The sequence below is a fragment of the Battus philenor genome, unplaced genomic scaffold (genome assembly GCF_028537555.1).
Source record: "Battus philenor isolate CCGP_79_NKW_IND1 unplaced genomic scaffold, ilBatPhil1.0.hap1 SCAF_6, whole genome shotgun sequence".
Classification (NCBI taxonomy): domain Eukaryota; kingdom Metazoa; phylum Arthropoda; class Insecta; order Lepidoptera; family Papilionidae; genus Battus; species Battus philenor.
In genome coordinates, this window is record NW_027181726.1 from 11,299,968 (window position 1) to 11,422,091 (window position 122,124).

The 122,124-nt window shown below is 33.0% G+C and overlaps 3 protein-coding genes and 1 non-coding gene across 4 annotated transcripts; 3 read left to right on the plus strand and 1 right to left on the minus strand.

Moving 5' to 3' along the window:
• The first annotated feature begins 4,872 nt into the window (after positions 1 to 4,872).
• On the plus strand, positions 4,873 to 93,950 carry Rab26 (RAS oncogene family member Rab26). Its single transcript, XM_068773677.1, has 7 exons — positions 4,873 to 4,974; positions 11,881 to 12,042; positions 15,018 to 15,128; positions 89,619 to 89,729; positions 92,018 to 92,126; positions 93,135 to 93,245; positions 93,580 to 93,950. The coding sequence occupies exons 1-7, from the start codon at positions 4,969 to 4,971 to the stop codon at positions 93,819 to 93,821; spliced, it is 852 nt and encodes a 283-aa protein (XP_068629778.1). The 5' UTR covers positions 4,873 to 4,968; the 3' UTR covers positions 93,822 to 93,950.
• LOC137930702 (U6 spliceosomal RNA) lies at positions 28,040 to 28,146 on the minus strand. Its single transcript, XR_011108911.1, has one exon. It is a non-coding gene; the product is annotated as a U6 spliceosomal RNA (small nuclear RNA).
• Positions 93,951 to 95,578: 1,628 nt separating the features above from the next.
• LOC137930228 (uncharacterized) lies at positions 95,579 to 101,762 on the plus strand. Its single transcript, XM_068773424.1, has 5 exons — positions 95,579 to 95,901; positions 96,541 to 96,687; positions 96,764 to 96,844; positions 97,167 to 97,247; positions 99,381 to 101,762. The coding sequence occupies exons 1-5, from the start codon at positions 95,761 to 95,763 to the stop codon at positions 100,887 to 100,889; spliced, it is 1,959 nt and encodes a 652-aa protein (XP_068629525.1). The 5' UTR covers positions 95,579 to 95,760; the 3' UTR covers positions 100,890 to 101,762.
• A 9,310-nt stretch (positions 101,763 to 111,072) lies between these two features.
• LOC137930167 (zinc finger protein 91-like) lies at positions 111,073 to 120,340 on the plus strand. Its single transcript, XM_068773313.1, has 5 exons — positions 111,073 to 111,397; positions 112,037 to 112,183; positions 112,261 to 112,341; positions 112,668 to 112,748; positions 114,902 to 120,340. Exons 1-5 carry the CDS (start codon positions 111,257 to 111,259, stop codon positions 119,195 to 119,197), a joined length of 4,746 nt encoding a protein of 1,581 aa, XP_068629414.1. The 5' UTR covers positions 111,073 to 111,256; the 3' UTR covers positions 119,198 to 120,340.
• The last annotated feature ends 1,784 nt before the right edge of the window (positions 120,341 to 122,124 follow it).

Consider the following 122,124-nt stretch of genomic DNA (forward strand, 5'->3'; position numbering starts at 1 on the left):
ATTTTTTTTTTTCAATCTTTTTACGTTGTTTTAAAGCCAGAGGCGACGTCTGGATTTACACCGTGTTTCCGGCTATTGTGCCGAAACGTTTTTTAATTAAAGGAACCGAATTTGGAGAAAATTTGATTGGACTTTTGGCCTACTTTCAAAATCCACCTGTATTGGAGAGTCACCATCATTTTTAATTAGAAAATGTAGACATTTTCTAGACTTTGCTGGCAATAGTTGTTATAAATTAATACATTTAAAAAGTGTATTACACACAAACGATCCGTAAAATATCTCCTTCCATTGTGAATTTTTAAGTAAAAACAGAGAAAAGTTTCGTGAAAATCACTTACTTAGTAAATCTTTGAAAATCCAGTACTTAATATGGTATATATATACATATATATATATGGCGCATATATTTACATAAACATATATGATTATCTGGCAAAGACAAGCTTGTTTTACCTTTCCGTTTTTCTTCTTCTTTTCAGCGGAAAGATGCTCACGATGACCGGTCAGCGCTGCACACATCCAGCGATTTCCCGCGACCTTATCTATGTCGACGGTCAACCTACTGGGGGCCTTCCCACTGTCTTTTTCTATGCTTCATATAATTAATAACTCTTCGTGGGCAATTGTGTTGTGTAAAGTGTTTATTTCTTTAACTCTTTTTTATATCATAACCTAAAAAAATCCTATTAGAGTGTGAAGGGTAATTATGTGATAATAAAGCATTGGAATCAATTGCTCTACGACTGTATTAGAAATACTATGATAGTGACCACATAAAAATTAGTTGTTGTGGGATCTCAGATCGTAGATTTAAGTTAAAGGGTGCCTTTACAGGCCAGCTCTATTTGAATCTAGATTCTGCCTGTGCTTACTTTAATAGAACCTGAGTAGATGATTTTATAAATAAAGATATACATGTACAAGTATCCCTCTTGAAAAGTATTTCCTAAACCTTCAATCGAATGATTTTAGACTTATCCTGACTTTTGGAGAATTATCTGATGCCAACTGTCAAGCTTATAGCTCTCCCGACACTGAAATAATCCCGTAACTAGTTATTAGGAAGTGTTTGCAATTTTATCGCCAGCGCTATTAGTCTTTTAGTTCAGACGTTGATGGAACGTCAGACGTTCTGTTTATTGCCATGACTGTAAAATAAACGTACTACCTTTTTTTGGACCGGACAGTCACTGGTGCTCTAATGGTATTAGCAGATTCCGTGGGTTTTAGGTAGTCAGGGCGCAGAGTGCGTAAGACCTCTTCAAAGTAACAAAGTTTTAAGTTTCCCGGGAGAGCCTCGGCTCGACTAGGTTCAGGGTCCTTCGGAAAGAGAGCTTCACGGAAGCGTCTCGGCTTATCTGGTTGCGATTACTGGGCTAATATCTCTATTATTACTTAAGAAACCATTAGCGATGGAAGAAGAAATAAAGGTAGAAACACCAGCAACACTTGTATCTAGGATATACGGGAGTCGGCATCCTCTGTGATATACGAACCGGCTTCTTTTCACACGAGACCGGTTGATAACCGAATGGCGAAGATGATGGTATGCACGTGGCTTGTCTAATAGTCCTCGGGTCGTCTGGAAACTCAAGTTCATGCCCCGGTCACAGGACATTGCGGCGTTCGAATGTACCAGGTGTGATCGTATTGTAGGCGGCGGCATCAATAATCAATGAATTTGTGACGTCCTACCCTTTAAATATTTGACGTCGCGCCTTGCTGAACTATGTCAATGGATTTAAACTTTTTAACATATCTCCTCTTTAGTATTATCACGTATACATTCAGAATGTTGCTTTTCTATTATTATTGTAAGTTTAAAGTTTCATAACCAAACAGATGAAGTAGTGTTTCTGATCCATAAGTTCTCGTTGGAAATAGATTCTGATCGAAGACATGGTCTTAAGGAAGTGAGGAATTTTGGACTGGGTACATCTCGTCCGAAATTCTCAGCAATGTATTGATTCAATGTGAAGGTCTAGGGTGAGGAAAAGCACCATCGCGTAGTAGGGAGAGACGCCGCTTCTTTTAGTAGATATCTTATGGCTGAAATCATGATGATGATGTTGATGTTGTATATTTCATAAAAAATGATCATAACTTCTTAAAATTGTATTAAATCATTTTGCGGAAGTGTCCATAGCTTGCAGGAAGTGGGGCCAGGTACGGTGCTCGGTGCTGACGATCTGCATTGCAGGTTAGGGTGGCCTGCTTACAGTGCATTGGCGTTCACCTTCCTATCTAACCGAGTTTTAAATAACTCTACTGTTGTTTTGGAAGTCCGTTCCAAAAAGCAGCTGTTTGCTCTTGTGCGGCATAAATTCTTCAGAAGGTTATTAAGTGATTTCGTTATTATACCTCTCGCTTATACCTCTACCGCATTTAAATTCAGATATTATGAATAAGATTTGTGATTCTATTCAGGAGAAAAGAATTCGGTGAATATAATTTCTTTGTTGAAAATTTCTCTCTCTCAGGTATTTATATTTAGTAATAGTATACCGCGGTTTTTAATTTACAACAATCAATTAATATAGTTTGAATTAGAGTATGGTTACGAAAGATTTAAATTTCATCATCTGGCAATATTCAATGGTTATAAATAACTATGTACAACTAACAGGTAAACTAATGTACAATTGATAACCCTATGCCAAAATACTTGGGTTAGCTCATGTTCATTTTTATCTCAAAATATTAATAGTCTTACTTTTGTAGTTTTCATTTTTCATTGGCATGTTATTGTACATTTTATATATTATATCTACTGCGCATGATCTATTCTTACGTACCCGTGATAGTACTTACGTGTATTAATAACGACTAACGCCATCTATGAGAATGTATGCGAACTATTTGCATGAGCAACGTCCTCTAGTTAGATGTGACGTCGGCCGTCGCCTTGATAAATGAAAAGGAGGACAAAACATCCGAGCGGGACAAAACAACAACAAATGACGTTTCCATCGATTCAGGGGTCAATCAACGCGCATGTCAATTGTAGGTATAAGTCACAGGGTATATATTTTATATTTTTCGAATTTAAATCAGTTTCGCTTTAAATTTTTTTGTTCTACGATACAAATACAAAACTACATTCAGTTGTTATTAAAAAAAAATTAAAAAAACAACAGCAGTATTTAAATTAAAATAGATTCAAAAGTCTGACTAAGATCTGTTTAACGTACAAGCATTTTGCTATAGATAGTTTAATGATAAGTCACGTCTGAGTCCACTTCAATGAAAAATAAATGACTACACACAGACGAAAAGAACACACACACATATACAAACCAATTAAACATTTATCTCTCTCTCTCTCTCCTTTGGAATCTTATTTCCTTTCTTTCATGCACTGTTTACTTACCCCTCAGTACTTTACGACAATAGCCTATAGATTTTGAATTTTATTTCTATACACATAGCGCATAATTTTCAGTACTCCTTTTACAATTACGTACAGTTTACAAATCGTTAATTGCCCAATAATTTAATATAAAAACTACTGTATCGTATATTAACTTTCAGTTTGCTTTGAAAAGTAATATGTTAAGTTATTTTATCTAATTATTAATAAAAGAATAAAGGTCTGAAATGAAAAGCTCGCGTAGACATGACGTAGCGTAAACTTTCCAAGTTCAGGCGCAAATCGATTTTTGCGAACTGTGACATACACGGGATTATATTTCCAAGATAAAACTTTTATGTTGATGTTGAGAAGCCTTTTGTATTTGGCTATGTTTTTGATGGGGTCATAAATGTTTATAGTTTATTATTTATCGCGATTTTATTTTAACTTAATTTTTACATCTCCATTGCTAAACACTAGAAATTATTTTATAGAAGACGCATATTATACGCTAAAAATAATGGCATACAAAAGGCGGTCTTATCGCAAACGACGATTTTTTCCATGCACCCATTGGCAACCAATCAATTTAATGTAATAAATGAAATTTAATGTAACAATTATAAAACTAAATGTAAAAATTGATTTTGGAGTTGATAGAGCTCTTATTCGTTTTAAAAATATCTCGAATATTTTACGTATATTATTTTATCATTCATGTTCACGCAAATCTTACTTAAAACATCTATATAGGGTGATTTATTACAGGTGTAAAAATTTTAAAGGGGTGAATGTGTAGGTCATCTGCTGTCTGTTAACGTATAGTTGATCTCATAAAAAGATAGATGACTTCACAAATAAATGACGCCATGATAAATATTGAAATAAATTATTGTTTACTATCTGTGCTTGCAGACTTCGTACTTCATGAGTTATTGGCCAGAAGAATTTCAACAGAAAAATAAAATTATGATTAGAAATTGGTGTTAAAGCTCTTAAATGCGCTATTCTTTCACTTCTAAAGCAATAAAATCTAAACAATCAATCTGTGTACAATTTTTATAAATTATTCAATTATAACAAAACTGATATCTCCGGATGAATCCTGGAAACTCACTTCCGTTTACGATAACCCTCACTCACACTGTACCATTGGTGACCTTACTCACACATTGAAAACAGTACATAGGTCGCTGTACATGAGAGTACTTTTATTACTACACACACAAAGATATAAGAGCAAGCGATTTTCAACCCTAAAGCCGTGGTTGGCTCAGCAATGTGTCTTGCATTTACCGATCTGCGAGATAACCTCAAAATGTGAGTTTTGATTAAAACAGATCTATGTTATACAGGTTTAAATAGAGATTATTTTTATATGTGCAGTGATTGCGGTGCGTTGTTTTTATATTGTATTTTAATTTTCATTCATTAGTATTGCAGTGGAGGTAGTCTGCCTGAATTTCAGGCGACTGTCGTGACATTCAGCTGTGTCTCATTTTCGTCGGCTGTGTTACTGAAAAATGTCGCGTGACGGTCTATTGCACGGTGTTTTATGATAGTGTGACGTTTAGTGCTCAAATGTATTCGGACCGGCTCACTGCTGAATAGAAATGAACGTAAGTACCAAAATTGATTTTCAAACGCAAGGGCGTACTAGACTGATTATTTGGCATGTGTCAAAACTTATGAAATTATCACGAAAGAGTTAAACTAGCGTTTAGGTGATGGATTACGATAAAGATCCGTCTTAAATAAATAAGTGTAAATTTTTAGATAGATTAGGTAAGGTTTATTACACATTTTGAAGGAATTTAGTCTCCTTGAGAATTAGAGTTATTATTTTATTAACATTTAAATAATAAAAAATCTTATTTAAACGCTTTTATTATACAGCATTAAGGCGGTATATACCCAATTTTCTACCAGTTAACAATTTAGGCGATACAGAGATAAATTAATGAAAGTCAATATCATAAAAGAAAAATAAATAAATAAAAAAGTGAAAAAATTGACACAAATACTAACGAAATATATTTAAAATTAATCAAATATTGGATATCGTATACGAGTGAAATGATTACTTTTAATGTAAATGAAAAATAATAAAATAATAATTTATTAATAATAAATAAGTATTTAAGTAATAATTTTTTTAATACTATAAAATTATGTATAAACCTTAACGTAAGATTGGATCGATATTAACAGAATGTGCATTGATGCGAAGTGATTTGTTATCTTAACAAAATATTATGAAATTACTTTGTTCAATATAATAACAGATTCCTGTATAATTATATAAATAACATTCAATTATTAATTATTTTAAAATCATTCATTTTGTGTTTATCGTAATTCATTTATTTATGAATATTTTCAATCTTTATTAAAATATAAAAAGGCATTGAATTAGTATTAGAATATTTATAATTATTTCAGATGACTACGATTTATTTAATCAATTTTTTATAAACATGAAAACTAACGAATGAAGATAAGCAATCATTGTTGAATAAAAAAATATAATCAATAGCTTCTGAATTGGTTCAATTAAGTGGGAGAGACAGACGTATTGGGGGGAGAGGGGGGCGTGGGTGGTACATACACCAGTTGAATACAACGACATTGACCCATATTTATGCCATAAGACTAGGGATGGAAAAATTTAAGTAATTTGTAACCGGCATTTATATTAATTTTAAAGGAATATTATAATACATGACGTACATACGTACGTTATATATACATTTGGTTAAAAAAATGTTATCGTTGGAGTTTCAACACATAGCCGTCCACTGCAGGGCCTTCCCAAAAATATATAAGGGGGAATAAACCATAATCGTCATGCCTGGCAAGCGGATTGGCAGAGGACACCGCTGCCTATCCCCTGGAAAGTTGTTTTTAAGCAGCCACTTTCCTATAAAATTAATGCACAAAGAGATAATTTATAAGATTGAACCACAGGAATCGAACTGAATACGATCGGAATTCTCAGTCCTCCATCGCTAAACTACCGCTGCTCACATTATATATATGCAAAGTATACTTAAAATTTAATTAACTAAAAAAGCTCAAAAAGGTGGCGTGTCCTCAATGTGGGTGGATATCCCACACTGCGCTGGCCGGTACAGAACCTAAAGTTCCTAGCGGCTATCTGCTCTCTACTGCCAATTCAACTTGCCAATCAGCTTGCATATATCCGTTTCTTTTGTTCCAAGTAAACTATTTTAATATCTACCAGATAAATCACAAGTTTCTTTTATTTTCCTCCTCAATGGTCGTGTGGTTTTTTTATAGCCACCTAATTTAAAAGTTAGGCCTGTTGGAAATCTAAAGCAAAGGTAGACCTTTTAGATATAGATATCCACCTGTGGATGTCTTTAGACTAAATTGGTGATGATGTCTGCGCTGCTACGCTTAATCATCATCTTCGTAACGTGCGTAGTAGTTTGCTCATACAAATATAGTTGTACAATTTTGCGCACCCAATTTTATAAAATGAATTAAAGAAATGAGTTATTACGCTGTTTATTTTTTAGTTTATAAAACGTACGCTTCGAAATTATCTAAATTATTTTATTTTATTACAATAACAGTTTATATGTAATACTATATTTAGAAATTATTTCACATTAAAAAAAACAACCCTGTTGTCGATATTCTTTTAAATTACAATAATCCAAATGTCGATAGTTTTTCTTTTACAACAGCTCTATTCTATTGACGTCTGCTATGTACATATGTATAAATGCTATCTCCTTAATGTGCCGTCTGAGTGTACAATTCACATTAGCAGTTTTTATTAACACGATGCAATATTTAAGTATTAAGTCTATATATATTTTAATTTAATTTAAAGTATGTAAAACGTTTTTCACTGGCCAGTAATTATATTTTATAAAAAATATAATTAATTTACTAAAAACATACAGACATCTTTACTAAAAGCTTTACACTAGTGAAAAGTTGGGAAAACAGAGTTTTCTTTTCAAGTAGTATAAAAATTTCGTAATAGATGGCGTTGCTATAAATTGCTTAAAACATGAACGTTTCATACGAGAAATACAATAAACAAGCAGAGTGAAATAAGTTGGTACAATTTTTTATTTTGATTATTTAATAAAATTTATATTGATTAATTTAACATAGAATGTGAAATTAATGAATAAAAATTCCAGTTATTGTCACAACAATATTTATTTTAAATATTATGAATTCGTAATCAAAAAGAAATTTCTAATTTATTTAAACTTCTAGGAAAAAAAACTCTTTTTTTAATATTTTTGGAATTTATCTCTTTAATTTGTGAGGTATAACACCCTCTGTTGATTGGTAACTTATGTATTTTATTATTGTTACTGTTTAGTAGTGTTAAGTAACGATGGTAAATTTAGTTAAATGATAATTTATTTTCCTATCAAATTATTTCGAAAATGAGTATCTTACTAACAGTTAAAGACAATGACATCTGGTTTTATTAAATTTACTTATTAATATTTAATACATAGATAAGAGATATCCACCTACTGACTCATCACGATTGTCAATCAAATAAAATACTTGGCTTGGAGACTTGAAACTTGATAGGAATTTCGAAACTTTTCACCCCTAGCCGGGGTAGTTACTGAGTGCGTAAAAATATGCATATTTTCAAATTATAGCTAAGACTTCGCCAGATTTTTTAGGCGCATTTAAAAATGACCAAAAATATATTTTATAAGTAACACCGACATAGAGCTACAATTAATGTTATTTGGATATTTGAGATAATTGCTGCTTGAATATGAAACATATTTAAATATGTAATAAAATGTAGTTGTCTAACTTATACAAAAAAGTTAATGTGTGTCAGTCTGTCTTTTAGTACACGATAGATTCCAAAACCATACAATTCAATCACCGTGAAAAAATTTTAAAATGTTAGGTGTACATTCCCAGGAAGGTTTTTGAAAAAAAAAATTTTTTTCATTACTTTATGTTTAAGGTCTCAAAACTGCATTTTTGTTGTTTGTCAAAGCTGTATTGTTGTTCAGATTTCAATAAAATAAGAGAAGGAGTAACCAGTTAGTAATAAAATTCTCGTGGTTACGTCGAGTAACTATGAAGCCACACACAGGAGGGTTTAAACAATATAGATTGAAAAAAAATTCTTTTATTTAATGGAATCAGTCGTTATTTTGCGGAAGTCCGTCTTAAATAACAAAAGGACTAATATTTAGCCACTTCCGCACATGCGTAAATAAATAACAAATAATTGGCTAAATATTGGCCCTTTTCTTACTTAAAATTTACTAACAAGGACAAAGGCGGTGGACGCAAAAAAATTAATTTGACGGCGGGGTAAAATAAAAAAGGAATTGTAGGTACCTAAATATTGTTATTAACTCATGGACTCCGGATGATCTGAAAACGTCAGAAAAGCTAACAGCACCTAACACCAATCAAACATAGCCACACAATGTTGTTATCGATCCTTGAACCTTTTATTATACTTCTAGCCTGTGATATAGATGATTGTGGAATGAGAAAAAAAAATAATGTCGATATTCTGTTTAAGATATCATGAACATTAATTTTTATCCATGAGTTAATTGAAGAAATAAACATTTCACGTTTTTGTGAAGATAATTCGTTTCAAAATGTATTGTATGTGGACACATTCTCCCTAGGTTAAGACAAATATCGTCACGCACGCGTGTAGCGTGACATGTGATAGCTGCACTAACACGCGTCCCTGTGCAATAGGGCGTGCAGCGTATTGTTACGTCAACCTAACACTCGTACTTACGTCGGGACATCCTTTTATCGCTTGATATACATAGAGATACATTACATTCGTGACGAACTTGCAACATGGAAAAGGAAGAGGAAATAAAATTTTGTGGTAATGTTTTATTATATGCGCAGCGTAAAATACCCACCCAAAAGACAGATAGAAGATGCTCTTGTTTGTTCTCGAAGTGGACGTTCTGAAATAAAGATGATGTTCATCGAAGCTTCTGTTTTTGCGACTGTTCTCGCGGAAACGGGTTAAACTGTGAGTAATAAATGAACCATGCGAATTAGAAAGCTGGGACGTTATGGTTCTGGAGTGGAAACCATGAATTGGCAAACTTAATGTAGCTACCCTCAAGGTGGAAAAAGACCCAGATAAGGTCGTTTGAAGACTGGATCCAGGTTGCTTCCTGTCGTTGTTATCGGAAATCTATAGGTGAGACCTGGGTGTAACAGTTGACGGCCTGCGGCTGAAACGACGATGATAATGATCTGTTTTTTTTACAAAAATAGGTTATATTGATACTTGTACACTTACGAAATTCATGAGCGTAACCATAGAGGTTCTCACCTATGTATATAAATTTTATTTTTATCTGTATGTCCTTCCTAAAATAGTTAACTATGCCTTTGGTCATGTCATGATCTTTAGCAATGATGTGAACGATCTCTCGAAGATTTCTATGTTAGTTTACGACCAATTTTTGACATTTCATTTATTGCCGTAACAGTTCATGGTGATTTCAATTGAAACGAAAACAGCGAACGATTGATAACGTTTCAAGTTGTGGGTGACAAAATAATTTATATAAATTGTGAAATTCATGTCCGGCTAACGTCATTAAAATAAAAGCGAAATACAAAACTTAATAAACTTTTTTTTTTATTTTTACGTGGACGAAGTCGCGGGGCATAGCTAGTTAGTAATAAATTAACTATGTCAATTGCCTACATATCTATTTGACATAAATTTGTTGTTTGACATTGTAAATATCAATGCATATACCTGTAAGGTTCTATTTAGCAAAATAAAAAAGAAATAAATGTATTGCATAAAAAAATATAGACGGAGAAGACTTTACAAGCTTTTTAGTTCGAGCTAAGCGTTCTTTTCATGATAAAAAGCCCTGGCGCCAAGCCCTTGCATTATATATCCCGGTTTTTAAATTTCAAAATTCTTGGTATATAAGATTGAAACTACGTAAAATAATCCTATACTTCATCGATATAGTACACCTTTTTAACGGCAGTGTATGCGCTTTTAACATAAGACCTGTTGACGCTGACAATGTTCGGAAAGCTTTAATTACTGGATTTAAGAAAAAATGTCAAGTAAGGTTTGTAACGTGTTTGTATTTGCATTTAAAATTGTGTGGAAAAAATATCAAATAGGTACCGAATCGACGTAGCAACTAATAATTTATGACTTTTATACTAAGCAGAGGGGTTACTAAAACAATGACACATAAACACAATAAGGTTTTGTTTAATTTTACCAATCTCAGAAGAATAAAAATCAAGGATATACGTTTTCCCACGTCGTATTATTGTCATTCGAATATCGAAAATCTTCTATTTTTTCCATTCTTAACTACAGTCTTATACCTAATTTAAAACTATTTGTCCAATACCCAATCAGTTTAAAAAATCTATATAACAGCTCGAGCCCAGGCTCCTGGGGAACTAGGGCTCCATCGAAGACCCGGACTCGGGAGAATAGTTCTGAAAACATATTGTCTCAGCGCCCTGCCAACTCCATCATTGAAGTACTTGCAGAAAATATTTAAAAAGAACTTTTTTATAAGTCTTCCCTCAGTAATTACATAGTAGAGAATTATGAAAAACCTAACGAAAATTTAGTCATCCAAGAAAAAAAATTATGATAAAAAATATCATTCTAACATCTGGGATCATTGTTTAACATCTGGGAAAGCTGGAATATCATAAAATTGCTCACATGTCAACGGAGTCTCACGAGACGGCAATAACTTGAAGCAATAAGGACAACTTAATTAAGTGCGCGCTTAAATTTATGTTTATGTGGATTATCTTTGAAGTTAATCTAATATTTTGATTGAAAATGTAAGGGCGCTCGATGCGAGAGCCATAGATAATACAACGATTGATGTGTGTATTTGTTATTAGAAAATTAACATACGTTAATTTAGTATTTACTTAATTATCGAACGCGAAACGTAAAACTTTAGCTTTCGGGGTGTCGTAAAAATACAAATATACGGGATGATTGCTTTAAGATTAATGTATAATAGTAGTATATACCCTATTTAAATATCAATGGTTTCAAAAAATTATAAAAGAAAAAGCGTTCACAAAATTGCCGACGGACGTGTGATAGCCTAAGTGATGGTTCCTCGCGAGCTGCCTAGATCAGTGTTTCTCAACGTGAGGCCACCTCTAAAGAGAACAATTTGATTATTAACAAGGGCAATTGAAAATGGATTCAATATTATTTTTAACCTTTTCCTTTTAATATAAAAATTATGTATGTTATTTAGAGGGGCGTAATTTTAGAAAGGCTCAAGTGGGCCATGGCGCAAAAATATTGAGAAACACTGTCCTACAGCCTAGCCATTCTATGAATCTTATGCCGAAGCGATCTATAAGTTTTGCGTTTTAAAACTGTAGTATATAACGGCCCGGGCCGAAGCTCTGTACTGCCTGAAGTGCCTGGGCAATAAGGCAGAAAATCCCTAATATGAAGTGTTATCATTATACCTTATTTCCAGCAAGTGACAACAGACGACAGCATGAGTGACGACGTGTTTGAGGAGGACACCCTCCGTGCTCCCGCTCCACGGAGTACGCCCTCCCCCACCGGGTATCCGGACTACAGACCTCCGGCTGAGACGCCACGAAGTTTGATCGACGAAGACTTGCCTATTCACAAGGTTATTCTCGCTTAGCTACTGTTAACATTTGAAATTACAACCATCTTGAGCATTCTCAAAAATAAGTTTTAAAAGTGCACAAAAAACATGTTAGCAGACCTATGATATGCATGTCGCTCATTCGAGGTTATTTTAGGTGACATAAATAGTTAAAGATAAAAAATTCTAATTAAAATATTTCTCTGTCATTATTGCTAGATTTAGTTATTAATAATAATTTTATTACTTACGTAATGATTTACTCATCGTTCAAGCCTTTAAACTTTCACTGCTTGGCATATACCTCCCCCATAGATTTTCAATGGGGTCATTCAACGACCTTAATGAAGTAGCTTATCCATGTTGCGGTCCGTGGTTTTCACTCTAGAATTTTTAAACCCCAGCAGCCATCTATTCCACGCACTACGCGGCCTAGCCGCTGCCCCTTCAACTTGACAAATCCGCTGGGCTATGATAGATACTTTCGTTAGTTTACGAATAACCTCACTTCTGATTCGGTTCATTCATAAATTCCAAACATAGCCCTCTTCATAGGGCCCGGACGATTTTTTTTAATTTCGTTGAAAATCTTAGAAATCAGGACAGTTTTAACTGGTTTAACTCATAAAGTCGACATCTTGCGACTGCAATGATATGATTTTAGTCATAAAATATTATGCAATTAACATTAATAGTCCGGAAATATCAGGCGTATTGTTTTTTTTTACTAAACAAAAAAAACCTAAGTTTGTATGAAATAAAGCTCATTGTTTACCTCGTAGATAACTGACAATTCTCATTTCAAAAATCTAAATTGTTTTCACAAAGAAAACGTCTCTCTGTCAACAGACCGTAGTAATAAGCGAAAAGGAAATATACAAAGGAATAATTCCGAATAACAATTTACATGTACAACGAGCAACACGAGCTTTTCCTTCTCCTACTTAGTTTTTATTTTTTTATTTATTTTCTTATATAGTATGCTAGGGTTTATTAAATGAAGAATATTCTTTCATTACTCAAGTGATTTTCTGTTGTACTTTTTTAATAAATTGAAATAGCCTTGACGGTCGGCAACTCATTAAATAAATAAAGCCTACCGAATTAATTTATTTACAATATATCTTTCTAGATAAGCGTTACTGTAGCTTCTACAGCCAATTTCTAAAATGTCGTATTTTGAGGTCCCCACCTCTCACTCTCCCCTATTATATTTATGGGACAGGGCTTTATAATCTAAATATGATACATAACATTCTTAATTAAAATATTTACTTTCACATTTGAATAACTTTTCCATATTTATATTACTTTCTGTTCTGTTTATTTTAGCTTTATTTATTTCACATTAGGCATTACAAAATTGTAGCGATATTAGCCAGGTCATAGCAACCAACAACGTCAATGTTCCTTTTGGGCGTCCTTTAGTCCGAATGCGAAACGGGTATCAACAGTTGACATCTGAAGTCGAGATCCCCTCGAGTGTTTTATGCGTAGTCATTCTAATACTACAGACTCCCAAGCTTCGCAACTTTAAAAGAACTTTTAGGCCAAGCGCTTCTGCGTTCTGACTTCTCGTAACTATGGAATCTGCAAATGCCACTTGAGCAGTAGGATAAGCCAGGTCAAAATATTCTGATTACACTTTTTACTCTTTCCGTTTTCATTCACATTTTCAAACTTCAGATATATAAAACTGCTCTAAACAATTGATTCATTTTTCCATTGACAACTGTTCTCGTTTACCAGATGCCGTCTATAGTCTGTTCGCGTCAAGAATACAACGAACAATCATTGTCCGCTGGCCTAGTTAGACCCCGTTACCAATCATCGTTCCTAATTAGCTGTTTTGTTCGAAAGTATGCCTTCCATTGGTCTGATTTTCTAATTAGATCAGCGGACAATGTCGAGTTAATGCATTTTTAATTTAAGTGACTCTAGGTACAGATCATTGATATTATATATAAAATAATTAGAAATTGGCAGTAGGTAGTCACTGAGTTCTTACTGTTCTAAAGCGGAGATCACAAGAAACATAAAACAACAACCAATCAAAACTTATAAAAAATTAATTTTGAGACTTTCAAGATACTAAATAAGTAGTTTTAAGTATACCAGTTTATAATAAAAGTGATTAATATTTTACTAAAAAGTATCATAGTTTTTCCTTTAAAAATTTACGTCAATAAGCGTACATTAGTTTATATAAGAAAAAAAAACTTGGCATGTCAAAAAGATTGAACAAGTTCGTACGTGAAAGCCTTCTACAATTTGTACGAGCGAATAAATCTTTCAGACACGCTCATACTTGCTAAGTATTTTGTATCGTATAAAAATTTTAAAGATGTAATTTTTAAATTGACTTGGCAAGGGAGCACACATCTTGTAAGGTAGCACTTTACTTTAGAAGACGGGTCATCAGGACAAGACAAAGATCGCCACAGTGACCTCTGGCACTGCCCACATCCAGCCACTTCCCGCGACCTTGACTAAGTCGTCGATACGCTGAGTGGGAGGCCTACCCACGTGGCCACTAGAACCTTCTGGCCACAACTTCCGTCAATAATACAAACGATGTGATCCGTCAACTGCCATTTCAGACGAGCCATTCTTCGATCGTCGTCGATGACCTTGATTCTTCTGCGGATCACCTTATTTCTGCATTCGATCTTGCAGGGAAGCCATAGCATAGTACACCCCTTTGCTTGCTGAGTAACTTTGAACATTCTTATAATGCCCATAATAAACGACCTCATCTCATATCCATAAGACTTTACAGCCAGCAAATACTTTTCAAAGTAAAAAGGTATCTAACTCAGAAAAGTTCAAGATTCCCCGTCTACGCTTTGACTCGATCATTTAAACCTTATGCTCTGAATATTCTTAATGGCTATTCTATAAAAGTTGTAATTGTAAAAAGTTGGAAGAAAGTTGACTTATTTTGTAAAGCTATCTTTTTGAAAAAAGTGTGTTGATAATGGATTTTCCTTGTACAGACGATCCTGCTCGGTGACAGCGGCGTTGGAAAGACTTCTCTGTTGGTCCAATTCGAGACGGGAAAGTTCCAACCGGGGAACTTTTCTGCCACCGTCGGCATTGGGTTCACAGTAAGTGAATTTTTATATGTGTAAACACTACATACAGTTTTAAATTTTAGTAATATTTTATGATTTCCCAGTCTTCAGTCTTTACATTACGATTTCATGTAAGTTAGTCACATGTATGGAGCATTCTATTAACAGCATTCTAAGCTAACTTACATAAATATCTGGACTTTTTCATACTTCAGAGGCTTTAATAAGGAATAAATTAAATCGTATATTATTAAATTTGAAATTATTTTAAATATTATTTACCTCAAGACGATGGTTGTAATTGTAAATGAAAAATATGTTTTTTAATAATTGTAGAATATATGCTTGAAATAAATAGTGAAAATAATAAAAATAAGTGAAAAATTATGTTGATTATTTAATCGAATACAACGATATTATACTATTTTCTGGACAGAGATACATCAGAAAATGCAAACCTTCTCCCAAAGATTTGTATACAGATCTAGTTTATGAATAAATAAAACTGATTTAATTCCATTGTATAAATGTTTTATTTCATGTAAAATTATATTTTCATGTTAGAAACCAAGAAATTTAAAATAATTTTATAAAAAATTTTGAAAAAAGAATGATTACCTTGCGCTCCTGAGCATATGTGAAAGTTGAAGCCTACAATCATCTGTCCCTTTCACTTGCTTACATAAACATAATTAAAAAAGAGATAGACTGTGTACAGCGAATATAGTAATAATATTTGTAATCGTAACAACCGTAAAATTAACGTTAAAATCGATTAAAGTTAATCATTCCATTCTGTTATTTTATTAATAAAATATTTCACAAAAACTGTAACATTACATAAACCTTATTAATAATTTTTTGTTATTATTTAACAAGCTTGTACATGACATTGTCGTGATACATTTCTATTTTAGGTATATTACAAAAGAAACTATGTGATTGTGGTTTTTATAATAATTACAAAATTAGGATTAAAGTAAGTACAACATTTGAACTTTTTTTCTTATTTGTAATTAAAAAACTAGACTGGTAATAATATATATAAAAAATATACAAAAGTATACACAATATATAAAAAAAGTTAAATAAAATTTAACGTCCACTGACCTTCTCTAAAGATATTCAATAGAATATTTTGGAAAAAAAGGGAAAATTTTAAATGCACAATATTTTTCAGTTTTTTAACAAAACTAGATAAGGTGCAAATATCTTTAATAAATGATAATTAGTGTCTGTAAAAAAAGCAGTCCGAACGAAAAGTGTACTTTAAGACGATAAAAATGTTATTCATTACGACTAAAAGTATCCTTTTGTGTTGTAAACAAAAGGTACAATATGTTTATCTGTGTACAAATCGGCTCTCGTAAACCTGCAGAGAACGTACTAGAACGTTCAGGTGCGTATGGCTTAATGAGCCTCTTTCATTTACCTTCCCCAAGTGATTCGAGGGGTTAATGACGGTTAGTACTTAGCTGTTTCAACCTTATAACCTAGAACCTTCTAAAAGGCTACCTGAAGCTATTTTGAGGAATTTCAATATTACATTTTTTTTAATTTAATATTGACACAAACTAATTTATCTTTAATATATTCATATACCGGAAAGTATTACGTAAAATGTTGCATAGACAAGCTTAAATTCAAAAGTTATTAATACTTTTAAGTTTGTAATATTATAACTCGCCAGTAACATAAAAGAACTTTTTTTTTGCAAAATTTATAATTTAATAATACAAACAATAATTTTTACCACATAGCCGTGTAGAAAATTAAGTAAATATTTAAAAAAATTAATTGAAATAATTGAAGTTAAATTAAAAAAGTTATTGTTAAATTCTCAGCTGTGGTAATTGTTGAGATTGAACAATACTATCCTTTGTCTAACGTATAAGAAACCCTCAAAGGATTGCTCATTGTTCACCTACATCAAATTTTCAGGTGGATTTTTTTAACTTTGTTTGTTCCCATGCGTACAAATATTGCGTTAATAATACACTTTTATTAATAATTAAAATTAAATAATAATTCTTTCACAAATTATCGCTACTTTTGCTGCGTTCTCCAAAGTACGTTAGAAGAACATTCAGCTACTATATGCATTGTTTCTGTTTGAAGTTTTTGCTGCTGGCCATTTTGGCGTTGTGTTGTATCATCTGTATTCACCCCGAAAACAGGAGTTCCGGGAACTAAAAAATTTAGTCTGGGTAATCGTATCCTAGTTACATGAAAGACGTTTGCATAGGGACTATACCCATGTAGATATACAACGTTGTGACTGTTGTATAGTGTAAGGGACGCGAAGCGCGGACGGCTCGACGGTCAGTAGCGAAACGGGCCTCTCCTGTTCGTCCTCGCTTGGACGCGGGCTTGGCGGACGCGGCCGCTGGTGTCATGGATATTTGTAATCACCTACTAGCCCTCCAAACTGGCTTAAATACCCTTTGTCATTGATCTCCATATTAATGAATTTCTCAAAGTGTTTCCATATAGTTACCGAAAGTGCCTATATACATGTATAAGCATATATATATTGTATTTCCATCGCCGTTGTTTTACGTTCGATAGAGCAAACAAATTTTGTAATATGCATTCGATTAACACCAAAAATACTACTGATCGTAATCTATTTTTCAAAAATTTGTATCAATGGCCAAACACTATTGTATTCCATTCTTGCGACAGTAGCAAGCGGTTAAATCGAGGTAAGGTAACGAAGCCTTCTCGGGTACTCTTAAATCAGAATGCTACACGCGTATTAAACAACACCCCAAGTAGTTCTTCTTTGCAAGGCCCTTGCGTCTAGTCAATTTAAGGAACGCCCGCGGAAATGCCTAAAGAGTTCAATGGTCTCCTAATCCAGTAAGGAATAAATGTAACGGCCCGTGTCGGGGCTCCTGAGGAAGCGAAAAAAAACTAGAATGAGAAGGAACTTAGATACTAAAACGAGCCTACCACCTCTAATCAGAGGAATCTGTAAACAAATATTCTTTCCTACTCAATACTAGCCAAGATATGGGGTTCAATTCCAGAAAAACGAATAAGACCTTATTAATACTAACAGTATACGAAAAAATCGTAATAAAATCCATATATTTATCACCTCTTTCTATCTGAGAAAGGAGTCTTGTGTGACAAAGAGAGCAATAGATGGCTTTTAGCTTTCAAAATTATTTTGTCGATTAGATTTTTCATGTACGATAAATTATTTACGAAGCGAATGATAACATTTAATGTATTACGCAGCAAGGTTTCTAGAAAAATAACTTACTTTCCTAACTATAAACATAAAGCAATTTTAGCGATCTTTTTTGAGATCTAGACTCTAAGGTCGCTCGTAATTTCTGGCGATATCAAATTTATGGCTTCGTCATTCGTTCGGACAATGAAACACAAAATTGACCTTTGCTCTTACACTATTTGTTTATTTAGAATTTCTTATTTCTAAATGGTAATTTATTTTCGTTGTAGTTGAAGTGTTTGGTTTATTATGGAAAACACTTTTGTATTGAAAAATATTGCAATGCGATAGCCGAGCATGATGAAATATAATTTTATATTAATTACACACTGAAGCTGCTATATTTTAGAAAAGAGATTGCGATGCGTTCGAATGTTCGAACTCTATAATAAACGACTGTAAAACTGGAGTAAAAACAGTACCATTTCTTTTTTTTTTAATCATGCTCATTCGCCCATATCTCGGAGGATCTTTGTATTGTTTTAAATAATTTCATCTTTAATTCCTTTTTTTATTTCTCTTTATTTCTTTATATTCTTCACAATTCCTTTCATTCTTCATCTATTTTTTGTCACAATATCTTAAGTTCTTCTGGATTACTTGTCTTCTTATATACACCACCTTCCTTCTCTTTTGCTCCTAAAATACTAGAATAAATCACTTCCTCATATGACAGCATAGTTTTATCAATTTATTTTTTCCTCTTTTTATCTATATTTTCTGTTCTATTTATATTTTTTTTCTTTGGTTTCTAGCTCATTAATATAGTGTTTACCTTCTAAAATACGAATACAGTACAAACTTTTGAAGTCTTACGCGACCCTTCGTAATTTGTTTTATTTTTGTTTATGATATTTTTAATTAAACAGTTCCATTTCAGATAACCATCAGATTAAGTACTATAGTTTTTAGCCCGAAAACAATAAACATTCACGACAGGATTCTTCACTAACCGCGAAAGTTCTGAGTGCTAAGCGCGTGGGTGACTTACGAGGTTTAGGCTGAACGCGTTCCACGCTCTGCCCTCTCATGCCCACGCAATCTGTAAATGCCAATAAGGCAACCGAAGGCGACTTTAATGTACACTTAACAGAGGGCCGCTTTAGAAAAAAATACGAGCTTATTCTAAAAATAAAAATTAAAACACAAGACATCCTTTGAAGGAGGCCGGTGCCTAGTAGACACGCATGATGGATTACGTCTGTGTCCTATCTCAGAACGAAAGTTTGTATTTAAACACAAAAGGAAACAAAACGTCATATTTGTTAAATGTTTATTTATTTGATTATTTTAACATTAAATTATATTTAGAAACAATATTATCGTTTTTAATTTATGTTTTTTTTTTAAATTTATGTTTATTTTATTATTCGTCTAATTGCAAAATTCATAAAATAAATTATGTACCCACCTTTTCCATTGCTGCATACATATATTTATCTGTGATTTTACGATTTGTACTTCTTACACAAAACTCAGTGGTTATAATTTTTAAAAGGTCTTAATAAGCTTCAGCAATAATTTATTTTAAAACTTTTATTACTTTATGCGACGTATTGCTTTACCTGAATCTGTATTACATATAAGATAATATTATATAAGATGAAGAGGAGTTTGATAGTTTGAAATGGTTCAACTTAACTAAATTCGATAACTTGCGATATTTTATTTCTTCCTTCCTTACTTTAGCCATGTATTTAATCAAGGTGTGGTATTTTATTTTAAGGTAATGCGACTACACAATGTGTATTTTTCCTGCGACACATGGATATGAATGAAAGAACATTTTGCCACTAAAGTAAATAAATTTTTACTTTGTATTAATTCACTAATGTGATGCGGTGTGCATTTTTGAGTTTTAACTATGTGCGGCAAGTACTTACTTGATTTTATTAGTGTATCGACATATACATTACTAAGTCCAACAATTTAGAAATTACCAATAGTATTAAGTATTTATTTATAATAATAAAGTTACGAACTAATTACCGAGAACCGGTTTCGTACTGAGGCGCTCTCTATTCAAACTCCTTGAATTTCTGGCTGCCATTTGATAACTCTGTTTGCTAACTTTACCTAATCTCAATTGATAAGCCGAGCAATCACCGGTAAAATAACTTACCAAGATAACATAACAAGATTACATAAACTTGTACTTTGTGCAGAGCTCCTAAATACAGTGAAGATTTATACTTAAGCTGTTAATGCAATAATGGATTCTTAGAAAATGAAACTAGTATTGTTTTTTATTCTCGTTTATGCTTTTGTTTAAAAATTTAAAGAGTACAAAAACAGCAAGTACATGTTCTGCAGTTAATCTAGTATAAAATTTAAAAATATGGTGATTCAGAATCAGATAAATATATCTATTTCGTAAATCTTGTAAATTGAGGTACGATTTAAAATTACAATTGTTTATTTGATTAAAAATCTATATATTTATAAAATTATTAAAAAATATATATTGATCGTAAATAAAACGAAAATAAAACTAGGTATATTATTTGATGCCGCATTGGCTCGCCGTCCCTCTCTCTATAATTAAATTAGTAATGAGGAAATCCGTGGACCAACGAAAGCAACCGATATAGCCCAGTGGCGTTGTAAGTTCAAGTGGCATTGAGCAGGTCACATAGTGCGTTGTAATTAATGGTCGTTTGGGTCTGAAGGTTCTAAAGTAATAAAGGTTCTAAAGTATAAAATAATGCAAGCGCAGCGTAGAAAAACTTACAAGGTAGACAGACGACTTTGTGGGAAGATGCCGAATGCGTCAATGACTTTTAATCGGCCCTGTTGGAAAGCTATGAACGAAACCGATGTTCAGACATGGACTACCTACGAATAAAATGATTAATCTGTGAATATTAACCAACACTAACATGGATCAGTTCAATTTTTATTTTGTTACTCTCTTATAAATTGAGTTACTATTTGTCACTTAGATAAAATTTAAAGTATTAATATAATTATTTATTACAAATATCGACTTTTAAATATCAAATTAAATGTGGCCTTTGTTTCTTTGACCGGCTTTCGAAAAAAAAAACCTTAATTCGGTAAATCCAAAATCATGTTATTTCAAAAAGTTTACGTAGCAAAAAATAACGGATATATATTTATTAAAGAGATACTACTACACAAAACTAGTCAGGGTGAAGCAAACGGTACGAGTACAGAACATGTTTGTAATTTCTGAATAGCTGAGAATGTTTGAAAACTTTTTATTTATAACTGAAAAATATAGACCCTGTTTAGAATAACGTCACACACATCCAATATGCCACATCTTTGCCATGCGTTTGTGACATTTTGCGTGACACCCTGAACACTTAGAGAAGTTAACATTGATTTGTGGCTTTGTAGTCTTTCGTGATAGATAATTTTTATGTTTAATATTTAGGCATTTAATTTGAAAATAATGGTGAAGAAACTTTCTCACAGAGTCTACGTATTAGTGCCGATAACACGAATATTTACATTTCAATTTTTTTCAGGGAAATTTCAGAAAAAAAAATATACCATATTCGTTAATTGATAAACTTTTGTTGATAGACGGTTACTAGTTTAGATTAAAATACTAAACACAAACTTGTTTAATATATATTATTACACGTTTATTGGTTAAAGGTAAAGGCTTTTATTAAATTTTTAATTTGCCTGCAAAAAGCTCTAACAAATATTTCTAATCACCCTGAATAAAACGATCACTCTGAAATATGTTACCGTATTTTTTTTATTGCAATGCGACATTACAGGTGGCAGTACATAGTCACAGGTTTATAAACAGATTAATTTTAATATGTAGTAATCGATTTTGAAAACGCTTTTTCTTATTTTATAATCATTACGTAATTTATTTATTTCCGGAACTATTACATATCACCTTGTGACGCGGACTAGAGTCAAAAATAAAATGTATTAAAAAAATAATAAGATGACGATCAATAAACGTTTTATAAAAAGATTCAATGTTGAATAAATGAATTTAAGCCTTATCATTTACCATTGATTTTAGATCGTTTATACCATACACTTATTGTTAAGAAATGAAGTAGATAATTTACACCGCCGAAGACCGGCACAAATCGCGCGACTTAATGCGCCAAAAACTTTCCAAGGAGAGTCACGACTATTAGTGATGAAGAACACAATGCAGGTAGTAGCATATTACGTTAAACTTTAAAATTAATAAATTTTTATCGATAAATAGTTCCTTGTTTTGACAAATATATTTAACCTAATATCTTTTTTAAGACTAAGATATAAAAATGACAAAGATTTATAACAACAATAGATCTTGGGATCGTTACTATGTCATTAAATATATCCCCGAAGTTATAATTTATTTATTCTATAAAAGCCCGTGTATTTTGCCGACCCATCGTATTGGACAATTTACTTATCATTGGATATTTTGGGCTTAGGGACAGTTGTAAATAACATCCCCATAAGGCTGTTAGTTTAGGACGCTCTTTAATAGAACTTGGGGCTTGCAATCCTTTTATTCAAATCAATACCAAATCCCTTCCCTCAAGATTTAGTAACAACAACTTACTTGTAAATGATGTGTGAAAAAAAAGTTTCCTGAAATCTTATACGATTTTTAAAACATAAACTGTAACATGTGCTATTTTGATACAATTAGTTTTTAGAATTATGTTAACATTGAAATAAATCAAGAAGTTTTTTTTTAATACTCATGTTTATGTAACATTTTTCGTTTTTAACATAATATAAAGACCACTTAAAAGAGTTTTATTTTTACTTTAAGAGATGTTTTAAAAGTTCATATACATAAATACAAATGTTGCGTTTAGTTAACAGAATTATCTATATGTATATATTAAATGTTGTGAAAAGTTTTCTAGGTAATAAATTTTACATTCGTAAAAATGTGTAATACCGAAAATGGGACGAGGCCCGTCAACAAATCGATCAGACTCGGTGGTTTTAAAATAATAAATTTGTAATTTATTTGCGTAATATAAAACTGATTTATGGATTCGACTTATTTCAGTGATTGTTTTCATAATGCATGGTATTAAATCGAGTAAAATATAATACGTTGTTCGATGATTTTTTAAATGTTTATAATACCCTTACTTAGCAAAATGCATTAAGTTCATGCAGTAGAAACCTTCCATATAACCCTTCTAGTGAAGGCCATGCGCCGTTAAATAAGGTTTGCACTTATTTCTGCGACCACGTCAATTGCTCGGGTAGCTACTCTTTCCTAAACAACTATGAACACCACTCTCTTGAAGGAGGATTTTTAATATTTTGTAAGACTTATTGGGAAAATACTTCGATGCCTGCGTAAGTTATCTTTAGTAAGTCAAAAATAGTGGACTCTAGTTGAACAGCCAATCAATAATAGTCTTTAATTCTGTATCTATATATATATATATATATATATATATATATAGATATATATATATATATATATATATATATATATACATAAATATATATAGATTAATATATATATACATATATATATTTATATATATATACATATATATATTTATATCTGTATAAATACATTCAAATTATATATATATTCATTTTTATCGCCCAGTTATTGGAGACTTCTCCTAAATCCTATCTAATTTTTGGGAATAGGACGTTTTGTTTTAATAACTTTTTCACGTTTTATTTTATTGTCATTCTCTTCTATCGAACTTCATATTATAATTCATCATTTTCAATCATATATTACAAAAATAAAAAAAATCATTTTCATTTATTCTTAATTTCTCTTATTACCGTAGAGGGTTTTTATTACAGTTTAATTATTTAAAATTATGATATATATGTTTATAAAGGGTACTGTTAAAGAAATCTTTTCCGCCGCAGGACGTACACTGCTAAATAGAGACCTTAGAAGCTCACGCGGGAGGCTTGAAGTTTTGAAAGTGATCATAAAAAATTAAATAACCTGTTTAAGTTTATTGACATCTCTTCTCGTTTCGGGCTGCGTTTGAATCCCTCGTATATTTAAGTTGGAGAATTCCTCTACAAGGAAACTCGATTCAATTCTAGTTCCTATCAATTTGAGTTCTTCTGGTATTCTTCTCATGTCGTACATAAGTAGTCACTTAATTTTCCCCAGTTTAGATAAGAATTTGAAATAAATAAATTTGTCTCACGATTACAATTCAAATAGAGTTCTAGAACAGATAACTGGCGCTTTTTAAGAACGAATAACCCTAAAAAAAACATGAATGTAAAATATCATTGTATGTATTTATTTCTTTTGGATTGACGTTAAAACACAATTAAAATACTCAAAAAACCTTAATTTTTTTCCATATATTGATTTATCTAGGTTTTTAATTTTTAAATTTTTTATTCTCTCGCATAAGCATCATCCTCATTTCTTAAAGAATGTAATAAAAAATATTAATAGAATTCTTTGAAATTTAATGATTGACGAACTTAATTGTATGTACTTTTAGTGCCACTCGAAACAGATGATTGCCATATTTTAACTTTATTTTTTTTATTTAATTTAATGTCAACTCTGTTACCGCAATTATAAACACGGGTTGTTTCGAGAAATAAGCACAAATGCTATCTTTAAATAAAAAAAATGTTCCTGCTCTCCTCCAGTTTCGAGTTTAATGAGATATTTAAGGGTACATTTTTATTTAGATAGATAGATTTTAAATCAAAACAAAGAATGAATCTTGGGTGTTATTTGCTATAAGTATATATACGAAATATCGCCAACAGCCAAGCCACTGCGTGTCTTAAGTAACGAAGTATGTTTACTACACCACCGACTGTGCATTACAACTACTTACAATAATTAAATGTTATGTTTTTTTGTAGTCAATAGCGAGAGATATACCAGATACTTTTGTTCAAAAAATACGCTGTTCGTATAAGTAAGCTTTAAGATTTATAAATATAATAACATTTTAATTATTAACGAAATCACTTTGAACAGTGCTACGGCACATTGAAATGTTTCCTAAAATTTCGCGACCCACCAAAAGCTAAATCGAGAGACGAGTGAACGTGACGTGCCACGGGTCTCGAATGAAAAAAGGAAAATATAAATAAAATATATAAATTGTAAAATTTCATTTTATTATTTTTGTTTTTGTTTTCATTTTATTACACTTGTATCCGACCTACGCCACACCGGTTGCGGGGTATTGATTTTGAGGATAGTTTGGATTGACCGTCATTTATCTTTATTCACTAAAGTCTACCGTGAAATAGCGGTAATTAACATGCCATCTGCTTGACGATATGTCTCTATTATGCTATTTAAAATGTTTGAAATTCATTCGCACAGTTCACTTTTATCTTCAAAGCCCAAAAATGCAGCAGCGATTACATTTTTACTGTTTTAAAAAACTCGAGTACCATAATATATTTAGTCAGATAATCAATAGGAATGGGAAGATCTTTAGACGAATGCCAGTAATCGATAGATTGGCAAGTTAAAGTGTCAGTTGGCAAGTCAAATAGCGCGTACAACTTAAACCCTCTGGGGCCTTAAGTTTCACAAGTTGATACCGCGGACTGACAAGATCAGTACAAGACTAACTTTGACGCTAGATGTCGCTGTACCGGCAAGCGCATTTCAGAACGCCAACTCATAACTTGGACAAACGACCTTATTAAGATCGTGGATAGAACCTGGATTCAGGCCGATTACAACCGTTTCTATTGGAGCCGCAGCACGGCATATCTTAGTGCTAAAATGATGATAATGTTGATAAGAGACGTTTGATATAACAACCAGAATAATAATTTTTTTTTTTTTGGGAATAGATTAGCTTAACTGTACTAAGAATAATATGAATAAGAACGCAAGAAATATCAAAAAAATGTTTGTTATGCTTGTTCTGCGCTCTCTTCAAATTAGTAAACTTTTAGAAACTTTGTAGTTCAAATCAATTTTAGTTTCTATCAAATTGGATGCTTGTAGTATTCTTCTCTTATACAAAAGTGAACATTATAAAAGATTCAAAATTGGTTTGTAACATGAATAAAATGAATGAATAGAATAAACGTTATTTAATACTCGGAAGGAGTTATATTAACACCGCCGGCTTTTGATATCTCTCTGCGATGTGGTAAAGTTATGGCATAATTAATTTGAATCCGAGTCGAAAGCCGAAAGCCAATAGTCGACGCATTGTTTACTACACCCCAGTTCCGGCATTAATCCCGCAATAATAATTTCAAATCTAACCCCAAATTATAATTCAATACTTATGATTAAAGCTCGGATTTCTTCGATTATATTTCATAAACAGTTCGAAAGGAGGAAACTGCGATAGATTGTGTTTATGGACTTATGTCCAGCAGTAGATGAGAAGATGTTGAATCGTTTACATTAATGTTATTGATACTTTTAATAACGTACAAAACTGAAATCTTTGAGCCCTGAAATCGACGAAGTTGTAAGAGCCCCACAAAGCTAACGACAAGCACAACAACCAGATTACAGACGTACAAAACATTCAAAACGTTTTCAAATATTTTGTTTTTAGTCTTTAATTCTATTCTATTTTATACATAATGCCATTTTATAAATACATTTCGATTAAATTATAAGGTAATTAGTTATAAGTATTAAACCTTTAAAATTTTTTATACACATATTATTAACCATTATTAACAATAAATGTATTAATTCGAATTTTGAAAAGGCTCTTTCTAAATTTTCATTCCGTAATTTAATATTTCCAAAACCAATAATTTTATTATTAAGTATATATATGCCATGCATTAATTAACAGTAAAAGAACTATAAAGTCATCCTTTTAATGCTTTTATACCTATAACCAATTATTCGGTATATTTTAACTGTCATTGAAATACGTTTTTACTTTATAAAACATTAATATTATTTTCTATTTAATACCCGGAAAAAGATAACAGTTTTGTAAATTTTCATTATAATTATTGAATAAAATATCAATGCTTTTAAACGAACACTCGCTGAGTTACTTATAAAAAATATTTTCTGTTACGGCATTGATTTCTATCATAATCAGATTATGAAACTCTTCGTGAATTCACAAATTTAATTAAGAACAAACAATTATCAACTTTGCCTCCGAAGTTTATTTAACGGAAATCATTTTAACGAGAATTTATTGTCTTGAATATTTGAATATAAAATCTGTTTACCAATTAACTCGATCTAAAATGAACTACCGATTGTCTGTCTGAGAAGTTTTTGTTTTAAATCTTAGTGTAACAAAATATAAATAGTTAAGTTTAAATTACATTTTTTTATTAGACAAACATGATATACCGACGTGACTCCACTCATAAATGTCGCTATGTGTACTCCCAATCAACGTCCTAGCCTCTATATAAATATTGGCTAGTTCATCATTATCAACATTATTTCCGAAGCTAAACAAAGACCTTCCCATATATTTTCAAGACCAGCTAGAAGCGGCCTGCATCTTTCGTCTTCCGACAACCTTAACAACAATGTCGTCTGCCCACCATGTTTCTAAATGTCTTACTTGGCGCTTGTTGGTCTTTGATCTTTACTCCAAAACCTTTAAACCCCAGTGGCGATCAATTCTGCTTGTTAATTACTGCCATTTCAACTTTAAAATATGCTGAACTGTTTTGGGTTTTTTTGTTTGTCTACGGATCCCCTCATTACTGTCGTATTTACACTTCATTATCGACGTGTTAAACGATTGTGACCACGCATCTGGTTACCTTGATATAATCTACAATATAGCGTATCATCCTTGCGCAGGGGCCATGCTAATCTTCTCTGTATCGTTCCAATTTTAGTATATGTACTGCCGAAGCAAGTACGAAAAAAAAAATAAAAAAAAAAATAGCAAGGCGCAAGGGAAGACCGCGTGGCGATCCCTGACCGGGAGATACCGCGGTCCCCCGTTTAGCGCAGAGGGCGACCACCGGGGGGGGTTTTAGTGGGTAGGAATCCCACATACCCCTGTCCTTCCCCCAGAGGCAGGGCATCTTGAACACCCGAAGATTTCCCCCACCGAAACAAAAAAAAAAAAATCTACAATATAGCGGGAATATTTCTGTACAGGCCGTTTGGTTATAGCTGTTAAAACCTTACCTCATTTGCCTGCTGATAGCTTCATAGCTTTTACACCTACTTCTAATCATCCTATTAAAAAGATCACTCTAAAATATGTTTTAATTTTTAAATTGATTCTTCATATGTTATAATAATAAATTATAATATTAAGAATCTATCATTTTGTACAAAAGTTTTTAAGTAACAATTAACGAAATATGTAACTTTATATAACAGAAAATGTTGCATAAATTGGCTTTCAACTAAATGAGCGATGGCGTCGAAGTTAAGAAGATATAAAAGGTTCAAAATATTTTTACACCCTCATTTCAGCAGGGAAGCTATTTAACCAATTACGATCCACTGTTTGTCCTATAATCTTCAATTCCGTAATAGCTTTGGGAAAGATTTGCAAATGAAGACTCTAAACTTGTGCCTTTTTATTTTACGAGAGCTTAAGCTACTCACCCGTTCTACTTACTTACCACAGTAACAAGGCTTACACTGCTGGCCAAGTAGCAATTGCAGATTCCGCGGATTGACTTAAAACTTCTTTTAAGGTAGTAAAGTTCGAGGTTTCTCTAAGGAGCCTCAGCTCGGGCCGGTACGTACTATTCATCGGATTTGAATACCGCGAAGCTCCTAGATTTCTTAGGCGGAAGCACCAAAGAATGACCAGGAGCAATGGACCCTTACGAGAGGACTTCGGCTTTTGCTGTCACTTGTCGATAATACCCGCGACAGGAAATATCGAAACTAGTTCATAGCGCAAAAAATATAGAGCTAAAACATATGTTAAACAGTTAATAAACTTCCAGTGCAACGCATAAGCGTTCCTTAAAGATATCTATGCTAGCTATGGAGGGATATACCATAATTACCACGCTTGGCAGGTGGATTGGCAATCGCAGTTTTGTATTAAGGGTTGCAAAGAACGATACTACTTACTACTACGACATAATTAATGCACAAAGTGTGTTTTATATAGGATTGAACCTGCGACCTACGGTCACAATTCTCGGTCCTCTACTACTGACTCATTTTACGTTACTGTATTACTATAAAATAATAAAGATATAAGTTATTTTGAAAGTCTAGGCTAAACCCGATTATTGATAACAAAACACATTATTCGCTTAATAGGTTATGTTTTAATAGAAGATATAAATTTTATACCCTTAGATACACTTTAACAGTATAGTATTAGTATCCTGTACGTATATTTTTTATTACATTGAAACACAAAGTCACTTGGAGCGAATGGGATCGGATCGGAGCGTGAAGGTAGCGTACCTGGAAAAACCGAGGGGTCGAAGACCAGTGGGTAGACCCAGGTATCGCTGGATCGATCGCGTTGAGGCAGACTTGCGCGAATTGAATGTCAACCAATGGCAAACGATGGCGCAAGATAGAGAAAAGTGGAAGTCTCTCGCTTCGGAGGCAAAGACCCACTTTGGGTCACTGAGCCAGCGGAGTAAGTAAGTAAGAAACACAAACCCATAGACATCTCAATTTAAGTATAAATTCAGTAAGCTATTTAACTCGGGCCACTTTTAAAACAAAAGATTTCAAATGGTTTTTTGAGCTAGGTACTCCAATATATAATGTGTAATGTAACAATTTTAAAAGTACTTCAATGTTACGTACTTTTGACTTAAATTCTCTTTGATGAATTTTAATTTACATTTATAAAACGAAGGAAGTGAGTAACAGAAGAGATGACAAGCCGTCAAAATTGTCTATTTTTCAATAAAGCGATGTTCCGGTTCGTTCTATTTTCGAATTAATTAACTCTTCAGAAGAGAAATATATTTTTTTAATTATCTGCAAATGTCAATAACATTTTTTTTTAATTTTATGTAACGATATATGAATGTCATTATACTGACATTTCAAAACGGACACAACGTTCAGAAATGAAGCGACAACTGAGATGAGAAAGAGCACTACATAGTTAACTTTTATAGTTGACTTTTTAAAGCATAAACTTTTTCGTAGGAAAGGCGTTTTTTACCTTCATAATATTTTAGGATACCTAATAAATAATAAAATTTTCATTGATCTTCAATAAGCAACGTCAGAAACATAATAAATCATTGAATCTATTTTGTCTAATTTACACATCACTATATACATAAACACAAAGATGGGTATACCGAATGTAATAATAATGTATAATACTATGTAGTCATTAGTGACAAATGTAAACGTTTTAATAAGGGTATACGAAATTGAGTAACATTCGCATAATCTTAAAATATTTCAATTCGAATTTTATTTTAAAAATGTTATTTTAAAGGAAAACCAACTTTAATCACACTGTTTAAGGCGCTGTTTTCTAAACTTACGATTTTCATTACTTCCGGATGGTCCTTTCGGTACAACCATTACCCTAAATAAAGTAAATATATATTTATGTATATATTTAAACTAATTTGATAAGAAAATTTAATGTAAATACTGTCCGTGTTGCCATTAAGTTTTATATTAGAAAACGCTAATTCGGAACATCAAAGTAAGGAATGCCTGAACGTTGTTTAACTCGTACTTTAAGCCATAAAAAATGTTCGCGTCGAAATATTCACAGTTTTCTGTAGCAGTATTACAAATAAAAAAAGTGCTAAAGATGCTTTGCCCTTTTCATAGTTACTGTTCGAGGATTTCTTGAGGGGATCCAGCCGTTACATAATAAAAGAAAAAACTGTTCGATGCTTAGCACGTCGCTTTTGATTATAAAAAGTACAAAGCAACAAAATAATAGTAATAAACTTTTTAGGTAGGGTACTTTAGGCTCTTTTAAAGTCGCGAGTTTTTAGGGTTGGTTCCCTAAAGTGTCACTGGCTTCAGGGGCTCTTAGGCAGACATTGAAGGAACTTCCAAACATCGTGATAGCAACTTAAGAGTTTTAGGGATATCGTGCATAGGGGCGGCTTTAGCTCGTGAAGCCGTGAGCAATGAAACCCTGGCGTACCCTAGGCCTGATCCTCTCCCTGCGGCTATAACCATTAACTTTGCCGTCGTAACAAGAAATTTTTTTCATATTCCAACAAGCTACTTTATAAGTATAGCTTACAGTATGGTATTAGTTACGGCCATGATGGTCCAAGACGTTGCTCGCCGCCCCTTGAGACAATTGCGCCCGTGTGCATTGCACACTCTGCACTATATGTTAAGCCGCCCCTGATCGTGCACAAAGCATACCATGAGATGAACTAGGTAGGAACTCTTCATAACCTAGTACATCTAGAGGAACCCCACGCCCGACCCGAAATTAAAAAATAAGGTTAATACTAAAATATTTTCTTTGTGAAATTATTTCGTATCGTTTTGTTTAAATCTCTTTGTAATTGGAACTCCAAAAGTACAGTCAAAAAATAAATAAACCTTTTCGTTTCAAAATCTCTTTTTCGTATGTATACGTAGTAATATATGGATTTTCATTGAACGGAGAGACGAAAATTTCGTTTCATAATACCTCACCAAAGTACCAGTTTGATGTTATAGTATTTCCTTTGATGAAAAAGAACGATTTACGCATGGGCTATAGCGATCGACTTAAGTGTGTGGTTGCCCGTATACAGGATGATTACTTATACTTGTAAAGGCTTTAAAAGGGTGAATGTACTGCTCATTTATTAGCAAAAAGCTTTGTAATTTTTACGCAATTTCCAATCGTCATATATACAAAAAAAGATTGAATTTTTTATATTGGAATTCGACAGGCTACATAGACTAACTTTCAGTGATATAAAATCTACAGGGACAGATAGTAAACAAAAATTAATTTTATTATTTAGTAATCCAAATTTTGAAATTGCTCTTGATAGAAAATGAAAGATCAATCATTCTATATAATAAACAAATACGGTGAGAATACTTAGTTAGTCGTGTTGTTAGCTCACTGATCGTTTCTACAAGGTACAGGCCTCCACCCAAGATATCTCTTAAGGAATAGACCATAATCGCCAAGCTTAACAGGCAGACAGTACGAAGAAGACGCTGCTGATAATCTTCTGGAAACTTGTGAGCAAAAGTAATCCTGTATAATTAATGCAAAAAGTGTAAATTAGGTAAAGTCGCAAGTCTCAGTCCTCTACCCATGGGCTACCTCTGCTCTACTTCGTTAATATATTCAACTAAGGTTTTTTTTCCATTTCAACATTTTTCTAGTTTTTTATTTGCAATGTTTACTTATTTCACATACCTTAATTAATTTATCCCTGCACTGCCCAAGTGATTAACTGAAAGTGCATCCCTTAGAAATTTGCCGTTATATCTTGTATAAATAGTGTATCAGAATAAAATTAGCTTTATTCATCATATTGAAATAAACCTTTGTTCACTACATTGAATTAAATAAGGTCGTTTAGTTATTAGTGTCAGTTTTAGTCTGTTCATACGGAACGCGTTTTCTGCCAATTAACTACACTGATACTTACCGCATCCAATTTGCGCCGACAGAGCTAAATCCTCTAGGGTTACAATATCTTATCACTTTAAATATTACCAAAAAGGTTTAATTGCAACTTGTTTATTTTTTATCTAGATCTCCATTTATTTAAAATGTGCCCATTGTACTTTTTATGTTGTGTTACGTTTTTTATGTACATTACATGTACAAGCATATTAAATATGTAAATACATTTACCAATGTTTTTTTTAAATAAAATTATGATATCGTTATTAGCCTTTGATAAGATAATACCGATTTCTTTATATATCAGTTGAGGAGTGACAGAACAAAACATGATAACTCTATGATATAACTTTTCACAAAACTTCAGAAACCGGCAACTACTTTGCCTTTGTGCAGTTAAAAAAATATACGTTATAATGAATATACAACTGTAAAAATTGTTAAGTGTATTTTTTTATTGTGTATTCATTTTTATGTAAATATTTTAAATAAATTTTGATTAGATTTGTAAAAAACGTTTTGTTTTGTGCCAAATTGTTTGGAAGTATCACGTTTTAAAAAAGTACAGGGTACCAGAAATATATGAAATGTTTGATTCCGATATTGTTCATTAATATTTCCAAACATGAAAATATCATGATATACGTCAAACCTTCAACTTCAGAGGTTATTTACCACAGGAATAGGCACGATTTTATATTTGTCGAAAGTCATTGCTATCTTTAAAAAAAATGGAAATTATCATATTTCGTTTAGCCACTCCTCAATCATATCTGAATATTTACTTTTTACAATATGTTATAAAGTTATATTCTTCTGTATGTTTGATACGTATACAAGATTAATAAATAAACATATACGTTCGTTAACGTTTTTAAACATAAAATATTATTTAACCAAATGCTAATACGATAAGGTAATACCGGATTCATTATTCTTCGGTCTTTTCGTTTCATAAAAACGTCAGTATTTCTGATGACATTGATAATTAAATAACTCCATTTATTAAATGCTCCATAATTAATTATTTGATTAAATGTATTGATGACTCGAATGACATCTAGTTTGTTAGCTAAAATGATACCGGGCGTATTCGCACCTCAATGTCGTCACCGAAGCAACGAGCGAGAGGGCCGGAGGGCGCGGGAGGGAGTGACGTCCCTAGACGGGATTCAGGAGCGGTCTAGGATTTACGAGCAGTCGGTTTATGTCGGGCCCCGCTGACGCTCTCCCCGGGGACGTGCTGTGAGAATACCCGCGAAAAGTTACGTGTCGCAGTTTACGGTTCTTTTTTTAAAAGTGATCAGTTATCCAAAGGTTTTAGTATCATACACGTTTTAAATATTTTTTTAAATAAAAATATGGTTTAATATAAAATTAAACAAAGCTTCTAAAAATAAATAACATTAAAAATAGCATTATCTAAATAAGCCTTCAGTGTAGAAATGTAAGAAAATATTGAAACTGATTGAATTTATATAACTGGCTTATAGGTGCATCGTCTAAATTCAAAACGAAATATATAACATTTAATATAACCGTACAAAAAGCAATTAGCGAGATGTCACATCCCAAAAATTATCTTTACATTCCTTAACAGACGTGGGCTTTAATCGTGTTAGCCAATTAAAATTAGAACTGATCAGTTATTATACAAAGGAGGTTTTAATATAACGATTAGAAAATTTAGGAATTCTATAATAAAACAGCCTTCTTATTTAGTAATGAAAATGTAATTTTTTTAACTGACATGAGCGACAAGGTATTAGGAACTAAGATAATGCTAATTTGTGCTCGTAAAAGAAATTGTGTATTATTTAAACCAAAGTGTTTGGTGAAATAATAGAATGAAGAGGCCCGTGCCGAGGTTCCTCCGTGAACCTTCGAGCGAAGGTAGCGAATACCCTAAAAGAGATTAGACTAGACCTGCACCTTGCCACATCAAATACGCGTAATCTGTTAATTTAGGCAGCATGGTGTATCAAGTCAAAAATCGAGTATATTAGGTTAATTTAAAAAAAAAAAGAAATATATTTAGAAAAAAAATCCGATTTTTTTTAATTTATGTGGTTTAAAAAAAACATGATTTTTATTTCATTACACTGTCACATGCATACTTAAAACAGATCACTCTTTATACATTTTTTTTAAATCCTTGTGAACTTCCTGCTTGAATATTCTGTGGTATATTTCACTTGACACTATCACTCAATACTATAGTATGCTTAAGCAGTGTCATTGTGGTCTATGTTATATGGTAGGCCATACCGCTTACGACATCAAAAAGTAGACATAACCTCCCACAAAGATATCTATGGGGTGATATACCATAATTGCTTAAAAGGCGAGTTAGCGATCATAGTGTGGTATTATTTACGGCGTCCAACCGGTCCTTTTGTAAATCTATAGGGGAGGTCTATGTCCAGTCGTGGACATCCTCCAAATGATGATGATCACATTCCTTAATGTGAAATTAAGTTGTAAAAACTCGACAACAAACTCATTAAGGAATTTTATGATCAGTTTCGATGTCCTTGATATAGTATATAGAGTAATAGATACTCAAAATCATTGTGTAGTACAAACTTTTTAATTGTATCTATATTTTTTTTAATAATATGTCATTTTAGACAAAGTACGTCTGCTAACGTAGGGGAATCTCGGAATGATATTTTGGCATTGCAATTACTGGCTTTGACAACAGATATGGACAGATGAAACATGTGATAGACTCCCTGTTCAACTAGTTTGAATACATCGTAAATAGAATGACCACTTTGACGGACGATAGTAAATGCAATTTAATCCGTAGCCAAATAAAAACATTTTTTTTGTTTATACATAAAATGTTATTTATGTATTATGAAAATTATTTATACGTTTTAAAATAATTGTTTTCGTTACAGGGAGAGGATTTTACCAGATTTTATCAATATTCGTGACGTTACAAATATATTTATGTATCCGTATTGATCGTGAAAAGTTTAGAGATACGAAACGACATCGGTCCGCGAACGCCGGAGGCAGGAAACGCGCAAAAATATACGTGAAAGCCATTTTTGTTCGAAATAATTACGTGGAAATATTCAAAACGAAAGATTTTTAGTTTATTTTTTAAGCAAAAATAAGCGAATTTAGTGCTAGCATATATTATCTATTTTGTTCTCCATTCATTAAACGAAGTTACGTCTTACTTGCTACTTCTTCTCCAAATGCTAATGTTTCTTACGTAGTTTTATTGTAACCTAGTTAGTATCTACCGACCAAGTCGATCTATAAGGAAGTCACTAGATTTTTTAAAAAATATTATTCATGCGATGTATTCACTGATGTGATATACGGCTATGGAAAATCTGACCAAGTCGATATTTGGCCCCGCTAAACGCCTATTAAGCAATATCCCAATGCGAGCTAAGTTCGCCTAAGGGATGTATAAGTTCATCGACCTCCCAATCCAGTTGACTATATTTGATATTACGACCTGAACCAAGGTTCCCGTCGAAGCCTTAGAGCTAAATTACTTAAACGAGCCTGTGGAATCTGAGAATGCCAACGAGATTGTACATAGATGCCGACTGAAAAAAAACTATTACCGTCCAATATTATCCAGGCTTTTGAAATAACAAACAGCATAATTTTTGGGATAAAAGATTAGCATTTTTTTAGCGCAAAGTAAAAATCTGAAAATTGTTTATACATTAAATAAACAAAAGAATGTCTTTATAGCTTCATTGCTTCGCTTGAAAAAAGCAAAAAGTGTTTCTTCCAATCCACTTGTTAAAGGCTTTAGTTAATGTTGTTGTTATTTGAAGAATTTGTTCTAAATATATTCTAAAATTGTTAAACTGTGTTATATATGCAAACTGTATACCAGTTAGCTATTATCTTTTTGATATAACCTCATTTGTATTCATTGGCTTTTTACTCGCGTCATTTGGCGTAGGGTTTTTGAGAGCAGTTTTTTTTTATTTTCCATTAGCAAGTAATTCAGGAAAACGTGAAACTAGAAGACAGGATATGTTATGTACAATGTACAATCAATAATAACTCTCATTTTATTAAATACGTACTGGGGATTTTGATTTCGCTACGAAATCGAATCATCGTTGATGTGATCCGTAGTTCATCTACGAAATAGCCCATAAGGAAGTAGAAGTGGCAGTGGATAAGTGACCTGTATGTATTTATAGCGCGCACACCGCTAGGACCTTAAGTTTCTGACGTCCAACCACAATGTGAACAGATGACCTCGTCAATCTCGGAACTCGCTTCATGCAGGCTGTTTATTTAATCCTATGGGACATCTTTCGAAGTGGCTTATATCCAGCATTGAATGTCCTATACCTGAAAAGATGATTATGAAGATGATAGGTATTATTAGAGATAGTAATGAACATATTTATGCATATTCTTAAAAAAAAATTATTAATACCTGCTGTATTCCAGTTCGTTTCTACTTGTAGTAAATAATTAACCATATTCCATTTTAATATGTGCGTACTGCTAATAAAAGTTTAAAAATAAATCACCAGATAGATAATACATCCAAAGCTATAATTAAAAATAATAATAATTATTATTAGCAACAATAATAAATACGAGCAGTGGTAGCCCATTGGTTGATTAAAACTAGCTAACATAGTAAGAAAAGGACCACCGATTAGTGCCAAACAGAGAGTCTCTCTGTGTTTGGCAATAATCGGTGTAACATAACTCCTGAAGATGCCCCGTGGAGGGGTGAAACACGTGTTGAGTGATTTAACGATGGCGGTTGTGTAATTCGCATTGTTTGCCGCATACGTATTTATCAGCGGGCTGGCGGGCGGTGCACTTTGTTGCACGACTACCACTGCATGTGCGGAAGTGGCTAAATATTGGTCCTTTTCTTACTTAGAATGGACTTCCGCAAGGTAACGCCTGATTCCATTAAATAGCTAACATAGGTCGCGGGTTCGATTGGGAATACAATTTTCTATTCTTCATTTTTATCATTTTGTGAATTATTTATGTATGATTACCACTGCTCACAAAACAAGTTTCCAGATGATGGACAGTAGCTCTGCGTACCGTAACACCATACTGCAATATCCAATCCAGCGTCCAGATTGTGGTATGTCGCCCCAAAAGTATCTGGAGAGGCTTTGCAATGGGCGTCTATGGGCTAAAATGATGAATAATCACTGAAAAATACAATCATCATTATCATGTCAATCTCAAAAAAAGATGCCCACTGTAAGGCATATAAGGCATAGAGTACTATACAGATCTATATATCGCCACAATGACCAATCTTGCGCTACCCGCATCCAGCGAATTCGTGCGTTACAATACAATATGTCACTATATAATACTAATTTTTCTTCTTAACAAACATTATTAAACAGTGGCGAGTTGTATTTTTAATTTTAAACAAATATTTATTCTAAAATAAATTAAAACTCCGTACAGCACTGCGTTCATATGGATCTAATCATATATCATCCCTATTAACAGATCATATAATAACAATTAAAACTCTAGTTTATATTTTTGCAGGAAATAAATCATCGGTAAAGCAAGCAACAGATGTACACTTCTCGCTTATTCCACAAACAGGAAAGGTATTTTTAACAAAATTGAAAGAGCCTAAGGAAATCAAACTTTTCGAAACTCCCTAACAAGTTTGCGATAATGCGTGTTACGTGTTACGTTGTGTTATTTAGTACACAGTCTCTGCGCAAAAGTGAGCGAGAGTTTTATTAATTGAGTTGAACTTGTTTGACAAAGTTATAAATAATATTTTTATACGTAAATACGTAAACACACTTCTACGCTTGGTCACGCAAATGCGTCATGAAGTTTCAATTTTAACTTACGCTATAATTTTTTAAAGATAATCCTCTAAATTCTTTCTATCTACTACATTATCCGTTATGACAAACTGATTTAAAATCTGTTATTATCGTTTAATCAAAAAATTATTATCTCGTCAGTACGAGCAATAATATTACTGTTATTGCTGAAATTGTCCGTGCTATAAGATTGTGTTAGTTGTTACTATATACCTTCACATGTTAGCTACTATGCATGCTAGAAGCATCCTCAGTATTGTTTATTAAAATATAGGATTTCTTTTCTAATATGTTAGTGGAATTGGGTGGTCTGATAGAGAATACCTAAAGGGATAAGTCCGCCATTACACAATTGTAGAAAGGGTAAATAAATAAATAACTGCGGTTAATACTGCACACTTGTTATAAATTACAGTTTTGGAGAATTTTATATTCGACTAATATAATGCAATATAATATAGTCCGAGATCATTGATTGTTGATCATTGTTGATTACTTTTATCTTCACTGGTCACTGGGTTAATCTCCAAGCAGTAAACTATTTACTTGTTTAGGTAGTAATTATTTTCTAAAATAGGTATTTATGTAAAGTTATTACTCGTACATTTTTTTTCGTTTACAACGTGATTATGCTGACTCCATACTTTCTGTTTTCTAATGGTGGTCATCTAAAGTATATAGACATAAGTATATGGTAGAGAGAATAAATTTGAATTTCATTCAGTGTAGAGAATGTGCCACCAATAACAAGTTCGATACATGGAAAACCTTTTACCAAAAAGAAAAACTATCTAAAAAATATACGAACTTTAGGTTAGTCTGTTAAAAAATGTTCCGCACGAGGGCTGGTGACGTTCGTATTCCAATTGCAAGCACTAGTGACTGACAGGGATGCAAGTTTTTAGATCTAATATCCGCACCCCATTGTATTGTGGGGCCATGAAATCAAGTTTCTAGAAAACTTATCAGAAAATTTCAAAAACACTAAAAGAAAAACTAAAATTGTAAATATGTTACCTTGTTTACTTTTTGTTTAATTAATAAGTGGTTTTAATATAATCACTAGTTTTTGTAATTATGAACTCTTGGATTTTTAAGTAATATGGCTTTAATTAGTTTAAATAGCAGCTCGTATTCCCGACATAAATAACTTTAGCGAACTCTTAATTATTTTGTTTTATTTAATAACGTTATGTAGCAATACAAATATATGAAAACTGACCAACTCTCCACAGTGTGACCTAAATACGTAAGAGATTAAAAATGTAGTAACTAAAGTAGGTCATACATTGTTTTTTAAGTAATGACCTAAGTACAAAGTGTCAGAACCATCTGGTCTAAATAAATGTAGTTGCTCATTCTAACAGCTTGATGGCCCTACATTGCTACCTTTGTTCAGCGCTACGTAATTATAAAAGGAAATGTGCTTTAGGTAGCAAGTAGTGTAACGAGCTTCAGTCTAGATCCCACGCCTTCTGCTGATGAGCGTTGCGGTTAAAAAGGAAATTGTGTACACATTCTAATTTTGGATTTCTCTATCGATGTTCTTACTATAATAAAGTACGATGTTATATGCAGGTAATTAGTTATACTATAAAAGCTTTAAAGGGGTGAATGAAATTAACTTATAAGTTTATTGACTCACGTCAACGTTTACTTGTTTAATAATGTTAATTATAAGGAGAGTTTAGGGGATTTTTTTATTTTTTTTCTCTACAATAGCTAACAAATACCGTAATCGTTTGCGGCACCCTGCTTTTGACATATACCTAGTATTGTTTTATGAAATATATGGAAAAAATATCATTGATGGTTTTTTTATATTATGTTTATTGCAGCAAAATTTTATCAAGACTTCGTAAGTTTAACGTGATTTCTTGCCGAGTAAAAAGTCGCATCGTACCTGTTTTAATCAAATTAATATCACTCATGACTTGATATTGAAGGGTCTCCCGTTCGTCTAGGGATTACCGTACCTTCTATCAATTAGATCTGCATACATGTCTATACCTGTGTATCTTGTTATTTGCTTTTATAAAATATACATATATTTTAATTATTTTTCTATTATTAAATTATCTATATATATATATATATATATATATATATATTTATTACAATTGGCAAATTAATTAATTGGATCAATTATGATTTTTTTATTTGAACTTGTGTACATACGTATGTTATACTTTATAATATTTTAATAATACACAAGGTGATTGGCTATAGGTGTAAAAACTTTATGGGGTGAATGAATGCATTTACTATTAATTAATATATGATAAATGCTACACAAAAATGTAAATTCAGATAACTATATATTAAAATTAAATATTGTTTACTATCAGTTCCTACATTCCAGTTCAAAAATGAATAAATACAGTATTTCAAAAGTGATCAGAGGTGTTTGTAAATACGTATCAAAGCTATAAACGTTTGATAGATAACCTTTCAACACACCTGTGAGTACATATATGTATGTATTTTATTAAGGTAAACATTTCTAAAACTGTCTTTAATATGTGATAAAATTAACTTTGTTCCAGGAATAGAAACGTTTTGTGCTTATTGAAGCGATGTTAAAGCAAAAGATGTAACGGTTTGACGAAATTGACAAGTGTATACGCGATATATAGTCTTGGGGGAAGGGAAGCGAAGTCACGTGATGAAATTGGAAAACAATGAAAAAGTGTTTGATTTTGGATAGAATGTTATAGAATGAAATTTATATAATTAATCTTTAGGTATAGCTCATTCATCAAAAACCTTTAGAGATTTTACACTCAATCAGCATATCAGCCGACAGCTTCCTACTGCAAAGCATAAGACTCCATCAAAGATCGGTGATAACCGGTGCATCCACCGAGCTACCGCGATCTATGTTGTCGATCCTACTAGTGGGGCGCCTATCTACGCCGTCTCTATCGAGTTGTGTTCGCCACTTGATAATCTCTCGGCTCCACTCTGAAATATGTTACATTATATTTTTTTTTTTGCAATTGGACAGACACAACTTCTGGCAATACAAAGACTGCAGGGACAGATTGCGAAAAATAATTATTTTTCATGTACGAGTATAGTAATTTGAATTTTGAAAACACTTTTTTACTATATTATCATTATATTATTTTCGTAACCATTGATTTGTGGATACGGTGTGTAATACATTAATTGAAAACAAATGAACTACAAATACACTGATCATGATGTTAAGTAATGATGATTGGCTAATTATTAATTTTTTTATGTAATTAATGCACATATTTTTCCCCTTGTTAATCTCAAGAATATTTGTACTCGTACAAATAAAATATAAGTTTATTAAATCAGGTAACAACCAATTTGCTACCATTTCAATGTTATTATAGAAAACAATTAGTTGAAAAACCATAAGAAAAATAAAAACATCAATAAAACTCGTATCATTAAGCTTAATTTATAGGAAAATATGATTTTCTTTCCTTTGTGTAATATACTCCCAAATTAATTTTATATTAAAAGTACGTTGTAAGGTTTAATTAATATGTCTTGTACGTTTACAACAGTACGTTTTAATATGTCAGCCTAATTTCCTTTTTTGCCTTTGCTGTAACTTATTTTTAAGTGGACAACTTTACTCTTGTACGTGTGAGTCACGTTATAAACAAAAATTGAGCAAATATTTAAACATGGAATTTTTTTAATCTATTTTCATTTGTGTATTTAAACACATGTGCTTTATTTGTGAAGTGTGAGTGCTCAGGCCGCATAACGCTCGGAAGAGAATACTGTTGGTTTTTCCACCTTCAAGGTAGACAGACAGCCTTCTTAATAATACAGGCCAACCAATTTTTTTGAAAATCTATCTACCACATTCTGACTTTAATTTTTAAATATATAATAACAACTCTTTACATTAAACCTTATTTTATTTTTACAATTTATTCTAATCTCCCGTTTACGTAAGTACAGCAGCTATGTTTCTAATAATGGCATTATTATAGAAAATTGCTGTATTACGACATTGACAGAAAAATGTACCTTTGAAACTCAAATTTTAGTGCAATCTATATAATTAAACCTTTTTGCATCTATCATAGAATTTAAAAACAAGTTTTTTTTTTAAATATCAATTTAAAAGTGAAAGATTAGTCAAATGAAAAGTTTCCAATAGTATTTTTATTTCTTTATTGTGATCTAAAGGGTTTTTAAAAAATGTGTGAAACAGCAAAAAACCTTCCATTATTTATTGTTTATTGAAAATTACCATACTTTTTAAAACACAATGCGAACTGTATTCAGAGGCACGTGTATCGGTCGTGGAAATCGTTTTCGATGACTATGTGATTTTCCTTTATTACAATACTCGAAATCGTACCATCTCTCGCAGACTTCAATTCCATTTATTGAATTATTGAAGTAGAAACAAGAATCAGCCGATTCGATTTAGAAACGATCTTCTATTTTTATTGGAAAACTAAACTTATTTACGGGCAAGTGATAGTGGTAAAAATCTTTCGATAAATTAATGGTATTATAAATGGGTCACAGTTTGCCATTGTGAGTGCATTTATAGCTGATACTATTTCTCCATGATATCGTCGTTTCAGGCTTTAGACGTACACTTCAATGGTATAGTTGTCAAACTCGCTTATACAAGGACATCATGTTATAGGTGTAAAAATTTTAAAAGGTTTAAAATGTTCATTTGTCAGCAAAAAAAAATTAAAAGTATTTCCAAACATTCTGTATAAAGTGATCAACTGTGAAGTATTTTACATTTATTATTTTTTTCTTTTGGAATGCGACAAGCCAATAACTTCTGACAGTACAAGTCTACAGGCACGGATTGTAAACATTAATAAAACACTTTTATTTTACTATTTTATCATTATTTTATTTATTATTTCTGAAGATATTGATTTTTTGATAAAATGTAGTATTAATTACGTGTAGTATTTAGTAATAATATGTAGTAATAGTAAGTTGTGGTAGTAAATAGTAAAAGTATGTAGTATTAATTTATTAGTTATAAATTCACCGTTTCATAGCTTTTAAAACTATAATCAACCAACCGCAAGAGCAGGAAACTTTAAAAACAATTTAGAAATTATTATACATACATATATGTTAAATTCTTTACGTTAAATATTTCGAAATAAAGATCATGTGGAGCATTAGTTCCCATTAACAAGCGTGCTGAGTGAAACATGTTCGAACAAAGAGAGCTCCCCGGCTGTCCACGCCACGACATAACTAATTCGCCAACTTTGCTCGTCGCGGCGCGGACAATGAACAACGGCTGCTTAATTATTATTTTATTGTCAGTTCGTCGTCGTTAAAGTTGTCATGAACGCTTAGTGAATATAGCTTTTATGTTATTTATTGTTTATTATTACATACTGTATAAATTTTATACGGTATATCTAGTAAATACATCTCTTTCCGTATGATCGTGGACGTATCGTTTCTGTAGTATACAATAAAGCTATAGTCGGCGCTTGAAGTAATTGACATAACGCACACGAGAATTTTTAGTGCAGACGGCATGACGTTTGTCAACTTCCCTCGTCATGAAGCGACTAGCATTTTTGTATGCTACAGACAGTTCAAAGGAATTTACTGACGAAGTATAGGTCAAATGTCATTTAAATAGGTTTTATAGTGAACATAATCTCTATATCAAGCAAGTTTTAGACCTGATAACGAATTATATTCTTGTAATTTCGTTATTATTTCGCTTCAGTCTGGTCATAAACATTGTAACTATTAAATAAATATGAAATTACATTTTTATTTTCAATTTTTCAGTATTATTTGAATATTTACAGTGTCTTCTCAATTCAATGCCAATTTATGTTAAATATCTTAGAGTTATTAAACTGGACTGTATTTATATTTCCTTACGCGTATAGTATTTTTTTACATTCATTAACACCAAATCATTATCATTAACAAGCTCGCAGAAAATGTTTCGCAATTAATGAACTGCACAAGGCCCGTACAAATTCTGTTAACAACACAAAGCTGCTCCATCATTGATTTTCCATGCGCTGTAAACGTCCGCCTTTTTCGAGTATCGGATTTTACATTTCCAACCTACCTTGCGTCGTCGCTTTTAATTAGAGAATACGATTTTAAATTCGGTTATATTTTAATTTATTTACTAATAGTCGTTTCCTTAAAATACAGAAGCAAATGATATTTAAGCCCCACGACGTGACTGATGACTGCTCCAATAGATCTTTAAGAAGACCAGTTTTAAATGGATTTGTTTCAAGCCTCTTCCGACGACCTTAACAAGGTCATATAAGGGAAAAGTCCTTCGTAGCGCTTGGCGGCTTTTAGTTTCTACTCCAGAACCTTATCAGTTCTGCGCGCTACGTGGCCTGTCTACAGCCACTTCACGTTGCAAATTCCTAACGTGTACTTTCGTTTGTTTAAGGAAATACTCGTTTCTTATATAATCTTTTAAAAAAAATCACGGGCATAGCCATCTCCATGGCTCTATAAAGGCTTGAAGTAAGAAACCACGCAACAATTCTACGCCATTACTACGCTTCTTAAAACGGGAGCGGCGAAAAAACGATTTGTCTTAGAAAAAACCCAAGGTAAAGTTTTGATTAAAAGCAGAAATAAATCAACGAGATACGACAATAAATTTCACATCAATTCCAACTGAAAGTTTAAGACTGAACAGTGGAACCTTGAATCCATATTGTAGGTGAATGTCAGTTATTAGACTGTTAGATTAAATAACGTCAAAGTAAGCCTTTATAAACTAATGGTGACTTTTGGTGTTGCGAAAGCAATAACTATTACATATACAATATGTACCTACGATATACTGTAACGGTACGTGTGTAAGATCTAATTGAACGAGATCTACAATAGAACAATGTAAATAGTAAATGACGGATTACTCTCTGCCTTTCTCTTATGTTACAATATATATAGTCTTTGTTTTTATTGGGAATATATACGTTTCAAACGAAGAGCTGTTTATGTTTCTGCACAACAGTACATTAAATCAACAAGTTATATTTATAATACTTATTATGGCACTTAAACCGAACAAATGTATTACAATTTAAATGCAAGTAACAAAATTTTTAATCTAAGGTGTCAGCGTTTTTAAAAAGTAATCTACAATCTTTTAACTTACTTAAACCAGAGTTAAACAACTGCTATTAATCTATTATTACTTTCTCGCTGCTATACCAAAACAATTACGAAAACATAGCTTCGATTGAAATTCAATTGTGATCCTTTTAATAAGCAATAAATCTGTATTATGGAATAAAGGATGATTGGAAAAAGGTTTTAAAAGGTAAATCTATAATAAATTTGCTGCCGATAGATGTACGGCACGGTTTATTCAAAGGTCAATATTTATAAGTTAATGTAACAAAAAAGACATTTACAAAATTTGGATTCTATCTTTCTCTGATGAGTTTTTACCGCCAAATGTTATTAACCAGCCGAATTTTAACAGAAAAAAAAATAAACATATATATATGCAATATGTTTTAGTGATCAATTTGTAAAGTATACAGGATAATTGAAAATAAGTATATATGGGTAGATATTACATACTGTGTAAATTTTATATGGTATATCTAGTAAATACATCTCTTTCCGAATGATCGTGGACTTCCAGAATTTCTGTAGTATACAAGAAAGCTATAGTCGCCGCCTGAAGTGTAAAACAGAGAAGGGCATAATTGACATAACGCACACGAGAATTTTTAGTGCAGACGGCTTGACGTTTGTCAACTTCCCTCGTCATGAAGCAACTAGCATTTTTGTATGCTACAGACAGTTCAAAGGAGTTTACTGACGAAGTCTAGGTCAAATGTCATTTAAATAGGTTTTATAGTGAACATAATCTCTATAACAAGCAAGTTTTAGACCAAATAACTAATTATATTCTTGTAATTTCGTTATTATTTCATTTTAATAGAAAAAAATAAAAATAATTGAAAATAAGTATATATGGGTGGATATAAAAGCTCTTTAAAGGGGTGAATGCAAAGCCAATTTAACAGCAAATGTATATAATAACCTCTTAAATGCACCTAGTTTTTTTAAACGCAAATAGACATGGATGCACAAATCCACAATCCTCGAATGCATAACAAGAGTTTGTTTTGTGCAGACTCTATGAATATTAATTCGTGCGACACGCTACGCGCCTCAATATGTAGAGATTATTCTTCGGAAAATTGCCAAACATGGTCCGTTGCGGATTCATTTTGAATTTTCAATATGCAGCAGATTTTTGTTAGCTTTGTTTTTTTTTCTCCTCTCTCTAATACGCATAAATAGTTTGTGTTCGGTATGTAGTCAGTCGGTCGGTTAAAAAACCTTAAACATAAACCTCTGCTCATAGTTTATAATGAAAACGATAGGAAACAGCTGGAATCCAGCATATGCTGACAATCTTCAAGGTCATTTGTCCACATCGTGAGTGGAAGTCCAATTACTGGTCTGTGCTCTAAACTCAAGAACCGTAAGGCCACAACAGCTGCGCGTTTTGTGCCAACTGCCATATCAACTTGCTCTTTTGTGTGTCTATGAAAATCCAGTCTTGATTCGATCTCGTAGAGAAAGTCCTAGTACAGCTCTCTCCACGGCTACTTATCTTACCAAACCTGTATAAAACAAATGTAATTCTAGACCTCTATGAACCGGATCAACGGATTCCCGAATTCTATTTACTTTTATTTTGATTATCAGATTAACATTAGTTTATTTCTATCGTTAAATGTCGTAAAAAACGCTTCTTTATCTTTTTTCTTTCTCTCGACTGTGGGGATACAAGCCTCTTCTCGGATCGAAGGAAGTAAATGTAAATTGCCTATCCATCTGACCTTTCATTCATTTTTTCAGAACAAATGAGATGTTATAGATAAAACAAGGTTTGCCTGCTCAGGTTTTTTATTTGTCGGAAGGTCATCGATGCCTTATAAATATCAGATTTGTAAATACAAATACCGCAGGCTTTAGTGTTGTAAAGATAGCCTCAGCTCGCACCACTATTTATAGCTTTCATTGCCAAATTAGAATGCCGCCGAGATTTTAGTTCACTTAGGTGGACGCTTCAGTGACCTGAAGTAAGGTCTTCCGACAGATGATCTCAGCTTATGATTCAGACTCAGATTCCAACTCAGTCACTCTCAAGAAGATCGAACTACGACTTAATTGGTTGCTATTACCTGGATAATTTTACTACCACATCGAAAAGAAACTTGTTCAGATTATAATCTTAAATCTATGAAAAAGTAATATAATCGCCATCTCTAATTACTCAGAAGGTTGTTAATCAAACGATATTGGATAACGATAATAATATTAACGTTGTAACTGAACTGAATTACGGGCTCTTCGGAGCTCTGAGGGTATAAAGTTATTTTGATAATAAATCCAGGAAATTCATTTAATATGTTTTGCCTTTAGTCTGTCTATGACGTTTTTATAACTATCAAATAGCATATTAGCATATATTTGGAAGGAGAGCTGTGATTTATGATTACAAATATTCATCACCATTTCTGCCGAGGACGTCCACGGCCGAACAAAGGCCTTCTACCATAGAAATCCAATAAGCCCAGTTGGTACCGGTTTATTTCTAGTGTCTTCCGACGAACTAAATGGTAATAATAAAAGACCAAAAATCTAAAACCACTACAGTACTTGTGCACTGGGTAGACAGTACTGCCCGAGACGTAGAGTTACTGCCACTTTCTTGGCCTGCAAAAACTGGCTTATGTCCCAAAAGTTCTTTAGTGGACTTTATAATTGACGGTAGAATGCTTTGTAGTCTAATTGCGTAAATAATATAGCAATTTTTCGTTGTCGCTCCTTCGTCTTTACCAGTTAAACTAGAAAGCCGTGTTCACATTGACCAGGAGAAGGAAGCCCACCTGAAAGTACGAAAGCTAATTAACATACATTCAGTTACAACGATAAGTCACTATTGCGGTGTGACAAACCTTTTAAGTTTAAAAAAAAATTATTTATTTTTACTTCAAATCTAGAATCAGTTAACTTGGATGTAATAAGAATTAAGATATTTCCCAAAATAATGTCTTAATTTCATTCACGAGTATTTTCTATCATAATCATCAATGGTCATTTCGGTGACCTCCCTCTACTCTGGAAAGGCATTTAAACAAAATGTTAACCATTGAGTAAATTTAATAAAGAGACAGGATTTATTTCTGATTTATCGCAAAAAAATTACTTTTTGTAGGAAAAACTGCCTGAAAAAAATATGTCTAAGAAAGTTTTTCGGAGTTAGGTTTCTTTTCATGTAATATTAATTATAAAACTTGCTTAAGCGCTATTTTTTTACTTTTAAAGTTAACGATGTCTTTGAAATATTAATTACAGGCTTGTAGACTTTCGCCTCCTTTTTTAATAATTGGTACTAAAAGTTGTACGAATAAAGATTTAGGCTGTTATCTGCTTTGTTTCACATTAGCGGCCACTAACGTAACTACAATGTTTATATATATATATATATATATATATATATATATATATATATATATATATATATATATATATATATATATATGTAATAAATTTATCTTATCAGTATTGTTCTGTCATATATTGGCACTATCGGAGAATGGAATGGAGTGTGTGTGTTAGAAAGTATTCGATAAAAAAATCGAAAAAGCAAAAATTAAATAAAAATTTAAATTATATTTCATTGTACCGTAGCAGAATTGTGAGATTGAAATACAGATCAAAAGTAATACACGAAGTAATCAAGTCAATTAACATTTCGATGCTTTGTTATTAAGCGATAAGTCGGTATAGAAAACAGTATTATTTTAAAGATTTGTTTCATAACACTAGCTAGATATGAATAATTATATTATAAATAAAATATTAATGATTTTGCGCAAATCTCATTCGATCTTCCTCAATGTATAAAGCTGAAGGTCTACGACCTCTTTGTATTATAAGTGATAATTTACGGCATAAAAACGGTGGTCCCTCACTTCGGTCGGTCAATGAGAAGTGGGCTATGCCCGGGTTTTCTCTACGAGATCGAATCAGCAAAGAGAAGATCTGTAGACGAAAGAATGAAACCAACATTGCCCAGCGTATTGACGAGTTGTGTTGTAGTGGCAGTGGGTAGGCCACAAGAAGAAATGGCCGCGGGGGCAAGAAAAGAAATGTGGACTCTTTCAAAGCGGTCCTTTTGGAAATCTATAGGGGAATCCTACATCGTAATGACATAAAACAGTAACCTATGTATGTGTTACATAATAAATATTATAATAAATTTGATTTTATATTCCAATTACATATACCATGGCTTGCGAGAAATTAACAAATTAGCGGTGAAAGATTGTAATTCGAATTGTCTTTTACGAACTTTTTTGTACTCCCATAAGACACAAAAATTTATGCAATGCCTGTTTCAATGCATTTGTCTTAAACCGATTATATATAATTACATGAATTATATACTGCAAGAAATAGGATAAAGCATGTTAAGATCTAATGATTACATGAATATATTCATATCACAATACAAATCTAAAATAATATCACAATAATATCACAATTCAATTTTATCAAGCATATGTGTCAAAGCTTTTTTTTCGGAACCTGCTTAGCGACATTTAGGTACCAGGGACTAAGAGATATCAGAAAATATTTGTTCAGTGTATAGAAGTTAATGGTCGAATAGACTTCGACAAAGGCGCTGTAAACGCCAAATTTTGTAAAGTAATTAAACTCTATAACTGAAGTGTATTGAACTTGTTACATATTGACGTAATAACTTTACAAAGGATAGTTTGCTTTTATGTTTAGTAAATGTATATTAATATGTCCGCTTAAATACATTAGAAATCTGCTCTTAATGTTAATACATTAGCAGAGATATACATACAAAGTATACAGTATTCTCCGTACGGAGTTGATACCAGTAAGCAAAAAAAAACTAAACGTGTAGTCTATATATGGCGCTTGCACGATGCGAACGCATTTTTTTGCTCTTATGTCGATGTTCCATTTTTATCTCACATCGTGGTGTTTATTAAGACTGATTTATAACTAACCTGTGATTAAAATATATTATTGAGATTTAAAGACAACAAAAAAGATGAATTCCTTCAACAATAACATAAAAACTATAACTAAAAATTTTATTATTAATGTATAAACCCCAAAAACTGGCAGTAAATCAGGTACAGATAAATATTTTTAATTTCTCGTCGTTGTTTCATTCCTTAGACGCTCATTACAAGGCATAAGCTTCCCCATAGACATCTATGGAGGTTAATAAAAAGTATTATGATACGCAGAGGACGCTGTTTTCCATCCTGTGGAGACTTGTTTGTGTTGTTTGTTTGTAAGTTGTGGGAATCCTATATAATTAATGCACAAAGTGTGAATTATATACGGTTGAATCTGGGGAAACGAACCCGCGACCTACAAACGCAAGTCTTAGTCTACTTCCGCTGAGCTACCACTGCTTGAGTTTTCGTTACAATAATTTCAGCCCTAAGTAGGAAGCGCCCTGTATCCGGGATCTTCCAAGGACCTTAACAAGTTCATCTGTTCACCTTGTGGGTGGTCGTCTTACACATCGCTTGCCTGATTTTATTAATGATATTAAATAAAAAACACGTATTTGTGAACATTTTAGAAAGTAGTCAAATGTAGTGCATCTTTAAGGAGGCTGTACTAACTCTGTCCGTCTATCTTTAGAATTATTTTTCTTTTGATATTCTTTTTAAAGCACCTTCTATTTTAAATATTTGCACTAAAATACTCCAACAAGAAACAAGAATCTGTTTTGTTTTTTTTCTTAAGATATTAACATAAAAACATAATACTTTAAAAGCACAACTTTATATAACATATTAATATACATTTCCTCAACAAAAATTATCATTTGCCTAATCACTTAATTAAAAGCCTTCCCGTTTTTAAAGTAAACAAATAAATATGTAATTCAGCTGAAAATCCTCTCGTAAAGTTCGCGTCGCAATTCTACTTTTCAGCACTTAAAATAATTGCACAAAAAATTAGGAGTAAAATTGTCGTTCGCTTGATTCGAAAGATGTCTGGGAACTTTATTTAGGGAGCCTAACGCTAAAAGCAGAGAACCTCTTTTATATTTATTTGGTTTTCATCTGAATTTGCCGACCCTTGCTGTATTTTCTTAAATTAAATAACGATAAGTGAAAATAAACAATCATCTTCACTACTTTTGTACTTTTTCTTATCACTGGATATACAGGGTTATTGGCTATATATGTAAAAGCTTTATTTTCTATCAGTTAATTTAATATAGTAAGCAAAAGCGTTTTCAATATTCGGATTAATAAATAATAAAATTTTATTATTGTCTACTATTATTACTATATTAACCAGAAGTTTCCTGTAGGCCATTATTTTTTCAGAGAGAAACAAATTTGAAGAACGCAAAATTGAGGTTTGAGGATCTAGGCACAGCGCAATTCCAGAACTAGCCATGTCCTTAAAAATACCGTATTATAAATATGGCAAGTAAGAAAAGGACCAATATTTAGCCACTTCCGCACATGCAGTGGTAGTCGTGCAATGAAATGAACCGCCCGCCAGCCCGCTGATAAATTCGTATGCGGCAAACAATGCGAATCACACAACCGCCACCACCAAATTACAACAAAGACTCTGTGTTTGGCACTAATCGGTGTGACATAACTCCTGAAGATGCCCCGCGGAGGGGTGAAACACGCGTTGAGTAAAAAAGAAGTGGCTAAATATTGGTCCTTTTTTTACTTAGGATGGACTTCCGCGAGGTAACGCCTGATTCCATTAAATATAAATATGGCATTTTATTTATCACTATGTATTTGACTACGGTTGAAAATCTTTAACATATCCAAAAATTATTCGAAAATGAAGACGATTTATTAAAAGAAAATATTCTTTAGTAACTTTAAATAGTCAAAATTCCCTCTCACCAAATTTTTATTTCGTCAATTGTAAAGTGAAGAAGACGAGATATACATAAAAAAGTCGTGCACTTCTGGCAATCAATTTTACGTCGAGAACACTGATTGAACCATTGACATGGATAAAGTAAATTTCTTCCAAAATAATTTACGCCTTATTCAGATTTCGCAATCTCGTTACGTTCTTCTTTTAAGAAAAAGGGGTGAGAACACTTTCAATTTCGTAGCACGCCCCTGAGTTTATCTGTTTCGCTAATATAATAAAGCATAACAATTATTTAAACTTGGAATTCGGTTGAAAAAAAAAACACTAACGATTTTAATTTATAAATACGAACGATGTAAATCATAATGGTACCCCTATAAATTATAGTCTAAACCGATTGACGTAATCTAAATGCTATTTTTTTAAACCCCATCATTGTCGTATATTTTCATTGTCTTCTTTATCATCGACATCATCATTTCAGCTATAGGACGTACCCTGCTGAATATAAGCTTTCCCCATAGATTTCCAATAATACCCAGTTGGAAGCGGCCTGCATTCAACGTTTCCCAACGACAATAACAAGGTCCCTTGTCCATATTATGGGTACTTCTCACAACCCTCGTGCTCCTGTTACCCGGGGATGGACCAGACTGTGGTGCATCAGGTCACCGGCTGTCCTGCATTTGAAAGACTCAGGAAGAATCTCAAAAACTGGAAACAGAGAGAAAGAGGGGAATGCTAAGGTCGGCAACATCTCTTCTCTGACAAGCGACGAGGAACGTCGCTCCGCATTTCAGTCACGAAAGTCGGATGTTGCAATGAGATAACCAAGGAGGTTATAAAAAGGAAAAAACAAGGTCTAGTAAGAATTTAAATACCCATACAGGACATAAGTTAAAAGAATATAATAATGTAACAGAGTATACCAAAAAATACATCAAAGAAAAAAATGCTAAAATTTAAAAGATGTGGTACCATACAGTGATATACAAAGTAGACTAAAGATATTAAAATAAGGAAAAATCGTCACTGCAATACTGTGGAAATTGTGGAAAAGATAGTGAGGTGATGTATGGAATGAGGAAAAGAATGAAAAAGTACGAAGGAAATTGTGATAAAAAACAGACGAAAAGAGCAAAAGAAAATGTGGTGTATAGAAGAGGAGATGTAAACAAAGGAAAAAAATGAAAAAAAATGTTAAATTTAAATATAGAGTCCCTCCCAAGATAGGGGTGAACGAGGGGTCCTCAAAAGCAAAACTAGAAAGTAAAAATCTTGCCCATCCACTGGCCTACGTATAAAGCCTTCAAAGCTTCATAGACAATATTTGACCTTTCTCTTTAAATTATGAGCTTTCTAAAACATTTTAAAAGATTAAGCCCTTTTCTATTGTGCTATTCGTCGGTTACAGAGAGCAAACAAACGTAACGAAACGCCGACGTTTTCCTCCTTAATCTTTTATTCAAAAAACAATGTTCCCGGATTTCACACAGAAGAGAACGCAGTGTACATAAACTCTATGAACAATTCTCGCAAAACAAACACGGGCATTTCTATTATATTTAAAAACACTACTTATGATAACAAATTCTTTTCGTTTGCCGTTTTCCATTTTATTTCTCTATAACTTACAACAGAGCTTTTATTTCATTATAAAACATCTTTTAAGGATTGACGGAAACCTTATATCAAAGTAACGTAAGCCTCTTACCAAATGTCTTTTTGGGTTTTAATAACTATACATTTATTTAGCATGAAGATTTTTTTAATAATACTAGTCTTTGCTTTACTTTTAAATTATACTAAAATTACGGGCGAACAACTGGTATTAGGCGTAATATTTTTACAAAAATAATTAGAAACATACACTTAGGTTCAACCAACAGCCAATTACATGCAAACGCATAAACAAACAAAGCTACGGGCAAGCGCAACGTGGCCGCCCATATTAAAGTTATCAATTGCTAGACGCAGGCCGCTTCCTTTGGAATTCTTTGGACAAGGCCTGTGTCCAGCTGTGAACGTCCTGGGGTCAAATAAAGATGACAATGACGTAATAAGATCCTCAATGAGGCAGTAACACGACAGTTAAATTCACACATGTCACACAGTAATACAATATTAAACGATATTTCCAATCCGGTGAAACTATAGCACGTGGAGCACTGAGCCAAGCTCCCCCTCTCGAGCTCCCCACTGCGCCCTGCTTCTCCCCCTTCCCCCGACCCGGATAATCTGCAAATGCCACTTGGGCAGTTGCAGATTAGCTTTGGCAGTGTAAGCCAGGTCACTGTCTTTTCCTCACATTACATGGCCATAACAACGGAGGTGGTACTTCCACAGTTTATACTTTATTAACTTTGAACGTACCTCTGGTTTAGTTATTTTTTGCTCTATTCTTGACAGTATTTTTTAAAATGACGTATTTAATCTTCTATTCATTAAATATTGTTAGATAGGTCATTAAAAATTAAGGAAGTATTTAATGACATTCTAACGTTCTAAGATTCTGAACTTTTAAAAGAGCCGATTAAAGAGCATCAATAAATTCTTACATTAAAACATAATTTCTTGATTTAATTTTACTTTTTGGAGGGACATGCCTTCAAGTACTTTGTAGCACCCACAGTCACCTGGTTGACCCAAGGTACCTTCAAACTTGAAGGCAAACGTAAAAGTAAATGAATTTATACCAAAGATGACTCTCTGGGCTATTGAAATAGATAGCACCTAAATTTCATCAGAAGTTTAGGAGCTTTAAAAGACTCAAGATACCGTAAGTTGATAATATGTGCAATTCGGAACACGGAAAAAATTAAAGGTACACTGGAAAAATGGACGCTGGAAATATGACATATTGACGTTCGACTCGTGACGAAGTGTGCTGCAGAGGCATCGAAATGTCGAGAACAAAAAAATAGGCTGCCATTTTATCCGTTTCATTTCAATAAACTATCCGAATACGACCCTAATGATACTAGCACAAAGTTAACTTTAAAATGCCCGAAATAATTATCATTCTTCGCTCAGTTCAACCGAGGATGGGATGGTTTATTTAAAATAATAAGCATTCTCTTCCTCTCTCTAGAGAGTATCTATAAGCCATTAAATTCGCCATCGCACGTTGTATAAAGAATGAATAAATAAATACTGTACTAACGCTTTGGAAAACGTAAACTATGTTTACCATTATAAAATTCATAAGGGTGCATATTTATAAAAAGTTCATCATAAATCCTTAATCGAGTTCATAGTTTTGATGTATGAGCATCGATTCTATTAAATCTAATATTAAAAAAGTATTGACCCGTAAGCTATTCGCTATAATATATATATATATATATAATAGAAATATTTATAATAATAATATCTATAATATATCATTGAAATATTTAACAGGGATGTTATTAAACATAAAATAACTAATACATGTTTTCTACTTTTTGTTTGACTTATTATCTATACAAAAACCTACTCTCAAATTGGCGCAAATCGTTATCATTTTCTAAGAAATACTACAGTGATTCCACGTGTCTCTGACACTGGCTTTGGAAGCCACAAGAATAAAAGTTTGTCATTTATAATCAAAAGAAATTAATATTCTGTCCAGGTATTTTAGTTCAATGTTTTCCGAAAAAATTCGGATTTTTTTTGCCAATGGGCTTAGCATAATAGAAATTTGTATTTATCATAATATTTGAAAATTAACGAAATTGGAGAGACATGCTATTATTTTAAATTTGGAAAAAAATTACAACTACTTATAAGATATAAACAACATATTTTTTTATTATTTATGCTCTGTGCTTATTTCTTATGTACCTGAAGTGGTATGTGATTCATTCCCTGTCCTGCTCATTTTTTTTAACCTATCTTATACTGTCAAGTAGCATTTGTTGATTACGCGGTTTCAAGAAGCCAGGTACAGAGTACGCTTAACCTACAACCTCTATTAACGTTTGACTCTGTGTTTGGCACTAATCGGTGTAACATTACGCCTGAGGATGCCCACATGAAACACGTGTTGAGTGATTTAGCGGTGGTAGTTGTGTAATTCGCATAGTTTGCCGCATGCGCATTTATCAGCAGGCAGGCGGGCGATTCACTTTATTGCACGACTACTACTGCATGGCGGAAGTAGCTATATATTGGTCCTTTTCTTACTCTTTTATGGTGATGAAGTTCAAGGGCGCCCGAGAGAGCCCAACCGCGTCTTGGTCGGTTGCTTTTACCTTGCTAACATGGCTTTAGGGTTGGGAAAAGAAGCGGCAGAAGAAACTCTTATAACGAGCCTGATTTAGAACGGCTGTGACAGCCCAGAAACTTTTCTTTTGCTTCTGACTAAGACAATGGTTTTACACTGCTATTTGGCTATTACCATTTCTGATCGGCCTCTGGCAACATAGACCTGCCAGTATTAAAAAAAGTAGCTAAAGAAACTACTTTAATTAAAACGGTGAGAATTTTTTTTTTAAGTTCGAACGACATTTTGTTTTAATTGAAATAACGGTTTGTTATTAAAATTCGTTATAAGAGCAATGATATGCCATACATTTTATTAAATGTTAAACGTTGCTCCACATACAAGATAAAAATAATAACCTAACAGTGATACATGTCGTTTCATTAAATGTAAAATTAATATTGAGCGATGTTTACATGTCGCTTTGAACAAAATGAACTACGTCCTCTAAGCAGCGTTTAAACTGTTTAGCAACGAGTACATTACGTACACCGTAGAACCCGTACACATAAGTTCTTAATTAGTTTACAGGGATGCGTTTGACATAATTTTCATTTGCATTGTTCTATAGCTTCAACTTGCGAAAGTTTAAAAGACATTTACATCGCCGATAAATAAATTATTTTATTATCATGTAACCTATTTCACAAATAAATATACGTAGTAATTTTAACATATGTTTTTTATCTTTTCAGCCGTCGATTGTTCATTATTGGAGATGGGCCTCTCCAACAGACTTTTTTTATTTTATGGCCCCCGTTATTGGCGAACTTTAGTACTCCCCTGTCTGATTTTGGTACAGGGCATTTAAATTTTTTTAAATAATACTTTTCACATTACTTCTTTTTATATCTTTACTATTTTTTTATTCGTTATATGATCTAACTTTTCTCTTCTTTCATTCTTTAATTCTCCTAGCATTCCTTCATACGAGTATATCGCCTCTCTTCTTTCACCTTGTTTCTCTAATATCACAGGTCTAGGTAATTATCACATTTATTAGCTTTTAACTTTATTTTTATACTATACTATTTTGTACTCTTATTTCTTTTACTTATTTAATACAGCTTATGATATCTTATCACAGATACGATTTTCAATTTATTTACATGGTGGACATAGTGATGATAATGCGTGTATAAATACGAGTATTACTGCGAAGGTGTATATAAAATGCCTTAAGTTTAAACCGAAATTTGAAGTCACGATCACACGTCAGAAAACCTTGCGTCATTCAAATTTGAGTGCAAAAGTTCTAAAATCAATTAAACTTTTCAAGCTAGGATTCATTGAAATATATCTCCATAGTATAGTAGTAGAATAGATTGTACATGCGCAGTTTTCGTGAAGAAATGAAATAAATTACAATGTTGCCAACTCAAGTATTAATTTCTGTCATAATCAAGTATAACATTACCGTGCTACAGAGCTTTTGACAGCAATTTTAATGAATATGATACAGAAATTGATGACTTAATTAAGTCATCTTATACCAAGAGCGGAATACTCGCACAAGTATGTTTACACCATTGCGGCTGAGTTTGTAAACTACCTGCGCCGTGAAAGCGACACGTATAAGATCGGTTCTATTGGATTTACATTTCGTACGTATATGTGCTCAAGCAGAAAAGGGAACTTTACATATGCGTGCATACGTAACATTAAATACACGTATTTTATACATCTCCCTTGAAGTGGAGAAATATCAGAGGATCAAATAAAACAAAGAAAGTAATTAAAGTAAAAAAAGTATTTAACTAAAGTTATATATTTTAGTGTATTGAAAAATAAAGATTTGGCAATTGTGAAAAATGTTGACTAATGTCTAGTAAAAAGACGAATGCATATCTAAATGATATCGATTATTTTGTCGAAAATTCCCATCTACATTTCGGCAGAATGGCGCAACTGTTTCGTAAATTACGTCACGAACTTACTTCTTAATTTGAATTTTAATGCTGCAAACAATTGGCTTTATAGACTATATCAATAACATAGCGTAACAGATAACCACGTATTTCTATATCGCATGTACGAGGCAGCCAATTAATAGCCGATTTTGTGAAATTATTAAATTTTCTGATTTGTAATGATATGTGTGATATATAACATCGCGCTTTTGATAAAAAATTTCTTAATTTTTATAACTATCAATAATGTTAAAAAAAACATGAAAATAAATATAAAAATAAATACATATGTATATACTTACATAGATATATCTAAATACAAAGTTCACTATTCTCCACTGCAATATTTTGTGTACTACAATGACAAATAAGTCATTGTCATCTACGTATCACTGGATATACTTATATGTCGAAACTCTGTAGCTTCGGCCGGTATTAACAGATGGCGCTAGTTGTTCATAAACGTATAAAAAGGGCACCGCGCGGTAGAATCGACACATTTAGTTCACGGACCCTTCCACTCCGTGAACTCATTTCCGATGAAGCTGTATAAGCCCCAGGGCTAACAGCATCAACTTTAACCTAGAATAAGTAAAAATCGATATTAGAGGTCAGGCGACCGATCTGACGAAGATTTTTTTTTAATTTAATAACTCACATAAGTCTGGAAAAGCCTTAAAAACCAGAATCGACATTAATAAAGAAGACTCGACAATGACTTGACATACATATTTTAATAACGAATGTTTATTAGTATTTTGTATTATAAGTGCTATGTATGTTTATTTATTTATAACATCTACTATTGTTTATTGACCACTCGTTCTAATTTTCCAAGCCTATTTGTTGTTTATTTAGAAGTAATTGCGTTTTGCTATAAGACCGCCCTTTGTATTTTAAATTTTTCGACCTATTACAAGTACTTTAATTTTAATATTTATTAATGCACTATAACATTGATTAAATGAATAGGCTTTTAGTAAATTTAGGGTTCAGACTGGTATCGACATTTAACCAGTGAATATATACATATATCTCGAATATTATATTATAAACTCACAGGAAATTGAATACCCGTTTATTAAATTCTATCAGCGCTTGCAAATAATTCAATACGCTTAGTACATGAACATCTCAAAATTTTATGAAAACACGTGGATAGAATCTTCACATATATTTTTGTGTACATTACTCACGTGTAACGAATCCTCAAAGAAGCCTTCCGTACATGTGCAAACATTAATTATGCATATTTGCTTCGAGATCTTTAATGTCCCGGTATTTATGTGTAAATAATTTAACGTACTTTCAAACTCAAATGAAAAAATATTAGGCATATTAAGAATATTTTCACTGAGACTGTAGTGGTAAAAAAACTTATCTTGTAAAATATCAGCGAACAATAACACGTAAATATTCCTTAGTAATATATATACAGGACTATTGCTTTTTGTTCTAGAAGCTTTTCAGGAGGTGAATATCTGCCAGGGAAAGGCTTTAAAGCTTTGAAACTTCGAAATAGACTATTTTGGAATTCTTATTGGAATGCAACAGGCCAGTAACTCCTAGAAGTCGTAAGCCTGCAAGGATAGCTAGTGTAAATTTTATTGTTTCAACTACAATAAATTGGTTGACAGATAAGCTATTTTCACTCGGTATTCGTTTCACGTTTACGATTTACCCTTTGTTCAATGATATCCTGTAAAACGTAGAGAGCTTTTGTGCCACGTTACGGCCGACTACGTCAATTTCACGGTAGCCACCTACCGCTACCTACCGCATAAAACCAATTTATCATCATCGAATATTGATGAAAATGATCACAATCTTTATATATGTTTAGTCGTTTCGCTTTCGTGCAATTATCTTTCGTTGCGTTTTATTTTTAATCGTTGACGATTTTGTGATAGTTGTTTTCATTTTGACCTGACGACCCATTTAACTTACATTCCTTTCACATATAACAATACCCTAACTAGCAATAACTAATTTACAAGGTCATTGATTATGGTTGTAAAAATATACAGGTAAAAAATATATAGGCTTGTTGTATCAAACTAATAATTTATGGCAGCCCAAAATCTGCAGAGACAGTAGTGTTGCTGGGGTTTCTTTCGAAATATATTTTCTCTTCTTTCTGAAGTAGTAGTAGTGATATTCGACAGGCAACAGCAACTGTCAAAACCGCGGTTCGACCCACTCAGGCGCTCTTGTGCAGCTGAAGTCAATTTCCCCTCGTCCACGCATCCACCGAAGCGATCTAAGAGCTCGGCGGTCACTTTGTCCAGTAAAATAAATGTACGTAGTGGCTCGAGTCGAAGTTCCTAGGGAGGCCTTTTGCTTCGCTGCTTTAATAGATACATTGACTCTGTGCCATGCCATCATAACCCGCGGAATATGCAAATTCCGTTTGAGCAGCAGTAACCACTCGGTCCAAATTAAATATTGTAAACTTTTTCCAAACTATTTTATCATGGCCATTTTTATTGTTTCATACATATCATTTTTGGATAGCGTGGACAATAAATGAATTGACAGCAAATGAACTACACATTCACCCTTTCAATGTTTTTATATCCATAATCAAACTCATGGTAAGCAGTCATTTTAAGATAGAAAATATTACACACATCCGGTGATGTTAGTACAATTAGATTCAATATGTGAATACTCTACTGCATACCAGACGTTACATAAAAATCAACAGAAAGGTTTCAAACTATTGGCAGTCTCTAACAATACGATGAAATGGATTACTGTACTAGCTCATTGACCCGTTCAGATGGCCCGAGTGAGACCATTAATTACTTCTGTCTAAGGCAACAATGTTTGTTTTGGTAAGGGTACTGCGCTACAACCTAATAACCTAGTATTTCGTCATTAATATCTATAATTACACGATTAGAAATAACATTCAAATAAATTGATAAAGAGTGATCAATTCGAGCCATGGATCTTTATTTATTCCGTTTGCAAAATTAATAAACAGTCAAATAACAGAGATTCATAATCGATATTGTAAAGAGGATTGGCAAGTTGACGTGGCAGTAGGCATGCCGCATAGTGTGCAGAACAGATGACCGCTGGAGCCTTAAGTTTCTGGAGTCAAGACTGTGAACCAGGAAGAGCAGGGCAAGACGTCTACTTACAAGATAAAAAGATAATCTTGGAAAAGTCGTCGGAAAACTTAATTGACAATGTCGCCGAAAAATATCCAGTATGGAGGTCTCTTCCATTCGGCCTTAGGAAACCTATGAAAGAAACCCAAATCCTATTGAATATAACAATAATCATTTTAAACAAAATCTAGCTAGCCGTTAAAAATTGCATACATCTCAAGCTCCTTCTTAAATCTTTATCTAGATATTGAACCCAGTTATAATATCTAGATAACTATATGACGTCAATTTTGTATTCACACTATATTATTTTTAAAAACATAACACCTCTTTTAAAACTCTTGCGACATGAAACGTTTTAATAGCAACAAGCAATGTTTTAAAATAGAGTTTGCTCGTTAAAAATACTTTACAGGAGAGACAGATACGTATCCTACTTTTAGTAATTTGCAGCGATGTTAAAACGATAGCAGTCTTTGTTACAATGGACGCCCATTAGCAAGTGCCTGTTATCATTTTTACTTTCAACTATTTTAAAAAATTCATATTTCTGTAGAGTAAAATATACGTGATGTAAATTGACATTATTGTTTACATAAACTCTTTTGCCTTAGATTACTTTTTCTCAATGTTCGTCATCATCACCATTTTAAGTACGACATTTACTACTGGTATAGGCTTCATCCATAGATTTTACAATAGGACCGTTCGGAAGTGACCTGTATCCAATGTCTTCAGACCATAGCGTGGTTGTACGTCCACCTTGACCTATTATGCTTCGTTTGCCGGTTCATGGTCTCCACTTCTGAATCTTATAGGTCCAACGGCTGTTATAAACTATAAATTTATTATAAATCCTTCTAAGTTTTTATAAGAAAACCACATTCCTAGTTTATACTTCAGTTACTGAACCCGTGTACTGTCTACAGATTTGTATGAATAAGTATTCAAGCAAAATATAGCGCTCTGAAACCTGTATATCAAATTTCGCTTAACAGTCTATCTAGTCTTAATCTCCTTAAAGATTTTAAAACGAAGATGTCATTGTTTTTGTCTTCATTTGTTAATCATTGACTTTATTTGTGAACCTTAATACTCTGTTCATACAAAGACAACCTTTAAATGTAAATTTTCGTTAAGGAAAAATGAGAAATATAAACCTGATATAAAAATGTAATTTTATAGAAAATTGTAGTCCGTTGAATTCGAATACGATCAACTCGCAATCCCTACGGCAAATTAATATCGTATTCCATTAGCAGAAAATTGAAACAAAACTAACATGGAATACATTGTTATCAATAATAAATTTTTAATCCATTTCCTAACAATATAGATCAGTAATAGACATATTTCGTAATCAAGATTTTTTTAACTAACACGTGTAGTGTATCGCATGTGAAAAAAGTTAATGAATCCAGTTATTTCCACAAAATCGTTTTTCTCTCGGCTCTCCGAAGTCCTGTCACCTGCAGACGTGGGTTAGTTGAATGCCCCCGTACGGATCCACCGAACATTTTTTCTCGTAGAGAGTACTTGTAATTTTATGAAATCATTTTTTTCACGTTCCTCTTATTATTGTAATAAATTATTAAAACGGTATACTTGTATGTCCCATGTGTTACCTCTGTGATGAGTTAGGATAGTAGCACAGCAAGCTCACAGTGGCTCAACGAGGCATGTCAATCACTCGCGAATCAAGAACGAGGACATTCTTAGGCAAACACAGGTAACCAACATAATCCAGTGGATTGGCAAGTTGAAGTAGCAGTGTGCAGGCCACATAGCCTTCACAACAGATTGCCACTGGGCTTTTATGGTTCTTGAGTGGAGACCTAATCAGCATAAAACGTCCACTCACAAACAGTGGACCAAGTTAAGATCTTTGAAAGATTTGGGCTGCAGGTGGGTTCCAACCGGTCCTATTTGAAATTTATGGGTAATGACCAATTAATATATAAATATAGATTAAAAATAGATTTATAAAATTATATCAGAGAAGAGCTATGTATTCTAAAACTGACAGGCAGCTATGCTAAAAAGAAGGCAGCGATATTATTGTTTAAAAAGAAAAATTTAAGCATATTTTTTTAAAAACCAAATTGCAAAGAGTTCTATATGGTTTTTTTTTTAAATATCTCGTCTATTAATGAACACTGGCTTATGTAAAAGATGTCATATGTTCCAAAGCCTATATACCCGTGTAGGTACGACGCAACGCCTCGCGTAGCGCAATATTGTAACAATAGGAGTGCTTCGCATTATTGACAGGCGATAATATGCAAAGCAGGGCTATTGTGCGCAACTAAATCTCCGACGTCGTCCGGGCCTAAATCACTTACCATAGGAATTTACGCCTACATAACTAATCTTGTATAGGAGAGATACCGAGAAAATAATTTATTAATTACCTTATAAAATTTCATTATATTGTACGTGTCAAACTATAATGATTATGTACCCAACAGAACAACTCAATCTACACTTCTTTAATAATGTTTAAATAGTATTTTGATTATTACCTAAATCAGAGGTTCCTAAATTTTTTTAATGTAACTGGTTCTGGTGGATCCCATACAGCAACATTTCGAACTTGATAAAAAAGACTTTGCAAGTCGCAATACGAACTGAATGTACAAGTTTTTATAAATTACAGTGAGTGAGCTTTTTAAAACATTAACTACTCGTACCTACGTTTGTTAGTGAAATCAAGTTAATATTTTAGCTTTGCGCTATCGAAAGCAGGTAAATTTTCATGGTTTTACAGCTTACGAATTGTGAACACCCATTCCCTTGACACACCTACAGCTCGTCGAGTTTCCTTTTGACCATTAGGCATCCACCCTACTAGACCACTTAGGGAGCTAAGGATCTAAATAATTTATTAATGAAGTATTAGAGTAAATTGCTTTTGTATCAATAAATAATTATTAATCAAGCTCCATAATTGAATCGTGTATCTTATAAAAGAGATTTAAATTAACAACTGTTGAAATCCTTTCTATTACAATCCCGAGAGACACAAAATGAAATTTTGATCGCGCTTTTATCGTATAGGAAATTTTAAAATTAATCATTAACTAAAAGCGTAATATATCGGAACCAATATTTTCTTATTTTTTTTAATACATGATTTTTTTAGAAAAAAAAACAATGATTATTTAAGTGTTTCAAATTTAACCAGCTACTTAAATTCAAAAGTAAATTGTACCCTCAATTATTCAATATTTATTAAGGGTATTATTTAAGTAATAATAAATAAACTTTTTTTAAATTTATTTAGTGCACAACTTAGGATAAACATCTATCTGACTAAATCGCCTAAAGTACATTAGAAAAAACTTGTGTAATTCCTTAAAATTTGTAAACACAACTTCCATTTTTAAATTTCTTTTTAGATTCTTTTAAGATTCTAATATACGGAATGATTGCTCCTAGATAGCTTATCCGCTTTGCCCTAAAGCACCCTTTTGGCACAAACCTAACTGTACTGGATTTTAATATACTAGTTCAGGGTAATAATATTTTGATTAAAACGTCGAAACATGCTTACTTCGCTATTCAAACACTTATTAATATAAGTTTATAGTAATAAGTGTATAATATAATGTAAACCTAATAAAAAATCAGAAGAAAATCACAAATAACTTTTTTTGGCTAGCCAAAAACACTCAGCGAATTTTAATGCATTATCAAACCGCGATATGTCAGGCCAACTGTTTATAGAGAAAATCAAAACAGCCTAGACGCTTTAACTGGGCTATTCATTTTATCTCCTAGTAATCGGAATTTTGAAAATGCTTTCTACGTACTATGCTATTTATTATATCTGAAACTATTGATTTTTTTGCATAGGCTATACTGATGTTATCAAACGAATAATACTTTCATCCCTTTAAATCTTCTACACTGCTAACCAATCCCTTTGTATAAGATAAATACATAAACTTACATTTATTTACGAAGATATCAAACTTAGATCGTACGTCGTTAGTACATAAACATTTTTTTTTGTAAAATATTAAATTTTTAATTATATATTTACTATACATAATTATTAATATTGAGACTAGACTATAATTTAAATTTTTTAAATGTGTTTTCATAAATTTAACAAAACATCTCCCGTATCTACTCAAATATATAAAACATTACTTTGTTATCTTGCCTTGTTTTTCCGCAGCATCCCGCGTTACTCTCGCCGGGCTGAATAAAACCACACCCCACATCGGACCCACTCGTGTAAACTTAATTCCCTTCAGAGTGCATAGCAAGTTTTAATACGCGTTACTTTATAATAGAACCCTATTTATATCTTTAACGCTTTAATTACGTGATCATTTTGTTTTAAATCGGTCAGAACTATGAGAATGGTTGGTACTAAGTTGAGTCTGTACCTATCATGACTAATTTTAATATTTCTCGAGGGCGATTATCTGTTGAATTAAGAAATACTATTGTTGTGAATTAAAAAATTACTTCTTAGAAGTGGCAGCGGCGTTCAAAAGGTGACGCGGCGTGGCTCCCCACCAGGTGGACCAACAACGTTGTCAATGGCGCGGGAAGTCACTAGATGTAGGCAGCTAAAGTCTGTTGTGATTGCATGTCAATGAAAGGATGAACTATGCCGCAACCAAACAGTATTTCTCCCCGGACGCCGAGACCGCCTGCTACACAATGCTTATTGTAGACAGGACACGGTTCTGGTCTAAATATTCACGGGGCACGGGGGATTCTCTGAATACCTACATAGGTTTAAGCTCAACAAGAATTCCACGTGCACCTACGATCCAGCGGTAAACAATACCGTAGTGCACTTAATAACAAGCTCGCAAATCTCGTATACAGAGTAATAAAAGCTGACTTCGAAGGCAGAGATTCTGTAACGTAACCAGCGGCAATATAGCACGAAGATGGAGAAGATGGGAACCTTCACATTTTTCTGCGGTTTAGCAAAAAAGTAGTGGAAGATGTAACAAAAACGGAAGAAAACAGAGGTCGGATAAAATGAAGTGTGGAAAGTTTTTAAACAATTTAAATTTGAATAAAGAAAACAATATCTTTCTGTCTATCCACAAGGAGGAAAGATGATCCTGAAAGTCGTTTAAAAACCTGTATGAAAATTCCTTCCGACCGATCCTTTTAGAAATCTATGTCCAATACTGAACATCCTACGACTGAAATGATGACAACATGTTACATAGATGGTTGTACAATCTGAAGCAACATATTTGTTGAGTGGTTCAAATAAATAAAATCAGAAATGGAGAAGCTATTTGATCCCAGTTTACAGCTACTGAAATGTATCACACTTTGAAATACATCAAATGCTTTCAGATGCTAGGGATGCTGAATTTATTGAACCAGTAGATTCGTGCCAAAGTGAAAAGATATTGCACGCCTAGTAAATTTGTGATATTGTACAAAGAAATGATCATATGTACTCTAAAATTTGATATTCGTTCGTACGTAATCATACTATCGTTACTGATGTTTTTAGCCTTTCTTTCATCATCATCATCATTTCAACCGTAAACAATGCTAAACACAACTACCGAGTGACTCACTCGGTGTTTGGCTCTGGTCAGTGTAACACCTCCTGAAGATGCCCCGTGAAGGAGTAAAATACATGTAGTGTTAATTAACGGTGGTAGTTGTGTTTCGCATTATTTGCCGCACGCGCATTCATCGGCGGGCTGGCGGGCGGTGTACTTCATTGCCCGACTACTGCTGCATAGTGGGAGTAGCTATATATTAGTTCCTCTCTTAATTAAAAATTGTCCGTAACAAAAACTATAAAAGGTTCATTAATTACTGATTTAAAATCGCCATTAAATACCTAATAGATATATTGAACCCACAAAAAAAAATTAATAATATCTCTGACAAAACCAATCTTACTCTACCATGTAACAAACTAACAGTCATGAATTCTGTTAACACGTCGATATCTAATTATATAGAAAATTTTGTGATTTAATACTAAAATAACTAGTGACGAAATTAAATGCATTACCCCGCTTCAGTATTTATTCTCGCCGAGGTTTAGAAACGAACCTAACAACCCCTGCCACTAAAAATAACCGCATCACACCTCAATAAGCCGGCTCTCTCATGCGGGCGTAATTCGCTTTAGTTTGCGCACCGGGCTTCATCAGGGCTCTATGGAAGGACTTAACATGTTCTCTACTTATCTATAACATGGTAGAGTAGTAAATATTTTATATTTATGCTCGCCGTTATCTCTTTCTCTATACAGGATCATTGGCTATTGGTGTAACAAACTTTAACTTAATTATCTCTTTAGCTCATTTATCAGCAAAAAGCTTAAAAGGTTTTAAACCTATTTTCAGTCACACTGAATAACATTATCTCTCTGAAATATGTCACATTAATTTAATTTTTGTTTTGAAATGCGACAGGCCTGGTAGTACAAAGTCTGCAGGGACAGATAGTAAACAATAATTAATTTTAATATGAAGTAATCCTAATTTTAAAAAGCCTTTTCTAATTTTAATAACCATTACAGGGGCTTCACCCTGATATTTGGATAGGGTGTAAAAGCTTTAAAGGGATGAATGTTTTACACATTTGCCGTCAATTAATTAATGGTACACTTAATCCAAAATGGTTCCGGAAATAATAAAAAATGTAATGATAATATATCCTCTAAGATCTATATTTAATTATCTTTTATATACGTATATTATCATATTTGGCAATACGACAATAGCCTTAATAAAAAGGAGTTACAAATACTTTAAAAATTAAGTACAATTAATGAATGAAGTTAGTAATATAAATTTATCTTATACGTATTATTTTGTGAAGAAAGCCTCCGTGAATTAAATAATATAATTTAATATTTTATAGGCACCTACTTCGTAGTCTTAAGTGTTCCCTTTGATGCTTTAAACCTACAAAATCCGTTTGAAGTGAGTTCTAATAAAGATAATCAAGTTCGGCTACATAATATTACGGACTTAGCGAAGGGCGTTTCGTTATTGCAACGGCAGCTTTTGTATCGCGATAATAAAGAAATAAAAAAATTCACTTTTCCCGTCATTTCACTGCTAACACTGTTGTAAGCATTTTCTATTTTTATTACGTCCATAAATGATAAATTAATGTTTATAGTTACTATAAAAAGAAACGATCGAATCTGGGACCTAAAGTATGCCACAGTTCTTAACCAGTGAACTATCGCGGCTTAAATAGGCGTGTGAGATAAGCAATGACTTACCGAAAATAATTTTTAGATAAAATGTATCTATATATAGTAAGCCGAGCTCGCACATGCCGCGGGCGTGGCAAGATAAAAGGGCGATTGCGCCCCCTGCATACAAGCAGGGTTCCGCAAAATCGTTACGATTATTGTGAAGTTCCGTATGATAAAAATATTTTGAAACATTTTATATGGTTTAATATTTTTGTAGTGATGAACGAAAAGATACGGACAGACCAATGAACTTGATTTGTTATATTAATATCAAGGCTTAAGAAATATAGCAAATAATACAGAGAATTTCTCAATAATGCGCTAAATTATACATAAAATTAGAGTTAATCAACGGAACGCACGTCGCTTGTGAAATTTTGATTTTTATTACTATTATTTAGCTTGAGAGCCGATAGACGCGACCTGGGGACATCCCCCACTAGATGGACCGACTACATAATCGACGTAGCGCAAATTCCCTGAATGCGGGCATCGCAAGAACGGTCATTGTGGCCATGTGTGTCTTTGTGGAAAGCCTATGCCTGCAGTGGGCATCTATAGGCTAACGTGAATGAATAATTCTAGAACTATTCAATTAATTTGGAACGACTGTGCGCATTGAACAAAATGGCATTTTGGCGCGGCGCTGCCTGTCGGCGGTTCCATGCTTAATTAGTCCTCTTGCACACATGCATAAAAACGCACGTGCGCGCAAAAAGATGTGCATATTTATTATTATTCCAGTCTTTTGCCTTATATATATTATAATTGTACATACTTAGTCTAGTATAGTTATTTAATTAGTACTTTAGTTCGTACAGTACATTTTATCTTTTATTTTTATCATTATTTTGAGTCTTTTGTGTCCAATTAATAAATGATTACTATTGTTATTAATTATTTAAACTAGACTCATCAATTACGTCTGCGGTCTGATTTACTTTGTCCTTGGATATTTTTTCCTGCAAAATCAGTTGATCAATCGTAAGTAAAAGTAAAAAAGCACAGAGATAGTAGAGCAACTAACATAAAAGTCTTCACGAATATTGAATATCGTTGTATTAAATACATAATATAGAAAATCAATAAATAACGTCTAATTTGTGCGCTCTTTTGCTCTCCATATCTACTCAATTCCAGCAGCTATTCGTTACTAAAATTTAGGTGGTTCCAAAGGAACCCTTGCTGATATTAAACATGGAATATGCAAGTTTTACAAGTGACAATCGTTGAGTTTCTTAAAATATTGTCTTCCCATATTTAGAGATGTGTACGCCCTCTGCCCCATCTTGGGGACATAGGAATAAATGATATTTATAGATGAAACCTAACCAAAAATTTTAGTTCTTCAATATCGAAAGAAGATAAATTTTTGGGGACAACCAGATAACAATTGTAAACCCCAATTTTTTGTCAAAATAACATGATTCCTTGGTGCTCCTAGACCACTTTGGAAATCTTTGATCTAGAAGATAGGCACCTGACAACCTTAGACCCTTCATTGTATTTGCAGCTTCCAAGACTTTCATCTACACTTCTACAATCAACGACATGAATGATGTTTCGAGCCCACTGCTACGATATTTTGCATATTTTTATATCTTCGTCGAGAATTTTTAATATTCCATGAACTTCCTTTCACATTTGTTTCCTTTGATAAATACCCAGCATCGCTTCCTCCACTGTCATGTTGTAGTAATAATATATCGATATTGCTGTGAATTTCATTAGGTGACGGGCGCCTTGTGTTATACCCACAAACATAATTTACTGCAATAGTATATGCTCTAATAATAAAGGCTACTTGTTGTCATTATGTAATTCATTGTCCTATAATTCACTATGTCTAACGTCAAGACAAGTTTGATTTGAGTAATAATAGGTTGTCAAATATCTCCCTTCCGCCTTTTTGTCTTTTGAATTTCGCGGCTATGTACAAAGCGCTACAGAGCTCTATATCTGGCAATACTATACATAATTTGAAAGGTCTTGACATAACCTACAAAACGACGCTATGCATGATTAGTTTGGATATTGCGTTCAACAGTTATAGACGTGTAAACATGGAGTTCACTAACGCCGAAATTCGCGCTATTTTAAAGTTTTCCTTCGTTAAAGGCAAATCCGCTAGAGAAACGTTCCGTGAGATTAATGGTGTTTTGGGGGATGGTACTCTATCACTTCGAACCGCGGAGAAATGGTTTCGACGATTCAGAGCCGGCGAAAAGGACACCATGGATAAGCCAGCCGGCGGAAGACCTGTGACGACAAATACCGATCAAATCATGGACTACATCGAGTTAGACCGGCATGTGGCATCTCGTGACATCGCCCAGGAGATGGGAGTTAGTCACCAAACCATTTTAAACCATCTGCAGAAGGCTGGATACAAAAAAAAAAGCTTGATGTTTGGGTGCCGCATGATTTGACGCAAAAAAACCTTCTGGACCGAATCAACGCCTGCGATATGCTGCTGAAACGGAACGAACTCGACCCATTCTTGAAGCGGATGGTGACTGGCGACGAAAAATGGATCACATACGACAATATCAAGCAAAAACGGTCGTGGTCGAAGGCCGGTGAATCGTCCCAAACAGTGGCCAAGCCGGGATTGACGGCCAGGAAGGTTTTGCTGTGCGTTTGGTGGGATTGGAAGGGAATCATCCACTATGAGCTGCTCCCATATGGCCAGACACTTAATTCTACCATCTACTGCGAACAACTGGACCGCTTGAAGCAGGCGATCGACCAGAAGCGTCCAGAATTGGCCAACAGGAAGGGTGTAGTGTTCCACCAAGACAACGCCAGACCACACACTTCGTTGATGACTCGTCAGAAGTTACGGGAGCTCGGATGGGAGGTTTTATCACATCCACCATATAGCCCGGACATAGCGCCAAGTGATTACCACCTGTTCCTGTCCATGGCGAACGCCCTTGGTGGTGTAAAGTTGAACTCAAAAGAGGTTTGTGAAAAGTGGCTGTCCGAGTTCTTTGCAAATAAGGAGGGGGGCTTCTACGAGGGAGGTATTATGAAGTTGCCGTCTAGATGGAAACAGATTATCGAACAAAACGGCGCATATTTGAACTAAATCCGATCACTGTAACACTTTTTATAAAGCATTGAATAAAGAGCAAAAAAGCGGAAGGGAGATATTTGACAACCTGTTATTTAATAGGCACTTCGGAAAAATAAATGGCAACACTTTTAAAAATTCATCAAGATGGCGATCATTTAAAAAAAGTATTTAAGTCGGTCCGGAGGACGAAAGCATCCTCTTATAACGCATTGCGGAAAATGTTGTACAGATATTATTTGAAATAAGTTTTATCTTCGTCATAAACGCCCACTGTATGGCATAGGCTACCCCCGTAGATATCTATGGGGGGATACCATAATCGCCACGCTTTGCAGGCGGGTTGGCGATCGCAGTGTGGTATTATGGTACGTAGAGGACGCTCCTCCACTTCCTTAAGAAACTTGTTAGTAGGCAATGGAAATGTTATTTAATTAATGCACAAAGTACGAACTACATAAGATTGTACCCCAGGAATCAAACCTGCGACCTTCAATCGGATCTTCGTAACAGATAAAGATAAGTATCAAGAATAATAATTAAAGTTCGTATACGTTCACAATAGTTATAATACGTTGAATCGTAATTATAATAGTAGTATTATCGGTAGTGTACAAGTGTTTTTCGCTCTTAACTTAGATCATTCAGCATTAGTACCCACTAATATCTAAGTTAAGAGCAGTAAATGATGCCGAAGAGCCTAAATATTCGATTTAGTTAATTATAATTGAAAAAGTTACATCAAGGATACTTTTGAGGACCAGAAAATTTATTTATTTTCAAGAAAATTTATAGCCAGATTAATAAATTTTGGAAAGCCGTTTAAAACTTTTCACAAATATATAAAAAATACAATCTAAAGTCATGCTGCCCTTATCGTATATATACAATTCTTTTGTATTTCTAATAATTCCGTCAACGCCAACTTGCCAATTGGCAGAGAATAATAACGAAAACGAAATGCTTACAAATGATATTAGTTAAAATAGAATTAGTTTATACTTACAAAAACTATTACTTACGAAATATATCTAAGTTATATCATTTTATCAATATCCTGAAATCATAGCTCGAAAATTTAACATTAATTTGATGTTCTAAACGATTTGTTAACTAGATCGTCACACTTTATTGGATATAAAATATAGACATTATTGAAAATAAATCTTATAAATTTACATTTACACTTAATAAAACTTGAAAAATGATTCTTTCCTTCCTTTTGTCTCTCATCATAAACGGCTCACTGAACATAATAAAATACGGGAATAATTCCGAGAAATTTTATAAGTTGGATTACTTATGTACTTCTACAGATGTATACTTCGATAATGGAGCCCCTTTTCTTGTGAATCGCTAGTCGATAAGGTTGTATTTAAAACCATAATAAGTTAAAGACTATTGAATATTTGCTGTCTTTAAAAACTACATTTCCTGAGAACATAAATACGCGCATATATATACCCATCATCAAGTTTAGGACATCCTCACCTATATATCGACCTCATTCGTAGGGTATGAAATCGAAATAATAAACTTATTAATTTCATTTCAAAAGCTCTTCTATGATTTAATACCGACACCATTTTACTTGCCTTATATTATAAATTTACATTTATTGATGCATATACAGGTTGATTAATTATAGGTTAAAACAGGTGTGTTAATGTACAACTCATTTGTCATCAAAAACCTTTAAAGATTTTACACCTATTTCCAATCACCCTATATATCAATTTAATATTTCTATTGAAATGCGACAACCTGATAACTTCTGGCAGTACAATCAATAATAAAGATGTTATAATTTGAATTTTGAAAACGTATTTTTATAATTATCTATCATTAAGTTAGTTAATATTTCTCAAACCATTAATCAATTGACAGCAAATGATTTGACATTCTATTCTTTAAAACTTTACATCTATACAAATCAACTTGTATATTGTATACATAATCTCAATCGATTACATAAATTACGTATTGCTCTTTGATCCCTTTGATCCGTTTTATATTAATATTTAAAACCCATTTAATAGACAGATATTTTTTTAGCAAATACGTTTCTAAGAGCTTGAAATGTTATTAATCTATATTTATAACCCTTTAAATAATTTGAGGTTAACTTAAAAAGGGTAGCCTGCCCACACAACTTACTGACGACATAGTCAATATCGCGGAAAGTCACCGGATGAGGATTTAGGGAAGGCTGATGATGAAGCACTTGGGACTGTAGCTTTCATCTTTCTTATGTTTGCCAAATCTTGTTTGCTCGTTGGCATCCACGCCTTGAAAGTTTTTAGCAAAATGGTTAGTAGTAGGGGCGGCTCATGCTCTTGTAGCGCCCGTGTACAATGAAACCCTGGCGCCCCCTAGACCTGATCTCCCCCCCACCGCGGCTATAACTATCAACTTTGCCGTCGTAACAAGAAAGTTTTTTCATATTCCAACAAGCTATTTTATAAGTAGGTATAGCTTACAGTATGGTGTTAGTTACATCCATGTAGCATATCTCTGTTGCGAAACTAAGTGGCTAACCGCAATAGATTCCAAGACGATGCTCTTAGCTACCTCGGGGAGCGCCGCGCCGCCTCCTTAGACGGCGGCGCCCGTGTTTATTAGACACCCTGCGCTATGGGTTAAGCCGCCCCTGGTTAGCAATAACATGGTGGCAGTGAAGCTTTGTTGGCCGGTAGGCACCTCTCGCCGGCGCGAACCCGGCTCCTCAACGTGCATCCGGCAGCTAAGTTCATAACTCCTAAGAATTACGTGAAATGTATTAAAATTACTGTCTTAAAGGCAGAGTCATCTAAAATGTTTTTATTAACATAATTAAGATTTCACAAAGCTTCTGTAGAAATAAATTTACTACAAAAAATTCATATCAGGTCCTGACACCTAATTAAGTTTCTTAAATAATCGATTTACTTCTGATAAATTTTATTACTGTCTACGAGTATTTTACTTCATAGCTTTAGAAATTTAACTAATATATACATGACTCAAGCTATTGTCGAGCTGGACATCTTATAAACGAAGAAATTGCCAGTGTGGTAACTAAAAGAAGAAGAAAAGATAAAAATCAACGGAAAATGTTATGATACAAAATTAAGTAGCATGATAGTATAACGGAAAATTCGAATAAGCGACTGCTTTCATATTTTTCCGGCTAACCTGAGTTGTTATGTGTGTAGATTTGTATCTATCCCTGCGGACTTTGTACTGCTCGACAAATTGGCCAGTCACATTCTTATATAAAAATAAATTAAAAGTAATATATTTCAAATTGATCACTTTATACAGATTGATTGCAAATTGGTATAAAAATATTTAATGCATTTCGCTGACAAGTCAGCTATATATTCCACATCTTCAAAGCGTTTACATCTATTTTAAATCACAAATTATTTGACATATACTTATAATGTAATTATATTGTGCTTATTAAGCACATCTTTGATAAGCAGGTGCATCAGAATTTTTAATATAATGAATTATCATAACACAACTATAAACATTTAATGCCTATATATGTAGTGAGTTGTTTTTAATAAATAAAATATATATTCATAAACAAATACGCAGTAATGTATGTAAAGGTTTAATATTGCTGAGAATATTTTCATTTATTTCCACTTGATTCCCTTCAGCAACAATAATCTCCATCTGCAACTGGCTCACGTTACAGTTCAATGAATTTAAAAATACTTTCATTTGATGCTTCACTAGAAACTCTAACGAGGTATGTATTCAGTTAATTAAATCACTGATCCCCGGTACTATAATATGAGTATCGACTTGACTCTATATATATAAATATTTTGTTCGCTATTGTCATGATTTAAATAAATTTAGTACAAATTAGTCGATCTTTAAAACCAAATCTTTTATTACTCATCTTTGTTTATTAATATTTTGAATTACGAATTATCAACAACATTTCGTTTGAACTGATTTATGTGAAACCTGTGACTAAAATATATTATGGAGGTTGGAAGGTTGTCCTCCAAAGTCTCCCAAAAAGGAATCCCATGATCAATAACTTAAAAACCGCGATTAATTTCTTTTTATTAAAGTAAAATAACCCATAAAGTGGCAGTGAATAAAGTAAAGTCAAGTATATTTGCCTACTGCAAGTCATAGGCCATCCCCAAAGATATCTATGGGAAATATACCATAATCGCCACGCTTGGCATACGGGTTGGCGATCACAGTGTGGTATTATGGTACGCAGGGGAAGCTGCTGCCCGTCATTTGGAGATTTATTTATGACCAGTGTCAATCTTTTATAACTAATGCATAAAATTTGAATTTTTTTTAATGTAAACACTTCTTCATTAGCAACATATATATTAATATAACGTAAATATATAATGTCATCTTAATATACAGCAATGTGCTATCATACAAACTGTACATTTTTTATATAAAACTTTTTATCCTGGAACAAATACATAAAAAACCCCACTCGAAAGAATTGTATCAAAGTAGCAGAAACGGAAATTTTAAAAACTAACAGAAATTCGTCGAAGGGCTTACAAGTAACATTATGAAACCCTAGTAGTTTAGTTCTCAATTTTGTATCAGTCTGTTATAAAACCTCGGGTTATATTGTCAATTATTTATATGAGGTAAAATTATTTGAACTACAAATAGAAAAAACTCAAATTTCTCCTTAATTAATATTAATACGGGTGTCTCGATGGTCTCACTAAATGTACGGTTTCTTTGTTACGCGGAAAATGAAAACGCTGTAATAAATTAATCGTCTAAGATTTATTTTGTCCCAATGTGGCTGACATAGCGCGTAGCATAAATGGCCGTCTAAAGGTTCTAGAGTGGACACTACGTACCTACTAGCGCAGCTTAAGACATTCATCCAGAAGTAGGAGAGACGACAATGTTAAGGTTGTTGAATAATATTGGATGCAGGCTTCTACCAATCGGTCTTATTGGAAAACTCTTAGAGAGCCTATTGCCCAGCTGTGGACGTCCTTCGGCTGAAATGATGATGACTAACATAGTCTGCCAGTTGGCACTGATTGTTTTATCGAGTTCAAGGTGGCAGAAGTCAGAAGCCTTCGTTCGGGTTAGTAATTCACGCAGTCTATGGGTACCTATCGACATACGTTTACATTTTGAACAGTAAACTATGACTTTTGGGTCAATCGTTTACTATAAAATATCCTCTCATTGTAGCTTAGCCCATATCAATTGAGTACGGTACTAACTAAAACCCTCTGGTTCAATTGTCAATAATGAGATAATAAATCTTGTAACTAAGGGTAGAAAAATACTTGGATTACACCTTAATGAAAATTGATACGGGTGTCTTTGTGGGATTCCCTTTAAATGTGTTCGTTTAACGTTCCTTTTTTGAAAATTGAAAACGTTAAGTTAAATGTCGTATTTTTTATAGTTACTGTTATGAATGCAATAAGACGTGGATTCTATGCTTATATTTTCTTACTATACGTTGCTTAAGTGCAGATCTTGGAGCGTAATAGAGAAATGCATGTTTATAGGTTGCGAGCGCTTGCATTAAAGCAATAATCAAGTTAAAAGCCGGGAAAGCGCTTGCAACGTTGGCTTATGGATTAAAAGGATTTTAGAGGTTTACACTGCTTATATCGAACAATAAATCAATTAGGGATCCGAGTACCACTTTAACGCAAATGTCAAGCGACTTTGGACGTTTTTACATCGATATGGTATTTATTTTTGGAGAACTATAATAATTATAGATTATTTATTTTAAAAATGTAGCGACTTGACTCAAAGCAAGTGCTTCTATACAGTTGTAAATTGATTTTATATCGGTATATTAATATCTTAATTCGTATTTCTCTGCTAAAATAACGATAAAATATTAAGCAATAGCTTAAGTAATAAAGAATATCTTAAATATTAAAGTACAAATTTAAACTACACAGAAAGTTAAAAAATCTAACCCTTAAATGCGTATTGCCCCGGTAACTATCGACATCTAGTTTTGATTGATTTAATTCAAATAATATGTTTGTTATATTCTTTTCACACTTAAAAATAATATACAAAATAAATAAAATCATTTATTTAATAAGATTATCTAAGATTTTAACGTGTTTTTGGAAACAGACATACTCTTGTATAATAAAATTGATACATTTATGAGTTAAAATTGAAACCAATAAGACATGAAAGTAAATAACTATTTCTTTAAGAAGATTACGTTGGTAGTTCTTTAATTGGATAAATAGACGAGACGGTATTTAGCGAGCTAGTAAACCTCTTTGCGAGACAATGTATGTATTTGTGCCGAAAGAATTTTAATTACCAAAGGTTACGCTCTGAAATCCGTTCTTCACATGAATCCGTCGTCACAGCGTTCAATTAGAGATAATTAATATCGCTTGATATATTTACCAGCCAAAGTAAAACGCGTCAATTTTTAATATTTGATGACGCTGCTTCTAAATCTTTACTAATTGGCTATTACTACTTCGACCAATATCTAATTAAATGGCACATAAATTTTTTTTCTGCCATTAATTTATATACTCTTACCACTACTGAAGATTGTGACCCTTCTTGGAAAGTTTATGGGGTACTATGTTACGTCATCTGTGCCGGTTTTCGGCTAATGTATTGTCGAGATTGTTTCGGAGTTGATCAGTCCAACGCATGAGACGTCGTGGTCGTCTTTCATCTACCTTTCCGATGATCAAAAGGTTTTCCAATTCGTCACCTCTTTTCATGCCTATGTGATCGAAAAAATCCGCTCTATGCCGATAGTAGAAATGCAAGTGATCCTCCAAGTTCTATCGATATTGATGTGCTGGTTCTGAAGATAGTTCGAGGATATCGCAGCATTTGCCTCCATCATCACATCTCAAACGCATCGATGCGGTTCGCTTTTCTTAATTTCCAAGTCTTAAATCCATAATTCTAAATCGTAAATGTAAATATATATATACATAAAGAATGTTTCAACCTAATGTTACGAAACTTTGAAAATATGGTTTCTCAGCCTAGCCTAGGCTAGTTTGGATCATAATCATCACTTCAGCAACAGAACGTCCAATGCTAAACACATGCCTTCCCATAAATTACCAATAGGACCAATGTAAACATGCCATTAAAAACAATTACACAGCCCCTATTGTAGCGTCATCTTTTGTCTTTATAATAGGTAATAATTAAAAGTTGAGAACTTAATAAAACTTATGTTATTTACAGCTGTCGAACCGAAGCCGAGGGTCTTTTGGGTATTTTATGACAAGGGTTGTTCGCGCTTCTTTTAATTTTGTTTACTTCATAAAAACTTGCCGTAAGTTGAAAATGTTTTCGTACGGCGATGTCTGTTTTTAATAAGGCGGTTCTTAGAGGCTTTCCAATATAAGATTAATCTAAGAGCTTTTCATACATTCATAAAAAGCTTATAAAAATTCAATACATAAGATGTTTTCATGTTTCAGAGTTATACGTATATTGTTAATTTTATTACTTCATCATCACCACCAAATCAGTCGCTTGATGGCCACTGCAATGCCTAAGCCTTCCCCAAAAATCGCTACAATGATGCATCTTCTTTCCGCGACCTTGACAATGTCCACGGTCCATCTAGTAGGGGGCATACCCACTCCGCGTCTGGGGATCATCAGGATCGTAGTCCCCGCTCGAGTGCCACTTTTTTACTTAATTAGAAAATGATTAGTTTTGTAGCATTTTTTTTATCTCGTTCCCTTAATCTATGACAAAGACATGGCTAAGAAAATGTTTTTTTTTTTAGTATTTTGTTTTTCACAAATATAATATTTTCAGCCTCAAACGTGCCAGGAAAATTAATATTGACGACACAGAATAGTTTCATGAGGCTAGGTTTTTTCAAGTCAAGATGTTTTGTCTCGATTACTAGTAAAAAGAATTCTTTCTCCTTTAGTAAAAACTCTTGAAGATCGATTAGTTAAGACATTGCACTTCATTCTCCGACAGTAAAAAGTTTCTGTGACCATAATATTACACGGGAAGATACTGCGATGTATACTAAACATTCGTTAGTTAGGACCGGAAAGTAATGTCGTTTCTGTTGAAATATTTTACAGAAAAACCGATTCATTTTTACCGCTCCAGCATTGGTTATTGATAACGAAGGTGAATACATTGTTGATTTAACTTAAAAAAGCGACATTACTTTCCTGTCCTACTAATACAATAAATCTTTTAATTTCTTAAATAAATACATAATATAATTAACAGCTTCTGTAACTAAATATTGAAACCCCGATGTCTTCGGATTCCAGGATTTTGTCCTAGCTGTAAAGCTTGAATAGGTCCAAGTGCCATCCACCTAGGTCCAACGATAAACAATTATTTTTATATTTACATTATTAAGAATCTTTATCGAAGACATTCGTTCGTTTTAATGAGAATAATCTACGTCACGTTCATGTTAAGTTAAAATCATGAGTTCGCATGAGTAAAGTTTGCAAATTTACGAGTGAACGGTAGACGAAATGCGCTAAGGCTGTAATAAATCGCACAACTTGTGACAAAAGCTCGTCGACAGTAGTTAGCAAAATGTTCCTTTTGCGTTTCGACTTCGACGCAATGCGATTGCAATGAATCATTATTTTTTACTCTACGCTGGCAAATTAACGTAATCGTTGTTCCAAACTACTACTCCAGTTAATGTAAATAATGCTTCGACTATTCATTTACTTGTAATACTTGATAATCTATATTATTTTGGTCTTTTTCAACTTTCCTCGATTATTAAATTATTGCCGGTCTCCTTTCTGCCTTTCATTGTTTCAGATAAAGATGTTCCAATTGGTGCTAGCCATTGTCATGCCATCCCTCTTTCGCATTTATGGTCTTTCTTGTTGACTTTTTTTGTTCTATAGTCTTAAGTTCACGGACCCCTCCGTTTCTCACCGTCCGAAAAAGAAACGGCGCCGGCCTTCCGGCGTCGCCGCCGCGAACAGCGTGGGCGATCCAAAATAGGATCAGTATCCTACCTTAGATTGCCGAGTGGTCCACGCTGCCGTTATTACACAACTCTTCATGCATCACACTTCAGCAACATCGATCATACACGCGCACTAACCGTGCGTTCTACCGGCCAGCACGACCGCGACCGACTGTGTCTTCGAGGGGCCGACCAGGTTGTTCCTAGGTTGTTCCTGTGTTCCTGAGCATCATCTTCGTCGCTCTCCATATGTCTCACCACCGTCCCTGATACGAGTCACGACACCCAAACTTGTAAAGTTTTAAAGTTCACGGACCCCTCCGTTCCGTGAACTCATACCGATGAAGCTGTAAAAGCCGCAAGGTTAACAGCAATTACTTCAACAGAAACAGTACAGTACAGTCTATAGTCTTTATTCTAGCAGGCTCTTGCCAGGAAATTATTTTCTGTTTACCTGGAATCTCATTTTCTGATATTGTGGTCGATCTATTCCAACAGGACTCAATCCTGTTAGTCTAAGGTCAATATTTATAACTTGATTTTAGAGCCACTTGTAGTACACAGGTTTGGTTAATAAGCATGACATCTACTAACTTCGTTTCATCTCTTTCGTAATTGTAAGCTGATAACCCGTTTTTAATCTATATTATAGTAGAGGATTAACGCATGAGTCAATTATTTGTCATTTCTTGAAGTTATTTCAGATTTTAATTATTAGTTAGATTTTATTAGTTACATAATAGATTTAAATTATTAGTAATTTTAAAATAAATGAGAAACAAGATTGTAATTTGTTTATAAATCTTTTCAAACTGCAATCGCAAAAAATGCAACATTAATTTGATCCTAAATCCTTGAGCATTATAATATAACGCTCAGAACGGTGTGTATACATTTTAAAGATATATAATTAAATCAAAATACTTGAAAACTCGTCGTACATCGCAAATATGACAGACCGACGATCGCAGACATGACCCGGTGGACATCCCCTGTCAAATATCAACCCTTAACCCCCTTCCTTCTATCCTAATATTGCCCGATAACCATTTTTCTCCCACATATATATGTGGGACACTATTCACAACGACCTACCTTTGATATAGATTAAGGTATCTATTAATAAGTTAAACAATCATCCATACTCAATTCGAAGCACGGAGAATCTGGAACTTATAAGTCGCTTCACGAATAAACCTTTTACATGACGTATAAATTCATATTGAAATAAAGCGTTTAAAGCCAATAAGTGGATCGCGCCATCCTACATAAAATAAGGCTTTATTAAATGTCACACCTTCAATATCATCGATGTATTATTTTTGCGTCTACTTTTATATCAAAACGGAGTAGGCGTGAGCCACGCTGTACAGTATAATTTTATTCAATGATTGAGTTAGACACGGCAGCGTACGACCCTTATGTCTTTTCTATCCTTTTATATCTTCTACAATGTGATTACTTAAAGTTGTAAAACTCTAAACGGGTGAATTTATAGCTCCTTTGTTAGCAAAAAGCTTTAAAGCCTATTCTCAATCAACCTACACGTTCAAAGTGATCACTCTAAAATATGTTATATTTATTTTCTTTTTCTGTCGAAATGCATAAAGCTAATAATTTCTGGCGGTACAAAATACAGGAACAAACCGTAAACTATAACTAATTGTAATCTTAATTTTGGAAACTCAAAAGAAAAAAAATTGGAAAGGGTTACATTTCAATTATTTATAGCAAATGAGCTAAACGTTCACTCTTTGAAAGCCTTTACACCTATTACCGATCTCTCTGATACTAGCATTCCACTTTGTTGTTTATAATTGTATTTCTGTTAATATTTCTATATCTATAAATATGTATATTGAAAGAACTTAATAAATGCCTTTGAACATTTTAAGTATAGCTGGTAAGATTAATCTCTTAAGTAGCGCGAAATTAATATATTCCGACAAGGTTGATCGTGTATCAAAAGTTAACAGACATTCATTATGAAAAGTCAGTGAGCTTTCGTCTTAGTTTGAAGTTCATGTGCTATATTCAAAATCCCAAATACATTGTATCAAGTTCGTAATTTTAAATTAAAAATCTTTTACCAATAAATAGTCTTTTCAATGTTTATTTATTTAATTTTATTATAACGCAAATAATAAATATAAAGGGCGCACTTAATACTATAAAAGGCACCTCGCAAAAATATCCACGTGAATGTCAAATTTGCAAAATTTGCATCGAAAACATTATAGGAATAAATATAAAAAAATTAAACATCAATTGCTTGAACAGCACACATGTACAAGGTATATTAGTATAATGGAAACGTACACACAAACAAACTACAACTACTCAATACAAACCATAACACAGTTATTTCACTTTTAATATTTCGTATTGTTACATATATAAAGTAAAATAACTTGAGTTGGAACCATCCATATTAAAATTAAAAACAACTTTATAATAATATGTAGTAAATATAATGAAATCTTTTTATTTTAGAAGACGATAATCATTTAATTGTTCGTTAATTGTTAATTGTTTATTCACGTATTTTTGAACAGTGCATTTTATGATTGCTTCATTCGAATTACAATTAATCTAGTTTTAATTATTATTTTATTTAGTTTTTAATATTGTAAATTATGTTGGTTAATAAATGTATAATTTATTAAAGTGTATCTTAAAACAAATTATCGGCGATGTCACTTTTAAAATTGTGAATTGAAATTTTTCATTACATTTTCAATTTACAAATTTCAGGATCGTGGAAAATCGATGTAACCGAATTTCATTTTTAATCAACGAGAATCCGTCTGGGCCTTTGGCGCGGCGGTGACCGGCAGCGACGGGTTTAATTACACATTCGATTAATCGAAAAGTCGACTCCATCGGCACAAAAATAAAAAGCAAAAAATTTTTTCGTACCATTTACCTATATTTATTCATTTATAAATATGATTATTAGTTAAAATAATTGCTAGTCTGGAGTGGCAGTGGGCGGAGCACATTGCTCGTACAACCGAAGGCTGTTGGGGTCCAAAAGTTGTAGAGTGGCAGCCACAAACTAGCTTAAACATAGTCAGGGTCGCATGAAGTCGCTAGATGCGGCCAACGCAAGGCCGGTCATCGTCGCGACCATTGGGGAAGCCTATGCTATGCAGTGAGCGTCTATAGGCTTTATCTATGTTAATGACGAAGCGTGTATTTACAATATGTATCTACACTACAATAATAAATTTTCAACAATCACGCGATTTTACAATGCGGTCATCTCGACACATTTATTGGCATTGTTCCATATCAAAAACACCTTTTGTCAAAATTTAAATAGAAAAAGTTTTCTTATTAAATAAATTTAAATTGAAGCAATCTGAATGTGACGCGTCCTCACGAATGCTCGTTGCTGCAAAGTTTAATTTGTTATATGAAATGGAATTTGAAAATTCATCGAACAATATTAGTATGGAATTGCCTGTATTGATATCATCGTTTTTTTAGTCCTTCACTGGAAAGAAACGAATGAAGAAAGGCTGGGATCGTGAAGAATATGACAAGCGTAAAAGCAAAGTCACCCAGGATCAGGGGCAGCTCTAGATCGTGTAGCGCCCGTGTGCAATGAAACCCTGGCGCCACCTAGGCCTGACCCCTCCACCAACCAGCTTTTTAATTTTTGAGTTTTAAGTTCACGGACCTTCCGTTTCGTGAACTCAGCTCCGATGAAGCTATAAAAGCCCTCGGGCTAACAGAATCAATTTCAACAGAGAATAAGTATAAATAAGTGTCTTAGAGATTTTTCTGCACCCATAGCGACAACCAATAGTAACAGTAACTAGAAAGACTTAATAATAGTTTTAGTTAAGTTTCATTATTAAAATTTAATTAGCGATGAGTTGCTAACAATTCTTAAGCAGAGTGTTTTCAAACAATCGCTTGTTGTTTGACTTCATGTTTTATTTATTATTCCCGATTTAATTATGCTATAAATAAGTTTATTTTAACATCAAATAACTAGGAATTTACAATTACAGAATGAACGTTAATTTATTAACTTAAGACTGGTCTTCGTCGAGTTAGAAAATTTTTCTATTTTTTTATTTAAAAAAAAATTCATAGAACGTTTCTATGGGTTACAACTTACTCAAAATAGCACTCCTTGGGAATGACATGTACACCTCCATGTACAATTAAATTCAATGTTTATTAAATGAATAACCTTGAATTTAAAAAATATATTGTCTCGCAGAGTTTCTTTCGCCTGTTGAACAAACAATGGATCTACAATCTTTGATCGTTGACACGGCAAAAAATAAGGATCAAATCCATCAACTTGTCAATTTAATGATAAAAACAGTTACACGTCACATTAATGTCTTTATTATTCACTACTTATTGTACAGTTTCATTGGAACCAACCTGTATATATTGTTTTTAAAATAATCCTGAAATAACGAGCTTTGTTACGGTTATCATTTTAAATACCTAAAATAACAAGGTGAAATTTATACAAACATCACTTATTTAAACAAGGGTCTGTTTTATAAAATTTTGTGCAAAATAAAACATTTACGTATTTTTACTTTAACCAAAGCTGCTCCCTGTGTATGTATACATAAACGAGAATCAAAATCAAGAACAGCGAAATAGAGTTTCAAAATATTACGAGATGATACTTAACAAGACAACAAAGGAGACTCAATATAAATTTTTTGGGGAAGAATCTTTTTACCCTTTGTTCCCGCTTCAAAAGAATTTCGCAGGTTTTAAAATAGCTGGCGTGGCTTTAAAAGCTTTTTATAACTAAACATAGCACGAGACACATTTTTGACAGTTTTTGTATAATACTTATTTAGTGCAATTAAAAAAATGGATTACTTTTATGACTATAAATATGGTGTTAATAAAAATTAGACATATCATACTTTTATCGAGCAAATATTTTCGAAAGTTGGTTATTGGTTTTAGGTAACATAAAATATCTTACATTTTCAAATTTCATATGATGTAATGGATTTTCATTATATTTCATAAAATAATTGTTTTTTATAGTTATTACGAGGATATTACATCAAATTTGATATACAAAACTTTCTTCGCCAAGAGATATACGTCTAACATTATCCATGTAATTATCTGATATCGGAGTTCAATAACGTTTATACAAAATAATCATCAAGATGGTATAGGTGATATAAATTATCATTACTATAAATTATCAAGATTTCAGCTGTAAGATATTCACTGTTGGTGATAGGACTTCTCATAGATTTCCAATAGCATCTTCCTCATCTTCCTCATCTTCCTGCGACCTTAGCAAGGTCCATATTGTGGCTGGACTTCTCTAACTGCGCTATCTGGTCCGAAGGCACCACTCTAAAACTTTAGTCTCCACATTTTCACGGCATTTCAACTGCACGCTACGTGGTCTTCTCCCCACCACTTCAATTTGACAATCCGCTCGGTAATGTCAATTATTTTCGTTCGTCTATGGATTTCTACATTTCTAATTCGATCTGATGTAAATTAACTTGTTAGAAAATTTTCACACTACTTGAAAATTTTCAGCGGGCAGAACTGACACTGAAAAATGCCATACTTAGCTCATTAATTAGTAACTGTTTACTCTTCGACTCGTTTTTGAATGGATTTCTATTTAGGTTATATCAAACTAGAAAAATATCATTTATTGTACGTATATATGAAGCATGTAAATTATAATATTCGAATTGACAATGTTTATCACCTTTAAAAAAATTAGACACGTGTAAACGCATTTTTAAATGTCTTCACAGTCATTGTTAGCCTTTATCCTCTGTCTCTTTCATTTGCTTGCACTGGTATAATTGTCAAGAGCGCAATATTCGTTTGGCAAATAAAGATAAAAGTTATTTAAGCATGTTTAATTATCGCAAAACTTTATTAAATCTTAGTGAAATATCAAATGTATTAGACATGTTACATTCTATTTTTAATTAAAAAAATACAATGAGCATTATGTTTAATTTTATTTAAACGAGCTGCCATACGCCCTCCATTTTTAATTGAGGATTACCGAGTATGTATAATGTATCATATTATTTACGTTACATATGATACTCGTTATAATTTAATTAACGCTTGTCGGTTTGTGTCTGCGTCGTTATCTTTGCTTTTTGATTTAAAATTGTTTAATGTAAATGACAATTTATTCTGTTATAAACTAATAGATACACAAAGTTCTTATAATATTATCACGGCTGTAGAAAAGCTTCAGGCCTCATTGATAATCTCCCAGTCGTTCAACGAGACATGGAAAGGGTCATACCTTAGTAGGTTCTAGAATGAACCACGAACCGGCAATAGTAGCATAGAACATCAACTCATAAGGTAGGCAATAGACCTTCTTAGTCGCAAAGACGCTGGATACAGGTCGTTTCCAGCTGGTCCTATATAAAATCTACTTGAAAGCCATTGCCATTGCCATTGTCCCGCAGTGTAAGTTCTGCGCTGAAATGATAATGATAACGAAACCAAAATGTAATCTTTTTGTCTTGTCTAGTCCCGTAAAAAAGCTTTCTTGTCTATATAAGAATAAATGAAAGCGTGAACTCTTTTGGATGGCCTGTGACCAATACGTTAGCAACACTTCACCCAATAATACTTGGATCAAAGAAAAACATATTAAGAGTTTCGCTTTTCACATCATACTCTCCATCAAAAATGACACATCAATTTCAACTAGTAGAAGCCCCAATAAGATGTTTTTTTTTTGCTTTTAAAATAAGCCACAGTTACTTCATTTATGCCAAATTTCATATTTAAAATTCAGAGAGTTGCCGTGGGTCAACTCTATAAAAAATGAGTGAGCAAATATTTCAAATCGAAATTAATAAAATTATTAATTAATAAATTTGTTTTATTTCATTCGATCCATTAATGCCATGTAATATACATCATTAATAATATTATATATTTCAAGAAAGTCGTTAAAAATTCTGTACGCGATCCAAAATTTAAATGCTATAATCCAAACGGCTTTTTCAAAAGTATTCACTCACTTTGGAATATATAATACTTCTTACGTATTCAGTAGTTTTTTTTTTCATTTATAAATGTACTGGTTCTATACAAGTTACTGTCAACATAAAGGCTTAAATTGGCAAGAACATGACAACTCCTTGGATTACTGGCAACCTGTAATTAAAATAAATGTAAAATATGACCCAGATGCATTTTTTTTTTGCAATTAATAATTACCATTTAAAAAATCTTTTACGTAATAACTGCTGAAATTTATTTACGCACTATAAAGATACGTGGTGGTGATCATAACTCGATTTGGTCAAATTATTATAGATTTGTTAATACTAATTTAAATCAAGTTATAAAATAACAGACAAGAAGAAGTGAAATGCTTTTAATTTAAATAGTGACGGAACTGATAATGTGGAATCCAAACGGAATGGACAATAGACAGATGGAGAAAAGGGTAGTCATAGGCAGAGTAAGGCCGACATGGGCCCGGAACCTACCCGAAGCGAGGGATGACGACGACAAAAGTGATCAAGAGATTGGCGCCATGCCACACAGCGAACCTCCATCACCCACGGAGACTTGGGAACAACAATCCAAGCAAGAAGATAAATATGATGTCTTCGGAAAGGTTAGTCGAGATATATGAACTCAACAGAGAAGTTTCACTATTATACTTATTGCTCCTTAATATTTGAACTTTAGTACTTTTTTGCCAAGCATTATTATAACTAATTATAGCTAAAGTTTCGAATTCTCTTTAAGTATTTCTTAAGTATACTTGTAATATTCTAAGTATATCTTCTAGCAGATATTCAGGACATAGGTTTCGCTTAAGCATTTTTTCGCTGACCAGTGCCTATTTTTTTTAAAGTAAAGGTGTTTTGTTATTCTTATATTGGCAAATTGAGTACTTATCTGGTGATTTTTTATAGTGGCCCCCACTATTTAGGGTCTCGTTATCTCTCTTATTTGTGGAACGGGGACGTTTTTATCTTTTAATGATTCACTTTCTTTTCTTTTTTATTTTCATGCTCTTCTGTCACACCTCACGTGATCTATCTTTCTTCTACTCACATTCTACAATTTCTATCTGTTTTTTACTTACTTTCTACCGTTCATTCATCGCCTCGTTCCTTACTCTCACAGATTTTGGTTTTCTCATTATTTTTAACTTTATCTTATCTTTTATTTTACATTTTATAATTTGATAATTTTACATTTTATCACAGATTACATAGCTTTTGTTTTATTTACTTTATATTTTTTTCTTTTGTATTTTTTTTATTAAAACTATTATTATTACCACCTTTTCAAGACCCCTTTTAAGTAGCGAAGCCCGAAGGCTCCCAAGGGAATCTCGACTTAGGCCGCTACATACGAGTACTACTATTACTCAGGATTACGACCGGTTTCAGTTATTCAATATTTTAATGCGTACTGCATGGCTTCATCGCTATTGTTTATGCTAAAGCTATATTTAAAGCAAATATGATCATCTATATTTATTAATGACTTAAATATTTCAGGTGATGCTTCTGGGAGATAGCGGTGTTGGCAAGACATGCATGCTTGTTCGCTTCCGCGATGGTACCTTCCTCGCCGGAAACTACATTTCTACTGTCGGCATCGACTTTCGGGTACATCCATGCATGGAGAAATTACTACGTCAATAATGCCGTAGTCTGCCTGCGTTAAGAAATCAGTTAATTATTATTGTCCGCGGGCCTAGTATGCTTAATTGGCCATTACGTTTGCTTTATGGCTTTAATTAATCACTATAAAAACATTTTTGTAATTAAAGATGATTTGATTGGTTATTGGATGTGGCTAGAACAGCGGACAATGATGATTCACTGGATTCTTAACGCAGACGGCCAGTAGTAATTTTGTATTAATGAATGTTAATTGATTAAATAAAAAAATTAAGTAAGTAAATCGTTAACTATAGACTAATTATGTTAAAAAGTAGTCTCTTATTGTCACTCAACAACCATTTATCAATTTGAAAAGTCGAACTGTCATGAATCAATCGAAGAAATTCGGACCTCATTGCCAAGCTCACAGGCTCTCGGTATTTCTCGTCAAGATCGAATTATGATTAAGGAGATCCGTAGATAAACAAAAATAGACAAACGGCAGTGAACAAACCTTATAGCACTCAGAACAGCCATCTGTCGAGCCTTAAGATTCTTGCGGGTGGCCATTGATCTGGTAAATGTGAAAAAAGGTTTTTATATTACTGTGATCTAATTGGTCAAGGAGTATGACTAAGATCACTGTCTTAACGCGAATGCTCTATAAACATACCTAAGAAGCTGCCAGAATTTTTTTCCACCGTTACTCCTAGTACGTATACTAAATACTTGCGACGCGATGTCTATTTTTCCTATTCATTGTAAGACACGGTAAGTTTTGAGTAATACAATCAAACTTAACAGGAATTTCAATTTTTGTTATCAAATTGGAGTTTCTTATCAAGAAAAATGGAAAGCAGCAGGGATATTATAAAAATCGGGACATAAAACATCCATCTGTCACCTAATACAACCTTATTTACCAACTACCAATGCAAGATACAAGGTTATTGGTATAGCTTATTTGTCAGCAAAAAACTTTTGCACCTATTTTAAAGCACTATATACAAAGTGATCACTCTGAAAAATGTTACATTAATTTATTTTTTCTGTCGGAGAAAAACAAAAATAACTTTAGACTTTACAAGAAAGTAAATAAAAGTAATTTTAATGTGTAGTTGTCTGAATTTTAAGAATGTGTTATTAATATATTATCATTACGTTATTACATTATTTTTGGATACCGTGTACCATACATTAAATGACACTTAATAACCTATACACATTTATTATTTTAAAGCTTTTACACCTGTATTTTTTATCTTCTTGATTGATCTTCTGTATGTTTTACCACGCGCATTGCAAATTTAATTTTATATTGATTGATTTTGAAATTATAGTTCCATGTTAACAAAGAGCAAGTTTATGCTTAAAACATAACAATTCAAAACAAAATGAAAGTTATTTTAAAATTGACTGACTAATTATTAATATAACGTTGTTAAAATAAAAAGAAGCATTCAAATGACTTATTAACACTCAATAAAAAAGTATGAGGCCGATATTGTTTCTTTTTTGATGCCGTATAGTGTAATAAAAAAAGCAATTAACTAATAATAACCAAGGGTTCGGTCGGAGCGGGCCAGTCGCGTCTGCACACGGCTGCACGCGCCTGGGTTGCCACCACGCTATTGGTGTTTAAGTTTGACGCGCTTTTTCTGTGCACGCCCCTAAGTCGCAGCTGTGATAGAGCCGACTCCATCACTGAGTGATTTATTGTTGCGTGAACCTTTTTTTGTTTGCGGTTTTTACCGGTTGATTTATTACATCCGATGCCGGCTGGTATTAAAGCCCGCCGAGATAACTCAATATAAAAACCCTTAAAGTTTCCTTCTTTTTGGGATATCGAAGTTTAATTTACAAGCGGCATTGTGATATCGTCGTAATTCTTTTTTGATGTTTTGTTTCAATGAATGGTATTAAACTGTATTGTATGAAAATCGAATGTAACGACTGATGACTGGTAATGCAAGTTTGAAACGTATCGGTTAGCAAATTTAAAAAAAAAACATTATTTAATAATTTCCCTAGGAATTAAAGCTAGAAGAGTATGCACCCAAATTCGGATCATGACAGAAGTCGACATGTCAAGATTAAAAAAAAAACTTTTTTATATGTCTAATCCTTATATGTCTAATAATTTTTACGCGGGTATTAATTGCAACGAAACAAGCTAATTTTATAATTTTTTGAAATTATCTTCTAAAAAAAGTAATTTTCATGATTAAATTTTACAGAAATATTCTTCTGACGTTGAAATATTTGATACTTATAGCGCCATCTCTTTGCAGAATAAGGTAGTCACTGTTGACGGCGTCAAAGTGAAACTTCAGATTTGGGACACAGCGGGCCAAGAGCGCTTTCGCAGCGTCACTCATGCATATTACAGAGATGCCCACGGTAAATGCTTAAAGTTATAAAACTATTTATAAATGATTTTTACGTTATATGTAATTACTTTTTATATTTTTCCTAACTATATTAAAAAAAAAAACATATTCTAAATTTTCTTATAGCGTCATCTATAATTAAATAAAATGAACTATGCACTTCTTCTACACTATATAACTTAGTATAATTATATTTTCATTTAAACACAAATATTTCCTTTATGGTAAAATTTACATTTTAACCCAAAAAACATATATGTATTAATATGCTTTTTACATCACATGGGTCAATTATAACCGCAATTTAATTCGAGAGAGCAGCTGGCGAGTTCAAGTAGTCCAATATTACAAACCGGATTACAATTATATTGTTCAGTCAGAAAATACATGAAGTTTTAAAACGTACCTAATTTTATTCTATTCAATCAACCTTAAACTAATTGCAATAATAAATATTTTCCTTGTACTCAGCCATTATCAATGTACCATAATTAATTAAATTTTCTGAATATGCGTTTACAATTTAATTTTTTAATTTTAATCTAACACTCCTGAGTAGTAATATAAATATAAAACTTTAACGCTAATTCTATAAATATCCTAAATATTTTATTACATAATAAAATTTTAAAATCTGTTTAAAGTAAAAAAGTTGAAGTTACGTACCATAATTAAATTAGTATAATAATTGATTTCACTTATTTATAATAGCAGTAGAAATAGCATCGTATTCGTTAATTATAGCATAGGGCCCGTGACATCATTATGTCAGCCATCAACTGAGATCAAATTGTTTGGATGCAGATATTTATTGATTATAACCAAATGCCTCTACGCACCGAATACACATTTAAAAATGAATACTAATAATGAGTTTATTTATTTTAAAGATTCTTAATTATTTCTAAAATATGGCTGTTAATTCCAAATCCATGATTATATAATTATTGCAAAGTTCTTTTAAATATTATAGTACACAAGATCATTAGTGCATTAATGTGTTTATTTTTCATAATAGCCCTCCTGCTGCTGTATGACGTGACCAACAAGACCAGTTTCGACAACATACGCGCATGGCTCGGCGAGATACGCGAATACGCACAGGATGATGTGGTTATTATGTTACTGGGTAATTTTTTCATTGATTTATATATCCGTAAAAAGATTAATGCCGTATGCCAAACATTATAACTGTCTATGACCAAGAATACGGACATTGAAAAATATTTGAACAGAGGATTTTTTAATATTATACAGAAAAATATGTAAACAAATTGTTCTAATTTTTAAACCGTTTTACAATGTTTAAAGTAAAAACCTATATTGATACCGAAAATCCACTCAAAAATCTTTGTAAATTTTTATGATTAAAAGTACTTTAAAAAATTCATTATCATTAAATATTTGTGTCAAGTGTATAACCAAGCGACTACCCGAAAATATATCATGATTTAATACCACAGGAAACAAATCCGATAGCGGCTTAGAGCGGGCAGTGAGGCGGGAGGAGGGACAGCGCTTAGCGAGAGAATATCAAGTCGCGTTTATGGAGACGTCAGCGAAAACCGGACTGAATGTGGAAGCAGCTTTTGCCCATGTGGCGCGAGCTCTCGTCGCTAAGGCAAACCCTGCAGATCCAGCCAGGCTCGCAGTGCGCGCGCAACCGTCACAAGAACAAAGGTCATCATGTCCCCCTTGCTCGTAGATTCAACGCCCAGCTGAGCTACATTTCAAGACCGTAACACATCTACTATAATACATTTTTAACATATTATGTATATAAAACAAATAAAAATACACGCTTTTTTCAATCAGCAAAGTTATAGCTTAAATGTATTTAAAAATAATTGTAGCCATGGATTTGATCAAAATTAGATTTACATCTACTAATGCGTTGAAGTATAAAAATAACTATCAATTTATAAATATAACCAATAAACTAAAAACATTAAGACCTAAATCAAACTACATAAAAATTCTGTTTTAAAATGAAAATTGTTTTCATCTTCAATATTTAGAAGAAAACCAATTATTGCATTAGTTTTTAAGTAATTGGTATGTATGACACTGAATTAATGTGGCTATAGTAAGATGAATATCTATATAAAAGACATTTTCATATACCAGTTCTCATCCATTGACTAAATTAAAACAAAGACTATTTATTCCTATTGCTACCCATAGTTATACGTTGTTAGAAATAATAATTGTCTGAAATAACTTTCTACATGACACTGTTTAAATAACCCTGAAATAAACTAATTACGATAAATCAATTAACGAACATTAAAATCTATATTTTTTCACATATACTTATAATTAATTTACCCATAACCTTGACACTGCAAAATGTTATTATTTTACTCAATCTTAAAGTTTTTTTTTATATATTTTAGCGATATATTGATACTATGAATGTGTAGTAGTATATATCTAAATTTACTGTAAGGATTATACACAAATAAATAATTTTATCAAAAACTCAACAATTGTAATAAAATTTAAATAAATAATAAAAACAATTCAGCAGTAAATATAACATTTGTGTAAACGTGTGGTATTAAATGTTGCTTGTAATAAAATATCGTGATTAAAGATAAATAGATGTTTTATTCATTATTTTATGTTTTTATGGCACATGCTTAGTTCCCTTAGCGTAAAAACGGATACAATGTAATAAGATACGGTAAAAAATAAAAACAAATAATTTAAAATGTGAAGAAAATTAAAATATTTAACATACTTCAATCATCAAAAAATTTTGTGTTTTGTAAGACTAGTCTACTAGAATATACTTTGTTTTTGCAAGAAAATAGTTTTTTAAAAACGAAAACGTTGGCAACACTAATTAGTTGTAAACGAAAAAGTAAACAAAGTTTGTACGTAGATGTCAATAGGACAAATCGTCACAGAGAAACAAATGTTAAAACTGTATGAAAATAGTTGCAATTTAAAAAATGTTGATTATTTTTGTTCATAGATATCTATAACTTTAAAACAAGTGAAATTTGTATTTCCTGCTTCAATGAAATAGCTGCTAAATTCACAAATGTTCGAATTTAGCGCCACGTCTGGTACTTTAAAAAGAGAGAGGGATATATTTTTCAGGTATACTAAACATATTCAAAAAACTTTTTACATATTTGAATACTTAAATTTTTAATCTGTTTTGCTTTACCATAACATATTATAAATACTACATAATACTTTTTTTAAAATAAGTGCATTAAAGCGAAAAAGTAATTATTTTTTTTGATTTTATAAAGAATCCCTCTGAGTTTTATTGTATTAAAATAATAAGATTAGTAATAAAATCATAAGTTTATTACAAATTGCTATTCTTTATATTTTTAGTAAGACTACTCGCAGATCGCTATGATCCTTTTTGAAAATGTTGACGAAGTCTGCATTTGAGCCCTGAGGTTGGTCACCCTGACGCCATATTAGGCGTATATGCGCAGAACGACAGGTAGTCAACAACTATAATAAGCTATCAGGCTGAACATCGACTTTTATGCTCATCATCAGCAGTTTTCATACTCAAGCATGACCGATGTGCTTAGTGTTGAAGTTCTCGTGGTGACATGGCAACCTTTAATTAAATGTTATAGGTGTTAATTCTTTCAAAATTTTGTTTGTTTACAATGCGTGTGAATTATGATCGTGTTTGTAGACTGTGCTTGTCATCTCGAGGCGAATTGCTGCCTATATTTCCTAAAACCAGATCGGATAACAAGGAACCTCCTGTCCTAGCATCGAAAATTAGAGATTGCGTGTCTGTAGAGGTGAGCTATATCTGTATTATGTGTTGACATGACGTTTTGAGTTAGAAGAGTGTTAGAAGATCTTTGGTGACCCAAGAACTCTTTATTAACCCTTGTTTGAGTAATGATAGGCAATGTTGTGTTTAGGTGAAGTTGTCGTACGATCGTCCACGATTTTGTAATGTTCCTCCGCTTTTGGGGTGGCGATGCATTACGTTCCTTGCAGCCAGTAAGGCATAGCACGCACATGAGAGTCGGGTTGGCATTATTCCCGGGATCTGGCCGGAAGAGAGGCTGCATGTCGCTAAAAAGGCATGACGTTGGACATATTGATCTATCGTATATGACCAGGTCAGTACAGCTGTCAGGCCGGTCAGAAATATCTTAAATGCGCTAAAAGATGTGAATGTCGGTGTGTTTGTGTCTTTTTAAGTAACAGTAAGACCTAATGACTCGAGGGGGTTCACTTGTTGCCATTCGCCGGTTAATCGGACGAGAAACAGCCGTTAGGTGTGCTTATTACCTGCGCCTATACAGTTTTTTCTCATATCTACGTCCTTTCTTCTTAAATAGTCTCACTCAATGGACGAGACGAGGTTTGATTCCCCTATCCAGGTGTAACAAGTAAGTGTCATACATTGATTCAGTATAATTTTTCAGGTTACCGAAGATGACTACTTCCCAACTAATGTTTGCAAAAAATGCCATGACAATGTTAATAACTGGCATATTTTTAAAGCTGTGTGTGAAAGGACTCAAAACAAACTACAGACTCTGATTAAAATTAATGGCATTCAACTAGAAGAGGTTTGTTTTTTCTTTATTCGCCATGACTTTAAATTGTCAACTTAATTGTTGTCTATTCAAATTTATTTTTCCTCAGGTGCAAATAAAAAGTGAACCATTGTCAGATGATGCTTATGATGATGGAGTGGTTGTTGATGCCTCATATGCTGATCTTAAGGTTTGTCTTATGGAAAATTAAAATACTCTAAAAGATAAATGGGTTGCCTTTTTGCACCTTGTACATTTGTAAAACGATTGATAATAAGTAAATAAGAATAATCAAAAAAGAGACTCTGCAATTACATTTATTAGTAATAATTACTAAATGTAACTGATGTTATGTCGGTTTATATTTATTTGTTATAATTTATTTTGATAATTCTAATATTATTTCATGTTTATTTTATATTCATTTAAATCCATTTTATTTGTTGATAAAAACAATAGATTTCAGAACAAATGATTTGAGAAAGGTCAATCTTTTTAATTTGCTGTTTCAGAATGCATCCACATCTAGTAAAGTTCAACCAGAAGGTCCACCTATTTTGGCTTCATTGGGACTTACTCGAAGGAATGATAATGTAAAGAATACATTATGTGTCTTATAATTTTAAATACTCTAAGAAATGTTGAATAAGATTTCTTTGTATATATTATCTAATATTTAGTGGTAATCTTATGTTTTTTTTATGAAATCATAATTTAATATTTAAAAATGATTATTAGAGAATAATTTATAAACCCTTTGATTGAATATTTGATTCATTTATCTGTTTTGGTATTGAGAACACACCTTATTGCATATGATTCAAGAAAATGAGGTCATTGACTTCATATTGACTTATGGACATTGATTAGAAGTTTATTGCTGGCAAAAATGCCTTAGTAAAAATATATAAGTAATTTCAAAGTGTTCCTTTAGTACCAAAGGTTAATAGTGAAAAGAAAAATCATTAAGTGTTAAAAAGTTCACAATATCTTTAAAAACTATTGTGTGTTACTATTGTGTGTGTGAAAAGGCCAGGCCTTAAAGTAAGTTATTTTTCTGATAAATTACTACAGATTATTTTTATTTTTTCAAATGACTTGTCGCAAAAGCTTTAATTAATCTAGTTCCACAAAATTTAATTAAACTAAAAGTTATGGCAATTTTACAAGGTGTAAGATGGTTTAAAATTTGACAGCTTTAAATTATTTTTTTAAAATTAAGTTTTGACTTTGACTGTGATATTAAACGTAGTATGATGTAATGAGCCTGCTTCACAAGGCATTTGCCATATTAACATTAAACTGTAGAACTACACAAGACATTTAGGAAATTTTTCATAATAGATGAAATACTTTTTGATTAAAATAAGACAAGATAAAACTTAAACATGATTTCAAAATTGTACTTGTTAAATTTCTCAAATTTTTATATAAAATTTTTAACTTTGCTTTAAAGTTCATACAGTTGAACTTTAAAGCAAAGTTGCAAAAAGAATGTCAGTTTTTAGTATTGCCGCCATAAAGCATACTAATACTATGTTCTTCCCATCTTTATATTCAATCACAGAAACAATTCAATATTTTTGAGATAATGACACTTCTTTACCTTCCTGCATAAACTTTAGACTACTAATCAATCCAGGTTTTTGTCATAGTAATTACAATAGGCTAAAGTATGTCTACCCACAAGATGGTCAGATGCCCTGTTTGAATACAGGCCATTTCCAGCAGGTAGTATTGGAAATCTATAGAGGCCTTTATTCAATTTTGCAATAGCAATACAGTTGTACCATTTATTAAGAAAACTGGTTCTTCGGTCATTTATTTTACATTCTCATCTTACATTTCTTGTTTTTCATGTTACTACATGTAGCTGCAATTGATGCACAAGTAACATGGTCTTCAGAATACCACTAGATAGGCATACATTTTTAAAGTAATTGACCATGAGTCAATAAAAGAAGAGAAAACAAATTGACTTAATGATTACTTCATAATCTAAATAACCTTAAAAGAGAGGTAGAAAGATTTAGAATATATGCATAGTCTTTGAAACAAGATAGAAGAACTACAGTTAACTGCTTGCAAATTTGTACAATGACATTTTTCAAAGGAAAAATATAAAATAGAGGATACTGTTTCATCCATATAGTTTAAAATATATTATTAAAATCTGTTTATGATATATCAAGTAAATTCATAGCAAGTTAGTTGTTTTAATTCATCGATTTCTATTAAAAATGACAATTCATAAAATTTATTACTATAATGTTTACTAATTTTTCATTAATGAAATAAGTTTGTTTGTACATTGTCAAAAGAAAGTCACACTTGTTATTTTGTATGTACAGATTAAAGTTTTTTTTACTGCCTATGAACGGTTCATTTATTAAATAACCAGAAACTAATTGCAACTTCATGTTGAGAATATTAACAGTGTACATTATGATTAACATCTCTTTCTTTTGTTTATGTTCATTAAAATTCTTTTTTTGTTAAGTAAATTGTCTATAGTTTTTCATTAAAGAAATATTTATGTTTGAGCTTCATGTTCCATTCTTACTTACCAGTTGAGTTGTTGATTAATTATTTAGCTGTGTTTTAATAGACAAACAATTTTTTCCTTTAACAAATTTTGTGCATTAAATTTAGGTATGGAAAGTTCCTGTTACAAGTTATACAATTTACTATCACATTATTTAGTTTTTGTATGATATTTTTTTCAGGGAATGAAAAGCGAAAATAAAGAAAAAGAAGATGATGAAGAGATGAACAATTCCAGTGAAACGTTTTTTCATGTACCCCATATGCCGGAAGTATCCATCAAACTTACGCGACCAGCAGGGGAAACATTGCGAGACCGACAAAAAATCCAACAACTGGCTTCAAAAGACTGCCTTGTGTGTGGACGATCATATAGGTATCCGCATAACGCTAAACGTCATGAACTTAATTCACACAGTTTTGATAGACACACAGACAAAATATCTGCCAAAAAGATACACAATGTGTACATGCAACCAAAACTTAGACCTAATCTTGAATCGATTGATGATCCCAAAGCAAGACTTATGCCAAGTCCGATCAGTAAAAAAATGCAACCGATTCCAAAAAGGCTAAATGCGAAACCTATTCGATATCCTGCTGTTGCTTCATCAATACCTACACCAACGAAGACACCAAAAGTTACTCAAAACAACCTGCCTTATCCATTTCGTTTAAAAGGTCTTAAAGATTTGCAAATAAAGAAAAAGGAACCGCGAATCTTAGAAACTTTGTTAACAATAAAACCTGAAATTTTGGTATCAGAACCTGATTTTATTGATACTTCCCCAGAAAGCCCAGAAAAATTGATATCTGAACCAGAAATAGCATCTTTTCAATTGGAAACTATGCTTTATGAACAAGATGATTACGATCAACCAGAGGATGCGGATATAGATTATGAAATGCAAAACAATCAAGGTCATAATTACGATACCATAGATATGGAGACAGACACTGAAATTGCAATAACTCTCCGAACAAAAAAAGGGGCAAGTGTTAAAGGTGATGGTGAAAACGAAGGCGAGGAAGTGAATGAAATGGTTAATATAGAAGATGATGATAAAAACAACCCTGAAATAAATGAAAAAAAAATTGATCTTATTACTGACACTACTAACAGCCGAGATGAGAAGCACATTGTTGATAATAATGATGCTAGGGAAGACGGCGAAACTAAAGAAAGCGTAGAATGGAAACAGGAAAAAGATGATGAAGAACAGTTAGTGTATAACCACGAAGATGACGACTTACCTCCTATTGCTCCTATTGTAGAAGTCAATGTGGACATGCATAATTCTTATTATAACGAAATGAATGAAGAAGAAAATCTTGATGAATCTGTCGACCTTAATGAAACCGAAGATGATGTGAAAAAACCTGATAAGTTATTTGTAACAAAAACTCAAAGAGATTTTATATTAAAATATAGGGACATTATTGAACAACTCAACACGAAAAGATGCCTGTGTTGTCAAAGAGAACATACACGACGTAAAGCACTTATACAACATTTACAAAAAAATGGACAGAAAGTCCCGAAACACACCTGTTACAACTGTTTGATCACGTTTGGCCACATTGGCGCTTTACTCAGTCACATGTGGTCCAAAACATGCACTGATTTATGGAAGATTATCTACAACAAAGACGGAATTACTGACGATTTAGTACTGGAAGATGAACCTTAAGACACCAAAGTCCAATAAAAAGATATTTTTAATGCTAGGACGTAAGCATGTAAATTATGCGCTAGCAAAATTCTAAGGACACAGGTGATATCGAAACATGTCTAAGATGGCATGAAGTGCATGAAGATGGCCAGCCAGGCATTGCAATTCCTGGTTCAGAGATGAGGCTATTTGGGGAGAAAAAGCACATTCCTAACGGGTAAAGTACGGGTTATATCGTGCAACTTGTACTTGCAGCGTACTTTGGGACATGCAAGATTTTAAAGGCTACGCATTAGCTGTACATGCGGGAAGATTTGAAAAGTCTGATAATCAGAACTAATGGCGACCGAGATTGTTCTGTGTGAGAAAAGAAAGATAACAATAGTGTAAAAAAAACCTCTTTAAAAAAGGTCATGTCATCAGTCCATGGAAACAAATTAGCTAGGCATGGGATTATCAACGCTAGTGCTAGTTACATTTCTGATTCTCAATCCGTGACAAAAAGAGGAAGGTTCAGTTGCACAAATTGTTAAATCAATTTTCCGACAAAAAATCGTACTGTTGCCAAAATTTACGAGAAATTGTGAATACTATATTGTAGTTACATGAACATCTTAAGGTGTTCACATCAGAGTTATTGGCATATGACGCTAGACAGAGAGCTAGCAAACAGAAAATAATTAAAGGATTAGAAGTTGAGTATGAGGGTGATCATGGACTTGGTCGACCTTAATATGGTTTGCTTGCTATGCAAAATCATCAATTTTGAAATTCAACGCAGTCATTAAAGCAAAATTTCGTTTGTGAAATTTGGCATTCACATCAATATCAGTATTAAAATGACTCCGAGGTCGGCATTGAGCAGATGCAAACAAGACTAGAGTAACTTATTCAACACAGGTACTACAAGTGGATGTGACGTCGTCAACAAAAAACAGAAATGCGTTGCTATTCCTCCAGAGATGGTTAGATACCAAGTAGGTAAGAATAGTATATCATATGTGACAAAGAGTTCACTAAACAGGTGCCTTACCAATGTCCTATGGATAAAACAAGTTCAAACTCTCGTTTCAAACGGTAATTGCTGGTAGTTCACATGAAGAAACACTATACAAGTGAAAAGGATAGTTTTTGCTACTGCGACATTTTCCAGTAGGACATCAAAGTTTTAGTGCCTACTGAGGGATGCATCACACGGACGCTCCAGGACAAAACTACCCATCGCACCATGCATATAACTCCGTCGAAATCATTCGGTGACAATTGAAAAGTATTTCTAGACCTTTCGTCAAACACACGCGGACAATGCGAAGGTTTTTTTTTCCGTGTTCGATGTGCGATCAGTTTTACATAAACGGGGCTACTGATATTCGCTTTCTGAACTGAAGAATAAGACACGTTTGATCTCTGAACTAATATGAAAAGAAACTAAAGATTGGATGCGAGTGATAAATGAAATTAACCTTGACGGTTTTAGCGATTGTTAATTAGACAACAGTGTAACTGTCTTAGAGAATTTAATTTTAGTCTCTTATTATGTCATTCCTTGACTATATTTGTTAGTTTTATTTTTAAATTAAAGTGAGTTTTTTATTTTATTATTATAAACCTTTTCCCATTTATTGTGTTATTTATTATTACACTATTTTGCCCATCATGATAAATTCCAATAATATTCAATAAATTACAATGGCTAATTTATATATGATTTACTTTCAAATTATATTTCGGTAAGAACATTTACGACACTACTACTTATGCTTTGCAGAAGGCGTCTTTGATTTTAGATGGTTACATTTAAAAAAAAATGAAAGAAACTCCCATATTCAATACTTCAAGAATGAAATAAACGATTGATGTAAAAACTGAAATCGGGCGACAATTTTTGACAATTCTTGCCCCATTCTTGTGGATGACGATGGATTATAGCTGTTATAAAACTTAAAAACCTTTGTATTTATACAAACATAGTTAACCAAAAGTATTAGGCACCCTTCTAAAACACGTCCACCCTAAAACTTACCGTAAAAACTTTTAACAATACAATCGGCGGCAGTAATATAATACTGACTTTGTGTTCCATAAAATATCTGGCTCTCAAAATATAAAAAACGGTGTTTTTGGAAAATTCGAAATACGATATATTGGGTCACTCTTAACTCCCGTAGTTACAAGCTGTTCAGTGTTATATGTAATACAAAGAAAGTATGTGATACTAAATTACAAAACAAAAGGATCTTAATACAGTCACTAGGATAAGGTGTTACACCAAAATAACAATAGTAACTTGGTCAGAGAGGGTATTTTCTTGTTTTTATATGATTTACAGGTATTTTTGGTACTTTAAAGCCTTTATCGATTGGTTGTATCCTGAGATATAATAACAGGTTCGTAAGTATATTTAGGACTAGACATTGCTGATTTTTACGACTTAACCATAGCGTGCATCGTTTGTGCATCCGGCAATCTCTGGGAATGGAGCCCTGAAATTGCTAAGAAGGATAGTCGATCCCGTAAAAAGCTTGAGGATCTTCGGAATTTGTTTAATATCGATATTAATATCTTTGACAACGACGATGTTATTATAATGCATGTGCAGTAAGATAATGTTATCTTACGAATCAATAAAGGAAGAGATGTACTCCGCTAAAAAGATACATTTCTTAAGACTTATGGCCTAAGAGCTATTAGTAGCTTATTTTTAACGAGAAGACGACCAGCATCGTAAACATTGATGCCGTTTTGGTTTATGTTGTTACTAGTAGATATCGTCGTAATTAGACATATTTGAGTTTGATTAGTTTCTTTTATTTTCAATTAAAACTTACATTACTAACCATTTTTTATCTTAATTAACACTTAAATGCATGGTCGCCAAATTTCATAATCTAAATAAACTAATAAGAAGTGTGTTTCAAACACACGTCGATAACTTTAGACAATAAATACGATTGTATTTTTGTGTTAACCCTTAAATGAAGATCGTTTCATTGATTTTTATTGTTTGAATAAAATTAATCGAAACTAGATATTGCCATTAGGTGAATTTGAGGGTTAATAGAGTAAAAGCTCTTTATTCGCGGGTAACATGTCCCATAAATATGCCGCGAATACAGAATGGTTATTTATGAGGGGATGCGTTCCTAGGTGACAAAATAAAAAAAATTATATGAAAAATCAATCTAATTAAAGTTTTTGAACATTTTGATTAATTATCTTAAGGCATTTTGATTAATTTCTCTTGCTGTGCAGTTTTTAAAAGCTCCATCAATTCAGTCTGATACGCAGCAGTCGCATTATACAATTTGGCTCTTGAAAATAAGATTTCGTTTCATAGATGGATCAATGTACAAAAAGAACTTAATTAAGGAAGGAATAAAAAGAACTTAAACTTAGTGAAGAACTAAGTTTAACTAAAATTAAACGTCACGTTTCCAGTGCTTATTGGTCTTTTTCAAACTTTATTGTATTTTTTTTAACAAGTCCATTTAATGCCATTTACAATGGACGTTGGGTTAGGTTAAGTTAGACCTATTGGTCGACGCTGTAGAACTAAGATCTACAGCGTCCAGCGGAGGATGGCCATACGGATCGTACGCGGATATCGCACGATATCGTTCGAGGCGGCGACAGTCCTGGCGCGCTTTCCGCCCCTGGACATTCTAGCGGAGTCGGATGCGAAGGTCTACGACCGAGTCCTCACCCTCCGCCGAGACGGCGGTGGTGAGCCGGACCGTGTGCTCGAGGCGGTCAGACGGCAGGAACGGCGTAAGGCGCTCGCGACGTGGCGCGCTAAGCTCTCGGAAGAGCGCTATACGCGCAGACGCGTCGTTGGAGCGATCCTGCCCGTCTTCGAGGCCTGGATGCAGCGACGAGACGGAAGGCTCATCTACAGGCTTACGCAGATGATCACCGGGCACGGTTGCTTTGGTGATTACCTGGGTAGGATTGGACGCGAAGCGACGGCGAACTGCTTCCACTGCAGAAGGGCCGCCCAGGATTCCGCCTCGCACACGTTTGCGGTCTGCCCGGCGTGGCAGTCGGAGCGGCGGATTCTGGCGGACGAGATCGGACAGGACCTTTCCTTGCCAGTAGTCGTGTCGGCGATGCTGAGTGGGTCATCGGCGTGGAGGGCCGTGGCCTCTTTTTGTGAGACCGTCATGGTCCAGAAGGAGGCAGCCGAACGGGATCGGCAGAGGACAGATCCCGCTCGGAGACGACGCTGTCAGCGCAGAGACGTGCCTCGCGACGGCCCTCCGATGAATGGTGCTCCCCTACCATAAACGGGGCCTTCGGAGTCGCGGGAGTTTAGGGAGGGGGCTCTAAACTCCCACTAGCTTCGGCGACTCTGTGGCGGACGATGGTTCGACATGGTCTCAAATCATCGTGATAGTACCACGAGGGTTTCGGGGGTAGCGTATCCACGCATACCCCGGGACGGACTATCGAAAAATAGCAAGGCGCGAGGGAAGACCGCGTGGCGATCCCTGACCGGGAGATACCGCGGTCCCCCGTTTAGCGCAGAGGGCGACCACCAGGGGGGGTTTTAGTGGGTAGGAATCCCACATACCCCTGTCCTCCTCCCAGAGGCAGGGCATCTTGAATACCAGAAGATTTCCCCCACCGAAAAAAAAAAGGTTAGACCTATTGGAATGCTTTTATTGTTATGTGTGTACTTTTTAATCTCCAAATAAAGAATTTTTTAGCCGCGAATAAAGGAATTGGTTCGCACGAATAAGCAGCTTTTACTGTTGTTGTTGTTACTTTTACATTTTTGACAATATTTTGAATATCTTAACATTTCAACACCATTCATAGTTTGAGATTTTATCCGAATTTTTTATCAACTAAACATGGCTTAAAAAACGAGAGTTTAGTACAGTATTAACATTACTTGTTTTAGAACTTAATGTATTGAGGTCATTAACATACAATGAGATTATTGTCATTCAGTTTTCTATTGAATACTTAAAATTATACTAATACAGATTTTTATGTTTTCTATTCTTAAGAATTTTTTTTTAAATCCCACCTTTAATTACGGTTGCGAGTAGTCGGCCGGCCATAAAAATACAATTAACTGGGTCTTTTACTTAAAATCACCGCTATAGTAAGAGTTAAGCTGTAATGTTTCTAAGAAAGAATTTCTTTGTTTGTACTATTATAATATATTGCCCGTGTAAATTTCAAGCTTATACAGTATAATCACCTTTCTTTGTGATTAGAAATATTAACTTATTTTTTTTCTTATAATAGTAATCTTGGGTTTAACAAGCATACTTTTAATGGAATAAACATACGGTAATATAAATATTAAAAGTGATATTAGGAAAATTACTTATCATTTTACTGAGCTACGTAAATGACAAAAATACACCTGCCAGTAACTGAACTTTTATGGTTAGTGAGCTTTAGCTTTGATATCGATATGTGTCGCCTGCTTTCCAAAGTTATATCTTGGTATTGCTCGATCAGAATACTTACATTCAGCGCTTCATATCAAAACTCGGGGGATGAAACTTTTAAGGTAGAAGTACACAGGCGCTGCTCCTTTAATAAAGAGGTCGGAGTAAGAGTATTTTCGCAAAAAGTATTAATAAAGTTGTAATAAAATCTGTTTGGTTGTACTATTTGTATCTGACTGTTCTTGAAAAAAACGAAAAAAAAAAAAGAAACATGTTAATAACATTTATATTAGGGCTATATAAGACTTATTTTTGACAAACATAATCCCACGTTTTATTGTCTCAATAGTCTCTTAAAGACTTGGAAAAATATACAAAAGGTTCACTTTATCGTATTAAGACATTCTTTGAACTAAACCTATCCCAGAACAGTTTGGATCAGGGGACCAAACAATCAATAAAGTAGTAAGCTTCTTTAGGAGCCTCAGCTCTCTGCTACATAAAACGAGATTTAGGCTACGCACCATCTGCGGTCTGTCCGCTAAAACCTGACGAATTTACAAATAAAATGGTGGCCATCCGTTACAAAAAATTAACTCATGGACTACTAGATAAATGTGCGTGAGTAATGCCCAAAGTCGTGAAACTAATTTTTACATATTTCTTTCATAATTTTAAATTACTCTGAATATTTTTGTACTATGTTACTTAAATAAATATACATTTTTTAAAACGCCATCTATAATTAAATCGATTTTGAAATTTAGTTACTCGCTAAAAAATATTACTCGTTATTCGACGTAACCAAGCTAATTCAATCATCATATTTAATTAAACATATAATAATTATCTTAATCCGGTCATCATGATCGTTTATAAAAAATTTACATTGTAAATAAAGTACCTTTTGATTCAAAATGCGAACGTAAAGCATTGCTGTAAAAATAATAGAACCAGATGTCGTTGTTATTAATTGTAAGAAAAATACTCATTTTCAAGATAGTTGTGGTAAAATAAAGCTATATCAAAAAGTGCACTAAACGATTACGTTATTTACTAAATTATTTTTTACTATATATTAATGTTTATATTTACGTAATATTTCCTATTTAATAATGATCGCCACATCCGAAGGATAAAAAAAAACAGCTCAATTATAATTGTTTATTGTACAAAGAATTACTAAATAAAACTTATTTGCTGTCCAATTTGTCCTAGTGCGAAATTTCGAAGTAAGAAAATGGAATATCTGTAATAAATAACTATTTTCATTGCATAATAATGATACATAATCTATATTCACTATTCGCAAAGTTTGTATGTAAAGCATTAGCGAACAGCGCCTTGTTTCTTCGACTTTAGATCGTATTAATGTCAGTGCTGTTTATGCTACAACATTTTGAACAATAAAATATATATATACTTTTTACTTTACAGCATGGGTCAGTTATGACCTCAATTCGTTCTCAGGTACCAGCGTATGAGCGGCTGGTGGATTCAGGTAGGCAAAAATAATAAACCGGATCACATCTACACGTAGAGTACGGTTTTGTCACTTCTTGCATTTTTTTCTTATAATGGAATTGAAAAAAAAAGTTCTTTAAACAAATAAAGAGAACAGTGGAAACGTCATTTAATAACTTTTTTTAAATAGTTGACAAGGCAGAATTTCAGAATCTGCGTTCATAGTTTCGATTGGTTATTTTTTATACAACACTCGTTATTATTGGATCTATATCCTTTAAGATTACACTCTAAATTTATAAACAGTTCAAATGCAAAAGCTAGTTAACGTAAAAGTCAAAAGATTAGGAGTTATTTAGTAAAATTGGTTATAATTGATCAAGTTGAATAAGGATAATAATTTAATACATTTAATTATAATAGTAGTATAAAGAGCAGTTTGTTATTTGTTATAAAGCAACATCGGAATCTATAATTACAGTGTAAGACCCGCGACATCATTATTCCGGCCATCCATTGAGGTCGAATTGATTGGTCATAGGTATTTATTGATTACCATTATCAATTGCCTCTACGTAATGAATACACATATATAAGAATTATTAATTTTATTTTGTAAAAATATTAGTTGAGTACTATTTTTAAAATCAGGTTATATAATTACAGGTTAACTAAATTATAGTACAAAGCAAAGTAAAGATGTAATCTAAAAAAACAGCAAGCGTGATTAAATAGGCAGCAAATAAATGATTAGATATAATAAACTATGAAATATTAAAGTATTAAGACAAATTACAAATAATGCTCCTAACAAAAAACAAAAACAACAGCATTTATACCAAGATACAAACTGTAATGAATTGTTTAAATTATTAATTGGTAAGAATAATGGCAAAGTAATTCTAAATATTGTCGTACATATGATTCTTCGTTGGATGGTGAATAAATGCATGTTTTTTTTTTGTAATAACCTTTCTACTTCTGTAAGACTTGACCTTTTACATCAGTTTTAACAAACATGCATGACTCGGCGAGATACGCGAATCCGCACTGGACGATGTGGTTATTATATTCCTCGGTAATTCTTTTTTTACATTTTATTCTTTTAGTATATTCGAAAGAGAAAAGATAAATGCTTGGCGTCCATATAACTGGATTTATCTATTAGCTACGACATTACTTTAAAAAATTTAATTTCGAGTAAACAATACTTTAAATATAGGCTTTTAATGAAAATATTATAAAAAAATTATAGCAGTGAATTATTTTTAACCGTCATGCAGTTTAATTAAAAAAATATTTTTATACTGAATAGTAACTTGCGTGATAATTTTTATGAATAAAAATACTTTAAATATGTGTTAAACTGAATAATATTATCATTGAGTTATAACACGAGAAAATGCAATCTTATTACCCTACAAGAAACAAATTGGATAGCGGCTTAGAGTAGGCGGTGAGGCGCGAAGAGGGACAGCGCTTAGCGAGAGAATATCAAGTCGTGTTTATGGAGACGTCAGCGAAAACCGGACTGAATGTAGAAGCGGCTTTTGTCCATGTGGCGCGAGCTCTCGTCGCTAAGGCAAACCCTGCAGACCCAGCCAGGCTCGCAGTGCGCGCGCAACCGTCACAAGAACAAAGGTCATCGTGTCCGCCATACTCATAGATCCAACGCCCAGCTCAGCTACATTTCAAGAGCGATTCTACCTGTTTAAAGTTCTTTGGCATAATGCCTACAGCAAAAAAAAATCACGCTTTTTTCACATTATTACAATAATGACAATAATCGGCAAAATTACAGTTTATAGCTGAAATGTAAACCAATTGGAGAATCGGATTTAATTTTATTAAGTTTTACAGCTATTAATGCGTAGTATTATCTCAAAATAATCAATTTATAAATTAAATATGGATAAATTAATTATTTAAAGACCATTTAAGTATCTTATAATTCGACTTAAATTAAAATTAATTGTGGAGTACAGTAATAATTATAATTTTCTTTACATATACGTATACATAAATTAAATCTGTAGTTATATAGATTTCCGTATATCAACATTTCATGTTCTCATTCATTCAACGAATTAAAAATTAAAATAGTCTGTGAATGAAAATTGATATATAGATTTTAACATATAAGTAAATAATTATGTCAATAAAACTATTTGAATAACTGTGTAATAGATTTATTTCAATATATGAATAAGCGAAATATTGAAATCAATATTTGCATTACCGCGTTTGTAGGTTATTGGTAAAGAAAAAATAAAATTTAATTATGTTACACTATAACATCGCACAATTAACCTTAAATGAAATTTGGTAATTTATTTAAACAATACTTAGGTACTATATATGTAAAGCGATACACTATGATAAATAATTGCACATATCATGATTAAGTAGGTGTTTTATTTATTTTATTTTACCGGCATTCACTTAGCAACCTCGACGTGGAAATGGAAAGAATTTAAAATAATGTGACGATAAAAAAAGAAAACGCCGAGAAGATAATTTGATTAATACTTCTATTAACATGTATAAATAATCATTAAATTATATTTAATATTTCATAAAATAACATTTTAAAATATACTTCCTTTGACAAAAATTGTTCTTATTTCCTTTTCATCTACTTTGTTCTTTCAAAAGAAAAGTTTAAATTTTTTTAAAGTTGGCAATACTAAATTTCTGTAAACGAAAAAGTATTAAAAGTTTATAAGTTCATGTCAATAAAAAAATTATCACTATTATAATACACAAACTGGCAGTTTTATCAAAGCTAATACACCTTAAAACATTTTTATAAAACATTAATTATATTAAAACGAGCAAAATTTGTATTTCCCGCTTCAATGAAACAGCTGCTAAGTTCACGAATGTTTGAATTTAGCGCTACATCGAGTACTTTAGAAAGAGATGGATATATAATTCTGAGAAGCTAAACATTTTTATCAAAACAGTACTACTTAAGTTTTGATTTATTGTTTCTAATTTTTTATTACCTTTTAGTTCATTATTAATCGAAATGTTTAAAAGCGCATATAATTTTATTAAATAAAAAATGAGGATACGGTACATTAAAAAAAAAAAGATCAGAAATTTTCAGAGTTCTCAAAAAGTGTTTTAAAAGAAGTAACGGAAAAAAATATTCTTAACAATTAAATTTTAGGTTAATTACTCATCTCAATACCATTATTTCTTTCAAAACTATACATATTTCTAAAAAGTACCTTTTTAAAAATGTTGATGAAACCTGCATTGTAGAGCTCGTTTACATCGTTATGTTGGTTGCCCTGACGCCATTTTACGCGCACATGCGCAGAACGACAGGTGGTCGGCGACTCGACTCAGCTATCCGGCCGAACATCGAGTTCCATGCTCATCATCAGCCGCTTTCATACTCAAGCAAGAACGATGTGCAGTGCTTTGTGTTGAAGTTGTCGTGGTGACATGGCGTCCGTTTATTAAATGTTATAGGAATTAATTCTTTCAAAAATTTGTTTATTTACAATGAGTGTGAGTTATGATCGTGTTTGTAGACTGTGCTTGTCATCTCGAGGCGAATTACTGCCTATATTTCCTACCACCAGTTCGGATGACTCGGAACCTCCTGTCCTCGCATCGAAAATTAGAGATTGCGTGTCTGTAGAGGTAAGTTATATCTGAAATATGTGTTGGCATGGTGTTTTAAGTGAAAGTAGACCTTTGGTGTACGTGAGAACTCGTCATCCGCCCCGGTTCGAGTAATGACAGGCAACGCTGCGTTTAGGTGGAGATGTCGTAAGATCGTCCACCATTTTGTAATGTTCCACCGCTATCGCTCGGCTCGTGGCGGCGTCGCGTCGCATTCCGTGCAGCCGGCGAGGAATGGCGCGCATTATGAGGGTCGGGTTTGGCATTATTCCCGGGGGTCTGGCCGGGAGGGGGTCTGCGTGTCGCTAGAAAGGCATGGCGTTGGATGTATTGATTTATCGGACAAGACCAGGTCAGTGCAGCTTATCCCTCAAGCGATGTGAGCGTCGGTGTGGCGTGAGTGTGCTGTAGGCGTATGTGTGTGTGTGTGTGCCTGCGTCGCGGTAACCCTCGAGGGGCTCGCTGGTCGCCACTCGACTCGCTTCTACTTATTCGGTCGAGGAGCAGCCGTCCGCCGCGCGTTATACCTACGCCTACTTAGTTTCTCCTCGCGTCGTATCTATCAATACACGAGGCGCGGTTTGACTCGCCCGTTCTGATGAAACGAGCGCGGCTTTCGGCCTTCGTACATTGATTGCGTATGATTATTTTTTTCAGATAACCGAAGATGACGACTTGCCAACTAATGTTTGCAGAAAATGCTGTGACAATGTTAATAACTGGCATATTTTTAAGGCTGTATGTGAAAGGACACAAAACAAACTACAGTCTCTGATTAAAAATGATGGCAGCCAACTAGAAGAGGTTGGTTTATTTCTTTATTAGCCATGGCTTTAAACTGTCAACTTCATTGTTGTTTATACAAAATTATGTTTCCACAGGTGCAAATAAAAAGTGAACCTTTGTCTGATGAGGCTTATGATGATGGAGTGGTTGTTGATGCCTCATATGCTGACCTTGAGGTATGTTTTATGGAAAATATTATGTTCTTAAAAATTAATGGATGGTTTTTTGCACATACAAAATTTGTAAATATGCATTGATAATTAGTAATTAAGAATAATCAAAATATGACACTTGGTTATAGGTTTGGTGTCAAGGACATTTATTAGTAATACTCACTTAATGTAACTAATGTTGTGTTAGTTTTTGATTATTTTCAACTATTAAGGGATAAATCTAGTATTATTAAATATTATTATCAAACATTTATTACAAAAAGGTGCTTTGTTACATATATACATTAAGGCCATAGATGTCAATAAATCTTTTTAATATGATGTTTCAGAGTGCATCTACATCAAGTAAAGTTCAACCAGAAGGTCCACCTATATTGGCTTCATTGGGACTTACTCCAAGGAGTGATAAGGTAAAGATTAAATCCATTATGTGTCTTATCATTTAAACATTGAAATATTGCATAAGGTCTCTTTGTAATATCTAGGACTTGTTAGTATTCTTTCTGGTAATTTATTGAAAATAAAATTTTTACTAATTATTAGGAGTACTAAAGAATAATTTTGGAACTCATTGAATGAATTAAACTTAATCACAAAAGTTAAGAGATACTTGGATAGACTGGTTTTGTATACATGCAACATTGGCCATGGTTCAACATGAGGACATTGAATCTACTCAATTTTCTGAAAATTGTAATTAGTAGTTGCATTACTCTAATCATGTTTTTGATTAATAAACTAATTTGTGACTTCAATGAGAAATTTCCAATATGCTTTCACTTTGTAAATAAGAACTTGTAATTTCAGAGTACCTTAATATCAAAAACTAATGGCAAATAAAACAAAATTTACTATATCTAAAAATATTTTCAATTATCTCAAAACATCTGATTTTTAACTGATGAATTACTAATAATTATTGTTATATTTAAAAATGACTAAGACAAAAAAGGAAATAAAAATCTACAAACATTCACATAAGTAATTATTTAATTGCAATTTTATGTATGCATTGATTGCAATTCAAAAACCTTACCTGTGTCACAATGAATATGGAATAGTTTTCTTTTAATATGCTATAAAATTTGACTGCATTAAATTCTTATTTCAGTACTTAAGGTTTCACTGATTTTGATAGTATAAAGCAGTATCATGTAATGAGAACAATTTCAAAATTATTTGAAATATTTAGACTGAACTGTAGAACTACTTTAGAAACTGAAGGGTCAATTAGATCAATAGTTAATATAAATGAAATATTTGGACCACTCTCATATTTATACAAATATTTACAAATTTCATTGCTGAGAATTTAGTGAGTAACATTTAACGGGATCAGCAAGAATTATAATTATGACCTTGTTATACTCTTGCATTGTAATTGATAAAAATTACTTATAGAATTTTTTACTCCCTTTATATATAACCATTGGACAAGTCAAAGTTTTAAAGCATTGTTTTCTAGACAATATTATTTCTTTACCTTTTTATATTTCGGTCATAAATATTTCGAGTAACAATCCAGTGTTTTTTAAAGTAATTCTTAGAGTAATTGCAATACAGTTGTATCACTTTAAAAAATAATCACTCTACATTGTAACCTGTTGTCTTGATGCATTATTATATAACAATGCAAGCACTGACGACTGAGTAAATTCTTTATATTTCATGCTATTTAATGTAGCAGTAATGAATGCACAAGTATCACGGGTTTCTCTGATAAATCGGTAAACAGATTATTATCTTTATTATTATTTTACTGTATAATTGGCAATTAAAGAAAGGAGATAAGTTGCAATATCTTATACCTTTGTTAAAAGTGTAGAAAGATTTGTAGAATATGACTTCTTTACAATGAGATAAAAGAACCACAAGTGCTGTATTGAAAGTGCAGTTAAGATCAATTACCAATTGTAGTGTTTCTTCCTTACACACAAATACTTTTTAAAATGTGTGTAAAATGAAATTATTAAGAGAAAATATGTTATGGGGTTACTGTAAATACTGTAAAAATATTTACTCAGAAATTTATTGGAAATTTGGTGTAGTATGTTAAAATTTTATAACTAGACTACTAAGTTTGGAGTCCAGTTTTTATGTCTATAAAAGTTAACTAATATTATTATTTCTGTGTACATCTTAAAGTTTTTGAATTGGCAGTAATAAATATTATAAATTGCCAATTTGTTTAAATTTATTAAACAACCACATACCACAAGTTGACATATAAATGAGTTGGAATATATTACAATTATGATCCCTTTTTTGTTTATGTTGTTCATAAAAACCATTTGTCTTATGTTAATATTACACTACAGTGAATTACTTTATTATGATGATGAATCAATATTTTATTTCAAATTTAAACAAATACTTGTTTGAGCAATACTTCCTATTTTTACTTATGACATAGCTGAGTAGTTATTGGTATAATAGATAAATAGACAAAACTTTTACTTCATAAAATTCAGCATTTAAAAAAACATCAATAGTTTCTATTTCTGTAGCATTTTAGACAATATATTTGTGACAAGTTATTCAAAAAAATTTTTTTTATTTTCAGGGCATGGAGAGCGAAAATAATGAAGAGGAAGATGATGAAGAAGAGATAAATGATACCAGTCAATCATTTTTAAATGTACCCCACATGCCTGAAGTATCCATCACTGTTATGCGTCCTTCAGGGGAAACATTGCGGGCCCGTCAAGGAATTCAACAACTGGCTTCTAAAGACTGCCTTGTCTGTGGTCGATCCTATAGATACTCGCATAACGCTAGACGCCATGAACTTAATGCACACAGTTTTGATAGATACACAAACAAAATATCTGCCAAAAAGACACACAATGTACACATGCAACCAAAACTCAGACCTAATCCATTCAATCCCAAAGCAAGACTTATGCCAAATCCTATCAGTCACAAAATGCAACTAATTCCAAAAGGAATAAATGCAAAAATTATTCAGCATCCAGCTGATGCTCCACCAAAACCCATACCAATCAAAACACCAAAGGTTACTCAAAGCAACCTGCCTTATCCACTTCGTATAAAAGCGCTTAAAGATTTACAAATAAAGAAAAAGGAACCGCAAATCTTAAAAACCTTATTAACTGCAAAGCCTGAGGTTTTGGTATCGGAACCTGAAATTATTAACTCTGCTCCAGAAAGTCCGGAAACTTTGATATCTGAACCAGAAATAGCATCATTTCAAGTGGAAGCTATACTTTCAGAACCAGATGCTTATAACCAACAAGATGATGAGGATGTAGATTCTGAAATGCAAAATAATCAAGGTCAGAATTATGACACTGTAGATATGGAGTCAGACAATGAGATTGAAATAGCTCGCCAACAAGAAGCAGCAGTTGAAGGGGATGGTGATAACCAAGCTGACAACGATAACGACGGCGAGGAAGTGAATGAAATGGATAATATAGACAATGATGATGAAAATAATATGGAAAGAAATCAAAGTGACAATGATAATGGTCATATTGATGATACTGCTGACAGCCAAGATGGGCTGCATATTGTTAATGATAATGAAGGTAGAGATGATGACGAAACCAAAGAAGGCGAAGAAAGGAATGACGAAAGAGATGATGACGAACAGTTAGAATATAACCACGAAGATGATGACGACGACTTACCTCCTATAGCACCAGTTGTAGAAATCAATGAGGATATGCAAAATTCCTTTCACAGTGAAATGAATGAAGAAGAAGATCTTGATGAATCTGCTGATCCTAATGAAACAGCAGATGATGTCAAAGAATTGGATCCTGATAAGTTGTATGTAACAAAAACTCAAAGAGATTTTATTTTAAAATATAGGGATATTATTGAACAAATCAACACCAAAAGATGCCTGTGTTGTGATAGGGAACATCCGCGGCGTAAAGCTGTTATACAACATTTGCAAAAAAATGGACACAAAGTTCCAAAACATACTTGCTACAATTGTGTGGTCACATTTGGCCATATAGGTGCTTTACTCAGTCACATGAGATCAAATACGTGCACTGATTTATGGAAAATTATTTATAACGAAAATGGGATTACCGACGATTTAGTTCTGGAAGATGAGCCTAAAGATACCAAAGTTCAATATAAAGATATCTTTAACGCAAGGTCATATGCATGTAAATTATGCCCTGCAAAATTCCAACTGAAACAGTTTATAATGAAACATGTTTTAGATGTACATGAGGATGGTCAATCTCGCGTGCAACTCATATGTGTTCACTGCAACTCCAGGTTTAAAGATAAGGCTATTTGGAAGAGGCACATTCGTAACGGGGAATGCACGGTATACATATCTTGTGACTTGTGCTCTGAGCGATTTGGGAACATGCAAGACTTCAATGATCATGCATTGGCTGTACATGCGGGAAGCTTTGACCAATCTGATAATCAGAACAAATGTGTCGATGGACGTCCAACAGATTGTCCTATTTGCGGTAAGAAAAATAGCAGCTATCCTAATTTAGTTAAACATTTGAAGATTATTCATAGTGAAGAAAAACCTCATTACTGCCAGCATTGTGATTCAAAATATGAACAAGCTGCTGATTTAAATAAACACATCTATATGGAACATTCTGATAGAACTCTGGGAGTGCAGAGCAGTGAACCTGATATGTCTCTAGTTAAAGAAGAGGCTGAAGAGTATCACTACTCCTGCACAGAATGCAATGCCATATTTGAAACCGTCGACGCTTGGACAGATCATCAGGTGGCCGAACATAATCAAGTTGCTCATCATTGCGATCAGTGCGATAAGAAATTTTTAAGACCATCTGAACTAGCGGAACACAAGAATACACATTTGAGGGTTAAATTTTATCCCTGCAGTATTTGCTCTAACTCCTACAGCACCCCTCAGAAACTTTCAGAGCATGTTCAGCAGAACCATCCGGGTGCTGCAGGGGCCTACACTGGGATGGAATATGAATTTTTCTGCGACATTTGCATCAGATCATTCAAAAGTCGTCAGGCTTATTCAAACCATATGCGCATACACGCTAAGGTACCAACCACCAATAGAAAACCTGGAGATCCAAAAGGATTCGCGCCGCAAATAGTTGGCAAGCCAATTCGCTCTATCCCTATGGTACAACCCAGTTTCCTTTCTTATAAACCAAACTGTAATGTTCCCAACGCGCCTTACTCCTGCGATATCTGCGGAAAAGGTTTCATGCACAAGAAAAATATCTGGAAGCATAAGAAAGTGTTGCACGCCGATCTAGTAGGCGATAGAAATGACAGTGAAGAGAATACCATGCAGGCTTCTACTGAAGAGGATGATTATAATTTAGACGAAAATGGGAGTATTCTGTCGACTCCTCAGTTCAATAGTTTTAATTTTACTAACTTAACTAATAGCTTCCAACAACAGACTTCCCCTCAAGATGCTACACCTTATTCTTGTGAATTATGTTTTAAACGATTTCCACTTAGAACAAGTCTATGGAAACACAAACGAGCTAAGCATGGAATTATCAATGCTAGTGCTAGCGGCAGTTCCGATTCTCAAGTCGTTGGTGAAAGTGGAAGGTCCAGTTGTACAATTTGTAAAATCACATTTTCTGACAAAAAATCCTACTATCGGCACAGAAAAAATGTTCACAAATCTTCGGTGCAAATGTGTAAAATTTGCGGGAAACCATTGAGTTCGACCTTAGAATTGTATGAACATCTCAAAGCTGCTCATGCTAGAGAGCTTTTAGGATATAACGCTAGCCAGGGATCTAGCAAACAGGAAGTAGTTCAAGAATTAGAAGTTGAGTATGAGGGTGATCAGGATTCGGTCGACCCTACTGTAGAATATCAAGCTCGTTATCCTTGTGACACCTGTGGTAAACAGTTTGTAGGTTTGCTTGCCTTGCAAAATCATCAATGTATAAATCAAATACAATCATCTCCACAAACATTTGATTGCGAAATTTGTCACAAGAGCTACACATCAATTTCCGCATTAAAGAGCCACCGAGGTTGGCATTTACGTTCTCCAGATGGTAAAGCTGCTGCTAATAACACCGGCCTTTGGATGCCTCAGCACAAAGTTACCAGCAAAGTTAGCAAACATGAAGTTGTTGACCCTTCTCAACTTGCACGAGTCACTCATACGACGACACCAGCAAGTATAGCTAAAAGAAGACTGCCGCCCGAAGTTGAAGTGACTGTTGTAAACCCAAACAAAAAGATGCGTTCCGATGATTCTGTGGAATTGGAAAATCAGAACAATTCGTCAACAGGAGCTGAAGATAGATATTGTAACATATGTGACAAAGAGTTCACTAAACGAGCGGCTTACCAGCGTCATATGGATGAAGTCCATCAACCCAATTCGGTTTTTTGTCCAGTGTGTGACAAAAGTTTCACACGGAAGTCCACATTACTTGTTCATATGAAGAAACACTATGAAAGTGGAGAAGGTAGTTCTGCAGCCCTGGATCAGATAGAGGACGATACACTCGCCTGTGACATTTGTGGGAGCCAGTATGACACCGAAAGTGCACTCAGAGCCCACCGAGAGATGCATCACGGTGACGATTCTGGGGAGTCTGAAGATGACGGCACAAGCGTGCCTCCACCAGGCGAGTTCACTTGCGCACAATGTGGCGACGGTGTCGCCACGCCTCGGGACCTGATCGCCCACCGCACCATGCATGCAACTCCGACGAAATTCTTTTGTAACATTTGCAAAGTGTACTTTGCCAGAGCTCTAGACCTTTCGTCACACACACGGGCTAGACACGCGGACAACGAGAAAGTGTTTTTTCCCTGTGCAATGTGCGACCGGTTTTACATGAACAAGAAGAGTTTGCAGCGGCACATTGAAATGGCTCACTGATGTTCGCCTTAACACGTCGGCTACCGAGTACCTCTTCATGAACTAACTCAAAGATTAGACGGATCAAGTTTGATCTCTGAAGTACATGCATAGAAACTAAATGATGCATGCGAGTGGTAGGTTTGATTAACCATTTTGTACTTGTACATACAAACAGACTTCATCCTGACTATCTTGAGGATTGTTTATGACTACAGTGTAACTGTCTTAGAGGATGTAATTTAGGTCTCGTATCATGTCATTCCTTGACTATATTTGTTTGATTTATTTTTAAATGATAGTGAGTTTTTTATTTTATCATTTTAAGCCTTTGCTCATTTATTGTGTTATTTATTATTACACTGTTTTGTCCACTGTGGTTTCGGAAGACTGTTACAAACTTATTTTTTTTGTAATGGTAATTGTTAACTCACATTGGATTACTCTTAGATGTACTTATCATTATATTTATGGTATTTGTGTAAAGTGGATTATTGTAATTTTTTTATTTTTTTTATTGGAATCACGGGCCAAAATTTTAAAATTAGTCAAATCCAGTCATAAATTAGCCATTATAATTTAAATGCATAAGTATCATTTACCTGCAAATTATATCTCGGTTAGATCATTGTGATCAATGGCGGTTTATTTTAATGTTAAGGATGTTCTTAAATTAAGGGATTCTACTTAGGTGTAAATATTTTCGCAATATTCACTAGTTAGAGACTCAATGACTTTGACTAAAATGGTCCTTTAAGTTTCGTTGAAATGTACTGATTATTTCATAGCAATTCAAATGTATATTGTATACAAACAAAACTAACCACTTATGACGGCATATATATCCTCATCTATTGTGATACACGTTATATTAACATTGGGCCTACAAGACGTTACAACTGTACATTTTACACTAAAATTTGTAATTAAATTAATTGTAAGAAGGAATAGTATAGAATTTATACTTTTGCACAGCCCACTTGACTAGTTGTCTGTGGTCTTATTCTGAATAGTGCCAAAAATCAGCTTCACTCATTTCCATCCTAGGATAATTTAGGTTATGCACATAGTTCTGTAAACTAATCAATTTATATAATAAAATTCAATATGTATGTATGTACAATGTTAATATTAATAAAGAATACCTGAAAGCCTTTGCATTTACATTCAATATTTTTTTTACGAACAGATTGATCCTAGTGTCATTCGATTATATTTTTATCATAATATCCTTTATTAATAAATTATTACTGATTATTTTATCCAGATTCCAAATTTAAACGAATTTTTTTTAAACTAATAATTGTGATATGTCTTTTAATATATACCATAAAAAGACTAAGCGGCTCTTTAAAGTATATTGTATAAAATTAATTTACAAATTAAGTTTTAAGCATTGTTCCATGTTAATCTGTTATCTTGAAAAGTAGCGGACAGATATATTCCGGTCAGTTTGTTGAACAAGAGTATGAATTATGAATATTTACGGTCCATAGATGAGGTTTACTTTTGTCATCTTTTTGGTTTGGTAAATAAAGTGACTTAATTATTAAATGGCTTTTATTTATTATGTTTGATTTTTTCCAATGGAAATGTTATAACAATAATAATTTTTAATACAGTTCCTGTTTATACCTGTTGATTGTAATATCGCTCGATATCTTCCCTGTTTAAGTATCTGCTGTAACCTAACCAATAAAGAGCGGAGATTAAACTTTGTGTTTTTCTATCAAGTTCTTTCATTTCCACCCAGGTTAGAATCCATATCCATAAATGCGATATGGATTCGGAAATGACATCCGCAAAACAATCCAGGACACCAACGTTGAAGAATTACTCGTCTAAAGTGGCAATAGGCGGCGCACATAGATCGTGCAACCGATGGGCGTTTGGGTCGAAAGGTTTTTGAATGGCGACCACGAGCCTGTTGACACGATGTCGTGTACCCATGTGGGTAGGCCTCCCACTGACTGGACCGTCTATCTGTTACGGTCGCGAGAAGTCCCTTGATGCGGGCAGCGCAAGATGGGTTATCGTGGTGATTTTTGATGATCTGTTTTGCAGCGAGCGTCAGTCGGCTGATCCGATGATGAAATAATAATTGGAGAAAAACTAGTGGATCCAGACATGACTCACAATCACGAGGAAACGACTAAGAACAAAAAAAATATTGCTCAAAGATTATCTTTTTTATTTGTGTATGACAACTTTTACACTTACGTCACCATATAGTAAGAATTTAAATGCTATTGTATACATCCCTATTTTTAAATAGACTGGTGCTAGTTTTTTTTTCTGAAAAATTTGTTATATTATTAATAAACAACTATGGATATATTAATAAATAACTATGGATATATTGGGCTCATTTTATTTTAAAACAGTCTGGAAAAAAACCTGTTACAATTGTTTAGGATAATAAGTTTAAACAAATGATTTTATTTTTTATTTGAAATCGCAGCGTAATTATCTTAGAAATAAAATGTGTTTTTATTTAATAGGCTGCTGAGAAAGTTCTTTCGCATACCAAATGAATATTCGAGACATAAATTTTCAAAGTTTATTTACATTTACTTTGTGTATAGGTGCCATTACTTGATTATATACCGAAACCGGTGGAAATCTAATGAAGAGACTGATGATGCTGAGTGGCTAAAGATGTGTATGGTCTAGCGTTATCATGATGATAGACCCAACCCCTATTATTGATTAATTCAGACTGTTTTCTCCCAACTTCTGGTTTGAACCTCATCAGTTATTGGCAGAATAGATTTGAATCAATAGTACCGCACAGTTTTAAAAGCTAAACGCTAAATGGTGGGATATTCCTATTCCTATTCCACCATACACAACATTACCTCTTTCCGAGTTAACCCGGATTTTGGCATAGTGCGAATTCTTTTTTTCCTGTACGTTCTTGTCATACGTCTTTAACTTTATACATCATT

Bases quoted from the DNA above. Each gene is read 5' to 3' on its own strand.
- LOC137930228 (XM_068773424.1), top strand. From the start codon at position 95,761: ATGCGTGTGAATTATGATCGTGTTTGTAGACTGTGCTTGTCATCTCGA. The intron at 96,845-97,166 runs GTTTGTCTTATG...TTGCTGTTTCAG, and splicing joins CCTCATATGCTGATCTTAAG to AATGCATCCACATCTAGTAA. The intron at 97,248-99,380 runs GTAAAGAATACA...TATTTTTTTCAG, and splicing joins TTACTCGAAGGAATGATAAT to GGAATGAAAAGCGAAAATAA.
- Rab26 (XM_068773677.1), top strand. The intron at 15,129-89,618 runs GTAAGTGAATTT...TAAATATTTCAG, and splicing joins CCGTCGGCATTGGGTTCACA to GTGATGCTTCTGGGAGATAG. The intron at 92,127-93,134 runs GTAAATGCTTAA...TTTTCATAATAG, and splicing joins ATATTACAGAGATGCCCACG to CCCTCCTGCTGCTGTATGAC.
- LOC137930167 (XM_068773313.1), top strand. From the start codon at position 111,257: ATGAGTGTGAGTTATGATCGTGTTTGTAGACTGTGCTTGTCATCTCGA. The intron at 112,184-112,260 runs GTTGGTTTATTT...ATGTTTCCACAG, and splicing joins ATGGCAGCCAACTAGAAGAG to GTGCAAATAAAAAGTGAACC. The intron at 112,342-112,667 runs GTATGTTTTATG...ATGATGTTTCAG, and splicing joins CCTCATATGCTGACCTTGAG to AGTGCATCTACATCAAGTAA.